The 134,556-nt window shown below is 57.2% G+C and overlaps 6 protein-coding genes across 6 annotated transcripts; 3 read left to right on the top strand and 3 right to left on the bottom strand.

The window, feature by feature from the left end:
- Positions 1-55,062: 55,062 nt before the first annotated feature.
- LOC148590856 (SUN domain-containing protein 3-like) lies at positions 55,063-60,883 on the bottom strand. Its single transcript, XM_088538390.1, has 8 exons — positions 60,794-60,883; positions 57,845-57,885; positions 57,469-57,628; positions 57,000-57,084; positions 56,729-56,844; positions 55,891-56,058; positions 55,461-55,550; positions 55,063-55,215 (listed from the first exon to the last, which is right to left on the bottom strand). The coding sequence occupies exons 1-8, from the start codon at positions 60,881-60,883 to the stop codon at positions 55,063-55,065; spliced, it is 903 nt and encodes a 300-aa protein (XP_088394516.1).
- A 10,721-nt stretch (positions 60,884-71,604) lies between these two features.
- Positions 71,605-105,217, top strand: R3HDM2 (R3H domain containing 2). Its single transcript, XM_088538397.1, has 24 exons — positions 71,605-71,713; positions 87,205-87,403; positions 87,534-87,575; positions 88,451-88,537; positions 89,044-89,170; positions 89,883-89,961; positions 90,696-90,755; positions 91,376-91,516; positions 91,901-92,009; positions 93,166-93,261; positions 94,651-94,682; positions 94,781-94,834; positions 95,930-96,162; positions 97,055-97,239; positions 99,298-99,540; positions 100,021-100,147; positions 100,586-100,821; positions 101,054-101,208; positions 101,493-101,593; positions 102,322-102,491; positions 102,659-102,803; positions 102,891-102,991; positions 103,392-103,476; positions 104,751-105,217. Exons 2-24 carry the CDS (start codon positions 87,236-87,238, stop codon positions 105,092-105,094), a joined length of 3,120 nt encoding a protein of 1,039 aa, XP_088394523.1. The 5' UTR covers positions 71,605-71,713; positions 87,205-87,235; the 3' UTR covers positions 105,095-105,217.
- A 1,165-nt stretch (positions 105,218-106,382) lies between these two features.
- Positions 106,383-108,710, top strand: STAC3 (SH3 and cysteine rich domain 3). Its single transcript, XM_088538394.1, has 11 exons — positions 106,383-106,448; positions 106,673-106,931; positions 107,029-107,126; positions 107,200-107,275; positions 107,353-107,444; positions 107,513-107,579; positions 107,718-107,767; positions 107,865-107,968; positions 108,242-108,293; positions 108,389-108,526; positions 108,597-108,710. Exons 1-11 carry the CDS (start codon positions 106,383-106,385, stop codon positions 108,693-108,695), a joined length of 1,101 nt encoding a protein of 366 aa, XP_088394520.1. The 3' UTR covers positions 108,696-108,710.
- Positions 108,711-117,456: 8,746 nt separating this feature from the next.
- COXFA4L2 (cytochrome c oxidase hypoxia associated subunit FA4L2) lies at positions 117,457-121,163 on the top strand. The gene is made up of 4 exons (XM_088538396.1): positions 117,457-117,519; positions 119,667-119,755; positions 120,888-120,948; positions 121,090-121,163. The coding sequence occupies exons 1-4, from the start codon at positions 117,463-117,465 to the stop codon at positions 121,144-121,146; spliced, it is 264 nt and encodes an 87-aa protein (XP_088394522.1). The 5' UTR covers positions 117,457-117,462; the 3' UTR covers positions 121,147-121,163.
- A 986-nt stretch (positions 121,164-122,149) lies between these two features.
- Positions 122,150-125,520, bottom strand: SHMT2 (serine hydroxymethyltransferase 2). The gene is made up of 12 exons (XM_088538395.1): positions 125,482-125,520; positions 124,485-124,676; positions 124,338-124,417; positions 124,062-124,262; positions 123,906-123,987; positions 123,648-123,770; positions 123,435-123,574; positions 123,175-123,340; positions 123,007-123,106; positions 122,605-122,760; positions 122,360-122,467; positions 122,150-122,277 (listed from the first exon to the last, which is right to left on the bottom strand). Exons 1-12 carry the CDS (start codon positions 125,503-125,505, stop codon positions 122,150-122,152), a joined length of 1,500 nt encoding a protein of 499 aa, XP_088394521.1. The 5' UTR covers positions 125,506-125,520.
- A 1,156-nt stretch (positions 125,521-126,676) lies between these two features.
- Positions 126,677-127,397, bottom strand: NXPH4 (neurexophilin 4). Its single transcript, XM_010224307.2, has one exon. The coding sequence runs from the start codon at positions 127,394-127,396 to the stop codon at positions 126,677-126,679; it is 720 nt and encodes a 239-aa protein (XP_010222609.2). The 5' UTR covers position 127,397.
- Positions 127,398-134,556: the final 7,159 nt, after the last annotated feature.

Below are 134,556 nucleotides of genomic sequence, written 5' to 3'. Positions count from 1 at the left end.
ATGAAGCGCAGAGCCCCGTTTGGAGTGAGGCTGCAAAGGGCATGCCAAAGGAAGTGTTTTGCTGTGCCAAGACTCGTGCTGCGCACGCTTTGTGCTTGGAGTGAGAAACAGGTTCCTTGGTGTTTTCTGCGAAACGCTTTAGCAGCCCGTTGGTGCTAGTATGGAGTCAGGGGATGGATGAAGCGCAGAGCCCCGTTTGGAGTGAGGCTGCAAAGGGCATGCCAAAGGAAGTGTTTTGCTGTGCCAAGACTCGTGCTGCGCACGCTTTGTGCTTGGAGTGAGAAACAGGTTCCTTGGTGTTTTCTGCGAAACGCTTTAGCAGCCCGTTGGTGCTAGTGTGGAGTCAGGGGATGGATGAAGCGGAGAGCCCCGTTTGGAGTGAGGCTGCAAAGGGCATGCCAAAGGAAGTGTTTTGCTGTGCCAAGACTCGTGCTGCGCACGCTTTGTGCTTGGAGTGAGAAACAGGTTCCTTGGTGTTTTCTGCGAAACGCTTTAGCAGCCCGTTGGTGCTAGTGTGGAGTCAGGGGATGGATGAAGCGGAGAGCCCCGTTTGGAGTGAGGCTGCAAAGGGCATGCCAAAGGAAGTGTTTTGCTGTGCCAAGACTCGTGCTGCGCACGCTTTGTGCTTGGAGTGAGAAACAGGTTCCTTGGTGTTTTCTGCGAAACGCTTTAGCAGCCCGTTGGTGCTAGTGTGGAGTCAGGGGATGGATGAAGCGGAGAGCCCCGTTTGGAGTGAGGCTGCAAAGGGCATGCCAAAGGAAGTGTTTTGCTGTGCCAAGACTCGTGCTGCGCACGCTTTGTGCTTGGAGTGAGAAACAGGTTCCTTGGTGTTTTCTGCGAAACGCTTTAGCAGCCCGTTGGTGCTAGTGTGGAGTCAGGGGATGGATGAAGCGGAGAGCCCCGTTTGGAGTGAGGCTGCAAAGGGCATGCCAAAGGAAGTGTTTTGCTGTGCCAAGACTCGTGCTGCGCACGCTTTGTGCTTGGAGTGAGAAACAGGTTCCTTGGTGTTTTCTGCGAAACGCTTTAGCAGCCCGTTGGTGCTAGTGTGGAGTCAGGGGATGGATGAAGCGCAGAGCCCCGTTTGGAGTGAGGCTGCAAAGGGCATGCCAAAGGAAGTGTTTTGCTGTGCCAAGACTCGTGCTGCGCACTCTTTGTGCTTGGAGTGAGAAACAGGTTCCTTGGTGTTTTCTGCGAAACGCTTTAGCAGCCCGTTGGTGCTAGTATGGAGTCAGGGGATGGATGAAGCGGAGAGCCCCGTTTGGAGTGAGGCTGCAAAGGGCATGCCAAAGGAAGTGTTTTGCTGTGCCAAGACTCGTGCTGCGCACGCTTTGTGCTTGGAGTGAGAAACAGGTTCCTTGGTGTTTTCTGCGAAACGCTTTAGCAGCCCGTTGGTGCTAGTATGGAGTCAGGGGATGGATGAAGCGCAGAGCCCCGTTTGGAGTGAGGCTGCAAAGGGCATGCCAAAGGAAGTGTTTTGCTGTGCCAAGACTCGTGCTGCGCACTCTTTGTGCTTGGAGTGAGAAACAGGTTCCTTGGTGTTTTCTGCGAAACGCTTTAGCAGCCCGTTGGTGCTAGTATGGAGTCAGGGGATGGATGAAGCGGAGAGCCCCGTTTGGAGTGAGGCTGCAAAGGGCATGCCAAAGGAAGTGTTTTGCTGTGCCAAGACTCGTGCTGCGCACGCTTTGTGCTTGGAGTGAGAAACAGGTTCCTTGGTGTTTTCTGCGAAACGCTTTAGCAGCCCGTTGGTGCTAGTGTGGAGTCAGGAGATGGATGAAGCGCAGAGCCCCGTTTGGAGTGAGGCTGCAAAGGGCATGCCAAAGGAAGTGTTTTGCTGTGCCAAGACTCGTGCTGCGCACGCTTTGTGCTTGGAGTGAGAAACAGGTTCCTTGGTGTTTTCTGCGAAACGCTTTAGCAGCCCGTTGGTGCTAGTGTGGAGTCAGGGGATGGATGAAGCGGAGAGCCCCGTTTGGAGTGAGGCTGCAAAGGGCATGCCAAAGGAAGTGTTTTGCTGTGCCAAGACTCGTGCTGCGCACGCTTTGTGCTTGGAGTGAGAAACAGGTTCCTTGGTGTTTTCTGCGAAACGCTTTAGCAGCCCGTTGGTGCTAGTGTGGAGTCAGGGGATGGATGAAGCGCAGAGCCCCGTTTGGAGTGAGGCTGCAAAGGGCATGCCAAAGGAAGTGTTTTGCTGTGCCAAGACTCGTGCTGCGCACTCTTTGTGCTTGGAGTGAGAAACAGGTTCCTTGGTGTTTTCTGCGAAACGCTTTAGCAGCCCGTTGGTGCTAGTATGGAGTCAGGGGATGGATGAAGCGGAGAGCCCCGTTTGGAGTGAGGCTGCAAAGGGCATGCCAAAGGAAGTGTTTTGCTGTGCCAAGACTCGTGCTGCGCACGCTTTGTGCTTGGAGTGAGAAACAGGTTCCTTGGTGTTTTCTGCGAAACGCTTTAGCAGCCCGTTGGTGCTAGTATGGAGTCAGGGGATGGATGAAGCGCAGAGCCCCGTTTGGAGTGAGGCTGCAAAGGGCATGCCAAAGGAAGTGTTTTGCTGTGCCAAGACTCGTGCTGCGCACTCTTTGTGCTTGGAGTGAGAAACGGGTTCCTTGGTGTTTTCTGCGAAACGCTTTAGCAGCCCGTTGGTGCTAGTATGGAGTCAGGGGATGGATGAAGCGGAGAGCCCCGTTTGGAGTGAGGCTGCAAAGGGCATGCCAAAGGAAGTGTTTTGCTGTGCCAAGACTCGTGCTGCGCACGCTTTGTGCTTGGAGTGAGAAACAGGTTCCTTGGTGTTTTCTGCGAAACGCTTTAGCAGCCCGTTGGTGCTAGTATGGAGTCAGGGGATGGATGAAGCGGAGAGCCCCGTTTGGAGTGAGGCTGCAAAGGGCATGCCAAAGGAAGTGTTTTGCTGTGCCAAGACTCGTGCTGCGCACGCTTTGTGCTTGGAGTGAGAAACAGGTTCCTTGGTGTTTTCTGCGAAACGCTTTAGCAGCCCGTTGGTGCTAGTGTGGAGTCAGGGGATGGATGAAGCGGAGAGCCCCGTTTGGAGTGAGGCTGCAAAGGGCATGCCAAAGGAAGTGTTTTGCTGTGCCAAGACTCGTGCTGCGCACGCTTTGTGCTTGGAGTGAGAAACAGGTTCCTTGGTGTTTTCTGCGAAACGCTTTAGCAGCCCGTTGGTGCTAGTGTGGAGTCAGGGGATGGATGAAGCGGAGAGCCCCGTTTGGAGTGAGGCTGCAAAGGGCATGCCAAAGGAAGTGTTTTGCTGTGCCAAGACTCGTGCTGCGCACGCTTTGTGCTTGGAGTGAGAAACAGGTTCCTTGGTGTTTTCTGCGAAACGCTTTAGCAGCCCGTTGGTGCTAGTGTGGAGTCAGGGGATGGATGAAGCGGAGAGCCCCGTTTGGAGTGAGGCTGCAAAGGGCATGCCAAAGGAAGTGTTTTGCTGTGCCAAGACTCGTGCTGCGCACGCTTTGTGCTTGGAGTGAGAAACAGGTTCCTTGGTGTTTTCTGCGAAACGCTTTAGCAGCCCGTTGGTGCTAGTGTGGAGTCAGGGGATGGATGAAGCGGAGAGCCCCGTTTGGAGTGAGGCTGCAAAGGGCATGCCAAAGGAAGTGTTTTGCTGTGCCAAGACTCGTGCTGCGCACGCTTTGTGCTTGGAGTGAGAAACAGGTTCCTTGGTGTTTTCTGCGAAACGCTTTAGCAGCCCGTTGGTGCTAGTGTGGAGTCAGGGGATGGATGAAGCGGAGAGCCCCGTTTGGAGTGAGGCTGCAAAGGGCATGCCAAAGGAAGTGTTTTGCTGTGCCAAGACTCGTGCTGCGCACGCTTTGTGCTTGGAGTGAGAAACAGGTTCCTTGGTGTTTTCTGCGAAACGCTTTAGCAGCCCGTTGGTGCTAGTGTGGAGTCAGGGGATGGATGAAGCGGAGAGCCCCGTTTGGAGTGATGCTGCAAAGGGCATGCCAAAGGAAGTGTTTTGCTGTGCCAAGACTCGTGCTGCGCACGCTTTGTGCTTGGAGTGAGAAACAGGTTCCTTGGTGTTTTCTGCGAAACGCTTTAGCAGCCCGTTGCTGCTAGTGTGGAGTCAGGGGATGGATGAAGCGGAGAGCCCCGTTTGGAGTGAGGCTGCAAAGGGCATGCCAAAGGAAGTGTTTTGCTGTGCCAAGACTCGTGCTGCGCACGCTTTGTGCTTGGAGTGAGAAACAGGTTCCTTGGTGTTTTCTGCGAAACGCTTTAGCAGCCCGTTGCTGCTAGTGTGGAGTCAGGGGATGGATGAAGCGGAGAGCCCCGTTTAGAGTGAGGCTGCAAAGGGCATGCCAAAGGAAGTGTTTTGCTGTGCCAAGACTCGTGCTGCGCACGCTTTGTGCTTGGAGTGAGAAACAGGTTCCTTGGTGTTTTCTGCGAAACGCTTTAGCAGCCCGTTGGTGCTAGTGTGGAGTCAGGGGATGGATGAAGCGGAGAGCCCCGTTTGGAGTGAGGCTGCAAAGGGCATGCCAAAGGAAGTGTTTTGCTGTGCCAAGACTCGTGCTGCGCACGCTTTGTGCTTGGAGTGAGAAACAGGTTCCTTGGTGTTTTCTGCGAAACGCTTTAGCAGCCCGTTGGTGCTAGTATGGAGTCAGGGGATGGATGAAGCGCAGAGCCCCGTTTGGAGTGAGGCTGCAAAGGGCATGCCAAAGGAAGTGTTTTGCTGTGCCAAGACTCGTGCTGCGCACTCTTTGTGCTTGGAGTGAGAAACAGGTTCCTTGGTGTTTTCTGCGAAACGCTTTAATAGCCCGTTGGTGCTAGTATGGAGTCAGGGGATGGATGAAGCGGAGAGCCCCGTTTGGAGTGAGGCTGCAAAGGGCATGCCAAAGGAAGTGTTTTGCTGTGCCAAGACTCGTGCTGCGCACGCTTTGTGCTTGGAGTGAGAAACAGGTTCCTTGGTGTTTTCTGCGAAACGCTTTAGCAGCCCGTTGGTGCTAGTGTGGAGTCAGGGGATGGATGAAGCGGAGAGCCCCGTTTGGAGTGAGGCTGCAAAGGGCATGCCAAAGGAAGTGTTTTGCTGTGCCAAGACTCGTGCTGCGCACGCTTTGTGCTTGGAGTGAGAAACAGGTTCCTTGGTGTTTTCTGCGAAACGCTTTAGCAGCCCGTTGGTGCTAGTGTGGAGTCAGGGGATGGATGAAGCGCAGAGCCCCGTTTGGAGTGAGGCTGCAAAGGGCATGCCAAAGGAAGTGTTTTGCTGTGCCAAGACTCGTGCTGCGCACGCTTTGTGCTTGGAGTGAGAAACAGGTTCCTTGGTGTTTTCTGCGAAACGCTTTAGCAGCCCGTTGGTGCTAGTGTGGAGTCAGGGGATGGATGAAGCGGAGAGCCCCGTTTGGAGTGAGGCTGCAAAGGGCATGCCAAAGGAAGTGTTTTGCTGTGCCAAGACTCGTGCTGCGCACGCTTTGTGCTTGGAGTGAGAAACAGGTTCCTTGGTGTTTTCTGCGAAACGCTTTAGCAGCCCGTTGGTGCTAGTGTGGAGTCAGGGGATGGATGAAGCGGAGAGCCCCGTTTGGAGTGAGGCTGCAAAGGGCATGCCAAAGGAAGTGTTTTGCTGTGCCAAGACTCGTGCTGCGCACGCTTTGTGCTTGGAGTGAGAAACAGGTTCCTTGGTGTTTTCTGCGAAACGCTTTAGCAGCCCGTTGGTGCTAGTGTGGAGTCAGGGGATGGATGAAGCGGAGAGCCCCGTTTGGAGTGAGGCTGCAAAGGGTATGCCAAAGGAAGTGTTTTGCTGTGCCAAGACTCGTGCTGCGCACGCTTTGTGCTTGGAGTGAGAAACAGGTTCCTTGGTGTTTTCTGCGAAACGCTTTAGCAGCCCGTTGGTGCTAATGTGGAGTCAGGGGATGGATGAAGCGGAGAGCCCCGTTTGGAGTGAGGCTGCAAAGGGCATGCCAAAGGAAGTGTTTTGCTGTGCCAAGACTCGTGCTGCGCACGCTTTGTGCTTGGAGTGAGAAACAGGTTCCTTGGTGTTTTCTGCGAAACGCTTTAGCAGCCCGTTGGTGCTAGTGTGGAGTCAGGGGATGGATGAAGCGCAGAGCCCCTTTTGGAGTGAGGCTGCAAAGGGCATGCCAAAGGAAGTGTTTTGCTGTGCCAAGACTCGTGCTGCGCACGCTTTGTGCTTGGAGTGAGAAACAGGTTCCTTGGTGTTTTCTGCGAAACGCTTTAGCAGCCCGTTGGTGCTAGTGTGGAGTCAGGGGATGGATGAAGCGGAGAGCCCCGTTTGGAGTGAGGCTGCAAAGGGCATGCCAAAGGAAGTGTTTTGCTGTGCCAAGACTCGTGCTGCGCACGCTTTGTGCTTGGAGTGAGAAACAGGTTCCTTGGTGTTTTCTGCGAAACGCTTTAGCAGCCCGTTGGTGCTAGTATGGAGTCAGGGGATGGATGAAGCGGAGAGCCCCGTTTGGAGTGAGGCTGCAAAGGGCATGCCAAAGGAAGTGTTTTGCTGTGCCAAGACTCGTGCTGCGCACTCTTTGTGCTTGGAGTGAGAAACAGGTTCCTTGGTGTTTTCTGCGAAACGCTTTAGCAGCCCGTTGGTGCTAGTATGGAGTCAGGGGATGGATGAAGCGGAGAGCCCCGTTTGGAGTGAGGCTGCAAAGGGCATGCCAAAGGAAGTGTTTTGCTGTGCCAAGACTCGTGCTGCGCACGCTTTGTGCTTGGAGTGAGAAACAGGTTCCTTGGTGTTTTCTGCGAAACGCTTTAGCAGCCCGTTGGTGCTAGTATGGAGTAAGGGGATGGATGAAGCGCAGAGCCCCGTTTGGAGTGAGGCTGCAAAGGGCATGCCAAAGGAAGTGTTTTGCTGTGCCAAGACTCGTGCTGCGCACTCTTTGTGCTTGGAGTGAGAAACAGGTTCCTTGGTGTTTTCTGTGAAACGCTTTAGCAGCCCGTTGGTGCTAGTATGGAGTCAGGGGATGGATGAAGCGGAGAGCCCCGTTTGGAGTGAGGCTGCAAAGGGCATGCCAAAGGAAGTGTTTTGCTGTGCCAAGACTCGTGCTGCGCACGCTTTGTGCTTGGAGTGAGAAACAGGTTCCTTGGTGTTTTCTGCGAAACGCTTTAGCAGCCCGTTGGTGCTAGTGTGGAGTCAGGGGATGGATGAAGCGCAGAGCCCCGTTTGGAGTGAGGCTGCAAAGGGCATGCCAAAGGAAGTGTTTTGCTGTGCCAAGACTCGTGCTGCGCACGCTTTGTGCTTGGAGTGAGAAACAGGTTCCTTGGTGTTTTCTGCGAAACGCTTTAGCAGCCCGTTGGTGCTAGTGTGGAGTCAGGGGATGGATGAAGCGGAGAGCCCCGTTTGGAGTGAGGCTGCAAAGGGCATGCCAAAGGAAGTGTTTTGCTGTGCCAAGACTCATGCTGCGCACGCTTTGTGCTTGGAGTGAGAAACAGGTTCCTTGGTGTTTTCTGCGAAACGCTTTAGCAGCCCGTTGGTGCTAGTGTGGAGTCAGGGGATGGATGAAGCGCAGAGCCCCGTTTGGAGTGAGGCTGCAAAGGGCATGCCAAAGGAAGTGTTTTGCTGTGCCAAGACTCGTGCTGCGCACTCTTTGTGCTTGGAGTGAGAAACAGGTTCCTTGGTGTTTTCTGCGAAACGCTTTAGCAGCCCGTTGGTGCTAGTATGGAGTCAGGGGATGGATGAAGCGGAGAGCCCCGTTTGGAGTGAGGCTGCAAAGGGCATGCCAAAGGAAGTGTTTTGCTGTGCCAAGACTCGTGCTGCGCACGCTTTGTGCTTGGAGTGAGAAACAGGTTCCTTGGTGTTTTCTGCGAAACGCTTTAGCAGCCCGTTGGTGCTAGTATGGAGTCAGGGGATGGATGAAGCGCAGAGCCCCGTTTGGAGTGAGGCTGCAAAGGGCATGCCAAAGGAAGTGTTTTGCTGTGCCAAGACTCGTGCTGCGCACTCTTTGTGCTTGGAGTGAGAAACAGGTTCCTTGGTGTTTTCTGCGAAACGCTTTAGCAGCCCGTTGGTGCTAGTATGGAGTCAGGGGATGGATGAAGCGGAGAGCCCCGTTTGGAGTGAGGCTGCAAAGGGCATGCCAAAGGAAGTGTTTTGCTGTGCCAAGACTCGTGCTGCGCACGCTTTGTGCTTGGAGTGAGAAACAGGTTCCTTGGTGTTTTCTGCGAAACGCTTTAGCAGCCCGTTGGTGCTAGTATGGAGTCAGGGGATGGATGAAGCGGAGAGCCCCGTTTGGAGTGAGGCTGCAAAGGGCATGCCAAAGGAAGTGTTTTGCTGTGCCAAGACTCGTGCTGCGCACGCTTTGTGCTTGGAGTGAGAAACAGGTTCCTTGGTGTTTTCTGCGAAACGCTTTAGCAGCCCGTTGGTGCTAGTGTGGAGTCAGGGGATGGATGAAGCGGAGAGCCCCGTTTGGAGTGAGGCTGCAAAGGGCATGCCAAAGGAAGTGTTTTGCTGTGCCAAGACTCGTGCTGCGCACGCTTTGTGCTTGGAGTGAGAAACAGGTTCCTTGGTGTTTTCTGCGAAACGCTTTAGCAGCCCGTTGGTGCTAGTGTGGAGTCAGGGGATGGATGAAGCGGAGAGCCCCGTTTGGAGTGAGGCTGCAAAGGGCATGCCAAAGGAAGTGTTTTGCTGTGCCAAGACTCGTGCTGCGCACGCTTTGTGCTTGGAGTGAGAAACAGGTTCCTTGGTGTTTTCTGCGAAACGCTTTAGCAGCCCGTTGCTGCTAGTGTGGAGTCAGGGGATGGATGAAGCGGAGAGCCCCGTTTGGAGTGAGGCTGCAAAGGGCATGCCAAAGGAAGTGTTTTGCTGTGCCAAGACTCGTGCTGCGCACGCTTTGTGCTTGGAGTGAGAAACAGGTTCCTTGGTGTTTTCTGCGAAACGCTTTAGCAGCCCGTTGCTGCTAGTGTGGAGTCAGGGGATGGATGAAGCGGAGAGCCCCGTTTGGAGTGAGGCTGCAAAGGGCATGCCAAAGGAAGTGTTTTGCTGTGCCAAGACTCGTGCTGCGCACGCTTTGTGCTTGGAGTGAGAAACAGGTTCCTTGGTGTTTTCTGCGAAACGCTTTAGCAGCCCGTTGGTGCTAATGTGGAGTCAGGGGATGGATGAAGCGGAGAGCCCCGTTTGGAGTGAGGCTGCAAAGGGCATGCCAAAGGAAGTGTTTTGCTGTGCCAAGACTCGTGCTGCGCACGCTTTGTGCTTGGAGTGAGAAACAGGTTCCTTGGTGTTTTCTGCGAAACGCTTTAGCAGCCCGTTGGTGCTAGTGTGGAGTCAGGGGATGGATGAAGCGCAGAGCCCCTTTTGGAGTGAGGCTGCAAAGGGCATGCCAAAGGAAGTGTTTTGCTGTGCCAAGACTCGTGCTGCGCACGCTTTGTGCTTGGAGTGAGAAACAGGTTCCTTGGTGTTTTCTGCGAAACGCTTTAGCAGCCCGTTGGTGCTAGTGTGGAGTCAGGGGATGGATGAAGCGGAGAGCCCCGTTTGGAGTGAGGCTGCAAAGGGCATGCCAAAGGAAGTGTTTTGCTGTGCCAAGACTCGTGCTGCGCACGCTTTGTGCTTGGAGTGAGAAACAGGTTCCTTGGTGTTTTCTGCGAAACGCTTTAGCAGCCCGTTGGTGCTAGTATGGAGTCAGGGGATGGATGAAGCGGAGAGCCCCGTTTGGAGTGAGGCTGCAAAGGGCATGCCAAAGGAAGTGTTTTGCTGTGCCAAGACTCGTGCTGCGCACTCTTTGTGCTTGGAGTGAGAAACAGGTTCCTTGGTGTTTTCTGCGAAACGCTTTAGCAGCCCGTTGGTGCTAGTATGGAGTCAGGGGATGGATGAAGCGGAGAGCCCCGTTTGGAGTGAGGCTGCAAAGGGCATGCCAAAGGAAGTGTTTTGCTGTGCCAAGACTCGTGCTGCGCACGCTTTGTGCTTGGAGTGAGAAACAGGTTCCTTGGTGTTTTCTGCGAAACGCTTTAGCAGCCCGTTGGTGCTAGTATGGAGTAAGGGGATGGATGAAGCGCAGAGCCCCGTTTGGAGTGAGGCTGCAAAGGGCATGCCAAAGGAAGTGTTTTGCTGTGCCAAGACTCGTGCTGCGCACTCTTTGTGCTTGGAGTGAGAAACAGGTTCCTTGGTGTTTTCTGTGAAACGCTTTAGCAGCCCGTTGGTGCTAGTATGGAGTCAGGGGATGGATGAAGCGGAGAGCCCCGTTTGGAGTGAGGCTGCAAAGGGCATGCCAAAGGAAGTGTTTTGCTGTGCCAAGACTCGTGCTGCGCACGCTTTGTGCTTGGAGTGAGAAACAGGTTCCTTGGTGTTTTCTGCGAAACGCTTTAGCAGCCCGTTGGTGCTAGTGTGGAGTCAGGGGATGGATGAAGCGGAGAGCCCCGTTTGGAGTGAGGCTGCAAAGGGCATGCCAAAGGAAGTGTTTTGCTGTGCCAAGACTCGTGCTGCGCACGCTTTGTGCTTGGAGTGAGAAACAGGTTCCTTGGTGTTTTCTGCGAAACGCTTTAGCAGCCCGTTGGTGCTAGTGTGGAGTCAGGGGATGGATGAAGCGCAGAGCCCCGTTTGGAGTGAGGCTGCAAAGGGCATGCCAAAGGAAGTGTTTTGCTGTGCCAAGACTCGTGCTGCGCACGCTTTGTGCTTGGAGTGAGAAACAGGTTCCTTGGTGTTTTCTGCGAAACGCTTTAGCAGCCCGTTGCTGCTAGTGTGGAGTCAGGGGATGGATGAAGCGGAGAGCCCCGTTTGGAGTGAGGCTGCAAAGGGCATGCCAAAGGAAGTGTTTTGCTGTGCCAAGACTCATGCTGCGCACGCTTTGTGCTTGGAGTGAGAAACAGGTTCCTTGGTGTTTTCTGCGAAACGCTTTAGCAGCCCGTTGGTGCTAGTGTGGAGTCAGGGGATGGATGAAGCGCAGAGCCCCGTTTGGAGTGAGGCTGCAAAGGGCATGCCAAAGGAAGTGTTTTGCTGTGCCAAGACTCGTGCTGCGCACTCTTTGTGCTTGGAGTGAGAAACAGGTTCCTTGGTGTTTTCTGCGAAACGCTTTAGCAGCCCGTTGGTGCTAGTATGGAGTCAGGGGATGGATGAAGCGGAGAGCCCCGTTTGGAGTGAGGCTGCAAAGGGCATGCCAAAGGAAGTGTTTTGCTGTGCCAAGACTCGTGCTGCGCACGCTTTGTGCTTGGAGTGAGAAACAGGTTCCTTGGTGTTTTCTGCGAAACGCTTTAGCAGCCCGTTGGTGCTAGTATGGAGTCAGGGGATGGATGAAGCGCAGAGCCCCGTTTGGAGTGAGGCTGCAAAGGGCATGCCAAAGGAAGTGTTTTGCTGTGCCAAGACTCGTGCTGCGCACTCTTTGTGCTTGGAGTGAGAAACAGGTTCCTTGGTGTTTTCTGCGAAACGCTTTAGCAGCCCGTTGGTGCTAGTATGGAGTCAGGGGATGGATGAAGCGGAGAGCCCCGTTTGGAGTGAGGCTGCAAAGGGCATGCCAAAGGAAGTGTTTTGCTGTGCCAAGACTCGTGCTGCGCACGCTTTGTGCTTGGAGTGAGAAACAGGTTCCTTGGTGTTTTCTGCGAAACGCTTTAGCAGCCCGTTGGTGCTAGTATGGAGTCAGGGGATGGATGAAGCGGAGAGCCCCGTTTGGAGTGAGGCTGCAAAGGGCATGCCAAAGGAAGTGTTTTGCTGTGCCAAGACTCGTGCTGCGCACGCTTTGTGCTTGGAGTGAGAAACAGGTTCCTTGGTGTTTTCTGCGAAACGCTTTAGCAGCCCGTTGGTGCTAGTGTGGAGTCAGGGGATGGATGAAGCGCAGAGCCCCGTTTGGAGTGAGGCTGCAAAGGGCATGCCAAAGGAAGTGTTTTGCTGTGCCAAGACTCGTGCTGCGCACGCTTTGTGCTTGGAGTGAGAAACAGGTTCCTTGGTGTTTTCTGCGAAACGCTTTAGCAGCCCGTTGGTGCTAGTGTGGAGTCAGGGGATGGATGAAGCGGAGAGCCCCGTTTGGAGTGAGGCTGCAAAGGGCATGCCAAAGGAAGTGTTTTGCTGTGCCAAGACTCGTGCTGCGCACGCTTTGTGCTTGGAGTGAGAAACAGGTTCCTTGGTGTTTTCTGCGAAACGCTTTAGCAGCCCGTTGCTGCTAGTGTGGAGTCAGGGGATGGATGAAGCGGAGAGCCCCGTTTGGAGTGAGGCTGCAAAGGGCATGCCAAAGGAAGTGTTTTGCTGTGCCAAGACTCGTGCTGCGCACGCTTTGTGCTTGGAGTGAGAAACAGGTCCGTTGGTGTTTTCTGCGAAACGCTTTAGCAGCCCGTTGGTGCTAGTATGGAGTCAGGGGATGGATGAAGCGGAGAGCCCCGTTTGGAGTGAGGCTGCAAAGGGCATGCCAAAGGAAGTGTTCTGCTGTGCCAAGACTCGTGCTGCGCACGCTTTGTGCTTGGAGTGAGAAACAGGTTCCTTGGTGTTTTCTGCGAAACGCTTTAGCAGCCCGTTGGTGCTAGTATGGAGTTAGGGGATGGATGAAGCGGAGAGCCCCGTTTGGAGTGAGGCTGCAAAGGGCATGCCAAAGGAAGTGTTTTGCTGTGCCAAGACTCGTGCTGCGCACACTTTGTGCTTGGAGTGAGAAACAGGTTCCTTGGTGTTTTCTGCGAAACGCTTTAGCAGCCCGTTGGTGCTAGTATGGAGTCAGGGGATGGATGAAGCGGAGAGCCCCGTTTGGAGTGAGGCTGCAAAGGGCATGCCAAAGGAAGTGTTCTGCTGTGCCAAGACTCGTGCTGCGCACGCTTTGTGCTTGGAGTGAGAAACAGGTTCCTTGGTGTTTTCTGCGAAACGCTTTAGCAGCCCGTTGGTGCTAGTATGGAGTCAGGGGATGGATGAAGCGGAGAGCCCCGTTTGGAGTGAGGCTGCAAAGGGCATGCCAAAGGAAGTGTTCTGCTGTGCCAAGACTCGTGCTGCGATCGCTTTGTGCTTGGAGTGAGAAACAGGTTCCTTGGTGTTTTCTGCGAAACGCTTTAGCAGCCCGTTGGTGCTAGTATGGAGTCAGGGGATGGATGAAGCGGAGAGCCCCGTTTGGAGTGAGGCTGCAAAGGGCATGCCAAAGGAAGTGTTCTGCTGTGCCAAGACTCGTGCTGCGATCGCTTTGTGCTTGGAGTGAGAAACAGGTTCGTTGGTGTTTTCTGCGAAACGCTTTAGCAGCCCGTTGGTGCTAGTATGGAGTCAGGGGATGGATGAAGCGGAGAGCCCCGTTTGGAGTGAGGCTGCAAAGGGCATGCCAAAGGAAGTGTTCTGCTGTGCCAAGACTCGTGCTGCGCACGCTTTGTGCTTGGAGTGAGAAACAGGTTCCTTGGTGTTTTCTGCGAAACGCTTTAGCAGCCCGTTGGTGCTAGTATGGAGTCAGGGGATGGATGAAGCGGAGAGCCCCGTTTGGAGTGAGGCTGCAAAGGGCATGCCAAAGGAAGTGTTCTGCTGTGCCAAGACTCGTGCTGCGCACGCTTTGTGCTTGGAGTGAGAAACAGGTTCCTTGGTGTTTTCTGCGAAACGCTTTAGCAGCCCGTTGGTGCTAGTATGGAGTCAGGGGATGGATGAAGCGGAGAGCCCCGTTTGGAGTGAGGCTGCAAAGGGCATGCCAAAGGAAGTGTTCTGCTGTGCCAAGACTTGTGCTGCGCACGCTTTGTGCTTGGAGTGAGAAACAGGTTCCTTGGTGTTTTCTGCGAAACGCTTTAGCAGCCCGTTGGTGCTAGTATGGAGTCAGGGGATGGATGAAGCGGAGAGCCCCGTTTGGAGTGAGGCTGCAAAGGGCATGCCAAGGGAAGTGTTCTGCTGTGGCAAGACTCGTGCTGCGCACGCTTTGTGGTTGGAGTGAGAAACAGGTTCGTTGGTGTTTTCTGCGAAACGCTTTAGCAGCCCGTTGGTGCTAGTATGGAGTTAGGGGATGGATGAAGCGCAGAGCCCCGTTTGGAGTGAGGCTGCAAAGGGCATGCCAAGGGAAGTGTTCTGCTGTGCCAAGACTCGTGCTGCGCACGCTTTGTGCTTGGAGTGAGAAACAGGTTCCTTGGTGTTTTCTGCGAAACGCTTTAGCAGCCCGTTGGTGCTAGTATGGAGTTAGGGGATGGATGAAGCGGAGAGCCCCGTTTGGAGTGAGGCTGCAAAGGGCATGCCAAGGGAAGTGTTCTGCTGTGCCAAGACTCGTGCTGCGCACGCTTTGTGCTTGGAGTGAGAAACAGGTTCATTGGTGTTTTCTGCGAAACGCTTTAGCAGCCCGTTGGTGCTAGTATGGAGTCAGGGGATGGATGAAGCGGAGAGCCCCGTTTGGAGTGAGGCTGCAAAGGGCATGCCAAAGGAAGTGTTTTGCTGTGCCAAGACTCGTGCTGCGCACGCTTTGTGCTTGGAGTGAGAAACAGGTTCCTTGGTGTTTTCTGCGAAACGCTTTAGCAGCCCGTTGGTGCTAGTATGGAGTCAGGGGATGGATGAAGCGGAGAGCCCCGTTTGGAGTGAGGCTGCAAAGGGCATGCCAAAGGAAGTGTTCTGCTGTGCCAAGACTTGTGCTGCGCACGCTTTGTGCTTGGAGTGAGAAACAGGTTCCTTGGTGTTTTCTGCGAAACGCTTTAGCAGCCCGTTGGTGCTAGTATGGAGTCAGGGGATGGATGAAGCGGAGAGCCCCGTTTGGAGTGAGGCTGCAAAGGGCATGCCAAGGGAAGTGTTCTGCTGTGGCAAGACTCGTGCTGCGCACGCTTTGTGGTTGGAGTGAGAAACAGGTTCCTTGGTGTTTTCTGCGAAACGCTTTAGCAGCCCGTTGGTGCTAGTATGGAGTTAGGGGATGGATGAAGCGCAGAGCCCCGTTTGGAGTGAGGCTGCAAAGGGAATGCCAAGGGAAGTGTTCTGCTGTGCCAAGACTCGTGGTGCGCACGCTTTGTGCTTGGAGTGAGAAACAGGTTCCTTGGTGTTTTCTGCGAAACGCTTTAGCAGCCCGTTGGTGCTAGTATGGAGTTAGGGGATGGATGAAGCGGAGAGCCCCGTTTGGAGTGAGGCTGCAAAGGGCATGCCAAGGGAAGTGTTCTGCTGTGCCAAGACTCGTGCTGCGCACGCTTTGTGCTTGGAGTGAGAAACAGGTTCCTTGGTGTTTTCTGCGAAACGCTTTAGCAGCCCGTTGGTGCTAGTATGGAGTTAGGGGATGGATGAAGCGGAGAGCCCCGTTTGGAGTGAGGCTGCAAAGGGCATGCCAAAGGAAGTGTTTTGCTGTGCCAAGACTCGTGCTGCGCACGCTTTGTGGTTGGAGTGAGAAACAGGTTCCTTGGTGTTTTCTGCGAAACGCTTTAGCAGCCCGTTGGTGCTAGTATGGAGTCAGGGGATGGATGAAGCGGAGAGCCCCGTTTGGAGTGAGGCTGCAAAGGGCATGCCAAAGGAAGTGTTCTGCTGTGCCAAGACTCGTGCTGCGCACACTTTGTGCTTGGAGTGAGAAACAGGTTCCTTGGTGTTTTCTGCGAAACGCTTTAGCAGCCCGTTGGTGCTAGTATGGAGTCAGGGGATGGATGAAGCGGAGAGCCCCGTTTGGAGTGAGGCTGCAAAGGGCATGCCAAAGGAAGTGTTCTGCTGTGCCAAGACTCGTGCTGCGCACGCTTTGTGCTTGGAGTGAGAAACAGGTTCCTTGGTGTTTTCTGCGAAATGCTTTAGCAGCCCATTGGTGCTAGTATGGAGTCAGGGGATGGATGAAGCGGAGAGCCCCGTTTGGAGTGAGGCTGCAAAGGGCATGCCAAAGGAAGTGTTTTGCTGTGCCAAGACTCGTGCTGCGCACGCTTTGTGCTTGGAGTGAGAAACAGGTTCCTTGGTGTTTTCTGCGAAACGCTTTAGCAGCCCGTTGGTGCTAGTATGGAGTCAGGGGATGGATGAAGCGGAGAGCCCCGTTTGGAGTGAGGCTGCAAAGGGCATGCCAAAGGAAGTGTTCTGCTGTGCCAAGACTCGTGCTGCCCACGCTTTGTGCTTGGAGTGAGAAACAGGTTCCTTGGTGTTTTCTGCGAAACGCTTTAGCAGCCCGTTGGTGCTAGTATGGAGTCAGGGGATGGATGAAGCGGAGAGCCCCGTTTGGAGTGAGGCTGCAAAGGGCATGCCAAAGGAAGTGTTCTGCTGTGCCAAGACTCGTGCTGCGCACGCTTTGTGGTTGGAGTGAGAAACAGGTTCGTTGGTGTTTTCTGCGAAACGCTTTAGCAGCCCGTTGGTGCTAGTATGGAGTCAGGGGATGGATGAAGCGCAGAGCCCCGTTTGGAGTGAGGCTGCAAAGGGCATGCCAAGGGAAGTGTTCTGCTGTGCCAAGACTCGTGGTGCGCACGCTTTGTGCTTGGAGTGAGAAACAGGTTCCTTGGTGTTTTCTGCGAAACGCTTTAGCAGCCCGTTGGTGCTAGTATGGAGTCAGGGGATGGATGAAGCGGAGAGCCCCGTTTGGAGTGAGGCTGCAAAGGGCATGCCAAGGGAAGTGTTCTGCTGTGCCAAGACTCGTGCTGCGCACGCTTTGTGCTTGGAGTGAGAAACAGGTTCATTGGTGTTTTCTGCGAAACGCTTTAGCAGCCCGTTGGTGCTAGTATGGAGTCAGGGGATGGATGAAGCGGAGAGCCCCGTTTGGAGTGAGGCTGCAAAGGGCATGCCAAGGGAAGTGTTCTGCTGTGCCAAGACTCGTGCTGCGCACGCTTTGTGCTTGGAGTGAGAAACAGGTTCCTTGGTGTTTTCTGCGAAACGCTTTAGCAGCCCGTTGGTGCTAGTATGGAGTCAGGGGATGGATGAAGCGGAGAGCCCCGTTTGGAGTGAGGCTGCAAAGGGCATGCCAAAGGAAGTGTTTTTCTGTGCCAAGACTCGTGCTGCGCACGCTTTGTGCTTGGAGTGAGAAACAGGTTCCTTGGTGTTTTCTGCGAAACGCTTTAGCAGCCCGTTGGTGCTAGTATGGAGTCAGGGGATGGATGAAGCGGAGAGCCCCGTTTGGAGTGAGGCTGCAAAGGGCATGCCAAAGGAAGTGTTCTGCTGTGCCAAGACTTGTGCTGCGCACGCTTTGTGCTTGGAGTGAGAAACAGGTTCCTTGGTGTTTTCTGCGAAACGCTTTAGCAGCCCGTTGGTGCTAGTATGGAGTCAGGGGATGGATGAAGCGGAGAGCCCCGTTTGGAGTGAGGCTGCAAAGGGCATGCCAAGGGAAGTGTTCTGCTGTGGCAAGACTCGTGCTGCGCACGCTTTGTGGTTGGAGTGAGAAACAGGTTCCTTGGTGTTTTCTGCGAAACGCTTTAGCAGCCCGTTGGTGCTAGTATGGAGTTAGGGGATGGATGAAGCGCAGAGCCCCGTTTGGAGTGAGGCTGCAAAGGGAATGCCAAGGGAAGTGTTCTGCTGTGCCAAGACTCGTGGTGCGCACGCTTTGTGCTTGGAGTGAGAAACAGGTCCGTTGGTGTTTTCTGCGAAACGCTTTAGCAGCCCGTTGGTGCTAGTATGGAGTTAGGGGATGGATGAAGCGGAGAGCCCCGTTTGGAGTGAGGCTGCAAAGGGCATGCCAAGGGAAGTGTTCTGCTGTGCCAAGACTCGTGCTGCGCACGCTTTGTGCTTGGAGTGAGAAACAGGTTCATTGGTGTTTTCTGCGAAACGCTTTAGCAGCCCGTTGGTGCTAGTATGGAGTTAGGGGATGGATGAAGCGCAGAGCCCCGTTTGGAGTGAGGCTGCAAAGGGCATGCCAAGGGAAGTGTTCTGCTGTGCCAAGACTCGTGCTGCGCACGCTTTGTGCTTGGAGTGAGAAACAGGTTCCTTGGTGTTTTCTGCGAAACGCTTTAGCAGCCCGTTGGTGCTAGTATGGAGTTAGGGGATGGATGAAGCGGAGAGCCCCGTTTGGAGTGAGGCTGCAAAGGGCATGCCAAAGGAAGTGTTTTGCTGTGCCAAGACTCGTGCTGCGCACGCTTTGTGGTTGGAGTGAGAAACAGGTTCCTTGGTGTTTTCTGCGAAACGCTTTAGCAGCCCGTTGGTGCTAGTATGGAGTCAGGGGATGGATGAAGCGGAGAGCCCCGTTTGGAGTGAGGCTGCAAAGGGCATGCCAAAGGAAGTGTTCTGCTGTGCCAAGACTCGTGCTGCGCACACTTTGTGCTTGGAGTGAGAAACAGGTTCCTTGGTGTTTTCTGCGAAACGCTTTAGCAGCCCGTTGGTGCTAGTATGGAGTTAGGGGCTGGATGAAGCGGAGAGCCCCGTTTGGAGTGAGGCTGCAAAGGGCATGCCAAAGGAAGTGTTCTGCTGTGCCAAGACTCGTGCTGCGCACACTTTGTGCTTGGAGTGAGAAACAGGTTCGTTGGTGTTTTCTGCGAAACGCTTTAGCAGCCCGTTGGTGCTAGTATGGAGTTAGGGGCTGGATGAAGCGGAGAGCCCCGTTTGGAGTGAGGCTGCAAAGGGCATGCCAAAGGAAGTGTTTTGCTGTGCCAAGACTCGTGCTGCGCACACTTTGTGCTTGGAGTGAGAAACAGGTTCCTTGGTGTTTTCTGCGAAACGCTTTAGCAGCCCGTTGGTGCTAGTATGGAGTCAGGGGATGGATGAAGCGGAGAGCCCCGTTTGGAGTGAGGCTGCAAAGGGCATGCCAAAGGAAGTGTTTTGCTGTGCCAAGACTCGTGCTGCGCACGCTTTGTGCTTGGAGTGAGAAACAGGTTCCTTGGTGTTTTCTGCGAAACGCTTTAGCAGCCCGTTGGTGCTAGTATGGAGTCAGGGGATGGATGAAGCGGAGAGCCCCGTTTGGAGTGAGGCTGCAAAGGGCATGCCAAAGGAAGTGTTCTGCTGTGCCAAGACTCGTGCTGCGCACGCTTTGTGCTTGGAGTGAGAAACAGGTTCCTTGGTGTTTTCTGCGAAACGCTTTAGCAGCCCGTTGGTGCTAGTATGGAGTTAGGGGCTGGATGAAGCGCAGAGCCCCGTTTGGAGTGAGGCTGCAAAGGGCATGCCAAGGGAAGTGTTCTGCTGTGCCAAGACTCGTGCTGCGCACACTTTGTGGTTGGAGTGAGAAACAGGTTCGGTGGTGTTTTCTGCAAAACGCTTTCGCAGCCCGTTGGTGCTAGTATGGAGTTAGGGGATGGATGAAGCGGAGAGCCCCGTTTGGAGTGAGGCTGCAAAGGGCATGCCAAGGGAAGTGTTCTGCTGTGCCAAGACTCGTGCTGCGCACACTTTGTGGTTGGAGTGAGAAACAGGTTCGTTGGTGTTTTCTGCGAAACGCTTTAGCAGCCCGTTGGTGCTAGTATGGAGTTAGGGGATGGATGAAGCGGAGAGCCCCGTTTGGAGTGAGGCTGCAAAGGGCATGCCAAGGGAAGTGTTCTGCTGTGCCAAGACTCGTGCTGCGCACACTTTGTGGTTGGAGTGAGAAACAGGTCCGTTGGTGTTTTCTGCAAAACGCTTTAGCAGCCCGTTGGTGCTAGTATGGAGTTAGGGGATGGATGAAGCGGAGAGCCCCGTTTGGAGTGAGGCTGCAAAGGGCATGCCAAGGGAAGTGTTCTGCTGTGCCAAGACTCGTGCTGCGCACACTTTGTGGTTGGAGTGAGAAACAGGTTCCTTGGTGTTTTCTGCGAAACGCTTTAGCAGCCTGTTGGTGCTAGTATGGAGTTAGGGGATGGATGAAGCGCAGAGCCCCGTTTGGAGTGAGGCTGCAAAGGGCATGCCAAAGGAAGTGTTCTGCTGTGCCAAGACTCGTGCTGCGCACACTTTGTGCTTGGAGTGAGAAACAGGTTCGGTGGTGTTTTCTGCGAAACGCTTTAGCAGCCCGTTGGTGCTAGTATGGAGTTAGGGGATGGATGAAGCGGAGAGCCCCGTTTGGAGTGAGGCTGCAAAGGGCATGCCAAGGGAAGTGTTCTGCTGTGCCAAGACTCGTGCTGCGCACACTTTGTGGTTGGAGTGAGAAACAGGTTCCTTGGTGTTTTCTGCGAAACGCTTTAGCAGCCCGTTGGTGCTAGTATGGAGTTAGGGGATGGATGAAGCGGAGAGCCCCGTTTGGAGTGAGGCTGCAAAGGGCATGCCAAGGGAAGTGTTTTGCTGTGCCAAGACTCGTGCTGCGCACACTTTGTGGTTGGAGTGAGAAACAGGTTCCTTGGTGTTTTCTGCGAAACGCTTTAGCAGGCCATTGGTGCTAGTATGGAGTTAGGGGATGGATGAAGCGGAGAGCCCCGTTTGGAGTGAGGCTGCAAAGGGCATGCCAAGGGAAGTGTTCTGCTGTGCCAAGACTCGTGCTGCGCACACTTTGTGGTTGGAGTGAGAAACAGGTTCGTTGGTGTTTTCTGCGAAACGCTTTAGCAGCCCGTTGGTGCTAGTATGGAGTTAGGGGATGGATGAAGCGGAGAGCCCCGTTTGGAGTGAGGCTGCAAAGGGCATGCCAAGGGAAGTGTTCTGCTGTGCCAAGACTCGTGCTGCGCACACTTTGTGGTTGGAGTGAGAAACAGGTTCGTTGGTGTTTTCTGCGAAACGCTTTAGCAGCCCGTTGGTGCTAGTATGGAGTTAGGGGCTGGATGAAGCGCAGAGCCCCGTTTGGAGTGAGGCTGCAAAGGGCATGCCAAGGGAAGTGTTCTGCTGTGCCAAGACTCGTGCTGCGCACACTTTGTGCTTGGAGTGAGAAACAGGTTCGTTGGTGTTTTCTGCGAAACGCTTTAGCAGCCCGTTGGTGCTAGTATGGAGTTAGGGGATGGATGAAGCGCAGAGCCCCGTTTGGAGTGAGGCTGCAAAGGGCATGCCAAGGGAAGTGTTCTGCTGTGCCAAGACTCGTGCTGCGCACACTTTGTGGTTGGAGTGAGAAACAGGTCCGTTGGTGTTTTCTGCGAAACGCTTTAGCAGCCCGTTGGTGCTAGTATGGAGTTAGGGGATGGATGAAGCGGAGAGCCCCGTTTGGAGTGAGGCTGCAAAGGGCATGCCAAGGGAAGTGTTCTGCTGTGCCAAGACTCGTGCTGCGCACACTTTGTGGTTGGAGTGAGAAACAGGTTCGTTGGTGTTTTCTGCGAAACGCTTTCGCAGCCCGTTGGTGCTAGTATGGAGTTAGGGGATGGATGAAGCGCAGAGCCCCGTTTGGAGTGAGGCTGCAAAGGGCATGGGGCATGCCAAGGGAAGTGTTCTGCTGTGCCAAGACTCGTGCTGCGCACACTTTGTGGTTGGAGTGAGAAACAGGTTCGTTGGTGTTTTCTGCGAAACTTTTTAGCAGCCCGTTGGTGCTAGTATGGAGTTAGGGGCTGGATGAAGCGGAGAGCCCCGTTTGGAGTGAGGCTGAAAAGGGCATGCCAAGGGAAGTGTTCTGCTGTGCCAAGACTCGTGCTGCGCACACTTTGTGCTTGGAGTGAGAAACAGGTCCGTTGGTGTTTTCTGCGAAACGCTTTAGCAGCCCGTTGGTGCTAGTATGGAGTTAGGGGATGGATGAAGCGGAGAGCCCCGTTTGGAGTGAGGCTGCAAAGGGCATGCCAAGGGAAGTGTTCTGCTGTGCCAAGACTCGTGCTGCGCACACTTTGTGGTTGGAGTGAGAAACAGGTTCCTTGGTGTTTTCTGCGAAACGCTTTAGCAGCCCGTTGGTGCTAGTATGGAGTTAGGGGATGGATGAAGCGGAGAGCCCCGTTTGGAGTGAGGCTGCAAAGGGCATGTCAAGGGAAGTGTTCTGCTGTGCCAAGACTCGTGCTGCGCACACTTTGTGGTTGGAGTGAGAAACAGGTTCGTTGGTGTTTTCTGCGAAACGCTTTAGCAGCCCGTTGGTGCTAGTATGGAGTTAGGGGATGGATGAAGCGCAGAGCCCCGTTTGGAGTGAGGCTGCAAAGGGCATGCCAAGGGAAGTATTCTGCTGTGCCAAGACTCGTGCTGCGCACACTTTGTGGTTGGAGTGAGAAACAGGTTCGTTGGTGTTTTCTGCGAAACGCTTTAGCAGCCCGTTGGTGCTAGTATGGAGTTAGGGGATGGATGAAGCGGAGAGCCCCGTTTGGAGTGAGGCTGCAAAGGGCATGTCAAGGGAAGTGTTCTGCTGTGCCAAGACTCGTGCTGCGCACACTTTGTGGTTGGAGTGAGAAACAGGTTTGTTGGTGTTTTCTGCGAAACGCTTTAGCAGCCCGTTGGTGCTAGTATGGAGTTAGGGGATGGATGAAGCGGAGAGCCCCGTTTGGAGTGAGGCTGCAAAGGGCATGCCAAGGGAAGTGTTCTGCTGTGCCAAGACTCGTGCTGCGCACACTTTGTGGTTGGAGTGAGAAACAGGTTCGTTGGTGTTTTCTGCGAAACGCTTTAGCAGCCTGTTGGTGCTAGTATGGAGTTAGGGGATGGATGAAGCGCAGAGCCCCGTTTGGAGTGAGGCTGCAAAGGGCATGCCAAGGGAAGTATTCTGCTGTGCCAAGACTCGTGCTGCGCACACTTTGTGGTTGGAGTGAGAAACAGGTTCGTTGGTGTTTTCTGCGAAACGCTTTAGCAGCCCGTTGGTGCTAGTATGGAGTTAGGGGATGGATGAAGCGGAGAGCCCCGTTTGGAGTGAGGCTGCAAAGGGCATGTCAAGGGAAGTGTTCTGCTGTGCCAAGACTCGTGCTGCGCACACTTTGTGGTTGGAGTGAGAAACAGGTTTGTTGGTGTTTTCTGCGAAACGCTTTAGCAGCCCGTTGGTGCTAGTATGGAGTTAGGGGATGGATGAAGCGGAGAGCCCCGTTTGGAGTGAGGCTGCAAAGGGCATGCCAAGGGAAGTGTTCTGCTGTGCCAAGACTCGTGCTGCGCACACTTTGTGGTTGGAGTGAGAAACAGGTTCGTTGGTGTTTTCTGCGAAACGCTTTAGCAGCCCGTTGGTGCTAGTATGGAGTTAGGGGATGGATGAAGCGCAGAGCCCCGTTTGGAGTGAGGCTGCAAAGGGCATGCCAAGGGAAGTGTTCTGCTGTGCCAAGACTCGTGCTGCGCACACTTTGTGGTTGGAGTGAGAAACAGGTCCGTTGGTGTTTTCTGCGAAACGCTTTAGCAGGCCGTTGGTGCTAGTATGGAGTTAGGGGATGGATGAAGCGCAGAGCCCCGTTTGGAGTGAGGCTGAAAAGGGCATGCCAAGGGAAGTGTTCTGCTGTGCCAAGACTCGTGCTGCGCACACTTTGTGGTTGGAGTGAGAAACAGGTCCGTTGGTGTTTTCTGCGAAACGCTTTAGCAGCCCGTTGGTGCTAGTATGGAGTTAGGGGATGGATGAAGCGGAGAGCCCCGTTTGGAGTGAGGCTGCAAAGGGCATGCCAAGGGAAGTGTTCTGCTGTGCCAAGACTCGTGCTGCGCACACTTTGTGGTTGGAGTGAGAAACAGGTTCGTTGGTGTTTTCTGCGAAACGCTTTAGCAGCCCGTTGGTGCTAGTATGGAGTTAGGGGATGGATGAAGCGCAGAGCCCCGTTTGGAGTGAGGCTGCAAAGGGCATGGGGCATGCCAAGGGAAGTGTTCTGCTGTGCCAAGACTCGTGCTGCGCACACTTTGTGGTTGGAGTGAGAAACAGGTTCCTTGGTGTTTTCTGCGAAACGCTTTCGCAGCCCTTTGGTGCTAGTATGGAGTTAGGGGATGGATGAAGCGCAGAGCCCCGTTTGGAGTGAGGCTGCAAAGGGCATGCCAAGGGAAGTGTTCTGCTGTGCCAAGACTCGTGCTGCGCACACTTTGTGGTTGGAGTGAGAAACAGGTCCGTTGGTGTTTTCTGCGAAACGCTTTAGCAGCCCGTTGGTGCTAGTATGGAGTTAGGGGATGGATGAAGCGGAGAGCCCCGTTTGGAGTGAGGCTGCAAAGGGCATGCCAAGGGAAGTGTTCTGCTGTGCCAAGACTCGTGCTGCGCACACTTTGTGGTTGGAGTGAGAAACAGGTTCCTTGGTGTTTTCTGCGAAACGCTTTCGCAGCCCGTTGGTGCTAGTATGGAGTTAGGGGATGGATGAAGCGCAGAGCCCCGTTTGGAGTGAGGCTGCAAAGGGCATGGGGCATGCCAAGGGAAGTGTTCTGCTGTGCCAAGACTCGTGCTGCGCACACTTTGTGGTTGGAGTGAGAAACAGGTTCGTTGGTGTTTTCTGCGAAACTTTTTAGCAGCCCGTTGGTGCTAGTATGGAGTTAGGGGCTGGATGAAGCGGAGAGCCCCGTTTGGAGTGAGGCTGAAAAGGGCATGCCAAGGGAAGTGTTCTGCTGTGCCAAGACTCGTGCTGCGCACACTTTGTGCTTGGAGTGAGAAACAGGTCCGTTGGTGTTTTCTGCGAAACGCTTTAGCAGCCCGTTGGTGCTAGTATGGAGTTAGGGGATGGATGAAGCGGAGAGCCCCGTTTGGAGTGAGGCTGCAAAGGGCATGCCAAGGGAAGTGTTCTGCTGTGCCAAGACTCGTGCTGCGCACACTTTGTGCTTGGAGTGAGAAACAGGTTCCTTGGTGTTTTCTGCGAAACGCTTTAGCAGCCCGTTGGTGCTAGTATGGAGTCAGGGGATGGATGAAGCGGAGAGCCCCGTTTGGAGTGAGGCTGCAAAGGGCATGCCAAAGGAAGTGTTCTGCTGTGCCAAGACTCGTGCTGCGCACGCTTTGTGCTTGGAGTGAGAAACAGGTTCCTTGGTGTTTTCTGCGAAACGCTTTAGCAGCCCGTTGGTGCTAGTATGGAGTTAGGGGCTGGATGAAGCGCAGAGCCCCGTTTGGAGTGAGGCTGCAAAGGGCATGCCAAGGGAAGTGTTCTGCTGTGCCAAGACTCGTGCTGCGCACACTTTGTGGTTGGAGTGAGAAACAGGTTCCTTGGTGTTTTCTGCGAAACGCTTTAGCAGCCTGTTGGTGCTAGTATGGAGTTAGGGGATGGATGAAGCGGAGAGCCCCGTTTGGAGTGAGGCTGCAAAGGGCATGTCAAGGGAAGTGTTCTGCTGTGCCAAGACTCGTGCTGCGCACACTTTGTGGTTGGAGTGAGAAACAGGTTCGTTGGTGTTTTCTGCGAAACGCTTTAGCAGCCTGTTGGTGCTAGTATGGAGTTAGGGGATGGATGAAGCGCAGAGCCCCGTTTGGAGTGAGGCTGCAAAGGGCATGCCAAGGGAAGTATTCTGCTGTGCCAAGACTCGTGCTGCGCACGCTTTGTGGTTGGAGTGAGAAACAGGTTCGTTGGTGTTTTCTGCGAAACGCTTTAGCAGCCCGTTGGTGCTAGTATGGAGTTAGGGGATGGATGAAGCGGAGAGCCCCGTTTGGAGTGAGGCTGCAAAGGGCATGTCAAGGGAAGTGTTCTGCTGTGCCAAGACTCGTGCTGCGCACACTTTGTGGTTGGAGTGAGAAACAGGTTTGTTGGTGTTTTCTGCGAAACGCTTTAGCAGCCCGTTGGTGCTAGTATGGAGTTAGGGGATGGATGAAGCGGAGAGCCCCGTTTGGAGTGAGGCTGCAAAGGGCATGCCAAGGGAAGTGTTCTGCTGTGCCAAGACTCGTGCTGCGCACACTTTGTGGTTGGAGTGAGAAACAGGTTCGTTGGTGTTTTCTGCGAAACGCTTTAGCAGCCCGTTGGTGCTAGTATGGAGTTAGGGGATGGATGAAGCGCAGAGCCCCGTTTGGAGTGAGGCTGCAAAGGGCATGCCAAGGGAAGTGTTCTGCTGTGCCAAGACTCGTGCTGCGCACACTTTGTGCTTGGAGTGAGAAACAGGTCCGTTGGTGTTTTCTGCGAAACGCTTTAGCAGGCCGTTGGTGCTAGTATGGAGTTAGGGGCTGGATGAAGCGCAGAGCCCCGTTTGGAGTGAGGCTGAAAAGGGCATGCCAAGGGAAGTGTTCTGCTGTGCCAAGACTCGTGCTGCGCACACTTTGTGGTTGGAGTGAGAAACAGGTCCGTTGGTGTTTTCTGCGAAACGCTTTAGCAGCCCGTTGGTGCTAGTATGGAGTTAGGGGATGGATGAAGCGGAGAGCCCCGTTTGGAGTGAGGCTGCAAAGGGCATGCCAAGGGAAGTGTTCTGCTGTGCCAAGACTCGTGCTGCGCACACTTTGTGGTTGGAGTGAGAAACAGGTTCGTTGGTGTTTTCTGCGAAACGCTTTAGCAGCCCGTTGGTGCTAGTATGGAGTTAGGGGATGGATGAAGCGCAGAGCCCCGTTTGGAGTGAGGCTGCAAAGGGCATGGGGCATGCCAAGGGAAGTGTTCTGCTGTGCCAAGACTCGTGCTGCGCACACTTTGTGGTTGGAGTGAGAAACAGGTTCCTTGGTGTTTTCTGCGAAACGCTTTCGCAGCCCGTTGGTGCTAGTATGGAGTTAGGGGATGGATGAAGCGGAGAGCCCCGTTTGGAGTGAGGCTGCAAAGGGCATGCCAAGGGAAGTGTTCTGCTGTGCCAAGACTCGTGCTGCGCACACTTTGTGGTTGGAGTGAGAAACAGGTTCCTTGGTGTTTTCTGCGAAACGCTTTAGCAGCCCGTTGGTGCTAGTATGGAGTTAGGGGATGGATGAAGCGGAGAGCCCCGTTTGGAGTGAGGCTGCAAAGGGCATGCCAAGGGAAGTGTTCTGCTGTGCCAAGACTCGTGCTGCGCACACTTTGTGGTTGGAGTGAGAAACAGGTTCGTTGGTGTTTTCTGCGAAACGCTTTAGCAGCCCGTTGGTGCTAGTATGGAGTCAGGGGATGGATGAAGCGGAGAGCCCCGTTTGGAGTGAGGCTGCAAAGGGCATGCCAAAGGAAGTGTTTTGCTGTGCCAAGACTCGTGCTGCGCACGCTTTGTGCTTGGAGTGAGAAACAGGTTCCTTGGTGTTTTCTGCGAAACGCTTTAGCAGCCCGTTGGTGCTAGTATGGAGTCAGGGGATGGATGAAGCGGAGAGCCCCGTTTGGAGTGAGGCTGCAAAGGGCATGCCAAAGGAAGTGTTCTGCTGTGCCAAGACTTGTGCTGCCCACGCTTTGTGCTTGGAGTGAGAAACAGGTTCCTTGGTGTTTTCTGCGAAACGCTTTAGCAGCCCGTTGGTGCTAGTATGGAGTCAGGGGATGGATGAAGCGGAGAGCCCCGTTTGGAGTGAGGCTGCAAAGGGCATGCCAAGGGAAGTGTTCTGCTGTGGCAAGACTCGTGCTGCGCACGCTTTGTGGTTGGAGTGAGAAACAGGTTCGTTGGTGTTTTCTGCGAAACGCTTTAGCAGCCCGTTGGTGCTAGTATGGAGTCAGGGGATGGATGAAGCGCAGAGCCCCGTTTGGAGTGAGGCTGCAAAGGGCATGCCAAAGGAAGTGTTCTGCTGTGCCAAGACTCGTGGTGCGCACGCTTTGTGCTTGGAGTGAGAAACAGGTTCCTTGGTGTTTTCTGCGAAACGCTTTAGCAGCCCGTTGGTGCTAGTATGGAGTTAGGGGATGGATGAAGCGGAGAGCCCCGTTTGGAGTGAGGCTGCAAAGGGCATGCCAAGGGAAGTGTTCTGCTGTGCCAAGACTCGTGCTGCGCACGCTTTGTGCTTGGAGTGAGAAACAGGTTCATTGGTGTTTTCTGCGAAACGCTTTAGCAGCCCGTTGGTGCTAGTATGGAGTTAGGGGATGGATGAAGCGGAGAGCCCCGTTTGGAGTGAGGCTGCAAAGGGCATGCCAAGGGAAGTGTTCTGCTGTGCCAAGACTCGTGCTGCGCACGCTTTGTGCTTGGAGTGAGAAACAGGTTCCTTGGTGTTTTCTGCGAAACGCTTTAGCAGCCCGTTGGTGCTAGTATGGAGTCAGGGGATGGATGAAGCGGAGAGCCCCGTTTGGAGTGAGGCTGCAAAGGGCATGCCAAAGGAAGTGTTTTGCTGTGCCAAGACTCGTGCTGCGCACGCTTTGTGCTTGGAGTGAGAAACAGGTTCCTTGGTGTTTTCTGCGAAACGCTTTAGCAGCCCGTTGGTGCTAGTATGGAGTCAGGGGATGGATGAAGCGGAGAGCCCCGTTTGGAGTGAGGCTGCAAAGGGCATGCCAAAGGAAGTGTTCTGCTGTGCCAAGACTCGTGCTGCGCACGCTTTGTGCTTGGAGTGAGAAACAGGTTCCTTGGTGTTTTCTGCGAAACGCTTTAGCAGCCCGTTGGTGCTAGTATGGAGTCAGGGGATGGATGAAGCGGAGAGCCCCGTTTGGAGTGAGGCTGCAAAGGGCATGCCAAGGGAAGTGTTCTGCTGTGGCAAGACTCGTGCTGCGCACGCTTTGTGGTTGGAGTGAGAAACAGGTTCCTTGGTGTTTTCTGCGAAACGCTTTAGCAGCCCGTTGGTGCTAGTATGGAGTTAGGGGATGGATGAAGCGCAGAGCCCCGTTTGGAGTGAGGCTGCAAAGGGAATGCCAAGGGAAGTGTTCTGCTGTGCCAAGACTCGTGGTGCGCACGCTTTGTGCTTGGAGTGAGAAACAGGTCCGTTGGTGTTTTCTGCGAAACGCTTTAGCAGCCCGTTGGTGCTAGTATGGAGTTAGGGGATGGATGAAGCGGAGAGCCCCGTTTGGAGTGAGGCTGCAAAGGGCATGCCAAGGGAAGTGTTCTGCTGTGCCAAGACTCGTGCTGCGCACGCTTTGTGCTTGGAGTGAGAAACAGGTTCATTGGTGTTTTCTGCGAAACGCTTTAGCAGCCCGTTGGTGCTAGTATGGAGTTAGGGGATGGATGAAGCGGAGAGCCCCGTTTGGAGTGAGGCTGCAAAGGGCATGCCAAGGGAAGTGTTCTGCTGTGCCAAGACTCGTGCTGCGCACGCTTTGTGCTTGGAGTGAGAAACAGGTTCCTTGGTGTTTTCTGCGAAACGCTTTAGCAGCCCGTTGGTGCTAGTATGGAGTTAGGGGATGGATGAAGCGGAGAGCCCCGTTTGGAGTGAGGCTGCAAAGGGCATGCCAAAGGAAGTGTTTTGCTGTGCCAAGACTCGTGCTGCGCACGCTTTGTGGTTGGAGTGAGAAACAGGTTCCTTGGTGTTTTCTGCGAAACGCTTTAGCAGCCCGTTGGTGCTGGAATGGAGTCAGGGGATGGATGAAGCGGAGAGCCCCGTTTGGAGTGAGGCTGCAAAGGGCATGCCAAAGGAAGTGTTCTGCTGTGCCAAGACTCGTGCTGCGCACACTTTGTGCTTGGAGTGAGAAACAGGTTCCTTGGTGTTTTCTGCGAAACGCTTTAGCAGCCCGTTGGTGCTAGTATGGAGTTAGGGGCTGGATGAAGCGGAGAGCCCCGTTTGGAGTGAGGCTGCAAAGGGCATGCCAAAGGAAGTGTTCTGCTGTGCCAAGACTCGTGCTGCGCACACTTTGTGCTTGGAGTGAGAAACAGGTTCCTTGGTGTTTTCTGCGAAACGCTTTAGCAGCCCGTTGGTGCTAGTATGGAGTTAGGGGCTGGATGAAGCGGAGAGCCCCGTTTGGAGTGAGGCTGCAAAGGGCATGCCAAAGGAAGTGTTTTGCTGTGCCAAGACTCGTGCTGCGCACACTTTGTGCTTGGAGTGAGAAACAGGTTCCTTGGTGTTTTCTGCGAAACGCTTTAGCAGCCCGTTGGTGCTAGTATGGAGTCAGGGGATGGATGAAGCGGAGAGCCCCGTTTGGAGTGAGGCTGCAAAGGGCATGCCAAAGGAAGTGTTTTGCTGTGCCAAGACTCGTGCTGCGCACGCTTTGTGCTTGGAGTGAGAAACAGGTTCCTTGGTGTTTTCTGCGAAACGCTTTAGCAGCCCGTTGGTGCTAGTATGGAGTCAGGGGATGGATGAAGCGGAGAGCCCCGTTTGGAGTGAGGCTGCAAAGGGCATGCCAAAGGAAGTGTTCTGCTGTGCCAAGACTCGTGCTGCGCACGCTTTGTGCTTGGAGTGAGAAACAGGTTCCTTGGTGTTTTCTGCGAAACGCTTTAGCAGCCCGTTGGTGCTAGTATGGAGTTAGGGGCTGGATGAAGCGCAGAGCCCCGTTTGGAGTGAGGCTGCAAAGGGCATGCCAAGGGAAGTGTTCTGCTGTGCCAAGACTCGTGCTGCGCACACTTTGTGGTTGGAGTGAGAAACAGGTTCGGTGGTGTTTTCTGCAAAACGCTTTCGCAGCCCGTTGGTGCTAGTATGGAGTTAGGGGATGGATGAAGCGGAGAGCCCCGTTTGGAGTGAGGCTGCAAAGGGCATGCCAAGGGAAGTGTTCTGCTGTGCCAAGACTCGTGCTGCGCACACTTTGTGGTTGGAGTGAGAAACAGGTTCGTTGGTGTTTTCTGCGAAACGCTTTAGCAGCCCGTTGGTGCTAGTATGGAGTTAGGGGATGGATGAAGCGGAGAGCCCCGTTTGGAGTGAGGCTGCAAAGGGCATGCCAAGGGAAGTGTTCTGCTGTGCCAAGACTCGTGCTGCGCACACTTTGTGGTTGGAGTGAGAAACAGGTCCGTTGGTGTTTTCTGCAAAACGCTTTAGCAGCCCGTTGGTGCTAGTATGGAGTTAGGGGATGGATGAAGCGGAGAGCCCCGTTTGGAGTGAGGCTGCAAAGGGCATGCCAAGGGAAGTGTTCTGCTGTGCCAAGACTCGTGCTGCGCACACTTTGTGCTTGGAGTGAGAAACAGGTTCCTTGGTGTTTTCTGCGAAACGCTTTAGCAGCCTGTTGGTGCTAGTATGGAGTTAGGGGATGGATGAAGCGCAGAGCCCCGTTTGGAGTGAGGCTGCAAAGGGCATGCCAAAGGAAGTGTTCTGCTGTGCCAAGACTCGTGCTGCGCACACTTTGTGGTTGGAGTGAGAAACAGGTTCGGTGGTGTTTTCTGCGAAACGCTTTAGCAGCCCGTTGGTGCTAGTATGGAGTTAGGGGATGGATGAAGCGGAGAGCCCCGTTTGGAGTGAGGCTGCAAAGGGCATGCCAAGGGAAGTGTTCTGCTGTGCCAAGACTCGTGCTGCGCACACTTTGTGGTTGGAGTGAGAAACAGGTTCGTTGGTGTTTTCTGCGAAACGCTTTAGCAGCCCGTTGGTGCTAGTATGGAGTTAGGGGATGGATGAAGCGGAGAGCCCCGTTTGGAGTGAGGCTGCAAAGGGCATGCCAAGGGAAGTGTTCTGCTGTGCCAAGACTCGTGCTGCGCACACTTTGTGGTTGGAGTGAGAAACAGGTCCGTTGGTGTTTTCTGCAAAACGCTTTAGCAGCCCGTTGGTGCTAGTATGGAGTTAGGGGATGGATGAAGCGGAGAGCCCCGTTTGGAGTGAGGCTGCAAAGGGCATGCCAAGGGAAGTGTTCTGCTGTGCCAAGACTCGTGCTGCGCACACTTTGTGCTTGGAGTGAGAAACAGGTTCCTTGGTGTTTTCTGCGAAACGCTTTAGCAGCCTGTTGGTGCTAGTATGGAGTTAGGGGATGGATGAAGCGCAGAGCCCCGTTTGGAGTGAGGCTGCAAAGGGCATGCCAAAGGAAGTGTTCTGCTGTGCCAAGACTCGTGCTGCGCACACTTTGTGGTTGGAGTGAGAAACAGGTTCGGTGGTGTTTTCTGCGAAACGCTTTAGCAGCCCGTTGGTGCTAGTATGGAGTTAGGGGATGGATGAAGCGGAGAGCCCCGTTTGGAGTGAGGCTGCAAAGGGCATGCCAAGGGAAGTGTTCTGCTGTGCCAAGACTCGTGCTGCGCACACTTTGTGGTTGGAGTGAGAAACAGGTTCGTTGGTGTTTTCTGCGAAACGCTTTAGCAGCCCGTTGGTGCTAGTATGGAGTTAGGGGCTGGATGAAGCGCAGAGCCCCGTTTGGAGTGAGGCTGCAAAGGGCATGCCAAGGGAAGTGTTCTGCTGTGCCAAGACTCGTGCTGCGCACGCTTTGTGCTTGGAGTGAGAAACAGGTTCCTCGGTGTTTTCTGCGAAACGCTTTAGCAGCCCGTTGGTGCTAGTATGGAGTTAGGGGATGGATGAAGCGCAGAGCCCCGTTTGGAGTGAGGCTGCAAAGGGCATGCCAAGGGAAGTGTTCTGCTGTGCCAAGACTCGTGCTGCGCACACTTTGTGGTTGGAGTGAGAAACAGGTCCGTTGGTGTTTTCTGCGAAACGCTTTAGCAGCCCGTTGGTGCTAGTATGGAGTTAGGGGATGGATGAAGCGGAGAGCCCCGTTTGGAGTGAGGCTGCAAAGGGCATGCCAAGGGAAGTGTTCTGCTGTGCCAAGACTCGTGCTGCGCACACTTTGTGGTTGGAGTGAGAAACAGGTTGCTTGGTGTTTTCTGCGAAACGCTTTCGCAGCCCGTTGGTGCTAGTATGGAGTTAGGGGATGGATGAAGCGCAGAGCCCCGTTTGGAGTGAGGCTGCAAAGGGCATGGGGCATGCCAAGGGAAGTGTTCTGCTGTGCCAAGACTCGTGCTGCGCACACTTTGTGGTTGGAGTGAGAAACAGGTTCGTTGGTGTTTTCTGCGAAACTTTTTAGCAGCCCGTTGGTGCTAGTATGGAGTTAGGGGCTGGATGAAGCGGAGAGCCCCGTTTGGAGTGAGGCTGAAAAGGGCATGCCAAGGGAAGTGTTCTGCTGTGCCAAGACTCGTGCTGCGCACACTTTGTGCTTGGAGTGAGAAACAGGTCCGTTGGTGTTTTCTGCGAAACGCTTTAGCAGCCCGTTGGTGCTAGTATGGAGTTAGGGGATGGATGAAGCGGAGAGCCCCGTTTGGAGTGAGGCTGCAAAGGGCATGCCAAGGGAAGTGTTCTGCTGTGCCAAGACTCGTGCTGCGCACACTTTGTGGTTGGAGTGAGAAACAGGTTCCTTGGTGTTTTCTGCGAAACGCTTTAGCAGCCTGTTGGTGCTAGTATGGAGTTAGGGGATGGATGAAGCGGAGAGCCCCGTTTGGAGTGAGGCTGCAAAGGGCATGTCAAGGGAAGTGTTCTGCTGTGCCAAGACTCGTGCTGCGCACACTTTGTGGTTGGAGTGAGAAACAGGTTCGTTGGTGTTTTCTGCGAAACGCTTTAGCAGCCTGTTGGTGCTAGTATGGAGTTAGGGGATGGATGAAGCGCAGAGCCCCGTTTGGAGTGAGGCTGCAAAGGGCATGCCAAGGGAAGTATTCTGCTGTGCCAAGACTCGTGCTGCGCACACTTTGTGGTTGGAGTGAGAAACAGGTTCGTTGGTGTTTTCTGCGAAACGCTTTAGCAGCCCGTTGGTGCTAGTATGGAGTTAGGGGATGGATGAAGCGGAGAGCCCCGTTTGGAGTGAGGCTGCAAAGGGCATGTCAAGGGAAGTGTTCTGCTGTGCCAAGACTCGTGCTGCGCACACTTTGTGGTTGGAGTGAGAAACAGGTTTGTTGGTGTTTTCTGCGAAACGCTTTAGCAGCCCGTTGGTGCTAGTATGGAGTTAGGGGATGGATGAAGCGGAGAGCCCCGTTTGGAGTGAGGCTGCAAAGGGCATGCCAAGGGAAGTGTTCTGCTGTGCCAAGACTCGTGCTGCGCACACTTTGTGGTTGGAGTGAGAAACAGGTTCGTTGGTGTTTTCTGCGAAACGCTTTAGCAGCCCGTTGGTGCTAGTATGGAGTTAGGGGATGGATGAAGCGCAGAGCCCCGTTTGGAGTGAGGCTGCAAAGGGCATGCCAAGGGAAGTGTTCTGCTGTGCCAAGACTCGTGCTGCGCACACTTTGTGGTTGGAGTGAGAAACAGGTCCGTTGGTGTTTTCTGCGAAACGCTTTAGCAGCCCGTTGGTGCTAGTATGGAGTTAGGGGATGGATGAAGCGGAGAGCCCCGTTTGGAGTGAGGCTGCAAAGGGCATGCCAAGGGCCAAGGGAAGTGTTCTGCTGTGCCAAGACTCGTGCTGCGCACACTTTGTGCTTGGAGTGAGAAACAGGTCCGTTGGTGTTTTCTGCGAAACGCTTTAGCAGCCCGTTGGTGCTAGTATGGAGTTAGGGGATGGATGAAGCGGAGAGCCCCGTTTGGAGTGAGGCTGCAAAGGGCATGCCAAGGGAAGTGTTCTGCTGTGCCAAGACTCGTGCTGCGCACACTTTGTGCTTGGAGTGAGAAACAGGTTCGTTGGTGTTTTCTGCGAAACGCTTTAGCAGCCTGTTGGTGCTAGTATGGAGTTAGGGGATGGATGAAGCGGAGAGCCCCGTTTGGAGTGAGGCTGCAAAGGGCATGCCAAGGGAAGTGTTCTGCTGTGCCAAGACTCGTGCTGCGCACACTTTGTGGTTGGAGTGAGAAACAGGTTCCTTGGTGTTTTCTGCGAAACGCTTTAGCAGCCCGTTGGTGCTAGTATGGAGTTAGGGGCTGGATGAAGCGGAGATTCCCGTTTGGAGTGAGGCTGCAAAGGGCATGCCAAGGGAAGTGTTCTGCTGTGCCAAGACTCGTGCTGCACACACTTTGTGGTTGGAGTGAGAAACAGGTTCGTTGGTGTTTTCTGCGAAACGCTTTAGCAGCCCGTTGGTGCTAGTATGGAGTTAGGGGATGGATGAAGCGGAGAGCCCCGTTTGGAGTGAGGCTGCAAAGGGCATGCCAAGGGAAGTGTTCTGCTGTGCCAAGACTCGTGCTGCGCACACTTTGTGGTTGGAGTGAGAAACAGGTTCCTTGGTGTTTTCTGCGAAACGCTTTAGCAGCCCGTTGGTGCTAGTATGGAGTTAGGGGCTGGATGAAGCGCAGAGCCCCGTTTGGAGTGAGGCTGCAAAGGGCATGCCAAGGGAAGTGTTCTGCTGTGCCAAGACTCGTGCTGCGCACACTTTGTGCTTGGAGTGAGAAACAGGGTGGGTGGTGTTTTTCTGCCGAAATGCTGGATTTGCCCATTAGTGATAGTATGGAGTTAGGGGATGAATGAGGCGGAGAGCCCCTTTGGAGGGAGGCTGCAAAGGGCATGCCAAGGGAAGTGTTCTGCTGTGCCATGACTCATGCTGGGCGCACTTTGTGGTTCGAGTGTGAAACAGGACTGGTGGAATATTTCTCCCGAAATGCTGGAGTTCCCCTTTAGTGATAGTATGGAGTTAGGATATGGAGGAAGCACAGAGCCCCATTTGCAGTCAGGCTGGAAAGCACACGCAAAGGGAATTGTAATGCTGTGCCAAGACTCATGCTGCACGCTCTTTCTGGTTCGGGTGAGAAACAGGGTTGGTGGGGTTTTTCTGCCGAAATGCTGGAGTTCCCCATTAGTGATAGTATGGAGTTAGGGGATGGATGAAGCGCAGAGCCGTGTTTGGGGTGAGGCTGCAAAGGGCATGCCAAGGGAAGTGTTATACTGTTCCAAGACTCATGCTTCACATACTTCGCTCTATCCATTCTCCACAGCCGCAGAGCCTGGCCAGGGTGTTGCCAGGTGCATTGATGCTGGTTTAGTCGGGTGTGCCCTGACCACCGTGGCCAGTGGGGGTCCCCTTGTGGCCTCTCAGCCCACTGCGCCGCAGAGCTGAACTACCAGTGCGGAGCACTGTGGACAGCACACAGGAGGGTTGCATGAACAGCTGGCCAGCTTAGCATGGGCACACAGAGCTGGGAAAGGCTCTGGGGAGCAGGGACGTCTGCAATAATAGCAGAGGAATAATGGTGTGCTTGTGCTGGGGAAGATATGAAAAACCTCTCCCTATGTGTGTGAGCTCGGGGCAGGCGGCACCTCCCCTGACGTGCCCCAGGGCCAGGACTCGTGGTCTTTCCTGGGGAAGGGGCTGCCCAGAGAGACTGTACATAGACAGAGTTAAGGGTGTGCGGGTCACGAGAGCAGTGGACACATGGGGTGAGTGGCCTCTATTTGCTTGTGCCATTGCTGCTCCCAATGCAGGAGCTGATGGGGAGGGTGACACCCTTGGCCGCCCCTGTGTCCTGCAGAGGAGCTGGGGCTGTCAATGAGTGTCCAAAGCTCTGCACCCCTGTGGCAGGCTGACCATTCATGCTCCCCCGAGCTCTGGCAGCAGGAAGCCTTTCCCTGCCTTGACATGATACTCTTGCGTGGAATTTGGAACTTTGAGGCAGTGCCTTCTGCTGCGAAAGCTGCAGCTGCAGCACCTGGGGCTGCCCTTGGAGCCCAGGGGCCCTGCCCTGTTGCCTGCACCAAAGACAAGAGCCGTCCTTCCCCTCCAGCAGACAGCTCCTTTTATCAGGAGTGGTGCAAGCGCAACTGGCTTTTAATGGCACTGAGGCGGGAGGCGGGCTCGCTGCGCCTGCAGAGTGAAGGTGCCACATCCCTGTGCTGAGAGATCACAGGAGCTGTGGGGGATACCTTTCCAAGAGGCTCTTTGCTTCCTCATGCTGCACAATTGACTTGAAATAAGTGAACAAGTGCCCTCAGACTGCCTGGAAGAGCAGAGTCATGCTTTGCAGAGAGCCAGCTGCCCTCCTGCCTCTCTCTTCATGTGCTCAGCATGCGTAGCTTGTGCAGCTTGCCTCAGGAATTGAACTCCAGGAGCCACGCATAACACTCACGTGAACTGACACACGATTGACTCCTTTATTTTGGTTCACAGGACCTCTCTGCTCTCCTGGCTCAGTTGGAACCTCTAAGCTGCCATTATCCCATGAACCTGCAGGCGGTAAAGGCAGGTGTACTCGCGCTTCCCCCAGTTGCTCTGCACCTGGAATTTGATGAACTGGAAGGCTCTGGGAAGCTGCTTCTGTAAAGGAAATGTGGGGAGCCATCATTACTCACTTGTAAAGAGCAAGGGCACAGCATCGTGCTGTGCTTTGCCAGCACTAGCCCTGTTGGAAATCAAAAAGTATCCCTGAGCCAGGAGGCACCCACAGTTCCCAAGGACGAGCCACCAGGCACAGGACTCTCTGGGTCACACTCTGCTGCCCAAGCCCTTGCAGGCAAACTCAGCTCCCTCCTTGTGTGGTGCCCACACGCACTCACAGTACCTTGAGGTGGAAGGTCTGAACCGCCTCTTGCTCCACATCATATGCAAAAAGCCCCAGGAGCTCTTCTTCTGGCCCTTCCTCATCCACGCCCTTAAAAGCAACCGACAAGGGCAGCAGGTCACGCTCAAGCAGAGCCAAAGGAGAACAGCCCGCTCAGTCACCATTGGGAAGCCTGCATTATGTCCCTCTCCTCTAGCAACAGCTGGGAATTGTGGCTGTGCATCAGGCGCTATTTTAGCCAGTGCTCCAAGACCCCGACACCCAGAAAGCACAACGCTGGAGAAGCCAAACCGCACCGGAGCTCCCCACATGGCCCATGCAGGACACGCTGCTCTGCAGCAACAAGGCCGCCCTTCTCGGAGAGGAGGCACCAAGACAACGAGGTCTCCCTTGACCCTGCAAAGCAGAGCAACTGCAAAGCAGAGACTTACAAAGACGGCAAAATCTTTGGGGGCGCTGCTCACTTCCCCGGATGGAGACACTGCCTTTGAGATGTGACAGCCACTGGCCAGATGTGCTGCAGCCACCGTATGACCCCTTGGCCCTCGATGCAACTTCTCCCCTTCCCGCCCTTGCCCTCCCTGCCTTCCCCCTTGACTCGTCACAAAGCGCTCACCAAAAGCTGTGGCACCATTCCCCACCGGGAGCTGCCCTAGGCAGACGCACTGCGCGGCTGCCCTTGGCTCGCACTTAGTGTTCATGCGGGCGTGCCCATTGAGGAGCTGCTCTCATTCTCTGTGTTCATTTCCATCTCTACCTTTGCAACGTTTTCCTCAAGCCCTACTCGCGTTGACCTGGGCAGCTCTTGAGCACATAGGGGCCAAGTATCTTGAGATGGCTGACTGGGCTCTGAAAAGCACAGGTAAGCCTTTGGAAAGTGTGCAGACACCGTGCTGGTGTATGGCCCTCCCTAAAAGGCTGCGTAGGTGGGCTTGCAGCCTCAGAGATCCCTGCTAGCTCATTGCTTCTCCTAGTTTTTGGAGTGTCCTGGGCAGCTGCTTTGCATGTGCATTTCAGGGGGCACCATTGATACAGCCCACGCATCAGAGACTTACAGCGGGCGAGACTCTGGAGCTTGCTGGCTTTGTTGAGGCTTCTTTACCCTGGCCAATCCTCCGGACACCATTTTGCAGGTAACAGCGTGGAGAGCACGCAGGATGTCCGAGGCAGTTCCTTGTTTCTAGCCGCGGCACCAAGGCCAAGCACCTCCCTTCACAGCCCCAGGCTCACTGAGCCCTACTGCACTGCCCCTCTTCCTGACCACCATGTGCCCTTGGCCACAGCACTCCCGCCTGGGAGGAGACAGGGCTGAAGCCAACAGCAGCAAGCTGCCCACAAGTGTTGGTGGCATTTTTCTGGGGACCTTGTCCTTGGCAGCTGCATTTTGCTCTCATGTTCGTGCCCGATCTCCTCATGCAGGCGAGTCACCTGCTTTTCTAGAAGCTCCCGCTCTCTCGTTTTCTCCTTGAGCAACCCTAATGTGTTGCTAAAGACAAAGGGAAAGCAGGTCTTGGGCAGCAGCTGCACAGCTCCTCCAGGCAGCTCCCCAATTCTCTCGCAAGCACGCTGCCCCCTTCTTGTCCCCATCCCCTTCCCTCTCTTGCATTAACAAAGGCTTCCCTTGCAGTCTGAGCACAGGCGGCAGCCTGCAGCCCTGCCTGTTTTTCCATTCAAGCCGGTGCGGCCCAAGGAAGCGCTCTTACCTGAGAGCTGAGAGCTCAGCTTCAGGCACGCCAGCCTTCTCCTGCAACACAAAGGCCCTCCGTGAGAGCAAGTCCCACGAGCAGCGTGGGCATTTCCCACGGGAGCCTTCCCTGGGAGGCAGAGGCAGCAGTGGCTGCTGCTTTCCAGCACTCTGGAGCAAGGCAGAGGAGTGAGGCCTCTCAGCAGCCAGTGTCTTGGGGCAGCCCATTTCCTCCTGGAGCACTTGCAGGCTCCAGGAGCTAAGGCAAGAGCAAAGGCACCTCCTGCCCAAGGTCTCTTGTCTGCTGCCTTATCAAGCCACAGAGCTGGCTCCGGTGGGGAGATCTTGGCCTCACAGCTCATTCAAAAGCTATGCAGGCACAATGACAAGCACAAGCATCTCCACAAGTCCCTCTCCCGTGCTGATCTCTGTGAGGACGAGCCCTGCAAAGCTGCACCACATTCCGAACTTTTGTAGGAGAGGCAGGAGCTCTGCTCTTTGGCCTTCACCACACTTTTCTTTCCCACAACAAGAGGCACGTACCAGTAGCGCTTCCTCTTCACACTTGGTCTTGGCAAAGAGCAAGCCCCAGTAGCAAACACCAACTGCAAGTCACCACATCAAGAGTCATTTCTACTAAGGAGTTTTCTAATGGTCCCCGTAGCCACATTTCCTCCTCTCTCTGCCCCAATGCTGCCCTACGATAGCTGTATCCCGAAGGCCTTCACGCAGGTAGCAGAACAAGGTGGGATGAGTGTGGGAGCATATCTAAGTAACCGAGGCTTCCTGATAGAAGACGAATACGATGAGCGGGACTAAGACCAAGGTGAAAAGATCATGGGAAAGTCACCAGCTGCAAGAACACAGAAGTAGGAGAGGAAGAACCTGTAAACAAGCTTAGCAGTGCAGGATAGAGGACTGTGTGCAGGCCAATCATGTAAACATGTGCCCCCGATATCTTCAGCCAATCTAGTACGGTAGAAGATATGTGGACAGTAGTATGCAACCAATCGCAATGTAAGCGTACGTGTGGCTAGATGACTTAACAGAAATGTAGTAGATAAATAGACTGCTGTAATGCAAATAAAGTGATTTTTGCTAGACTCATATTGAAGCCTTCAGGAGTCATGTCTGGCCTCTCGCAGATGGTGACCCCGACGTGATGCCATTTCAGTGCATTTGAAGTGGGACATCCCAACGGGAGCACCCGGCTGGGGAACGGCTCGGTGGGACCAAGGTCCGGGATGGATTGGGTGGCAATCCATGAAGATTTGAAGATTTGTTGTAACAGTCACCTGGTGGAGGTGAGCAGCCAGGGCAGGAGATGGGGCAGTTGGTAACTAAGGAAGAAAGTGCAATTGTTAAGCTCCTCCTGCATATTCTCTCTAAGAGAGGAATTAAGTATGATAAACAGACCCTCTGCAAGCTTTTAATCTGGTGCAGAGAGAATGGGTTCAAAGCTGAGCCCCACCTAGCATTCGATGTAGAGACGTGGGAGAACGTAGGGCGGCAGCTCTGGGATCATATCGCTGACGGGGATAAGCAGGCCAGGGACCTTGTTACTACATGGAAGCTGGTCCTATCTACCTTATCCGATATGGAAGCAGAAAAGAAAGTGGCTGCCGGAGCCACGGCAGCCTTTGCGAGCACTTCAGGAATGGGACTGCCATGCCACTGAAAACTGCTGGTGTTTGGAGATCCATTGCCAACCCACCCGCCTGCGCCCGCGTCCCTGCCTGCGCCTGCCCCCTTCCCGCACCCACGTCCCCGCCCCTACCCCCACCCATGTCCACGTCCGTGCCTGCGCCTGTGCCCGCGACTGCGCCTGCGCCATCTGCACCCCCACTTCCGGACCCCCCCGGAGAGCCTGAAGAACGGCCCGGCTGGGTCCAGAGTTGTTGGATCTTCTTGAAAACTTACAGGAGGGGACCAGGGAAGGGAAAGCGAATGAGACCAAGGAAACAGTGGTGCAGGGAAAAGCAGATTGTGATCCCCAAAGTCACTGGAGGGAGATGAGACTGTCATTAGTGAGGCAAGGAGCGTTGCCAGCATTTCCTGTAATAGCGGGTCCTCAGGGTCAGCCAAATCAGTGGACACCTTTATTGTTTGATTTAGTGAAAGAGGCACGTAAATCGGTGCAGCAATACGGCTTGCACGGTCCCTTCACCCAGGCTATTGTTAATTCAATTCTATAAAATCACTTGCTGACACCTTTTGACCTGCGCCAGCTCATGCAGGTAATTTTGACCTCTATGCAAGAAGTCCTATGGCGTACCCGCTGGACAGAGGACTCTGACATTGCAGGCCTCAATAACATGGAACGGTGTGATGGGGATCCGTTGCGCCTAGGAGGGCCTGCTGCCTTAATGGGATCTGGAAATTTTGCTAACCCTGCAGATCAAGCACAACTTCCGCCCGAGGTGCTACGCTTGTCGGCGGACTTAGCCAGGGAAGCTTTGCGATCTATACCTGAGGATGGGAAACTGATTCCACCTTACACAAAGGTAAAACAAGCAAGCGGGCAGTCGTATATGTCTTTCTTAGACCGCTTGCGAGAGGCCCTAGAACGCGCCTCTCTGTTGTAGATAGTTAGGGTCCGGCAGCCGGAAGATATCGTGCTGTACGGAAAGATAGGGCCCTTAATAGCCAATAGTGTTTAGTCTATGATGTAAGCAGGCGGATGTGACGTTGTAAACCTTAGCTATATAACACCTTGTTATCCATCAATAAACGCCATTTGCAGCATCCTCATATTGGTGTCTGTGCTCTTTGGCCCAGGCACAGTTCGGGCGTGCCTGGCCGCCTCGGCGGACGGAGTCGATTGCCAATGTCAGGCAACAAGTGCTGACCCCGACGTGATACTCCAAGGCGGCGGACCGCAGGCGGTCAAGGGATCCGCGGATCATGGAAGCGATAATCAAGGTCGTATTATCGTGTGCTCGTGAATGGGGATTTCTATGAAATCGAACGCAGTTAAGAGCTGCTGAGCGGCTCCTTGAAGAAGGGGCGGTTAACAGTGCCGGGGAAGTTTTATTCCCCCAGCACTGGCAGAGATGTACCACCGCGTTAACAGAATATGGTATGTCTAAAGGGAGTGCGAAAGATCTAAAGACATGGGGAGTGATACGGCAGGTCCGCCAGAGAGCAAGGGAGGAGAGGGAGACTTGGAGGGCAGCACGGGAGGCGCTCGGGAAGAGCGAAGCAGTGGGAGTGCAGACGGAGGCTGATGAACAGACCCTCTGCAAGCTTTCGATCTGGTGCAGAGAGAATGGGTTCAAAGCTGAGCCCCACCTAGTATTCAAACCCGATGTGAAAGCCAAAAGCAAAGTGGCCATCGGAGCCATGGCAGCCTTTGCAAGCACTTCAGGACCGGGACCGCCACGCCACTGAAAACCGCTGGTGTTTGGAGATCCATCGCTAACCCCCCCGCCCGTGCCTGCCTCTGTGCCTGCACCTGCGGCGCCTGCACCGTCTGTGCCCCCGCTTCCGCTTGTTAGATCGCCTTGAAAAAAGGAGAAAGGGGGGCTGGGGAAGAGAAGGCGAATGAGATCAAGGAGAATTATGTTGCTGAGGGCTTGATGAAAGCCAGGAGGGAGGTGCAGAGGAATTTGATCTGTCTTTAAAAGTGGGGGTTGAAGAACTGTAATGCTTTAAGTGAGGACAGAAACCGTTATTAGGGCTATTATTTCTATTTGCTATGTTCATCTCTATTAGGTGTTGTATCCTTTGTATATTGATGTCGACACGAGGTATGGTTGAAAGGTGGAAATTTGTATGAGCTGTAGAGTCATAAAATTGTTGTGCAAAATAGAATCCAAGACCCTGAGAAAGAAGATGTTTGCCTGCCCAGGCTGAGCGATAAGGAGCGCGGAGGCGGCTGCCCAGCCAGGCTCAGAGCCGACCTCCTCCAAAAGCAGCTGAAGGCGGCTGCTCGACCGGGCTTGTAGCCAACTTAACTGCAAACATCCTCTAAATTAATTTGAAGGTCAAACACCCGAGAGGGAGGGAGATGAGAAAGGCAGGACCCTCAGACTGACGACTGGGACAATTTACTGACATGCGCACCTGCGCAGCCGGGAGGGAAGATTATGTGACTGAAGGCGGAGTTTGTCCGCCCCCTGGTCTGCCTGCTGGCACGTACTGGCCCTACGTGGCAGGTTGCACCGGGCATAAACAGACAGTGCAGAGAGAAAGGAGGGGTGAGACTCCTAACACTGAGACCCACGTTGTCTCTGCGGGGATGCCCGCTGAGTTGGGAGCCTGTCAGCAACCCTCTCATCTGCCAACTCAAGAGAATGTTCAGTCTCAGTGTCCTGCCAACAAGTATTACCTCACGAGTAATTAGGCATACTTTGCTTCTTTAACGTGCTTTCACCTGAATAGCCGTAGCCACTTTGTTCTGTGTGATTATTGCCGAATCCCAAACCCATTCGCAACCTAATTGGCAGCGAGGATTGGATTAGGCAATTGAGACAGTGGAACTCACTAGTGGAGTGCACAGCTACGTGAGGTCGTGCCACTGGATGGAAATTGTGTTTGTGCTGTTTGTGTATGTGGTTTTTAGATCTTTATTGTGTAATATATATCAGCAGAGAGGGCTAAATAAGCACAACAAGAAAGTCCAGAATTTGAAAACGGGAAAGTCAGGAATAACTCAGACTACGGCGTCCCCCCCCACCTCCCCCGCCCACCCACCCCACCGATGGAGGACTGGGAGCCGTACTCTGACTTGTATCCTTGGAAAGAGACTAGGGAAGTACTTCAGCATGGGAAACAAGAATGAAGCGACGGCCAAGCTCCAGTGCAACTGACACAGAAGGACCTGCAACAGTCCTTACAAATTGTAAAAGCCTCAATGCTACTGGAGCGGGGGCCTCCTTAATATACAGAAATCCCAAGCAATTTCTGGGGAGGAAACCAAATTGAAGCTATGCAAACATAAATAGAAATGGAAATCGAGAACCTTTCAAAATGATTCGGACATCTTAATAATCGATTTAAAAGATTGTTTTTTCACCATACTATTACATCCTGAGAACCATGACATAGTGGAACATATGAACCAAACGCTGAAACGCCAGCTACGAAAAACAAAAAATTGGCAAGAGCAGAATATGTTTTAAAATTTTGAGATTGCCCCAGGATAGCCTAGTTCCTCTGATGGTCAAACACAGGGCTGGGCTAAAGGGAGGCCTGACAGAAGTAAAGTCGGGTCCGTGTAAGGTGATGCTGAGAGACTGGAACACGGGAAACTGGATGGGACCTTTGGACTTGATAACCTGGGGGAAAGGGTATGCTTGTGTCGTTACAGATACTGGAACCAGATGGGTGCCAGCAAAAATGGGTGAGACCTTGGCTGGAAGCAAACTCGGATACATCAAACATAGCAGGCAGGCAGCTGGTACCCTAGCTGTGGAAAGTGTGAGCCTGCAGAAGAACAACATGGGAGGAAGAAGTGTTACTGTTATTATTAGCTGTATATTGTGGCTTTTAGGAGGTAATGTTGCTTTTAACGCTGTTATAGAAGCTGATGCTACTTTTAACACTAATGGATATGTTATGCTACTTAGGTGTATTGTTAATTATACCCAAATTAAGAGTTGTTGGCTTTGTGGGACAGCGGATCAATTGATGCACTGGTGTTAGGTATTCCTCAAAGCGACTGGACAGACCTGGACAGACCTGAATCCATATAGCCTACTCAATACATCATATCAGTGCACACAGGAGAATGTCGCAATGGAAGGAATGCTCTGAACTCCCGACGCACCTCACGGTCGTCTCCAACCCAATCTCGGTGTTTGCCCTCATCATGCAGTGGCAAAAGAAAAAAGGGGGAGAAGACTACCTTGCAGGTTTAGAATGGATTTTCTCCTCAGTTCAACTGTGCAAGAGTGTGACCCCTCAGTTGGAAGTGGTAGCTCACATGATCTGCCGTGGGAGAACTCGGGTGCTGGCAGTCTCGGGGGTGAGCCAGTGGCGATCCACCTTCCCCTGCAGGCGGCGGATCTGGAATGGGCCCTGTGGCACTCCACTGTGCTGCAGTTAGCGCTCTTGGAGTTCCCTGGGGAGGTGACTTCGGAAAGGCCTGCAGGAAAGCTTGGCCACTTCCTCACCAGCTATTCGTGGGAAGGAAGACCAAAGTGTGTAGAAAGACCTCTGTGCGATGGCCTCACGGTATTCACGGATGCAGAGAAAACCTCCAGAAGGGCGGCCATCACCTGGAAGGAGAAGGACCTATGGAAAGCCCACACCCTACAAGCGGTGGAAGGTGACTCGTTGCAGACTTTAGAATTGGTGGCTGTCGCATGGGCGCTGATGCACTGGAAGGACACCCCGTTGAATATTGTATCGGACTCCCTGTATGTCGTCGGAGTAGTACAGCGAATTGAGGATGCTCTTTTGAAAGAAACTCGTAACCAACGATTGTTCCAGCTGTTTCTACAAATCAAAAGAGCTGTGAGGTGGCGTTTGACGGCATTCTGTGTCATCCATGTCCGGAGTCATCAATGGACACTAGGTTTGGGAGAGGGTAACAATCGGGCTGACCAGTTAGTGAGCTTGGTGCGTGAACATGGGCCACTGAATCGTTTTGAAATCGCCCGAATTGCTCATGAACAGTTCCACGCTAATGCCAAAGGCCTGACATGGATGAATGATATAACTGTATCCTGTGGAATCCGATGCCTGTGGAATTGTGCAGGCCTGTCCCCAGTGTAGTCATCATGGGCCAGGTCTGGGCATTGGTGTGAACCCCGGGGGCCTGAAGGCATTAGAGATGTGGCAAATGGACATCACACATGTACCTGAATTTGGACGCCTCAAGTATGTCCACGTGTCCATAGACACCTACTCTAAGTTTGTGTGGGCCACAGCGCAGACCGGTGAAAGGGCCCTACATGTCTGCAGGCATCTAACCACATCTTTTGCAGTCATAGGCTTGCCCGAGCACATCAAGACGGATAACAGTCCGGCCTATGTCAGTGAGTCTGTCCGATGCTTTCTGATGCTTAACCTGATAGCCTTCTATGATGAAATGACCGGTCAGGTGAGGGAGGACCGAGTGAGGGGCCGAGAACCAATCGGAGCGACCGTTTGAAAAAAACGCGCCTCCGTGAGTAGGAGGCAGGGCGAGCTAAGGAGGGGGGAAAGTAGGCGGGGCTGGAGCCCAACGAAAAAGTACCGGAGCCCGGAAGTGACCAGTCAGTCAAGTTCCAGCTCCAGCTCCGGCTCGGACACTAGTGAGGATGGGTGACCCACAACTGATTCGAATTTGGGGAGGGAGAGAAGGAAGGTGAACGGGGCTGGAAGCCAAAGAACTAGGAGCCAGGGTATTCCCATTCGAATTGGAGAGGAGCTGCGAGGGGAAGAGGCCCCTCTCACGGACTGGAAGGAAATAAAGATCGCGTGTGCCGAGTGGGCCCCATCGACCGCGCTGGCGTTCCCAGTCTGGGTGACGGAGGCAGGACAGAGGGTCTACTCGCCGATAAAATCTAAGGATGTGCAAACGATTGTTAAAGCAATTGCGGATAAAGGGATTAATTCTGCCATGGTCTCAACCCTCATAGATGGTATCTTTGGGGGGGGCGATATGCTCCCGTTCGATATAAAGCAAACTTGTAGGCTAATCTTTGATGGAGCAGGAATGATCGTTTTCAGACAAGAATGGGAAGACAACTGTACGAAGTGTTTAGCCCAAGTAACTGGGGCTATCCATTACTGGATCATCCATTACACGGCTCCAGCCTGCAGCGGTTAATGGGTACAGATCCAACAATGATCACCCCCCAGGCGCAGGCCCATGGCATGCGGGCCCATGAGGTTATGACAACTACTCATGCGGCCAGAGAAGCTATTCGCACAGCCTGTAGAGTCGTTGCCAGACCATCACCATGGTCCACAATAAAGCAAAGTGAAAGTGAGAGCTTTACACAATTTGTAGATCATCTCCAAGCAGCGGTCGACTCTTCGGCCCTGCCTGCGGAGGCAAAAAGCCCGGTCGTAGCGGAATGTTTACGCCAACAATGCAATTCCGCAACCAAAGAAATCTTGCGATCATTGCCAGCGGAGGCAAGTATCGCAGACATGATTAAGCATGTTGCAAAGGAAGAGCATCTGACCCCAATTCAGGCGGCTGTTCATACCGCAATAGCCAACATAATGACATGTTCTAAATGTGGCCAGGCAGGCCATGTTGCAGCAAACTGCCCTTGGCTGGGGGACTCGCTGGCAGCGCTCCCCCCATGCCAAGATCGACCCAAAGGTCACTGTCAGGAAAGATGGCAGAGTCAAGTGGTGCCCGCTTAAGTCTATTAAACCAGACCTTCAAGATAAAACTAATGAAAATTGTGAGTTTCTGTTCACAGGACTGGATCATCGGACGCCCCGGTGATAGGCGTCCCACCCGAGCCTGTGAGTTCCACACCAACCGAATCCAGAAAACAACAAAACAGTCTTCACAAGAGGGGGCCGCGATGCCTTTGCATGATCTTAATTTTGCAGCTTGTCACTATAGGACAGGTAGAATCACATCAGCCCTTTAAATGGGTACTTGAACAGATGGAACAATCTCGAGCAATTAGTACAAAAGTAACTACAGGGTCACCAATCTTCGATGCCATGCCTTGTCGGCCGGCGCCCGTTGAACCCTGTTCCAAAACGCAGCTGGTATGAGGGTTGGTTCGCCGGTTTGCTGTGGTTAACCACCCTGATATCCACCTTGATAGGGCCGATAGCAATGATCATGATGACACTAATCTTTGGACCCTGTATGTTGAATAAACTCATGCCGTTTGTCAAGAGTCGTCTAGAGAAGGTTAACATCATGTTAGCGGAACGCCGACAACAGCTTTAAGAATATATCCACTCAGTATTACCCTCAAGTTATCCCAAGGTACACCCTATTCCTACACCCCCGGTATTACCTGTCATCCCCTACCTTCTACACTTTGTGCCTTGTGTTTTTATGTCAAGTTTATGATACATAATTTTGAGATTGTTATAAACTATAAGCATAGAATAATATAATACTAAGAATAAGTAAGAGTAATATAATAATAAGAGTAAGTAATTAGAATAAGATAAGAATAAGTAAGAATAAGATAGTTATATTTTAGCTAGTTTTGTTATGCATAGGGAGGGGGGAGATGTTGTAGATAGTTAGGGTCCGGCGGCCGGAAGATATCGTGCTGTACGGAAAGATAGGGCCCTTAATAGCCAATAGTGTTTAGTCTATGATGTAAGCAGGCGGATGTGACGTTGTAAACCTTAGCTATATAACACCTTGTTATCCATCAATAAACGCCATTTGCAGCATCCTCATATTGGTGTCTGTGCTCTTTGGCCCAGGCACAGTTCGGGCGTGCCTGGCCGCCTCGGCGGACGGAGTCGATTGCCAATGTCAGGCAACACTCTCTGACTCCAGAAGCGAGAGAGGTCATACTGATGTCTTTAGTGGTTGAGAATGCTACTGTGGAGTGTAAGCAAGCGCTTAGAGCACTACCACGGGATGCCTCGATTGCACAAATGATGGAGGCTTGTAAGTGTATTGGCTCGGATGAGCAAAAGGCGGATTACATGGCACGTGCATTTGCAGCAGCCATACGACCTTTAGTTAACAAAAACAACTCGCGCTGCTTTAAGTGCGGACAACCGGTCATCTCAAAGCCCAGTGCCAGTTCGATAAAAGGGGTGGCGGATATGCATTTAGTGGATGTTGCAATAGATGTGGGAGGTTTGGTCACTGGGAGAAGGAGTGCCGCTACCAGGCACACGCAAACGGAACCAGGTTGGGAAACGGGAAGGCGAGCGTGCTGGGATCTCGCGTGCCGATGAAAGTAAGATCCCGAGGAGCTTGGATAGCATCACCGCCGCCACAACAGGAAGTGCCGGAGTGGACACTGCCCTCACAGTAGACGCAATGCTCACTGACTCCAGTGTACAATGCCTCCCATGCACTACTTGCGGCCCGCTGGGAAAAGGATTAAATGCACTACTGTTAGGTCGCTCATCGGTTACGCGCAAAGGCCTTTTTGTATTGCCTGGCGTGATCGATGCGGACTTTACGGGTACCATTCATGTGATGGTCTGGACTCCCAGTCCGCCGATTCATGTTCCGGCTGGGGAGAAGATTGCACAGCTAGTGCCGTTTTTAGCATGCGTTCCCAAATCTAAATCAAAAATCAGAGGGAAACAGGGTTTTGGCTCAACTGGGACCCCTGAAGTACACCTGGCAATGGACATCTCAAAACGACAACCAATGGAACGGGTAACATTAAAACACCCATGTGGGCATCAGACATCAATTTCAATGTTAGTGGACACTGGGGCAGATGTAACGATTATCAGTGTGGCTGCCTGGCCTCACACCTGGCCATTAGAAACTCCATTGATTCCTGTTATGGGGGTAGGTGGAGTGCAAACAACGCATGTTAGTAAGGAGCTAGTTCAATGCTGTATGGCAGATGGCAGATGTTGCAGTATTAAACCATATGTAGCCAATGCACCACTATCAATGCTAGGACGAGACACGCTAAGCCAGCTAGGTGCATGATTGGTTACTGATCAACAGGTTTTCTAGCGGCGGTCACTGGGAGAGAGCGACCAGTGATAAAATTATCCTGGATGTTTAGTACACCTGTCTGGGTCAACCAGTGGCCGCTGTCTACAGAAAAGGTTGCTCACTTACAGGCATTAGTACAAGAACAATTAGAAAGGGGTCATATACAGCCTTCAACTAGCCCCTGGAATATGCCTGTCTTTACTATCCCGAAAAGATCTGGGAAGTGGCGATTACTGCACGATTTGCGGAAAGTAAATGCAGTTATGAAAGATATGGGAGCTTTGCAATCAGGCTTACCATTACCTGTGATGATCCCAAAAGACTGGGACATCTTAATAATTGATTTAAAAGATTGTTTCTTTACCATACCATTGCATCCTGAGGATCACGAAAAATTCGCGTTCTCTGTACCCTCAGTTAACAAAGAAACCCCTATGCAGCGATATCATTGAGTAGTGCTTCCCCAGGGTATGAAAAATTCACTCACCCTGTGCCAGCTCTATGTCTCGTGGGCATTAACTCCCATCTGTCAGATACACCCTGAACTACTGATCTACCATTATATAGATGATATCTTAGTAGCCGGAAAGCATCTGGAGGCAGAAAGTCTGCTGACAGAGATAGAAAAGATCCTAGGAGCGGGAGGTCTACAGAGAGCACCAGAGAAAGTACAATGGCAGCCAGCTTGGCGCTACCTGGGCTGGGAGATTACCAGAACAATTGTTAGGCCACAAAAGCTCTTTCTGCGAACAGAAGTCACGACCCTAAACGAGGTAGAGAAGCTCCTGGGCGATATTAATTGGGTATGCTCGGTCTGCGGTATTTCCAACACAGATATAGAACCCCTCATACAACTCCTTCGGCGGGCAGGCAGAGTTGATGCCCCACGTGAGCTTTCCCCCAAAGCAAAATTAGCAATACAAAAGGTATCCGAAAGGGTATCAACCGCATATTCCAGCCACTGGGACCCTGATGAACTGGTGGGTTTGCTCTTGCTAAACCACAACCATTACCCGCTGCTGCTATTAATGCAATGGTTTGAGGGTAGAGATCCCCTTCATATACTTGAGTGGATTTTTTTTTTTGCCTATTCAGCCCAAGCGTACGGTGACAACTTGTTTAGAAGCTTTTGCACAGCTGATAATGAAAGGACAATCTCGGGCAGTGGAAATAGCAGGATTTGAACCCAGTTTTATCGTTGTGCCATTGGCTGCAGAATACCTACAGTGGGCTTTACAGAACTTTTGTGCCACTTCAAGTTGCCCTCTTGACTATCCAGGGCAGGTTAGAGCCCACCTGCCACCCCATCGTTTTATGGCCGCGGTCAAACTTGGGACAGTTCGAAGAGCGCCCTCCTCAGCGATCCCCAACGCTGGTTAAGGGAGTGACTGTGTTTACAGACGCCGGAGGGAGATCACAGAAGTCAGCATTAACCTGGAAAGAGGGAGACGTCTGGAAGGAAGTGGTGTTATCGGACTTTAGTGGTTCCACTCAACAACTAGAATTACGTGCTGTCATCATGGCTTTTCAGCGCTGGCCGGATCAGGCCCTGAATGTGGTCTGTGACTCCCTGTATGTAGTAGGTATTGTTCAATGCATGGAACGCGCAATTCTGAAAGAAGTTAGCGATGCAGGTCTGTTTGCCCTCTTTAAAACACTCTGGCTCACGTGAGGCACCATATTTCATTACACATATTCGGAGTCGCACGGATTTACCAGGTGAGCTGTCCGAGGGAAACAAACGGGCAGATCGGCTGGTAGCTCCATCATGGACAGGCCCCACGCCGGCTAAGTTTCAACAGGCTCGGCGTTCCCATCAATTTTTCCATCAGTCTGCCAAGGCGCTACGACGACAGTTTAACCTGACAGATGCTGCGGCACAAGGGGTTATACAAACTTGCCCTGATGGTCAGCAATTCACGGTGGCTGCCCGACTGGGGTGAATCCCAGAGGTACCAATCCGTTGGAACTGTGGCAAATGGATGTTACCCATATATCAGGGTTCGGCAGACTAAAATATGTCCATGTGTCGGTTGACCGGTTCAAGAACAAAAAGGGGGAATTGTGGGAGCATATCTAAGTAACCGAGGCTTCCTGATAGAAGACGAATACGATGAGCCGGACTAAGATCAAGGCGAAAAGATCGTGGGAAAGTCACCAACTGCAAGAACACAAAAGTAGGAGAGGAAGAATCTGTAAACAAGCTTAGCAGTGCACGATAGAGGACGTTGTGCAGGCCAATCATGTAAACATGTGCCCCCGTCATCTACAGCCAACCTAGTACGGTAGAAGATGTGTGGACAGTAGTATGCAACCAATCGCAATGTAAGCATACGCGTGGCTAGACAACTTAACAGAAATATAGTAGATAGAGTGCTGTAACGCGAATAAAGTGATTTCTGCTAGACTCATATTGAAGCCTTCAGGAGTCATGTCTGGCCTCTCGCAGATGAGAACATAGGTTGCAATCCCACCAGCAGCTGCGAGGCCAGACAATGAGAGCCCTCAGGAGGCAGAAGAGGCTCCTCATGTATGAGGTGCTGCTTGTGCCACTCTGAATTATGCAAAAGCATCAGCTGATGGGCAGCTCCATTGGACCCCTCCACGATGTTCCTTTGAGCCCTCACTGCCTGTGTCAGGGACTTGCTTTCAAAGACACCACTTGTGCTCTACTCTTTTAATGCATCTGTCACTTGCGCATGCTGAGAGCAGCTGAGTGGACTTGGAAGCAGAGCACTAAGCCACTGGGAACTATCTTACAGGTCCAGAGCACTGGTGAGAAGACACCTAAAGAATTGCCACTTCTTCAGAAAGTGTCTGAGTGCTCTCTGGGAGGAGATGAGGGTATGTCTGTGCCCTATTCCTTGTCCAGGATAAAGGAAGAGGCAAAAACTCAGGCCCAGCAACAGGGCACTGAACGGAAAGGGTCCGTATGTGCCAGCTCCAGGAAAAGCCTGGGACTGCTGGGCAGCAGAGGTCCTACAAAGGGTCAGGCTCTCAATTCCAGAGGCACTGGTTTGGACAGAGCACCCTGAGAGTTCTCACCACATGGGATTGATCTGGGTTCCACCTGGACACTAAGCACCTCTCTCCAGCCTCAAGCACATGCCAAGAGCTCTTTTGCAGGGTGTAAATGGAATCAGGGTGGAGAAGCTGGGGGAGCACCCAAACGTCTATCGAGTATAGGTTTGTGGCATAATGGCAGCCCCGATGGACCAGCTGAGCCAGGAGAAAAGAGAGGTTCTGTAAGCAAACACCACAGCTCCCCAGCACGTGCAGGCCCAGAGCACGAAGTCTCCCCCGTGCTGCCCCTTGCCCCCGTGGGGTCTTCAGGCCTGCAAGGAGGCCTCCCTTGGGGCAGAGCCCGGCTGCACAGAGAGAAGACCCTGCCTGGCCATTGCCCAGAGCTGCCAGGCACAGCAGGAGAACCCCAGAGCCACGGGGCAGCTGTGGGCAGGGGCTGGAGCACAAGGGGCAGAGGACACTGCCCTGCCCTGGGGCCGCAAGACGCTGCCCATGGGATCAGGCAACCCAGCCATCTCCGCGCTGTGCTCTCGAAAACCAGGCTCAAACATCTACACCCACAAGAGGGCATGTTCGGGAGAGCATTCCTTGTCTTGAAGAAGCGGCAACCAGCCCACAGGCATTGGTGGCATCTTTGGGGACACCTGTGCTTGGCACCAGCTTTTTACCACCTACCCACCAAAGGTCCCTTTCTGGAGGGAGGGGAATGTGGCCGCAGGGGGCGAGTCTTTCAAGCCACTGAGGCAAGGGCAGAACCTCCTGCAGGCACTCAAGCCTGGTGGAATCTCTCCTCTCGGAGGAAATGTGGCGGCTCAGTGGTGCCACGCAGCTCCTGCCAACTGGCACTGCGCCTGCCTCCCCTAAGGATGTGACACCCCCTGAGCGGCCTCCCTGAGTGTCCCCGTGGCCTCCCACTGCCCTCAGGGCAGCCAAACGGCCCTTGGGCACCTTTCCATGCCTTGGCATGCTGCTCTGAGGACTCAGAGGAGTCACTGACAAACCAGGTCCTGTGACCTAGCACAAAGTCACAGAGTCTATTTTGTCCTCTGGGGAGCACAAAGGATCAGGACGAGAGCGAGTGAAATGCCCAAAGGTTCTTCCTCATGCTCCCATACTAAGAAGGAGTTATCTGAAATACATATCTTTATGTGTGTGTGTTTGTGTGTGTACCCCTTCCTAAATAGAACCTATCCATGTATTTTTTCATCTGATGGCACCACTGATCATTTTGCAGAGCAAAGTGGGTTTCTGAATGTTGAAGAGTCCTTCCATATATGGGGTGGACATAATCTACTGGGGCATGTGTGCATCACTTACTCACCTCCTGTTCCCTCTGCAGTGCCGGGAGGAAGAGCACAGACGGTAAACTGGCATGAAGACAGGGCCGATCTCACAGAATCACTGGATGGTTGATGTTGGAAGGCACCTCCAGAGATCATCCAGTCCAACCGCCCTGCTCCAGCAGGGACACCCAGGGCACGTGGCACAGAGTGGCATCCAGGCAGGTTTGAAGATCTCCAGAGAAGGAAACTCCACAGCCTCTCTGGGCAGCCTGTTCCAGGGCTCTGACACCCTCCCAAGAAAGAAGTTCTTCCTCACATGGAGGTAGAACTCCCTGTGTTTTCATTTAAATCCATTACCCCTTGTCGTGTCCCTGGCCACCGAGAAGGATTTGTCCCCATCTTCTTTACATTCTCCCCTCAGGTTTTTATACATATTGATCAGATTTCCTCTCAGTCTTTTCTCTAGGCTAAACAGGCCTCGATCACTTAGTCTTTCCTCGTACAATAGATGCTCCAGTCCCTTAAACCACCTTTGTTGCTCCACACTGGACCCTCTCTAGAAGTTCCAGATCTCTCTTGTGCTGAGCCCTCAGTTAGAGATGCCCAGTGTCTCTGGAGAGAGGGAGTGATCAAGAGGTTTCTGCTGGGGTTGTCCCACGTAATATTAGGCTGAAGAAATACGCCCATGCTTCAGGAAGGGAGTAAGGAGTCACCGGAGGAGCAGAGGGCTTCTCCACGGGCAGTGCGTGCCAGGGATGAATGAGTGAACACTCCTTAAACCAAATGTCGTCACCCAAAACTAAAGGACCAAACCTAGGAATGCACCAAATGAGGGCTCCTCACTCTCAGAAGAGGCAGTGGGATGGGTGGAATGGCACCGCCAAACACATCCTGAGCAATGTGAAATGCCCGCTGATTGCTCGATTCATCCTCCACAGCCACAGAGCCTGGCCAGGGTGTTGCCAGGTGCATTGACGCTGGTCCAGCTGGGTGTGCCCTGACCACCTTGGCCAGTGAGGAGTCAGCTTGTGGCCTCTCAGCCCACTGCTCCGCAGAACAGCACTACCAGCGTGGGGCCCTGTGGGCAGCACACAGGAGGGTTGCACGAACAGGCGGCCAGCCTAGCATGGGCACACAGAACTGGGAAAGGCTCTGGGGAGCAGGGACGTCTGCAATAATAGCAGAGGAATAATGGTGTGCTTGTGCTGGGGAAGATATGAAAAACCTCTCCCTATGTGTGTGAGCTCGGGGCAGGCGGCACCTCCCCTGACGTGCTCCAGGGCCAGGACTCATGGTCTTTCCTGGGGAAGGGGCTGCCCAGAGAGACTGCACACAGACAGAGTTAAGGGTGTGCTGGTCACGAGAGCAGTGGACACATGGGGTGAGTGGCCTCTATTTGCTTGTGCCATTGCTGCTCCCAATGCAGGGCTGATGGGGAGGGTGACACCCTTGGCCGCCCCTGTGCCCTGCAGAGGAGCTGGGGCTGTCAATGAGTGTCCAAAGCTCTGCACCCCTGTGGCAGGCTGACCATTCATGCTCCCCTGAGCTCTGGCAGCGGGAAGCCTTTCCCTGCCTTGGCATGATACTCTTGCGTGGAATTTGGAACTTTGAGGCCGTGCCCTCTGCTGCGAAAGCTGCAGCTGCAGCACCTGGGGCTGCCCTTGGAGCCCAGGGGCCCTGCCCTGTTGCCTGCACCAAAGACAAGAGCCGTCCTTCCCCTCCGGCAGACAGCTCCTTTTATCAGGAGTGGTGCAAGCGCAACTGGCTCTTAGCGGCACTGAGGCAGGAGGCAGGCTGGCTGCGCCTGCAGAGTGAAGGTGCGACATCCCTGTGCTGAGGGATCACAGGAGCTGTGGGGGATACCTTTCCAAGAGGCTCTTTGCTTCCAATGCCGCACAATTGACTTGAAATAAGTGAACAAGTGCCCTCAGACTGCCTGGAAGAGCAGAGTCATGCTTTGCAGAGCACCAGCTGCCCTCCTGCCTCTCTCTTCATGTGCTCAGCATGCGTAGCTTGTGCAGCTTGCCTCAGGAATTGAACTCCAGGAGCCACACATAACACCAACGTGAACTGACACACGACTGACTCCTTTATTTTGGTTCACAGGACCTCTCTGCTCTCCTGGCTCAGCTGGAACCTCTGAGCTGCCATTATCCCATGAACCTGCAGTCGGTAAAGGCAGGTGTACTCGCGCTTCCCCCAGTTGCTCTGCACCTGGAATTTGATGAACTGGAAGGCTCTGGGAAGCTGCTTCTGTAAAGGAAACGTGGGGAGCCATCATTACTCACTTGTAATAGAGGAAGGGCACAGCATTGTGCTGTGCTTTGCCAGCACTAGCCCTGTTGGAAATCAAAAAGTATCCCTGAGCCAGGAGGCACCCACAGTTCCCAAGGACGAGCCACCAGGCACAGGACTCTCTGGGTCACACTCTGCTGCCCAAGCCCTTGCAGGCAAACTCAGCTCCCTCCTTGTGTGGTGCCCACACGCACTCACAGTACCTTGAGGTGGAAGGTCTGAACCGCCTCTTGCTCCACATCATATGCAAAAAGCCCCAGGAGCTCTTCTTCTGGCCCTTCCTCATCCACGCCCTTAAAAGCAACCGACAAGGGCAGCAGGTCACGCTCAAGCAGAGCCAAAGGAGAACAGCCCGCTCAGTTACCATTGGGAAGCCTTCATTATGTCCCTCTCCTCTAGCAACAGCTGGGAATTGTGGCTGTGCATCAGGCGCTATTTTAGCCAGTGCTCCAAGACCCCGACACCCAGAAAGCACAACGCTGGAGAAGCCAAACCGCACCGGAGCTCCCCACATGGCCCATGCAGGACACGCTGCTCTGCAGCAACAAGGCCGCCCTTCTCGGAGAGGAGGCGCCAAGACAACGAGGCCTCCCTTGGCCGTTCCCTCCTGGCAGGTGCAAAGCAGAGACTTACAAAGACGGCAAAATCTTTGGGGGCGCTGCTCACTTCCCCGGATGGAGACACCGCCTTTGAGATGTGCTCCACGGTGACAGCCACTGGCCAGATGTGCTGCGGCAGACGTATGACCACATGGCCCTCCGATCCTTGGAAAGCCCAGCATTGACCAGGGGAGGTCTTTGGCTGCAAGCAGAAAGCAGCCTCCTTCAGCGACAAGGCACTCCAAGACCCACAGTGGCATACTGGGGGCTGTGCAAGAAGCACACACCTGGGGCTGGCGTGGTGCATGGAGAGGCACACAAGGAGCACAAAGGGGAAGGAGGACACTGGCCACCTGTGCTCAGCAGACCAAAACCCTCAGTAGGAAACAACTCAGAGCGAGTGCCTTCCCAAAAGACGCTCTCATTTTGCACGCCACTGAGAGAGCACAGGGCTCCCTAGTGGAGACCACGCCAGAGCCTTCAAAGCCTGAGGTAGTGGCAAGGCCCATAGGAGCCCCCCTCAAGGGCCCATATGAGCCACTTCCTTCAAGAGGACAGACCCCAGCAGGCCCTCCTCAACCTCCCTCTCTCAAAAGGGGAGCCCTCACGTGAAGGGAGCAAAATGCAGCTGCCAAGGACCAGGTCCCCAGAAAAATGCCACCAACACTTGTGGGCAGCTTGCTGCTGTTGGCTTCAGCCCTGTCTCCTCCCAGGCGGGAGTGCTGTGGCCAAGGGCACATGGTGGTCAGGAAGAGGGGCAGTGCAGTAGGGCTCAGTGAGCCTGGGGCTGTGAAGGGAGGTGCTTGGCCTTGGTGCCGCGGCTAGAAACAAGGAACTGCCTCGGACGTCCTGCATGCTCTCCACGCTGTTACCTGCAAAATGGTGTCCGGAGGATTGGCCTGGGTAAAGAAGACTCGACAAAGCCAGCAAGCTCCAGAGTCTCGCCCACTGTAAGTCTCCGATGTGCGGGCTGAATCGATGGTGGCCCCTGAAATGCATATGCAAAGCAGCTGCCCAGGACACTCCAAAAACTAGGAGAAGCAATGAGCTAGCAGGGATCTCTGAGGCTGCAAGCACACCTACGCAGCCTTTTGGGGAGGGCCATACACCAGCCCAGTGCCCGCACACTTTCCAAAGGCTTACCTGTGCTTTTCAGAGCCCAGTCAGCCATCTCAAGATACTTGGCCCCTATGTGCTCAAGAGCTGCCCGGGTCAACGTGAGAAGGGCCTGAGGAAAACATTGCAAAGGTAGAGATGGAAATGAACACAGAGAATGAGAGCAGCTCCTCAATGGGTACGCCCGCATGAACACTAAGTGCGAGCCAAGGGCAGCCGCGCAGGGCGTCTGCCTAGGGCAGCTCCCAGTGGGGAATGGTGCCACAGCTTTTGGTGAGCACTTTGGGACGAGTCAAGGGGGCAGGCCAGGAGAACAGCAGTCTCCAGAGCCGCAGTGCAGACCTCCCTCAGCTCCCCGCTGCCCCAAGGAGCCCTGAGAGCCACCTTTGCCACGGGCAGCAAGAGGGCACAGTCACTCTGAAAGGGCCAAGAGCAAGCAGCAGCGGGGAGCCTCCAAACGAGAGCAAGGCCTTGCATCAAATGACAGCCTCTTTACCTCTCTCTTCTCAGTGGCCATCTCCCTCTCCTCCAAGACGTCTTCCACGGAGCGCAGGATGGCCTCATGTTCGTGCCCTATCTCTTCATGCAGGCGAGCCACCTGCTTTTCTAGAAGCTCCCGCTCTCTCGTTTTCTCCTTGAGCAACCCCAACGTTTTGCTAAAGACAAAGGGAAAGCGGGTCTTGGGCAGCAGCTGCGCAGCCCCTGCAGGCAGTTCCCCAATGCACTCGCAAGCACGCTGCCCCCTTTTGTCCCCATCCCCTTCCCTCTCTCGGATTAACAAAGGCTTCCCTTGCAGTCTGAGCACAGGCGGCAGCCTGCAGCCCTGCCTGTTTTTCCATTCAAGCCGGTGTGGGCCAAGGAAGCGCTCTTACCTGAGAGCTGAGAGCTCAGCGTCAGGCACGCCGGCCTTCTCCTGCAACACAAAGGCCCTCCGTGAGAGCAAGTCCCACGAGCAGCGTGGGCACTTCCCACGGGAGCCTTCCCTGGGAGGCAGAGGCAGCAGTGGCTGCTGCTTTCCAGCACTCTGGAGCAAGGCAGAGGAGTGAGGCCTCTCAGCAGCCAGTGTCTTGGGGCAGCCCATTTCCTCCTGGAGCACTTGCAGGCTCCAGGAGCTAAGGCAAGAGCAAAGGCACCTCCTGCCCAAGGTCTCTTGTCTGCTGCCTATCAAGCCACAGAGCTGGCTCCAGTGGGGAGATCTTGGCCTCACAGCTCATTCAAAAGCTATGCAGGCACAATGACAAGCACAAGCATCCTGTACAAGTCCCTCTCCCACGCTGATCTCTGTGAGGACAAGTCCTGCAAAGCTGCACCACATTCCGAACTTTTGTAGAGGGGGCAGGAGCTCTGCTCTTTGGCCTTCACCACACTTTTCTTTCCCACAACAAGAGGCACGTACCAGTAGCGCTTCCTCTTTGCACTTGGCCTTGGCGAAGAGCAAGCCCCAGCAGTAAACACCAACTGCAAGTCACCACATCACGAGTCAGTTCTACTAAGGAGGTTTCTAATGGTCCCCGCAGCCACATTTCCTCCTCCCACACCAAGGGGCGAGAGCTTGGCTGGCAGAGCTGGAGCCACATCCAGAGCAAAAGGAAGATGTGACCCCGACCTCTGGAGCACCCTCCGAACATAAGAGCCTGGGGAATGCGGACACATGGCAGCCACAGCCCCACACCCTAGGAAACCCTGTGCTCCTGAGGCAAGAGAAAATGCACCAGCCCATGGATATTTCTGCACAAACATTCCATCCCAAGAGCTTCTGAAGCAGGGAGGCACCTCTAGCGATAATGCTCCAATGCACTCCACTCTTTCACACTGCGTGAACCCATCAAATGTAGGAGGCAGACTGTGCTCCACATAACCAACCCGCCCTGGCATTCCCAGCTTCCCATCTTGGAGATCACAGGATCTACCGCCTCTCCCTCCCCCTCAAAGCTGCCCTCCAGCACGCCTGGGCAGCCCCACAACATGGTTGGTCAGCACTGCTCACCAGCAAACACTGGGACCAGCAAGAAAAGGATCTTGAGCCTTCTGCCACCCCGAGGTGAGGAGATGCATGGCCTGCAGGAGAAGGAATGCAGGTGTTCTCCCAGCCTAGAGCTGAGCTTTGGTGTCCCGCTCTAGTGCCTGGGGGCTCCACTTCCGTCAGGTTTCCCAGTGCGGCAGGACGGAGAAGCCCCGCGGCCTTCAGGAAGCTCTGCGGTGGAGCAGCCCTCCCTGTGCGCGCTGAGGCAGATGAAGACCTCTGGCTTGCACACACACAGTCCCTGCCAGGTGTCGTGTTCTGGCCCGACACAGTGTGGTGCCCCTGGGCTCTCCCAAGGAGAATGGGCTGTGCCTTGTGCCCTGAAAGCCTCTGCTGGGCTGCCTGGCTCCCCAGGCTGGAGGGCAGTGCTGCCCACAGCCCAGTGCTCAGGAGCGCTCTGGCCCCACCAAGGACGCTGCCAGGAGGCACACAGGGCTTCTGCTCTTCTCCCTCCCTGCTCTTTGGGCCCCATTGCACCCACCGGACCAGACCGGCTGGCATCTCTGCTCTGCTCCAGGAAAGCTTCCAGCAAGAGAGAAAAGGTCGCTGATCTGCAAAGACACCAACGTCTCTTCCCAAGCACTTGCTGGCCTCTGCAAACCTGTTCACTCGCAGAGCTACAGCCCTTTGCGCACTGGCCTTTTATGTAGGGCAGCTGAGGATGAGGTCACAAGAGCCAAGTGCTGTGAGGGCAGGGGCCACCTGTGATGACCTGCGCAGAGGGGCCTTAGCGCAGAGTGAGGCCGCAGTCTGTGGCCTCTGTGTGGCTCTGCTGCAGCCTCTGCAGTCTGTCAATGCCTCCCTTGGACTGGCAGGATCCAGCGTGGACACAGGCGAGCTGACAAGGTGCTGAGTGTCATCCTCACACTCTGCTCTCCGCCCGCGCAGGAAGAGCTGATGCAGCCCCACACAGGCTTGGCCTTTGCTGACGCTGGAGCGTATTCCCAGCTCGTTTCGCTTGCTCTGTGCCAGGGCACTCAGGGCCCTTCGCCCCGGCCCATGACGCCGCAGCCTGTGCGGCTGCTTCTGCTTGTGCTCAGCCAGCGCCAGGGCAGCTGAGCAGGACAGCCCTTTCCTTTGACCATCGGTAAGCCTCAAGAATTTCTAGGTTCTCAGCACGCTTGCTGGGGGTGCAGTCACCCTTGTGGTTTAGAGAGCTCCTGAGCAGGATGAGAGTGAGGGGAGCTCCTGAGCAGCTCTACTTGGGAGCAGCTGCCCTTTGCAGCTGGAGCCATTAAGCAGCATCCTTGGAGCTCAGCGCTTGGGGCAGTCTCTGGGCATGAAGGCTTATGGCACCTCTGTCCACTTCTGCTCTTGCCATCTCGTGAGCACTCTGCTTCTAGGCTGCCAGGTGCTCACGCCTCCTTGTCTAGCTCTTCCTTTTGCTTCTCAGTGTTGCTGCTGGCCACTCCGAGCAGCAGACTCTCTAGGCAGAGCAGGGCTCCCATGGCTGTAGAGCTTCTCACGCTCTTTGCTCTGCCCCCCAGCACTGCCTTCCAGAATGCCAGAATGGTGGAGGTTGGAAGGGACCTCTGGAGATGTTGCCCAAGCCCCTCTGCTCCAGCAGGGTCACCTAGAGCATGTTGGCCAGGATCGTCTCAAGGCGACTTTGGACTCTCTCGAAGGATGGAGAGTCCACAAGCTCTCTGTGCCATCTTTTGCCACCCTCCTAGGAAATAAATGATTGCTCATGAGGAGATGGTGGTCCAGTGTGTGCCCACTGCCTGGCGTTGTGTTGCTGGGCACCAATGAAAAGAGGCTGGCCTCATCCTCATGACACCCTCCCTTACAGAGGCACCTTAATAGCATCTAAGGTCTTCTCCAGGCCTAAGAAGAGCAGCTCTCTGAGCCTTTCCTCATAGACGAGGTGTTTCTGGGCCTTCCTCATCTTCCTTGCCTTTTGCTGGAGCAGGTCAAGTAGCTCCGTGTGTCTCTGTGTGCAGGAGCCCAGAGCTGGGCACAGAGCTGTGGAGGTGCCTCCCCAGGCCCGAGGAGGGGGAGAGGATCCCCTCCCTCCACCTGCTCACAGTGCACTGCCAATTGCGGTCCAGATAGCACTGGCCTTCTTGGCCACAGGGGCACCTGGCTGGTCAACGTGGCGTCAACCAGGGCTCCCAGAACCTTTTCCGCGGAGCTGCTTTCCAAGAGGGCAGCTCCCAAGCTCTGCTGCTGCAAGGCGTTATCCTTTCCTAAGTGCTGCACTGCGCACTTGACTTGCTTGAACTTCAGGAGGTTCCTGTGCACCCATCTCTGCAGCAGCTGAGGCTCCCCCTGAGTGGCACCACAGCCCTCTGATGTTATCAGCCATTGCTCTCACTTGTCTATCAGCAGCAGCCTGCCAGGGAGTGCACTCTGTCCCTTCATCCAGGCCACCGATGAAGACACTTGAGCAACGTGGCACCACAATTGATGCCTGGGGGTCAACACTAGCTACAGGGCTCCGCTAGACTTTGTGCTAGGGAGCACAACCCTCTGAGCTCTGCCCTTCACTCGCTCTCAATCCACATCACTGTCCACTCATCTAGCCTGCTCTCCAGGATCTTGCCAGTGCAGCCAAACCGCCCTTGGGGAGCCAAAGACTCAGGGCAAGGCCAGAGCACGGGCCTGGCCCCAGCAGTGTCAGAGCCTCCCGCCCCGCGGGCCCAGCCGCCCCTGCCCAGTGGCCTCGCAGGGCGGCTCCCCTGGGCCCCAGGCTGCCGTGGGCACCTGCTGTGCCCCCATTGGCTGGCTGAAGGCCCCCTCCTGCCCTTGCCGGCCAATAGGAGGGCAGCACTAGGGCAATGCCATGGCAACAGCGCTGCCCTGTGTGAGCCGTGCGCAGCCTCTCCCCTTCCCTCCCTACGCTCCCCCGCCAGCAGTGGGCGCCATGTTGTGGGCAGCAGCGCAGGGATGGCGGCGCCTCGGGGCAGCTCCCCCATGTGCCCGAGCAGTGCGAGGCCCGGCCGCAGGTGCCCGTGGTGCTCCCGGCTGCCCTGTGGGGGCCGTGCTAGACGCGGGGGAGCAGCCGCGGAGTCGGCAAGACCTGCTGCTTTTCCTCCCTTCCACTGCCCTTCAGAGCTGCCTTCAGTGGGAACCTCCACCAGTCCCCAGAAGAGGGATGTTTGCTCCTCTGAAGGCCACAGTCTGCGCTCTCCTCTTGTCCTTCCTCACTGCCCTCATGATCTGGCACTGCACAGTCGCTGCAGCCAAGATTTCCACACATTATCACAGCCCTGCTCAGTGCTTTCTTGTGTGTGAAGAGCAGATCCAGGTGAGCGAGTGTCACCTTTCTTGGCCCGCCAGGGAGCTGTGCTTAGAAGCTGTCTCTGAGTGTCTGCAAATATCACCTGGGCTGCTTGCCTCGTGCTGTTCCCTTCCACTGAATGTCAGCGAGATTCAGGTCCCTCTTCTTAGAAGCAGGCCCTGTGTCCCAGACTTCCTCACGTTGCTTAAAGGAAACGGCACTCACCTCCTCACGTACAGTACATGATCTGTAACCCCCATCACCATGTCCCCTGAATTCTGATGCTCATGCACAAGCTGTCCCCCTTCACTTGTGCATCCCAAGAAAGAGCTCCACACGTCTGATCTGCCCCTCCAACATACAGGGCATCCTCTCTCCTCATCTTCCTAATGGTCTTGTGTGCAGACCTTGTAGCAACCATCAGAGCCCTCCAATTAAGCGAGTGGACTCACTGCATCTCAGCTATACCAACCGTGTTTCAGGCCTGGCGCCGCTTGTACCACTTGGCCACCTGCTCCAATGTGTGCCCCAGGCTGCATACACTTGTGCATATTTGGCTTGCAGAGCCTCAGCTGTGGCACAGACAGAGACTGATAATAGTGAAACCCATCCCCAAAAGCCAAGAACACCGTGTGTGCAATGGCCCCACCTCGGAGCAGGGCCATGCTGGCACAGATGGCAGGTGGCACTGTGATGGTGAAAGGAGGTTCCCACTAAGAGAAGGGACCCTGCAGGGCTCCAGGCCAGGCAGAAAAAGAGCTGAGCTGTACGGAAACAGCAGGAGGAGTGTTTGCCCCCTGAGGAAATTAGTGCCATCTTAGAGTCTCTAGGAGAGTTGAACCAATGTGCAAGAAGAACAGGGTGGCACTGCAGAAGTGCCCAGCCTGGGCAGCCTGTGGTTTCACAACATGAGGTCATTATTAGTCCAGCTCCAGCTTATTGACGGGCTTAAAGAGGGACCATCAGGGATTATGCTGGTCCATCCCAGGGCACATTTCCCAGGAAGAGGGAGCACAAGGGACAAAGAAGTTCATGAGTTCAGCTGGGCCTCTTCATCCATCCCTTAGTCCATAGATAGCACCTGCTTCCCCTTGGCTGCTGCATCAGCGTTTATCTGGCCTGCTCCTTAGCACGTGCAAACATGGGGATGCCCCTGGATGGTCCCCTGCTACTGGGAGGCTTGTGCAGGGACAACTGCGCTGCTGGCACTGCAGGGACTGACCAGGACTTGCTCAGCTCCATCCGCCCAAAATGGCCCTGTGAGAAGTTCCCTCTCGTGGTTCGCCCGTCTCTGCTGCCTGGAGCAGTCCCTGCTGCGAGCTGTTTCTCTGTCGCAATGTACTTTCCTGGTTGGTGCTCATAGACCCCATCCCATCCTCTGTGTGCTCCTTCCTGCCTTCCAGAAGCCTCACACAGGCAGACTCCCTGCCCAGGGTTGTCTCTGTGCTTGCACATTCTAAGGAGCAGGTCAGACAAAGCCTCACGAGGTCAAGACGATGACGTTAGTGCTGTCTGTAGGCTGAGGCTGGCCTGAAGACACACGCTGAGGTTGCTCTCAGCCCTGTTGGTGGTGTTCAGTTGCAAAAAAGACACCAGCCCCGCGTGTCCAGCATGGTACTGTCTTCATGGCAGTGAGCAGCCACGGTGCCCTTCTGACCTGGGAGGCAGGGTCTTTCACCAGGCTGTGGAATGAGCTGACTCTCCTTTCAGGAGAACCATCTTTAGGGGCCCTGACTGCTTCTCTGCGCTGTGCTGTCAAGCTGCATGCTGTCCTCTCGGAAAGCACAGCTTCCCCAGAGCATTTCTCTCCTAGCGGTGCTCACACCAAGTGACTCGCAAACCATGTTGCTCTTTTCATCATTTTCTCCATCTCTCTCAGGGCAGAGAGAAAAGAATTTGGAAATCTTTACTGTGAAACTGAATTCCTCTGCCCCAGCTCAGTCCAGTTTGTGGTGAATGTGGTTGTCACCACCATGGTGAACTTGTGAATGTGGTTGTCACCTGAGGGAGGTATAAGTGCAAGACAGGGAGGGGCAGGAGTCACTGACAAACCAGGTCCTGTGACCTAGCACAAAGTCACAGAGTCTATTTTGTCCTCTGGGGAGCACAAAGGATCAGGACGAGAGCGAGTGAAATGCCCAAAGGTTCTTCCTCATGCTCCCATACTAAGAAGGAGTTATCTGAAATACATATCTTTATGTGTGTGTGTTTGTGTGTGTACCCCTTCCTAAATAGAACCTATCCATGTATTTTTTCATCTGATGGCACCACTGATCATTTTGCAGAGCAAAGTGGGTTTCTGAATGTTGAAGAGTCCTTCCATATATGGGGTGGACATAATCTACTGGGGCATGTGTGCATCACTTACTCACCTCCTGTTCCCTCTGCAGTGCCGGGAGGAAGAGCACAGACGGTAAACTGGCATGAGGACAGGGCCGATCTCGCAGAATCACTGGATGGTTGATGTTGGAAGGCGCCTCCAGAGATCATCCAGTCCAACCCCCCTGCTCCAGCAGGGACACCCAGGGCACGTGGCACAGAGTGGCATCCAGGCAGGTTTGAAGATCTCCAGAGAAGGAAACTCCACAGCCTCTCTGGGCAGCCTGTTCCAGGGCTCTGACACCCTCCCAAGAAAGAAGTTCTTCCTCACATGGAGGTAGAACTCCCTGTGTTTTCATTTAAATCCATTACCCCTTGTCGTGTCCCTGGCCACCGAGAAGGATTTGTCCCCATCTTCTTTACATTCTCCCCTCAGGTTTTTATACATATTGATCAGATTTCCTCTCAGTCTTTTCTCTAGGCTAAACAGGCCTCGATCACTTAGTCTTTCCTCGTACAATAGATGCTCCAGTCCCTTAAACCACCTTTGTTGCTCCACACTGGACCCTCTCTAGAAGTTCCAGATCTCTCTTGTGCTGAGCCCTCAGTTAGAGATGCCCAGTGTCTCTGGAGAGAGGGAGTGATCAAGAGGTTTCTGCTGGGGTTGTCCCACGTAATATTAGGCTGAAGAAATACGCCCATGCTTCAGGAAGGGAGTAAGGAGTCACCGGAGGAGCAGAGGGCTTCTCCACGGGCAGTGCGTGCCAGGGATGAATGAGTGAACACTCCTTAAACCAAATGTCGTCACCCAAAACTAAAGGACCAAACCTAGGAATGCACCAAATGAGGGCTCCTCACTCTCAGAAGAGGCAGTGGGATGGGTGGAATGGCACCGCCAAACACATCCTGAGCAATGTGAAATGCCCGCTGATTGCTCGATTCATCCTCCACAGCCACAGAGCCTGGCCAGGGTGTTGCCAGGTGCATTGACGCTGGTCCAGCTGGGTGTGCCCTGACCACCTTGGCCAGTGAGGAGTCAGCTTGTGGCCTCTCAGCCCACTGCTCCGCAGAACAGCACTACCAGCGTGGGGCCCTGTGGGCAGCACACAGGAGGGTTGCACGAACAGGCGGCCAGCCTAGCATGGGCACACAGAACTGGGAAAGGCTCTGGGGAGCAGGGACGTCTGCAATAATAGCAGAGGAATAATGGTGTGCTTGTGCTGGGGAAGATATGAAAAACCTCTCCCTATGTGTGTGAGCTCGGGGCAGGCGGCACCTCCCCTGACGTGCTCCAGGGCCAGGACTCATGGTCTTTCCTGGGGAAGGGGCTGCCCAGAGAGACTGCACACAGACAGAGTTAAGGGTGTGCTGGTCACGAGAGCAGTGGACACATGGGGTGAGTGGCCTCTATTTGCTTGTGCCATTGCTGCTCCCAATGCAGGGCTGATGGGGAGGGTGACACCCTTGGCCGCCCCTGTGCCCTGCAGAGGAGCTGGGGCTGTCAATGAGTGTCCAAAGCTCTGCACCCCTGTGGCAGGCTGACCATTCATGCTCCCCTGAGCTCTGGCAGCGGGAAGCCTTTCCCTGCCTTGGCATGATACTCTTGCGTGGAATTTGGAACTTTGAGGCCGTGCCCTCTGCTGCGAAAGCTGCAGCTGCAGCACCTGGGGCTGCCCTTGGAGCCCAGGGGCCCTGCCCTGTTGCCTGCACCAAAGACAAGAGCCGTCCTTCCCCTCCGGCAGACAGCTCCTTTTATCAGGAGTGGTGCAAGCGCAACTGGCTCTTAGCGGCACTGAGGCAGGAGGCAGGCTGGCTGCGCCTGCAGAGTGAAGGTGCGACATCCCTGTGCTGAGGGATCACAGGAGCTGTGGGGGATACCTTTCCAAGAGGCTCTTTGCTTCCAATGCCGCACAATTGACTTGAAATAAGTGAACAAGTGCCCTCAGACTGCCTGGAAGAGCAGAGTCATGCTTTGCAGAGCACCAGCTGCCCTCCTGCCTCTCTCTTCATGTGCTCAGCATGCGTAGCTTGTGCAGCTTGCCTCAGGAATTGAACTCCAGGAGCCACACATAACACCAACGTGAACTGACACACGACTGACTCCTTTATTTTGGTTCACAGGACCTCTCTGCTCTCCTGGCTCAGCTGGAACCTCTGAGCTGCCATTATCCCATGAACCTGCAGTCGGTAAAGGCAGGTGTACTCGCGCTTCCCCCAGTTGCTCTGCACCTGGAATTTGATGAACTGGAAGGCTCTGGGAAGCTGCTTCTGTAAAGGAAACGTGGGGAGCCATCATTACTCACTTGTAATAGAGGAAGGGCACAGCATTGTGCTGTGCTTTGCCAGCACTAGCCCTGTTGGAAATCAAAAAGTATCCCTGAGCCAGGAGGCACCCACAGTTCCCAAGGACGAGCCACCAGGCACAGGACTCTCTGGGTCACACTCTGCTGCCCAAGCCCTTGCAGGCAAACTCAGCTCCCTCCTTGTGTGGTGCCCACACGCACTCACAGTACCTTGAGGTGGAAGGTCTGAACCGCCTCTTGCTCCACATCATATGCAAAAAGCCCCAGGAGCTCTTCTTCTGGCCCTTCCTCATCCACGCCCTTCCTTCCACTACCTTCCACTGCCCTTCAGAGCTGCCTTCAGTGGGACAGAGACTGATAATAGTGAAACCCATCCCCAAAAGCCAAGAACACCGTGTGTGCAATGGCCCCACCTCGGTGCAGGGCCATGCTGTCACAGATGGCAGGTGGCACTGTGATGGTGAAACGAGGTTCCCACTAAGAGAAGGGACCTTGCAGGGCTCCAGGCCAGGCAGAAACAGAGCTGAGCTGTACAGAAACAGCAGGAGGGGGTTTTGCCCATGAGGAAATTAGTGCCATCTTGGGTTCTCTAGGCGAGTTGAACCAATGTCCAGCAAGAACAGGGTGCCACTGCAGAAGTGCCCAGCCTGGGCAGCCTGTGTTTTCACAACATGAGGTCATTATTAGTCGAGCTTCTGTTCAGGAGCACTTTTTGATTTGTTTGGAGAGAATCAGAGAATCACAGGATGGCTGATGTTCGAAGAAACCTCCAGAGATCATCTAGTCCAACCCCCCTGCTCCAGCAGGGACACCCAGGGCACGTAGCACAGGGTGGCATCCAGGCGGGTTTGATGATCTCCAGAGAAGGAGACTCCACAGTCTCTCTGGCCAGCTGTTCCAGTGCTCTGACACTCTCCCAAGAAATAAGTTTTTCCTCAGATGGAGATGGAGCTTCCTGGGTTTTACTTTATACCCATTACCCCTTGTCCTGTCCCTGGCCACCGAGCTCAGCTCCATCGTCCCTACATTCTCCTCTCAGGTATTTGAACATGTTGATCACATCCCCTCTCATCCTTCTCCATACTAAACAGGCCCTGCTCGCTCAGTCTTTCCTCATATGAGAGATGTTTCAGTCCCTTCATCATCTTCGTGGCTCTGCACTGGACCCTCGCTAGAAGCTCCACGTCCCTCTTGTCCTGGGGAGCCTGGAACAGCCCCCAATACTGCTGGAGCCTCCCCAGAGCTGAGCAGAGGGGCAGGATCCCCTCCCTTGCCCGCTGGCAATGCTCCTCCAGATGCAGCCAGGAGCCCGTTGGCCTTCTTGACCACAAGGGCACTTTGCTGCCTCACAAGTAACTTGGTGTCACCCAGGACTCCCAGATCGCTCTCTGCGGAGCCGCTTTGCAGCAGGTCAACGCCTAGTCTCTGCTAGTGCCTGGGGTTATTCCTGCACAGGTGCAGGACCCTGCACTTGTCCTTGTTGACCCTCATGAGGTTCCTCTGTGCCCAGCTCTCCATCCTGTCCAGGTCTCTCTGAATGGCAGCTCAGCCCTCAGGAGTGTCAGCCAGTCCTCCCTTGGTGCCACCTGCGAACTCGCTCAGGGCGCCATCTGTGCCCTCGTTAGTGATGAACAAGTTGAACAGTGCTGGGTCTAACTGGACCTCACTGGGACAGAGCCCTCCTTCGTGCATTGGGACCGAGCCAGTCCCTTGCTCCAAGCAGCCATCGCCAGGTAACCCAGCACGTGTCAGTTTGGCCCCTCCATTTACCCCTGGCAGCAAAGCAACGCCGACTTCCCCGGAGTTCATGGGCAGCGAGACCGACCGCCCACCCCGCAGCACCGCCGGAACTGCCCCGCTCTGCCCGGGGCTCCGCCGCGGGATCCCAGCCGGCAGCCGCCCCGCCCCCTGGGGAGGGGCCCGCGCTGGCGCCGCCCACCCCGCGCGGCGCCGCCCGGGCCGCCAGGGGGCGCTGCCTCCCTCGGACGGGGGGGCCGCGGCCGCGGTTGCTGGTGGCAACGGGCGGGAGGGGCGCGCGGTGACGCAGCGCGCGGTGACGCAGCGCGCACGCCCGCGGGGGAGGGGCCGGCAGCTTCTTACCCTCCCCCCCCTTTTTTTTTCTGTTTCTTTTTTTTCCCCCTTTTCTCCTTTTTTCGCTCCCCTCCTTCCCCCGCCCCTCCCCCCGCCCCGCGGCGGCCCCGCGGCGAAGGGCCCGGCCCGGTAAGTGCGGGGGGGCTGGGCGGGAGCGGGGCGCCTCGCGGCGGGGCCCTGGCGCGGCGGCCCCGGGCTCGGGCGCTCGCGGCCCGGGCGGGCAGCGCGGCCCGGGGCGGCGCAGCGGGGGCCGGCCCGGGCCGAGCCGGGCCGCGCGCAGGGAGCTGCGGGAGCGGGCTCGGGGCAGGGTCCGCGGCGGGAGCCGGGTTCGGAGCGGGGCCCGCGGCGGCGGCGCGGCCTGCGGGCGGCAGAGCCGCCTCGTTGCTTCGCCCGAGACGGCGCGGAGCCCCCTGTGGCCCCGCGGCCCGGCGGGAGCGCCCAGGTGAGTCGCTCTCGTTCCCGGCCTCGCCGGGGAGGGAAGGGCCCTGCGGCACCGCGGAGGCTTCCTGGGCTCCCGGGCAGGGGAGCGTAGGAGCAGCGGGGGGATCTGGCCCCTCTCCTTTATGAACCTGCTCCAGCGCCTTTCACTGCTCCCTCTGGAATTTGCTCTGGAGCCTCCTGCGCTGATCGCAGCCTTTTCTGCTTCCGAATTTCTCTTTGTTTTGAGCTCAGTAGCAAAGTTGAGCCCAGGCCTGCGCGGCTCCCTGAGGCTTTGGGAGAGGCCTTGCTGTTCCCGGGCTTTCAGAGATCCCTGTCGTGGGTGTCTGCCTCTCCCCAGGGCACCCGGCTCGGGGCAGCGCTGTGCAGAGGCAGGGCCGGCTCTCCAGGCACTGGGTAAGGCTGGAACCCGGGCACTGCCGCCTTACGGAGAGCGCCCTGCACATCCCGTCGGAACGGCCTGTTCCCTGCTGAGCAGCTACTCCAGCCCTTCATTCAGCCATGGAGACCCTACGCTTGTCGTAGCGTCCTGCTTTGCCTCTGCTGGCTCTGAGGGCTCTCCACTTGCTCATGCTGCAGCTGTGACCTTTTGAGTTCATCTCCTTTGTCCTGCCCAAGCCTTGCTGTAAGTTTCTCTCGTTTCCTCCTGGCCCATGTCGTGCTCTTCTCTGCTGCATCTTCCCCTGTTTCCCGTGGAGCCTCAGGCCCAGGCGCTCACTGTTGGCTTTGCTGCGTGTTGGGAGCCTGGCTGCTGTGCTGCAGGCAGCCTGTTTGCCCAAAGCAATGAAGATGCAGTGGTCAGGACCTCAGGACTGGGCGTGCAGACCCATCTTGGACCTCGTTTTAGTTTGAATTTGAACGTAAGGTTTATGTTTCGGTTCTTTTCAACCCTTAAGCAGCACTGCAGCCTTCGCATTGTGAAGGCTCTTTGTGAGACACCTCCGAAGTTGGTGGGAAGGAGCCGCTTGAATTTTTGCTGCTCATTCCTGAGCGCTTTGATTTGTGACCTCTTGGGGCATTTAAATTCCCCCCATAACTTAAGGGGAGACTCCTTTAGAGAAACTCTAAGTGTTGTCAAGGTTTCATGCTTCTCTGCCACCAAACAGAGGATGGACCATGAATTGTGTCATGGGAAGAGGGGGAGGCACCTTGCAGGGCTTTGTAGCTCTTTCTGCAAGACCGTGGAACAACAGAGGTGCCCTCACCTGCCAACCCATTAAGAAAACAGGGGAAATGAAGAATGGGCATTGTGGTGACGAGCAGGGTGCAGGCCCCGGATGTCACACGTCCTGGGCATGCACAAGGTCTGCTCTCCTCTGGGGAGCAAGAGGAGGCTGTTGAAGGAGCTGTATGCAAGCACTGTTCTACAAATCAAAAGTCAGTGTCGCTGCTAATTCTCTTAGTGCTCCTTTTGCTGCTGGAAACGTGCAAAGAAGTCGCACCCGTGGCTGGGCTTGGTTCAGTTTTTTCTCTGGTGCTTGCTGGGCATCTTGTCTCATTTCTTGCCTTGAGCTGTTCTCCACCTCCCTTTGAGAACTGGCGCCTGGTGTTCCCCTCTGTCACTCTGAGCAGCTCCCGTTCCTTATTCCCATTCCTGATGCTCCATTCCCTTGCGTTTCTGCCCTGTGTGCTCCGTACAGCACATTCAGCCTGACTGACATAACCTCTGTGCTTTTCTCCTTTAATTCGTATTGGAAACTTTGTATTAAATCGTATCAAGGATGCTCAAAGTAATCTTCCTCCTTGAGTGAATGGCAATTCCGTAGTTTGTAGGTGATTTGCTGAAATACTTTGTCCAGCCAATGTTCTCCTAGGGCTTTTCCATCCATTGCTCTTTGTGTTTTCAATGAGCTGTTAAATATATCTTGCTAACAACTTTCTCCTCTTTGTTCCTGTTTCACTGGAAAACAAGGACAGATTCCTTCTACCTAGGAAATTTTGGAAGTTTATTCCAATATATGGGCATGTATATATTTGCAATTATAAGATTTTTTTTTTTTCATGGAACAATCTAGATGCTGAGGAAAGATGTTAGACTGATTTTTCTTTTTCTCTGTCCACCAAGCTGGCACAGTGTGGTGTTTGATGGCAGCTTCACTGAATAGTAAACCATTACTCCAGACTCCAGGGATTGCACAAGTGAGGATGGATCAGACTCTCCACAGGTTGCTTGCAATCAGGATGCTTTGCTGGAGACAGCCACCTGGCTTTTGAGGAGCTGGATTAAGACTCCCAATTCAACTCATGCCAGTTGTGAAGGAGCAACATCCCTTGGATATGGTCCGTTCTCTGACCTCTCCCACTGCTCACGAGTGGGGCCTGACTGGGGACTGGTGCCTCAGAGGTGAGTAGGATATGGAGCCGATTGACCCCTTAGTTATCAGGTGTTGCAGTTTTTGCTCAGTGCTTCCTCACAAACAGTTTGAGCTACCTCTACAGCATGAAAAGACAAACCTGGAGTGATCTGACAAAACCAGACAATGGCTCATGGCACTGTTTTCCTCTCTGACTGAGTTCTAATATCTTTGTTTGCTCCGATCTTCCTAGGATCAAAGCTGAGAAGTTCTTTTGTGCTGTTAAAGTGGCTGTTGCTGGACTGCTCTCTTCTGCTCAGACACATGCATTGCTAGTTAGTCAAGTGCTGCTTTAAGCTGCAGCCATCTGAGCTGTGCAGGTCAAGATCCCGACTGGCAATCCATTCAGCAGAGTGGAATTCCAGGAACTTGCTGCCTTAGATTTCCAGCTGCAGTGTGTGCTCACTGCTTGCTGCTGCTCTGGGCAGCACCTGCAGTCCTCAGGTACCACTCGTGGAGCTGGAGGAAGAAGATTCTTGTAAATTCCAGCCCTCTGGGTCGCCAGAACATAACGCATCGTGCTGCTGTCTGCGGCCTGTCAGATCCCACGAGCTCCAGCATTTCAGTTTGTTACATACTTGTGATTGCCTCTTGCTGAGATACCAAGGAAGCTACTCTGGGCACATGTTCGTTTGATGGCAGTGCTGCCTGCGGCCCCGGGCACATTGCAGGTACCTGCGCACTGCTCTTGTGTGAGGATGGTTGTGTTTTTTCAGGCCCAACGTTAGCCTGGGCCTCTCTCTGCAGCCTGTTGTGCAGAACCACGTTCTGTGCTGGCTGTTGAAGTTAATTCTTTATTGGGGCAAATTAGTATCTCTTTGTCCTTCTAAACAGTTGCTCCAGGCTCCCTCTGGCCACGCTGCTAGGTGAATGCAGTGGAGTTGATTGTGCTGGGCTCCAAGGTTTGAGGCTTGTGAGCGAGAGCAGTCCAGGGTGTTAGGGCTGCACTGCTCTGCGCCACGTCTGGAACGTGCTGCTGCCCGTTGAGTGCTGCCTGCAGTGGTCTTGGCTTGTGCAACGAGTGTGAGCTAAAGCTGGGGAATAAGATGGAGAGGAGTATGTTGGAGATGCCCAAAGCTGCGTTGCCTTAACCAGCATCAGGTGCTTTGTCATCCCTGGAGTTCAAATGCTGCAACTTTGCACGTCCTGTTTTATTTAAATAGAAGCTGAGAGCTGTGAGCAAACCAGCACCTTCCACAATAACGTGAGTGGATGGAGGAAGCAGAGTAAGTCCTGGGCAACTTACCCAAACTGCACGAAGCAGCTTTCTCTGTGGCTGGAAACCTGTCCTGCCCTGACTGGAGATTCTGCCCCGGCTCGGAGCGCTCCATTCCGGGAGATGGGCAGTAGCTGTTCCAAAGGTCTTGGCAGAGATCGGAGCCCTTTGTGCTTCACATTTTACACGTGCAGGATAGAAAATAGCCTTGTACTTCAAAGAACATATACTGGATGTGTACAAGGCTGAGGAATATGGAGGGAAGGATTCATTATTCATGGAGTCTGGCAGTTTGCCTCCAGGTTCGCATAGGAGGTCATGGAAGTTTGGATTTGAATGTAAATTGCTGGGTACCGACACAGGGCTCCAACAGCCTGCGCTGGGGTTAGGTTCCCGAAGTTGGTTTCTCGTATGTAATTAGGCATAGGTCTCCTCGAGAAATGCACACGTTCTCTCTCTGTACTCTGCCCCATCCTGGGCGTGCAGGGATTGCTGTCATCTTTTCTGGAGTTTGTGATGCCAGGAGCATCTGCAAAACGGAACATACTTTGGGGTTTCATCCCTCTTCCAGCTTTGCCTTGCTGCTGTGGATGTGAGATGTCTTTCACCTGCTCCAGAATCCCAGCAGTAGGATCTCGTTGTCTAGTTTGGCTTGTTGAATTTCTGCCATCGTCATAGACCTGGGCATCTCCAGGTTTGCTGGAGGGAGCGATTTCTGTGAGGGTGCGAGGACGAGTCTTGAGGAGAGACACCAGCTTGGACTAATTGACCTCCTGTGTGGAAAAGGGACCTCTCTGCAACCCAAAACAGTCCTTTGGTGAGCTGAGAATGAAGGAAGAGTAAAACGGGAAGGGACAAGCACCAGTGAGTGTCACTGCCTGCGCGCGACTACCACGAGCTCCAGGCTCACTGGAAACGCCAGCGTTTGCTAATTGTCCTTGGCTTTTCATTCATTTCAGACTGATTTCTTTCATGTTGCTAATTCACTGGGTGCAGCTTGCCATTGAGAGCAGAGGATTCCTCACTCACATTAATCTTTCACTTTGAACAGTGAATTTCATAAAATACTTGATCTCTGCTGAACTTCCAAGCCCTGTAAGCAACTGAGCGTAACATCTGCCTTGCTCTGAACCTTTCTTTAATGCCTTTTGGAAGTGGCTGCAGCTGGTGGTGTACTCAAAAGACCTGAAGGCAGAGAAGTGGCCATGCTGCCGTGCTTGTGACAGGGAGGGGACACGGCGCCGATGGTGGTTAAAGCATCAGGTTCCTTTACCAGGTAGGTCAGTTGGCCTTGGTTTCTAGTGCTGCTTCCCGCTGGAGTAAATGCTAGTTCTCATAATAACCCGTTGCGCGTCTGGTTTCTTTCATCTCAGAACTCTTTAGGAACAGCAGTTCCTTGGGGAGATGAGGTGACGGGGACACTTGGGTGACACTTTGGTTCTAGGGGGGAGTTTGTAGTAGGTGGCAGGGAGGTGTCTGGCCTCGAGAAAAGCTGAGTGACCTTCAGTCGCTTTCTCCGAGTGAACCGTTGTCAGAACTTCCCCTTCCTGGTGCCAGGCGGGACTGAGAGGCTGATTTTGGCTTTCTGGTACCATTTTCCATGACTGTTGCTGTCTTTAGAGTGTAACTTGGAGAGCTGCCCAACGGCCTTGGTGTCAGTGTTCCTTGTTTGAATGCTCCTTGTTTCAATGGACTCGTAGATGGGTCCCCCCCGCCCAAATAACCAACTCACAGCCCAAATAACCCACAGGGAAGCTAGAGAGCCGGCCTGCAAACAGAGACACTGCAGACACCTGTCTTCAAATTCCCCAAGGTGCAGGGAAGGATCAGCTAGAATTAATGTCATCCATTAACTTCCTCCAGGAAGAGATTTTTCTCTGTATTTATTCAGGTGCCCCAGCTCTAAGGACCCGTTGTGGTGAGTGTGTGAAAAACTAAGAGACTTCTTATCACTTCTGTCCCCAAAGTGTATTTGATGTGTTTAGCATGCAAAAGCACTGGTGAAAGAGCTGCTGGTATTCGATCCTGTTCCATAATTTAATACTTTTCCTCTTTAAAAACCATCCCAAACACTATTGTTTTCTCCACCGTCTTGGGTGTTTTTGTAGAGACTTGGCCAACTCAAGCTCATGAAGAGTCTTGCAGTTTGGATCATTAGTGCTAGATCCATTGATAATCTAGAGTACATCCTGATAAGTTTTTTTTTCTTTCTGGCTCACTGCTTTAGGATCACTCAGAAATTAACTGCCTGGCAACATAAAAGTACAGATATTAAAATGAATTGCATGCCTTTCGACTATTTTTATTACTCTGCTAAATTTAGCCCAAGTAGAGCAGTAGCAGAACAGAATCTCTGGGGGATTTTAGTGAAAGTCAAGGCAGATCATATCCAGTCTCTGAAGCAGCAGAGAAGAGAGGTCGCCTCAAACACATTTTGCATCTGGTGCTCAAGTGGTTTTATTAGATGCGAGTTCAGCACAAAAGCAGGGCTGTGCTCGCTTGCCCTCGGTGCCACCTCGCCAAGAGCCCGTTTTCAGGTGACCTGGTGAATTGACCCAATGTAATTTCTCCCTCCTGCATCGTTGTCTGCGACAAGAACTTTCCAGCTTGGGCCTCTACCTCCCCGTCTTGGTGTCCCAGAGTGGCCTGGTTCTGTCTGGAGCGGATGTGGAGCCACGTTCTCGCCAGACCTTGGAGCGTTTCTGATGGCAAGCTGAGCAAATGAGTCCTCACACTCTCCTCCATCTTTTTGAGCATCCTCTTGGTTTCCAAGTCCTGCTAAAGCAGAAGGCACCCACCCTGCTTCTCAATGGAAGCCAAGATGAGTTGTGCTTCTGCAGAGCGTCGGTTGTGACCGGAGGTGGGTGACTCTGACAGGAAGGGCTGATAATTCCCAGCCTGTCTCCGAGCGCTGGGATTCCCCTGCATTCGTGTTGTCAGCTGGGTGCGTGCAGATTCCTGATCCCGTACAAACCCCGGGTTCGTTATGTGTTGGGACCACGGCGTGTTTGTGCTGCAGGCTGAGTCACTGCTGCCTCCCAGCGAATCTCTCCTAAGACTGTGAGTGGGCAGATGCAGCCTCCTCTTCATGCTGGTTCTTTTTCTCTCTCTCGCTCTTTCTCTTTTTCTTTAATGAATTTTTAATTTTTTATGTTGCTTTGGCATCTTTTTTCTTTGAGAAACTAACTCCTCTTGCGCTGAATGAGGCACAAGAGCCACTTTATGGTGGACGATATTTTCGGGAAACCGAGGCCCTTGGGGCAGCTTTGGGCATCTTGTCTTTCACCTTGTCCTGTTGCTTCCCCATATCCGGGCCTGAAGAAATGGGCGGTTTGAGGTTGATTGTTCTGTTATGGTCTCACATTAGGAGAGAGGGAAGAGCATGGACAGGAAGCAGGATCCTTAGGGATTGCTGGAATAGGACAGGCAAAGAGGAGGGATGCTCCTGTTTTTGCAGAAACTTGCAGCTTCGGGGCAGTCCTTCCTGGGAAGGAGGATCACTCACACGATGGGAAGAGATTTTCCTCCTTTCCCTTGTCACTTACCTGCTTTCCAAGTGCTTCCCCTGCTCAGAGGAGCTGTCGCTACAGGCAGGGCAGGTGCCTGGAGGTAAAAACTTGGCAGGAGCTGAACCCGCAGCGCCGCGAAGCCTCCTGCCGAGCTCTGTGACGCTCCCAGGCTAGGATTCAGTGGGCTTGCAGAATGCCAGCGATCTTGGGAAGCGTTTGGGAACAACTTGCTTGGAATTGGGTGGTTAGGAATTGCAGGATTAACCCTTGAGCTACCGGTGGTTAAAGGTAATCCAGGAAAATCCCTCATTTGGGGGGTGAAGAAGTTGGTAACTGCTGTGGCCAAATTCAGCTCCTTCAGCAAGCGGTTCTTTCCTGCGGGGCTAGGTAATATGTGCAAATCCATTGAACTCTAGGGTGGATTTCAGGTGCTCCTTGAGTTTTTCAATGTTACAATGTACAAAAATTTTGAAGTTTGAAATTCTGAGGCTTTTGCAAGATGAATTCTTTTATACACACAGTTCCCACAATGTATACAAAATTCCCTGCTCCCGGGTTGGTGCCTGGGGTATATCCACCCTATCTTTCTTTAATACTGTGGTAGTAATATTACATGTGGTCCAGAAATAGCAACCAGCTGTAAGACAATATCACTCACTCCATGGATAATTCCCTGGAATGTTGTGCCAGGCTTGCAAGCTTTATGAACTCGAGTGTCGACAAGCACCGGCCGGCATGTGAGCCTGGATGGAGAAGTAAATAACGGTGTGAAAAGCTCGAGTTTGGTCGATGCAAGGCAGTACAAACCCTAAAACTAGAGCTCGTGGCGGCTGTGGTTTTGCCCGGCGAATGCAGGTGCCCTTGGCCTTTCCGCTCTTCCCGGAGGTTTTGTCGGAGGTTTTGCTGGATCTCTCCCCTTTTCCACCCCTTCGAGCAGAGAAGCTGGTAGCTGTGAGGGCTAATGGGGAAGTTGGGAGAGCTATTGGAAAAGCTGCCCTGGTTGAAGCAGGGACTCCCCAACCGCGACACCCGCCCCGGGGTTTCTCCTGTCTCTTTGCAGGATGCTCCAAAGAGCAGTTCACATGTTAAGTTAAAATATAATCATGTAATTAAAATAGTTTGAACAGTTGGGTAAGATAACAGACAGACCCATGCTAAAAAGCAGGACGGCACCGTACCCCAGTGCAGCCCGTCCTTCCATCCGCGCCGCGATTCCGAGGCAGAGGCGGATGCTGCCTGCGGAGCTTCGCTCTGTAGCAGAGCTCCTTCCCAGGAGCTCCCATCTAGGGCACGAAGCATCTCTGCTTCAAGATCTCTGCTTAAACCAAATGAACCCTTGGCTGAAGATGCGAGTTTCTTGCAAACAGGCCTCCAAATGTGTGTTTTGAACTCACTTTTAGGACATTTCAACTCTTTTTCACTCTTTTCTATTTTCTCCTCGCCCCTCACGACTTCACTGTTTTGGGGAGTTATTCAGAGGGAAGAAAAACAATATTTTTGGACAGCTTTTTATCTGCAGATTTATAAGTTTTGAAGTTATCTGCTCATGGTAATACTCTACTTTTTTCCATATCAAATAATATTCTGTTTTTTTTTAATTATTAATATTACTGGCAGTTTCCTGACTTAGAAATATTTGGAAAATTGCTATCCTTCCTTAGGGGGAAGCAGGCAGAAACTGGTGCTGCCTTAGTTGTTTTTTTTTTTTTTTTTTAAAGGAGACAGATGGCTGCTTCCCCCCACCCCCATGTATTTTCACATATTCTGCAAAAAATGTGGGAGAATCAGTGGGATCCAGAGAGCAGTTCCCGCCCGGAGCTCTGTTCCGGTGCTCGGGGTGCTGCAGAGAGCAGATCCTAGCAGGACACTTGACCAGCAGTGGGAGACACAAATGAGGAATGGAAGGCTCTGAATTTAGGATAGTTGGATTTAGAGGACAGTAGCCAAATACACAAAAGGCCCTCACATTGCTCTTAAAAACATCACTTGTTTTAGCTGCACCACAGAGAAAATGCTGCTACCAAAACAGCTAACGAGGGCCAACCGGCGCGAGAAGCCCCACGCGTGAAGCACCAGGAAGCTGCTTTGGATCCCAATTTGCCGGTGAATATTCGCAGCCCTTCCTCTGTGCCGCCGGCTCCTTCCCGGTGCGCGCTGTTTCTGACCCGCGCTGCGCGCTCCATTGCGGCATTTCTCTCGCTGAATTATGGAACGGCGTGGAACCGAATGGAGCGCCGCGGTCGCGCCGCTGCCCGCGTGGCCCTCGGGAGCCGCTGAGGGATTCGCTCCGGGGCCGCTGCCGGTGGAGGCAGTGCGGCGGCGCCGGGGCCTGGCCAAGCTCCACTGCCGGGTTTGAGTTTTTCTCCCCCTGGAGAAGGGGGGAGACAGTAACTTTGTTACCCCATGTACCGAACCCTGTACTGGGAGGATGGCAGCGCAGCCCTGAAGGGAGCGCTGGCAGAAGGGATTTTCCAGCTACTCCCTAAATAAAACGTGTCCCTTCCCCTTCCTTTGTTTTAATGCCTCTTGGCACTTGTTTCTCTCCTCCTGTGCCTTTCTTTGCCTTCTTTCTTTTCTGTCTTCGTGTTACTGCTGTGTTTGGCTCCCCTCTGTCCCTGTCGGACCCAGCTCGGAGGGGAGTTGCGGGGAGGCTCTGAATGCAGGTTGGCAGCCCAGGCTCCTCTTAGGGAGCTTCCTTCCATTCTGGGTTAATGATGATGTTCAAAATGATGATGGGGTTTAAGCAGAAGGCCCCGAGGTGTCTGTCTGTCTTTGCTCGCTTCGGATGTTCTGCCAGTGGGGGTTATTTGAAGGCAGTAAGACCTGAGAGAGGAAGAGGAGCATCCATAATTCCCTCCTTTTAAAGTGCTAAGGCTGCTCCCACAGAGCAGAGAGCGTCAGCAATTGGCCTTAATGAGCCAAAATCCACCGGAGCGGAGATGCTCCCAGGCAGCGCGAGGTGCTGCGAGTTCCCCTGGGCCTGGGGGAGGCTCCAGCATCTCATCCGTGGTGTGCAAAGACCCCGGTGCTGGAGCAGGGCTGCTCTTTGCTGCCCTTCGTGTTGCTACATTTGCAAAGGAGCTGCTGGAGTTTCCTCAGGGCTGTGAACCCCAGCCCTGACCCTGCAAAGGAAGTGCCTGGGCACTGGCTACCCAGGAAGAAACAACCCCCAAATAGATAAGATACAGGAGAAAAATGTTGTGGAGCTGCTCGTGCAATCCGCGCAGGAGCCTCGCAGCCCTGCCGCGTCCAGCTGCCACGCGGAGCCACTCCGACATGTGTTTGTGCTGCGCACGCCCGCGCACCCTGGCTCCCTGCGGAGCAGTGGGCAGATATCGCCCCGAGCCCGGCCAGCCCCGTCGCACCCCGGAGAGGGCCCAGATTTCACAGGCCCGCGAGGGCTGGGTGGCAGTGGCCATGTCTTGACTCCCTTGGGTGGCAGCGGAGAGTTTTGTATTGGCTCAGGTTTGCATCTCCTTTCTGCACGCTCCGTCCTGGGAGCCCTGCTGCCCCCGGCCCTGCTGCTGCCTCCGGCAGCACCGGCGCTCAGCCAGAGCCTGGTGCTTCCCTGCGTCCAGTGCCGGCAAAGCCGCTGGTGTCCGGGGGCTCCCGGCTGCACCTTGTGCCCGGCGGGACCAGGGTGGGATGGGGCAGTCTGAGCCCAGCCGAAAGGTCTTGGGAGCCCCCAAGGGGTGAGGTTGGAGCCTGGCCAGGGTCATGTCTCCAGGGCTGCCCTGTGTGTTTGGGACTCGAGTCTCGTTTGGGGAGAGGAGACTTGGCTGCAGCTTGTCCAGGCTTGGGACAGAAACCGTCTGTGGGGAAAGTGTGAGTAGTCCCAAACCCCGTTAGGGCCATTTGTGTTCCTTGTTTCCCACGTCAGTGTTTAATCACATAAAAACAAGTAAGAAAAAAAAAATACTGAGTTGAAATTGAGCCATTTAAAGCCCCCACTCCTTAGATATAGTTTTGAGATCGCTAGCAGTGAAACAAGGCTGCCTGTAACCTGCTCTGCATTTTCGATGCTTTCTGCAAGGCACAGAGTATGTGCCGAACCCTTCCGGCAGTCCCGGGCTGCCTCCTCCTTGCTCCTGCGCCCGCATCCCCAGCGGATGCTGCGTCTTTAACGGCTCCACGGGCTCTGCGGAGGCCGCTCGCCGCGCGTTTGAGCGCGAGCAGGAGCGGGGGCGCGTGCGGCTATTGGCAGAGCTCGCAGTGACATCCCCGCGCGCAGCCGGGCGCTGCTCCCGAGCTGCTCGTCAGAGCGATTCCCGCTGTGCCAGCGGCAGGGGCTGCTGGGGGAAGCCTTCCGAGAAGCGAAATTCCCTTGCAAAATCCCTCCCAAATTGGTTGTGGCAATGGAGTCTCCATTGAAATTAGGAAAGAGGTGACCTCTTAAGAGTGCAGAACCACCAGGGTGAGTTGATTCTTAGCATTAAGTCTACAATTATTTTGCGCTTTAGAAAGATTGACCAGAGACTTTTCTTTTCCTCACCCCACGCCCTTGTCACTCGGCTACAGAATAGGTGTAAATGTGAGCGAGTGTTTCGGGGATGGGGACGTCACGCCGTTCATCTCTGGTAAGTGACAGGATTTCTGTTTCTTAACAGGGTTACTTTAAAAATGATTCTGTGCTGAAACGACTGCGCGCTGCTCTGCTCCAGTTTGGAGCTGGGGAGCTCGAGCTGGGCTTTCCCCTTCTTTCCGTGTTGCTGCTAATGCAGCTCCAGGAAGCAGGGGAATCCCTGGCACACGCACTGGATCCATGTCACGGAGGAGTTCCCCGTGCCGGGCTGGTGGGAGCTGCTTGCGTCTCAGCTTGTGTCACTTTGGAAAGAGAGAGGACCCCCTGCTCCTCGGCAGGTTGTAGTTTAAAGGATTTGCTTGTTTGAAGTCGGCTAGTTGCCGGCAAATGGTCACTAGGTGGTTGGCCAGGTGCCACAGGAGATTTCCAGGACAGCTTATGCAATTTAGCGTTCAGTAGGACCAGGTCTGTTGTGTTCACATATATTTTAACCCCTTTTATTATTTTAACCGTCTCGCTGAGCTGGATTTGGTTATAGTGGAAGCTGGACTTCAGATCCCCTTCGCCTCCTTTCCATACGTGCCTAAAACAAGGCAGTGGAAAGGATGCTGCTGTCATTTGAGATTTAGTGCTGGGAAGTGATTTCTTTGGCTTCGTGCGCTAGTCACAGGGCTACAGGGTGTTCATCCAAGGTGCTCGACCTGTTTTTTTCCTTAATCTCTTTAAAGTGCTTATTTAGCATTGGAAGCATCACCTGTGGCTTGAGGGTCACCAGACAGCAATAGCATCTGCTGCAGTGAAAGGGGAGCATTTCAGCAGGCAAAGGCTGGGAACGTTTTGGAGAAAACAAGAGGCAAGAGGTTAAGAACTGTCCTCTCCTAGCGTGGCCATAAGCGGGAGCATCGGCTTAAAAATGGCAAGGGGAAACGCTGCGGGGGGCAGCCCTCCCGGACATCTTCTCTTAGTGTCCTTTGTACTTGGGCTTCACTCAGCACGGGCATGGCCCAGGGGCCCGCAGCAGCCTCAGGGCTACTCCTAATCCTGAGCTTCTCTCCTGGTGGGGCTCCCACCCAGTGCGATATCCTGCTATGGACTAATTGAAGTGGAGGGAATTCAGCCCAGGGCTGTACGGGAGGATGAGGGCTTGGAGCTGCAGGCGCTCCCGACAGGTTTTGCCTCCTGGCCGTGGAGGGCTCAGCAGAAACGCTGCTCCGATGCCCTCCACTGTCAGGAGGAGGTGGATAATTTCTCGCCAGCTTTTCAGGAAAGCCCTGTGGCGGACAGCCCTCCGGAATCGTTGCTGGGAAACGGCTCTGACGTCGCTGGAGCGGTTCCCAAGGCTTGGGATGAGCTGGCAGTGCCAGGGGAAGGAGGGCAGCAGGGCCCGTCGAGGGAGCCCCTCTGCCCCGGGGTTCCTACCCTCCCTGTCCTGTGCACAGACACCTGCAACACGACGGTGGCGCCAAGTTCAAGCTCTTCCTTCTCCAGAGCTGTTTGCACAGATGACCCCTCGGATCCTTTCTCTCTTTTTAACTATTGGCTGCCTTCTTTGGAGCTGTTGGAGCTTCTTTTCTCCCCAGATTTTGTAAACAAAGGGTGACTTGTGACCAAGCCACTATTAAAACCTAATCAAAACTGGGTTTTGGCGTGACGTGGGTTGAGTTCTTGGCAAACAAACAGAATCTGCGTTGCTTAAGTGCAGTTTCTTCCCTCAGCGTTGTTTCGTGTGGCATGGGGGCTGCCAGGCCTTGTGCCTGGGCTAGCAGGATGTGCTGAGTGTGCTGGAATATCCTCTAATATAGTGGTCCTGCCTGATTTGATGTTCTCTCCTGTCCTGAAGCTCTAATAATGAATGGAGTTTGTCCCTTTTGCTGCTGACGTGCAGCCAGGCAGCAGTTAAAGGCGTGCACGGGCAGCAGTGTGGCAGGTGGGGGCACAAGCAAAGGCCGGTCGTGAGCGGGAGCAGATGCTGGATCTCAGCAAGCCGGTGCCAGACTAGAAACTGCAGGACCCCCGGCACAGGCAGCGGGTCGATGGTTGAAGCCATTTCAGGCACCGCTCAACATCTTCTGTTTCCTTTTCTCGCAGAGAAGAAAAGCTCATCTTGCACTTCCAAAAGGATTTCTGCCTTCCATGTGCTGCCCAAGCACCTTGCAAGGCCTGTGGAGTTTCAGTCTTAGCCCCTGGTGCTGTTCTTCATATCCTGTACAAGAGCTTGTTCTCGTGTTGAGGATGCCAAGAAAAGCAGCTCTGACTTGAGTTCAAGGGGCTTTATGTAGCCGTTTGGAGCAATGGATACGGAGTGATGGAGCCTCCTTCTTTCTGCGACTCATCCCTGTTGCAGGCAGTTACCTCTGCTGGGTGCTCCCTTCACAACAGCTTCTCTGCCTCAATTAATTAACTCTCATTGAATTTTTTGTTTGTTTATCTTCTGCTGAAACACTGATTTTCGGTGCAAGCGCCTCCAGGGTGTCTAGGGGAGACACGTGGCTTCAGGAGCAGGGCCGGGGCGCGCGGTGGAGACGTCTGCCCGTCCCTGGCACGACGTGAGCCCAGGGGCTTTGGTGCAGGGAGGCCCTGCTGCTTCCTCGCATGCTGGGTAATAAAATTGCACTCTTCTAAGAGCATGGGCAAAATATGCTGTATCTTTGGATTCTTTCATTTGTCGGGTGCCAGTGCACCTTTATTGTGCTGGCACATTTGATGCCTGTGTATCTTGGGAGGATTTGTCACTCCTGACACTGATTGTCACGCTCTTGGAGTGTAACAATAGCAAGTTGACACCCGTCCTGCTTTTAGTGCGTGCATTGATTGATGCAGGGAGATAACAGAAATAACATTTTTTTTCCTTAAGGTATCCAGTTGTTTAAATGCTTCCGTATAGCGAAATCCACGCACCGTGCGCTGTATAACCAGGCGCCTCCAAGCTCCAGTTTCTGCGTTGGGCCGCAGAGGGTCGCGGATGCTCCCGCTCCTGGGGGAGCTCTGGGGAAGCAGGGCTGCCACAGCCAGGCTATTTGCTAAAAAATACCAAGTAGACCCTGACATGGGATGTCGGGGGTCTCAGCTGCGAGTAAAGCCAATTTAAGTGGTGGATTCCAACCCACCTTGGGCTTATTTGGGACATGTTGGAAACCTGCAGCTAACAGCTTCCTCCCTTGCCTGCTTTCCTGTCTCCTTGCTCAGATGAGGTGATTTTCCCCCCTTCCACCTGAAGTCGAAACCTTCCATCTGCATCATCATTTCACCTCTTGATGTAATGTGGGGGTGGAGATTAAGATTTAAAGCAATGACTAAGCGCTGGGAGCCTGTACCCAGTGCAGTCAGATACATCTGGCCTTTTTTTTTTTTTTAATAGGAACTGTAAGGAATTGCAAAAGTAAACCTCTACCTTCAACAGATAATAAAGCAGTGGAGAAAATCCTGGAGAAATTGCTTCATTGGCCGAGACCGTTGCAGCTTGGGACGATTCAAAGCTGGTTTCAGGCCTTTCTCATTGAACAAGGGGCTCCTTCCAGCCAAGGCTGTTCCCTGGGATAGGGAGCAGGTGGCAGAGGGAGCGCAGGGGTGTCCAGGAGGCAGCGTCTGGCTTTGTGCAGGGTGCAGAGGGCCCCCCGGCTGATGCAGAGAGCTGCGTGTTGCAGAGGAGCCCAGATAGAGCCTAAGAGGGAGATTTAGGGAGCTCCATGGCCTTGGTGGTCCTACGAGCAAAGCCTTTTAATGCAGCCTCCTGATGCATCTGGCAGGTAAATGTTAATACCGCAAAAGCTTTGCTGGCTGCCCGGAGAAAAGGGGAAAACACAAGTCCTTCCGAAGATCCCTCGTGCGGAGGGAGCCCCGTGGAGCCCAACTTGAGGCACCCGGAGCCTGGTAGTCGCTAGGACCGAGGAGTCGTTAATGCCTCCCATCTGCAGCCCCCTCGCTCCTGCCGCCCCCACTTCTTCCTGTGAAAACCGTTTTCCGCAGGAGCCGGGAGCTGCTCGCGGAGGAGGAAGCGAAATCACCCCCAAACTGTCTGGTTGCTCCTGGCGATAGAGCCCGTCGCCATGGAGCCGCGATTCCCATTCGCTCTCCCGGAATCCAATGAGAGGGCGCCTGCGAGAGCATCATCCTTTACCCTTGCAGGAGGCTCCCGCTCGGGGCCGCGCGATGCTAAGGCGAAAGCCAAGCACCGAAATGAAGCCCTCGGTGCTGCCGAAGGGCCAGTGCCTCCCTCCTGCCCCTTGCCGAGGGGGTCGTCAGGGGGTTTTAATTGCTGGTTGCAGCAGCCAAGTTCCTGTGGGCTGAGAACCAGCTCCCTGCCCGTGGTGCCGGGGACTGCCCTGCCTGGCACCCGGGGGTACTTCTTCCTGAGCCCTCGGAGTCTGCATGGGACTGGGTCTGTTCTAAGCACTCACCTTCCTGTCCCGTAACCAGCCAGCGGCTGGAGCAACCTGCTCCCCGTGTGGCCGTGGTGGCTCCTCGGCCTGCGCAGGGGCCGCGTCCCCGGCGCAGCGCGGTGTCGGTGGCTGGGACACATCCATCTGGGAAGGTTGTGCTGTATAACCCGAAGCTGCGCTAGGCTCCTTGCGCTGGGGCCTCAGAAAGCGAAAACAGGGCCCAGTTATCAACCTTGCACTGCTCATTAACCCGGAGGAGAGGCGGGAGGAAGCGAGTGGAGGTTCCCGCTGCTGAGGCACAGGGTGAAGCGGGTCGCAAGGGCACCTGGAACGCGCTGCTCCCGCGCCGAGGTCGGCTCCGGCGCATGGGGAATGGGCCCACTCACACTGCTGCCCTTCCCCGAGGAAGAAGCTTCACTCTGGGCTGGGGGAAAACCCCCAGCGGCAGCCTGTGTCCCCCGTGTACCCCAATGTAGCTTCCGGGAGCGCCTGTACTCCTAGAAGCATGTCCGGGAATGGAGCAATTAGCAGGAGGCCTCCTGCCTTCCCCAGCTTGGCTGCAGGATCCCTCCCAACAGCGAGCGCTGAAGTCTCCGGCTTTCAGGCGCTTGGCGCCAAGGCAGCAGGGCTGGAATTAAACGTCCACCCTGGGGGTGAGGAGGAGGATGTAAATATATCCCGGCTACCCCTTCCCTGCGCCTTGGCAGCCTGCGCAAATGGTCGTGACCTGTCCTGTTTGCTCCAGCAGCCTCCACCCCAACTCAAAACAGCCAGCAGCAGCTCCCCCTCCTGTTGCTCCTTTGTTCTCTTTTCCTGACCCAGATTTCGTGGCTTCCCCGGTGCTGCATCTACGTCATCTCCTCCTGTCCCTGTCAGCGCTGCCCCGTCCCCCTCACGCCCCCTCCGCAGCCTCCAAACTTTGGCTTTCTCGGCTCTGTCGTCCCGGCCTCCCCTGCGCCGCGTCCCACGCCTGGCCTGAACAGCGGCACTGATTCACGCGCGCAGGAAGGAAACCTCCTCCTGACGGCATTTGCAGCGCAGATCTCTGCTTCGATTTTGTTATTTTTATTTTTGTGCGAGGGAAATAATCTGGGCGGGAAGGGTTTATCGGGAGGGGGCAGCACACAGGTTGTGTGTTCAGTGGCACCGAGCGCTCTCCTGTGAATAGGGTAGGAAAACCAGGGACTCCTGTCATCGATTTGCCTTTGCTTTGAGTCTCTCTCATACTGATGCTTCTCCTTGCAGAGGCCTTGCCCATTCGAGAGCTTTTCACCCTGTGTGGGCTCTGCCAGCGTGTTTCAGTTCTTGGCCGTGTGGATCTAGCTCTCAGTTTGGTGCATGGATGTGGGACCTGTTGCTGCCTCCTGCTTTGGGCCAGCAGGTCGAGGCTGTTGCCCTTGTTGGGTTCTGCTCTAGTTCGCAGGGTTTGGGGCACTTTATGGGCTGGCTGTGTCTTTTTTGCCATTCAAAAAGAAGCAATAAAACACAACTTGTTAGGAGGGGCTCTTTTTCTTCTTAACCTATAATTTTAGAAATATCAAACTATATATGTTGGAGACAAGTCAGGAGTTACTTTATTCCCTTTGAAACACCATAGTAACCTTTTGAGTATCAGGCTGTTCTCTCCCTGAAGACGGAGTGAATTGCAGGAAGGACAGGTGTGGGATTTGGGAAGAAAGCGCAGGAGATGGTTTTGGTGTTTGTCCTGAAACAGAGCTGGTTGCCTTGGGGTTACTGCGCAGGAGATGAGTGACAAGGAAGCTCCAACCTGGGCTTGCAGGAGTCGATGCTCCGAATGGAAACTGCCTCCTCCTTCCTGACTCTCTCCTGCTCATTCTGTCACCTCTTACTGCAGGTGCCCGTTCCTACGTTGTAGGACTCTGAAGATGTCAAATAGCAACACGACACAGGAGGCTCTGGAAATAATGAAAGAGTCAGAAAAGAAGGTGGTTGAAGAATCCGTGAACAAAACCAAATTTGCATCCAGGTCACCAAGCAAGGAGGAGGTGGAAAAGGATGGTGGGGAGGAGATCAATGTGCGTCAGGAATCTCAGGTAAGTGCAGATAAGTGGGTAGTCCCTGCTGCCCGCTTGCAGACTCAGGCCCTTCTGAGTCAGATGGGGATTAATCTGCAGGCTGTCAGGTTCAGATTAAACCTCTTGCCTTCTCTTTCCTCTCCCACAGAGGCGAACTTCAAGTCATGGACATGCTAGAAAAAGAGCCAAGGTATGAGATCATCTGTCCCTTTCTTCTGGCCATTCTGAGTTGAGACGTGTTCCCAACCCTAGCACCCTAGTCCTCTCCAGTCCTCCTGTCTCCAGAAGCAACATGAAGCACCCGTGGGAACATGAGTGCTCATCTTCACAAATACAAAAGACAACTTTGCTTTGACCCAGGTGTACCCTCCCCGGAGTCTGAAATGAAGTTCACAGATTCCATTGAAGGGACTGGGCAGTGCACGTGCCAATTACACCAGAGAAATTTCGGTCTCTTCCTTGCCATGAGAATATTACGCAATCAAATGACCTAAAAAAAAGTGAATTTTCATCCAAATAGCTAAAAAAATGAGTTTTGTTTGTAACTGTCTAGTGTCAACCCAGCCCCCTTCCGGGAATACCACATTTCCTTCCAAAATAATGGCATATGCATGTTAATGCAACACCAGGACACTACTGCTCTAGAATGCTGCTTTTTAGGCAAAATCTGGAAGGGAAAGTGCAGCCATTGTATGTTTTTTTATTTTACCCTATCTTAGCTTAAGCTCCTTTTTTCTCTCTGCAAGATTTGATTTTGATAATAACTACTGGACTAGTTTAGCAAAAACGGCCGTGACTTCTTCAGAGCTGGCAATTATAGAATCATAGCATAATTCAAAGCCCATCTAATCCAGCTAATATTTATCTAGTCTGGCCCCCTATTCAAAACAGAGTCAGCTATGAGATCTAGCTGGGATAATCAGAGCTTGATGTTAAAGCTGCTCGGGTTGCTAGTCCTTTTCACAGTTTAATTAGGACTCTGTGAAGAGCTTGTAATGCACTGACATGAACTTGGATGTGCGCAACTTGGCTGAGATGTCTTAACTATGTATTTTTTTCCTCTAGTCTAATTCAAAGCTTAAACTGGTCAGGAGTTTGGCTGTATGTGAAGAATCATCTAGCCCCTTCGTAGATGGGCTGCTGGAGTCCCAGGTAGGCCTAGTATCAAGCAAGCTGTGTGAAAGCCCAGAAAAATTCTTGCTAGAGGTGGTGTCCCTCCCTGGGCCTGCACCTCTAATAGCCAAGAAGTTTCCCCAAGAGACTGCTTGTGAAAGCAACAGTTGTGCTTTGAGCGCTGCCGATGTTCGCTCATACGCACACACAGCCCTCCTCTGACAAGGTCTTGGATTCTCAGGTGGTTTTTAACCCTCAAGGTTTAAAACCCTCAAGGAAGGTTTTTAGCATTTAGTAGCTAAATTTAGTGGGAAATGCTACTGAGTGCCCCATCAGAACCTGCTGAAAGCTTCTTGTTAGGAGGCGGGTGAGGGGGGAGGTTGCTCTGTCCATTCCCAGGGCAGGGTCTCTTAGGAAGTGTTTCACATCTGGCAGCCGAATCCCACCTTCCCGATGCCCTTCTCTGCTGGCAGCGTCTCCGCAGTGGCAGGGATTGCAGGGAGCATCTTGAGTCACTCAACGCAGCCTCTTTTGTTTTGTTGCAGGACATCATTCAGTTGCACATCAGCTGTCCTTCTGACAAGGAAGAGGAAAAATCCATGAAAGATGGGGCTGAAAAAGAAGAAAAAGACAAGAATAAAGAAAAGGCACCAAGGAAAATGCTGTCTCGAGGTCAGGTGCCGTCTGGACAGGACAGGTCCTGTCTTACCTGCCGTTACGATCCTGTTGGCCAGTGGTACAGCTGCTGGAAGCAGAAGGGTTAATCTCTGTTGAAGGCTGCACATAAATGCTGCACATAAATGCATCATTTTTATAACATTCTCTCAGGAATAAAATACGGGGAAGGAGGGGAAGAGTTGTTCTAGACTGGCACATGCCCCAGCAAGATTGCAGGCTACCTGCATGTTTGTAGTGATCTGGTACATTTTTGGAATACACAGTTAAAACCAAAAGGAGGTTTCTCTCCGTGAACTGATCTGCTTTCCCTTTTCTGGGGTCCTCCTAGTGTGGCTTTGGGCTCATTTTGCCTTGTCCGTAACCTCCTGATCTTCTTGCTGCCACAAAAAGCACTGGTGGATAGTCCCCAGCTTTTAGATTGAGAAAGCAGACTTCAAAGTCATGTTCAGAGCTGTACTAGAAACTGTACTTGAGCCCAAGTGATGCAGAGCCCATCCTCTGCAGTTCCGTAGCAAGAGGGGTCTTTCTTCCTCTTACCATGTTGTGACTTGTTAGTGCTGGGAATAAGGCTGAGTTTCTTCTGGCAGCTCTGAAGGGACATCATCGTCATGCATGAAGATAGTCGTTGCTGTGACACACCTCTTCCCATTCAAGCTATTCTCTTGCAGCGTTTTGTTAATTTGTGCTGATGCTATTGTTGTTTCAGATTCCAGCCAGGAATATACAGACTCCACTGGAATAGATTTGCATGAATTTTTAGTAAATACACTGAAAAAAAACCCGAGGTAGGTCCCTAGTCAATAAAACAAGTAGCTAATGGAGTGAAAGGAGGGAGAACCTGGCAACCAATGCTGCTTTGATTGACTCTAAATCTGTGGTGGTGGGGGATAAATGTATTCATATATCCTGGGGGAGAAGCAACTGCAGAAAGTAACTGTGTTTTACTTTTTGGAATTCAGACAAGGTGACAGGACCTGGGGCGGTGTAGAAACAAAAAGCACAACTGTAGCTTCATATACAGCAGTCAAGCAAAACATGCACTTATATATTATGGAGAGAAAGAGAGAAAAATAATTTGTGTAAATCCAATCAGGAAGGAGTCTTGATTGTTCTAAAACCCATTGTCAAAACCTGGCCTCTAAAGAAACTGGTACTGCTCCTAATAGATATAATCAAGCCAAACTCTAGCATAGGAATAACAGAGCTGGAATCTCTACAGTGGGGCTTCCAGCAGAGCTCATATTCAATATTACCAGAAGCCAAGAGCCATCAGCAAAACATCGACTTTAAACAGGAGAAGAAAAAACATGGCTGTTAATTTACTATCTGTGATTTTTTTTCTGTTCTGTTTTGTTTTAATTCATTTTCGTGGAGGGTATGTGAAGCCTGATTGATTAACGATGCTGCTCGTTCCAGGCTTTTATGGCTTTTTTCTGTTGTGGGCAGATGACTACCAAACAGGATAAGCTGTGTTTCACTGTCACTAAACGTGTTATTTTCCTCATTCTTTTCTTGACAGGGATAGAATGATGCTGCTAAAGTTAGAACAGGAGATTCTGGAATTTATTAGTGATAACAAGTAAGTGACTATCAAGTTTGTGTCAAGCAAAACAGATTTATAATTTACAATTTAGGAACTTGGGCTCCCAGGGGCAGAGTGAGTGTCTTTTGGACACACTGCTTAAGAGGACTGTTCTCCTGTACATCCTTCTCCACCCTGTGCTCATTCATAAGGTGTCAGAGCACCGTATTAATTTGATATCAGTTGGTTTATCATCATATCCATTGTGAAGGAAATTAGTGCTGTTGTGCAGCTGTTCTCAGCATAAACTGTAGGAGAAGGAACCAGGATTCATATTCCAGAATATGGGATGGAGTGTTTACAGCAGAGCTTGCTGCTTTTTTTTTTTTCCCTCCACCTAGTAGGACTGGAGAAGTCATGGTGTTAGCACTGATAGTGGCTCCTGTTTCTGCTCAGGAACAAGCCAGTGCTTTTCTGCACAAGCTTGCTCTTGTTTTAGGAAAGGCCTGTTCAGCTGGAGACCTCACTCAGCCCAGTGCTGCCTCAGGCTTGTATTTGAGTCCTGACTAACTCCCTGGTCTGGGATCAGATCGAAGCATCTCCGGCCTCTCCTTTTCCCTCTCTCCCTTTTGAGGTCGTTGCCTTCCACATTCTAACGGCTTCTCCTCTGTCCTCAGCAATCAGTTTAAGAAGTTCCCTCAGATGACCTCATATCACAGGATGCTGCTGCACCGGGTAGCTGCCTACTTCGGCATGGACCATAACGTTGATCAAACTGGGAAAGCAGTCATCATCAACAAGACCAGTAACACCCGAATGTAAGGAACAGGGGATGACAACAGACGGGCTGGAATCCCCTTCCCTTTCCCTGCATGGTACTACGTGACCCCCAGCCCCAGATCTCTGGCATGGTCCAGAATGGGATGAGTTTTATATCAAATATTTTGCTTGCATGAGAAAGGCTGGTCCATTGCGGAGGGTCCTGGAGAATCCTTCACTCCAATCCTAAATGTATCTATCTGCAAGTCCTTCCCAGTTTGGTACAGTTGTCAGAGAAAAGGTGGGACCTCCTCCCTTTGCCATCAGAGGGAGATTTGGCACAGCTTCTGCAATCCCCTCACCACCTTTTTGCAAGGAGTGGTTTTATGAAGAAGGTCTCTGTCCATTTTCACACTCCTAACAAGGGCTGCTTCCTCCCGCAGCCCTGAGCAGAGATTCTCCGAGCACATCAAAGATGAGAAGAATGCAGAATTCCCACAGAGATTCATCCTAAAACGGGATGATGCCAGCATGGACCGAGATGATAATCAGGTAAGGAGTAGGAGGGTGTGCCTGCACACTTTGTGGAAGTCATGTGAGACTTTTCTAAGTTTAGAATGACTCTAATTTTCTCTTGGGTTTCCTACAGTAATAGTCTGTAAAAGCTTCTACCTCTCCCAAATGGCAGCATCCAAACATATGAAGATTTTATAAAATACCACGGAAGTGGGGGAAGGAATTGCGCAGGCTCTACGCAGTGTGCTGTATTTCTGCACCTGAACAGTGACTGCTGGCTGGGCTAGGGTTTAAGGTGAAATGTTTTGCTAGGGTTTTTTTTGAAAGAGCCCCAGGGCTGAGCACTGCCAAATGTTTCTCCCACCCCTCCCTGAAGTCACTGTGTCCTGGCAGTACCTCTGGACCGAAGCCATCAGCAAAATTAAACCCTCCAATATTAGAGCTCAACATTATTGCCAGTCACCTGAGCTCGAAACCCTCCGGAACCCCTGGCTCCCTCCAGGCTGTGGAAGGTGGCACCACCTGAGAGCTGACTTGTGGCAGCTGAGCTGAGGTGGCACCACCAAGAGCTGACTTGTCCTTCTGTGGCTGTTTTCCCAACCTGTTCTAGACAAAATCTTCAGTGTCAAAAAGGGGCAGGGAGGCAGGCAGACCTCTGCACCAGGGATCTCATTCTTTGCTGTTGTTGCTCCCATCTTTATGTCAATCTAACATGCCGTTATCACTTGCTTTGGGTCATGTTTTTGAAACTGAAAGTTGTCAGGAGAAGAAGCTGGCCATTGCAATCAGTATCAGGCTCTGATTCCTCATGCTCTGCAGGTAAGACAGCTACCCATGAAGCACAGAACTCTTGGCTGAGGTGCAGCTAGCCCTCTAGTTTTTGACTCCTTAGGACCAGAATATCTTCCAGAAGAACTTGGTGACATGTTCCCAGTCTGTCATTCCCCAGTCAGGTAGAGTGCAGGCATAGTGGTTGTGCTTGATCCAGCTCAGATGCACTAAGACCACCAGGAGGTTGTCCCTTAGAAATAAACACCCAGAATGTAGGTGCAAAGAGCAGGGGCTGTGTCACGGCTTGCAGACACGCCAATCCTTACCCGCTCACAGAGCTGGGGGGAAATCGCAGCAACTGACTGTGCCCCCTTCTCCTGTGGACAATTGCTGACCAGCTGAGCTGTGTTTGTGCCTTCAGATCAGACTCCCCTTGCAGGATGGGAGAAGGAGCAAATCTATAGAAGAGCGAGAGGAAGAGTATCAGCGGGTCAGGGAGCGGATATTTGCACGAGAGGTAAGCTCGAGTGACTCCCTGGCCACATGCCCTACTGGAACTTTGTGGCAGAAGGTGTCTTTGAGTAAATTAAAAGGTCAGGTCTTGACATGCCATTTTCTACAAAGTTCCCAGTGTTTCTACCGGTGAAATAGAGGGCCTAACAAAGATGTTGCAGCCATTAAGTTAGAAGCTGTGGCTCTACTCCCCAATATGCTCTTTCCCTCCTTCCCTAATCAGTTTTCCCCTTTACATGGCAGTGGAAGTGTGGGAACTGACAGATGAGGCAGACTTGCCCCTGCTGCCCAGCAAGATTAGAGTAGATTAGATTAGCTCATGCAGGGGGTCCGGGATGACTAGCAAATCAATCATGGAGCCTAAAAGAGCAGCCTTCTCCCTGTTGTTTCCCTGCTGCTGCAGTTTCGGTCTCCTGGTGCTGGCCCTAGAGTGGCAGCCAGGCCTCTTTGCTTGCTCGAGATCCTTGATCCTTCTCCGAGGAGCTGGTGCCCGTGCACACATCTGCCTTGCGGAGAGGCTGCCGTGTGCTGTCTGCTGGCCGGAGGCAGCTCCGTCCTCGGACCTGCGTCCAAAGTGGCAACTGGCAGAATGAGGGATGGTGCCAAGTCTGATCTGCCTTGGCTCGAGTTCAAAGCGCAGCTCCTTGCCCGCTGCGTTTGAGTGTCTGGGGGACAGCCCTTGTGTTTGCCCCTAGGGGGAATTTCCATGTCCCCAGCCAAGGAGGGTGCTCAGGCTGTGCTGAGTCCCAGGCTGAGGACTCTGACCTCTGTAACTGTGGATTTGTCTTACACACAGAGGCCCAGAGCCACCCAGACGTGGTAGCAAACAGCTCTGCAGCCAGAGCACAGCGGGCACCACCCAGGGTTAGCGCAGCACAGGGCGGGCAGGTAACTGCCCTTGCTCTGTGCCCACGGGCTGAGGCAGCACTTTGCCCCGGCGGGCACTGTCACAGCGTGGCCTGGGCTTCCTAGGAGCCCTCTGCCATCTCATCACGTGCGAAGCTGCTGCCTGCATTTAGCAAGAAAGGACCCCAGCACACCTGGCCTCGCTTGCTGCACTGGAAAAGCAGCCATCACTAATCCAGCTCTAGAGTGATGGGGTAGGGAGCTGAGGGCTCAGATTTGCAAACTCCTGAGAGATCTCAGAGTTACCGCTGCCAGGGAAGGTTCCAGATCGGCCCGGCTTGAGAGCCAGGTGGCACTGGAGTGTCCAAGGCTCCACGAGACTCCGGAGTGAGCATGTAACTCAGTACAATACAGCCTGTGCTGGAATCTCAGACCCTTAGTGCTTTGTTCCTCTCTGCTTTGAAATTGACAGAGGTTTGTTGTTTTCAAAGTTATTAAGTCTCTCTTTCTTTTTTCCCTCCCCTCTTCATGTGTTCCCGGCCTCCAGAGTGGCCAGAATGGATATCTCACCGACAGCAGGTTAGTAGTATTCACCAGCCATTGTTGGTATCTCTGGCTTTCTCTGTGAACAACTGCATGACTCTATAATGATGCTTTTTTCTGATGTTAACCGACAGAATCTCCAAAGAAGGCTTTTCTTCTAGTTCTCACAAACGGAGGCAGATTTTTAGGTACCTCTGTGTGACTTATTTTTTACATTGTCCTGCTGAGTAAGTTTGCCCCATGCATGGCTGCTTGTGAAGTTATTCAAGTTGTATTTTTTGCAACATCAGTTTTTGAGTCCTTTTTTTGCTGGTTCATCAATGAAAGCGGAGGGGTGGAAGTGGGAATGGCAGGGAAGAATGGGGAGGCCAGAGGATTCCAGCACTTCACAAATCACAGCAAAACCCTTGCCCTTACAGTGACAGGATCAGCATCCTCACAGGGTGGGTTTGTCCCTAATCCCTGATTTTCATGGCCTAATGATGGTAGTGGAATATCTTGAGAAGCCCGTTTCAACCCGTGTGTGCTGCAGAGGGCACTGGGAGCATCTCTGAGCGGCATTTGCTTATTTCTCTGGCACTGAGGATGAGAGGACAAAGAATAGGATGAAAATCGAGCAACCCTCTTGCCTGCTGTCCTCTTGTTTCATAGTCCACACCCTAGAGAGGAAACATCTCTGCACAGACAGACAGACAGACAGACATCTTTCCCCTACCCTTCCCTCTTCTTCCCCCCTCTTTGAATAGCCCCCAAGCTGCCTTCAGAGTTTAGACTGGAGAGAGCTCAAGAACTTGAAGATGATGCTTATACTCCACTATAATTTTGGCTTTGAGGATGTGTAGTCCAGTTCCTTTCACCAGTCTGGGGGTAATTGCACTGGTTGCTTTTCCAAGGAAGCTTTTTTCCCCCCGGCTGGTGCGGAAAGTGCTCTCAGCCTTCCTTGTCTTGGAGACTCCGTAAAACTATCCACGGACTCTCCAAACTATCCACGCTCTGTTTGGAAACAGTGAGGGCTTTAGCAAGGGATCGTGCTGAGGCCCTGCTGGAATCCGCTCCAGGGTAGGGATGAGGGCAAGGGCCAAGGTCTCAACACACTTGAAGGAAGAGAATCAACATCTGGGTCCTCGCAGGCTGCTCCAGCCAGCCGTGTGCTGCGGTGCCGCTGTGCGTGGTGCCGACCGCGGGCCAGCATTGCCACCCGCGCCGGGGCAGTGTAGATGCAGCTCGTGTGGCTCCTGCCCCTTTTCCCTGGGGTTGTTGTCTAACTCCTCCGGTCTCTGCAGGGGCAACCGGGACAGTTTGAACCGGGCCTCGGGCAGCCGCCAGAGCAGCACGGAGAGCGAGATCAAGTCGCTGGAGCCCCGACCGTGGAGCAGCACCGACTCGGACGGCTCCATCCGCAACCTGCGACCGCCCGTCACCAAAGCCAGCAGCTTCAGCGGCATCTCCATCCTGACGCGGGGGGACAGTATCGGGAGCAGCAAGGGCTGTGCTGCCAGCAGGACGCCCCGGGCAGGTACCACGTCGTTAGGAGACGTAGCTGGGGCTGGGCGGTGCTGGAGCCGGTGGGCAATGAGGCTGCTCCACAGGAATCCCCTGAAGCATACAGGGTGCACCTACCTAGCATCCCAGCTGCCTTTGAGCGCCGCACATTCGTCTTGTCATTTCAAGGTGCCTCTATCATCTCCTGGGAGCCTGATTCCAGGGCAGCGCTTACCCTGGTTCTTGCAACCACCTCTGGCACCATTTCATCAACTGCTGGAACAGTTATTTGAAGATCCGGCCCAGCCATGTGCAGAGCAGAGCAAGAGGGGATCTATTTTTTGCTTTCTGTATTTTTCCTCCAGATCTTCCCTGTGAGCAGAAGCCCGTTGCTTTCCAGATGCTATATAATGGCAAGCAATTAGAAATGCTGTGCAAAAAAGAAAGAAAAAAGAAAAAGAAATTTCTCTTGGAAGAAAAAAAAAAAAACCACTCACCAAATCCTACTGTTTGTTCAGAGTGGAGGAACTCAGCAGTTCTTTTTCCATCTCAGCCATCGGCCTCTGGGCAACTGTGAAAAAAAATACAGAAATATTTCCCCTTTTGCAGTGTAGGTGATGATACATAGCTCCTTATCAGAGCGCCTCGAGACAGGCTGTTGAAAAGCAATAGATCAGAGGCAGAGTTGGTTAAAGAGCAGCCTTCAAGCGGTAGTTTCACAGCCCTTTTATTTTGGAAGTATGACTGAAATGCTGAGGAGGGCAGCGGCCAGCTGGGTATCACACTTCGCCCTGTCCCCGTGCAAGGCCCTGCTTGGGAGCAGGCAGAATCCAGCCCAGGAGACAGCGGCAGGGTCCAGCCCATGCCACCGCCTCGGCGTGGTTCTGCCTCAGGCGCAAGCCCTGCTCTGCCTTTCTCTGTTCAAGGTCTGGTGCTCGGTGCCCCTGACGCCTGCGGCCAGTCGCCCTCCTCACAGCCCACGCGCGGCCTCCTGCCCTGCGCGGCCCCGCAGCCTCCCGCACCGTCACCGCAGCAGCCTCCGCCGCAGCCGCAAGGGCTCCCGCCCGCAGCGCCGCAGCAGCCGCCCATGAGTAACCACATGATGTCGCAGGTGGGTTGCTGCCCTGCGCACGAGGCTCGGGCACAGAGAGGGAGATGGAAACAGAGCGACCGCGCACCAGGACACACACCTCACCCTGCCCTTGGCCTCGCGCTCACCACTGGCTAGGGAGCGACAGCCCCTCCGTGCCGTTGGCAGAGCGGGACGTGGGCAGGGGGCCTTGCTTTGTCCTCCTGTAATGGCCACAACCTGAAACACCAAAAGTTCCACAGGAACTTAAGGAAAAATTTCTTGACAGTGAGGGTGCCAGAGCACTGGAACAGGCTGCCCAGAGAGGTTGTGGAGTCTCCTTCTCTGGAGATCTTCAAAACCCGCTTGGACGCAGTCCTGTGCCACGTGCTCCAGGTGACCCTGCGTGTGCAGGGGATTGGACTACATGACCTCTAGAGGTCCCTTCCAACCTTCAGCATTCTGTGATTCTCCGATTTAGTGGTGCTGCGGTGTCTCAGCTCACCGGCCTCCTCCGCATCTGCTCGGCCAGCAGGCTCAGGGCACTTTGGTGAGTGGCAGTTACCTCTGCTGCTGCCTTCCTGCAGCGCCAGACCCTGGGCTCTAGTACCAGAGGCAGCAGCAGACTGAGCATGGTGTCCTGGGTGGGCAGGATGAGCCACAAGGGGTTTCTGGAACTTTTCTCCTCTTCTGGCTGTCATGAGATGACAGCAGAGGTGAGTCTGCCCAACTGAACTGGGGTCTAGTAGCGTTCAGAGACTTTGACATCAGAGCTCTGCAGAATTTCTATTCTAGAACAGAATTTTTCTGTTTTATTTTGCATCTTCTGCACCTTGGCTCTTCTCCTCATGGTTTAGCTCCTGAAAAGCTGTTCTTCTTTGTTTGGATGCTGGCAAAAGGTCAGAAAATGCAGTGTCTCCCATGTGCATGAACCTTCTGTCCCACCAAAGGACAAAAGGAAGCCAGGGCTCCCTGTGACTGCACATGCAGCGCCCATGGCGCTGCACGGTGCTTGAGTTAGGCCACATCAGCGTGTCCCCAGGAGCCAAAGGAGGGGCCCGGACAGGAGGGCGAGACTGAGAGGAGTTAGTGATGGTGACGATGGAGAGGCACAAAGGTGGCGCTGGGAGGGGACGGTTCTCCCGGTGCCCTTGGTAGCAGCTGCCCTTTGCGAGCCCGTGTCCCTGGTTATGCTGGGCGGGAGCTGCTTCGCGGACGCGTTCGGCCTTCCCAGCTTCCGCAGAGCGCCTGGCCAGGCTGTGCATCTTCCTCCACAGGGACGCGGATGCTCCGCTCTGGTCTCTGCTTTCCCCCTTCTGCAGTGCTCTCCCTCCCTCCCTACCATGTTTGCAGTCGGTTCCGTTGACTAACCTTGTTGTTCCTTCTTTCTCTCCTTCTTCCCATCCTGTCCATCCTTCCTTCTTCCCTGCCTCCATTCCTTCCCCCACACCTTTTCCCACCCAAATCTTTCTCCTTCGCTCCCTTCTCTGCTGGTCTCAGCCGGTCCCAGCGCTGCAGCCTGTTCCGTATTCTCCAAGCTCCTGCCCCCAAGTCCTCTTGCCAGTCTCTCCACCCCAGCAGTACAACATGGTATAAACCCCATTTCCTCTTCCGCACTCGGTTGTATTCTGTGGTGTCTTGCATGGGCTTTTGCTGGTCACATATGTTGCAGATGCTGGGCTCAGGGTTCGGGGTTTGGGGCAGCCCTGCACTGCAGCGGGGCCAGGGCCACGGGGCACTCGAGGAGGTGGGAAGCCCAGATCTGCCCCAGGAAGAGCTGCCCGTGCCCAGCACAGGGGCCCTGCCTTGGCTGGAGCGAGCGGAGCACGGCCAGTGTTGCGAGCCTGGGCCTCGGGGTTGTTCTGGGCCCAAGCCCCTGGGCTGGGGGCACCGCGGGGGTGATGCTGCCCCGCGGGTCCTGCCCGAGCGCTTGGGCTCCCCTGGATGCCCCTGCTGTGCTCCTGCAAAAAGCTCTTGGGCTGTGACTTGGTACTGGGGCATCTCCAGAGCCCCTTGGAGCAGAGCGAACCCTGCTGTGCTGGGAACAGCCGTAGCCTGTGCGCCCTCCTCCTCCATCCCTCCCACTTGTCCCCAATGCAGGGTGACGAACTCAGCAGCCCCTTCGGGCAGATCAGCCTCAGTCGGCAGGGCTCGACAGAAGCCCCGGATCCCTCCTCAGCCATGTTCCAGTCATCCCTCATCTCCCAGCACCCTCAACCATCAGGATTCATCATGACATCCCCCGGGCAGCCCATTTCCTCCTCCAACTACTCAGCCTCGGGGCACACGCCCCCCACCCAGCAGGTGCTGCAGCCCCAGAGCTACATTCAGCCTCCCCAGCAGGTAAGGGCATGCGCGGGGCCAGGCAGGGCGCCGGGCGGCCTGGGGAGCAGCTCCAGCCCCTCACAGCTCCCTGCCCTGCGCTCGGCACGGGCCAGGCCCTGCCCCTGTCCCCTGAGCTCACAGGGCACCTGTGGCCATTCCTGGGGGAGGGACAGCAGCCATCAGAGCCCAAGTTCAGGTCTCAGAATTGCCAGCTCTCCCTGGGGTCCTGCAGGGTATTGAGAGCCCTAGGATTAGTCTTGGAGAACTGTGGCTCCCCTACCCGTGTGCCACTGTGCTGGGAAAGGATGGGAAAGGCTTGGGTGTGCAGGAATAGGAGTGGGAAGCAGGTCCCGAGGAGCAGTCATCTGTGCAGAGCCAAAGCCTTGCTTGGTTTCACTCAGCAGACACCAGGCCGGGTGAGAGGGGAGACTGGCTCTGGGACTGGATTTCGTGCTTCCACCCTTGTGTTCTCACCGCGGGTTTTCTTGATTCTGATAGATTCAGGTTTCTTACTACCCTCCTGGGCAGTACCCGAACTCCAGCCAGCAATACCGATCTCTCAGTCACCCAGTGGCCTACAGCTCCCAGCGCACGCAGCAGCTCCCCCAGCAATCCCAGCAGCCTGGTAAGGGGCAGTGCGGGCGGGTGCACGTGTTTACCTTCACTCGGCTCTTAAGCATCTCCCATTTAGTGTGTGGGGCAGGACTGCCCTTTCCTGCCCGGAGGCAGCATCCTCTCCTCTTTGCTGGCCTTGCTGCCTGGAGGGTTCCTCTGGGCTGTGCAAAGGGAAGCTGGAAGCAGCCCTGGCTGCAAAGCCTCTTTCAGTCTGTCCCTTGTGTCTTGGGAAGCAGGATGGGCATCAAAATGCAGCATTCACTGAGCTGCTGTGAGGTGGATTTAAAGCCAGGAGCTGTGCTCAGATCTTTGCACGTAAAACGAGGTCTTTCCTCATTGGTTCAGCTGGAGATGGCGGCAAAGCAGGGCTTAACTAGTCCCATGCCAAGTGCCTGGCTGCCTGCTGTGGTGACTGGGAAACTGCTCCATTCCAACCCTGTTCTGACAGGTTTACAGCCGATGATGTCCAACCAGCAGCAAACATACCAAGGTGTAATGGGAGTGCAGCAGGCGCAGCCCCCTGGCCTCCTCAACAGCCAGAGGAACAGCATGGGGGGCCAGATGCAGAGCGTCATGGGGGTGCAGCAGGCGCAGCCCCCTGGCCTGCTCAGCAGCCAGAGGAGCAGTATGGGGAGTCAGATACAAGGCCTCATGGTGCAGTACACTCCACTGCCTTCGTACCAGGTAGGCATCAGCCGTGCTCAGGGGAGGGGGTGCTGGGGAAAGGCCCCACAGGAAGCACCTTCCTGTCTTGTTCCTGCCCCTCCCTGGACAAGATTGCTCCGGTCTGCAGCAAACCTGTCCTTGTCTTCTACCCTGCCTGGACCTCTCTCACTCCTCTTTGGGTCCAGTTTTCCCTGCTTTTGCGCTCTCTCTCCTGTCATTTCACAGTGCTCTACCTCTTTCCCCCATGCAGGTCCCTGTGGCCAATGAGTCCCAGAACGTGGTCCAGCAGCCTTTCCAGCAGCCCGTGCTTGTCCCGGCCAGCCAGTCTGTCCAGGGGGGTCTCCAAGCTGGAGGGGTTCCCATCTACTACAGCGTCATCCCCACTGCCCAGCAGAACGGCACCAGGTAAAGCTGCTGCTCTGCCCCGCGGGGAGCTGCTGCCCTGTCCAAGGGGCAGCACATCCTGTCCCTGTGGCTCGAGGAGGCAGCTGGGCACCACAGACACTTGTCCCTTCTTGAGGACAAGTTCTTCTCTTGCCCGGTCCGAGCCCCCTAGCCCAGCAGCAGCTGGTGCTTTCCGTGCTGCTCCCAGAGCAGCTGCATTTCCAGGCATCTCCTGTGCGAGGGGGCTGCTGGCACGGGCAGCTTCCCCCATCCCCAGCGTCTCACCACTTCACTCTGCTCCGCAGCCCTTCGGTGGGGTTTCTGCAGCCACCTGGCTCTGAGCAGTACCAGATGCCACAGTCCCCCTCGCCCTGCAGCCCGCCACAGATGCAGCAGCAGTATTCAGGTAAGAGACCTCCGGTCGATGTTGACACCAATTCTACTGGGTTGGCTTTTGGAAGGGGCATGGGGGCTGCAGTGAGCAGAGCAGCCAACTCCCAGCTTCTGCACAGGGAGTTTCCTTGGTCTTACACGTCCCTGCAGGGCTTGGACATTTGCTGCAGCCACTGCTGCTCTGTGCCTGAGGTCCCCTCGCTGCAAGGGGCCCGTGAGGTGGGCGCAGGCCCCGGCAGCTGCTGTGGGCACTGGGCTCCCTCTGCTGGTGCTGTGACTTAGTGTCACCAGGGCAGCTGGTGGGACCAGGGGAGGGCTGAGGATGAGGGGAGCAGCCTGCGCTCTGCGCCCTGTTCCCAAGCGCAGGGTATGGGCTGGGGCCGGGTGAATTGACGCAAGAGCAGGAGCTGCAAAACGAGGTATGGGGGCACTGTGCCCAGCTCGTGCTAGAGCCTTGGACTAAGGATTTGGCATGATGAGACCAGAGTTCCCTTCAGCTTCTTTCCTCTGCTTACCTTTTTCTCGGGTTGAAAGTCATCACTTGGCTGATGTAACCTGATGCCAGAGGGATGTCTTTCTGCAGAGGTTCGGCAGAGCCTCTCCGTGCCCTCTCTGGCAGAGATGGTGGAGGAGAGCACAGAGGAGCGTTGCGAGGGACGCTGCAAAGGTGCTGTCACTGCTGTCACAGAAAGCAGCAGCACCCAGAGACTCAGCATTTCTGTTGCTCTTCTCTCCCCTCAGGGGTGTCTCCGTCAGGCCCTGGTGTGGTTGTGATGCAGCTGAATGTACCCAATGGCCCCCAGGCCCCCCAGAACCCCCCCGTGGTGCAGTGGAGCCACTGTAAGTACTACAGCCTGGAGCAGCGGGGGCAGAAGCCAGGAGACCTCTACAACCCGGAGAGCAGTGCTCAGGTATCGAAAGGCTGGGAAGAAGATAGCTCATCTCTTGGGAGCAGACTGGTCCCTAGCACCCGCACTGGAAGGGCTGGGAGAGGGCAGGTGGGCTCACCCCATGGTGGTGGGGCAGACGTGGGGCTGGGCACAAGCACCAGGGGCATCTAACCCTCTGTCTCCCACAGGCCAGCGCCCAGCTGAACAGCCCCATCACATCCCCCACGCAATCCCCGACGCCGTCTCCTGTCACCAACCTCAACAGTGTCTGCACAGGGCTGAGCCCCCTCCCGGTCCTCACACAGTTCCCCCGGCCCATGGGCCCAGCACAAGGTAAGGAGGGAGCGTGGGGGCAGCACAGGCCTGGGGCTTTGCTGCTCCTCTGCCAGCCCCCAGCGAACACTTGCTCCTGTTCCGCAGGCGACGGGCGTTACTCGCTGCTGGGGCAGCCGCTGCAGTATAACCTGTCCATCTGCCCCCCGCCCCTGCTCCACAACCAGCCCAACTATGGAGCGCACCAGGTAAGGCCGCGTGGCGCCCCGGAGCCGGCCCGCCGGGCACCTCTGTGTGCGCAGGGGCAGTCAGAGGGGAGTGGGTGCCATCCTGCCTGGGTGGCAGGACTGCCCTTGGGAACGGTTCTCCTGGGAGCCTCGGGCCGAAGTTTCACCCTGCTGCAGCTTTGTCCAGAAGCACTGTTGGCCCAGGTCCCTTGAGTGTCCTGCGGCCGTGGCTGTGCCCTGGTCTCCTCCAACCTCCCCAGACCGCCATGGCATTGTCCCAAAGGTGCCAGGGTGCACCCAAGTGTCTCCTTCCCCTCTGCACTCATGGCCTGGTCATGTTTGGTCTTGCTCTGTGCACTGTGAGGCCTCCCCAGGCCACGGTGCCTCCTCAGGTGACACGTTACCATTTTTACTCTTGAAGGGGCAAACTGGAATGAAACACGGAAACCGGGGCAAGAGACAGGCCCTCAAGTCGGCATCTACTGATCTCGGGACCAGTGACGTAGGCAAGTGACCCTCCTCCCTTGCCCCCCACCCGCTCCCTGTCACAAGGAAGCACCCGGCAGTGGCGGAGACGTCGCTCTGGTTTCTGCTCACCCCCTTCGCCAGGCCCCTTTGCTGGGGTGGTTGTGGGGGACACGGGCTGCTCTGGAGCCAGGTTAAGTGCTGCCTGTGCTGACCGGAGCTTGGGGAAGGAGCAGGGAGCTGTTTGTGCGGAATCAGTGCTGAGCACCAGGACATCTGGGCCCTGTTGCTGCCTCTGTGCTGGCTGAGGTGTGATGGGGTGCGGAGCAGGAGGGGCAGGACGCCGCTTGTCAGCACAAAGCCACTGTCCAGACCCATGAAATCATTGCCTTCCCAAGTGACCCTTCTTTTTCCAGCCTCAGTTTCACATATCGCTGGGGCTTTGGGATCTTCCACAGGGGGCTGCCAGGGCTGAAATCCTTGCTGAATCATTTCTCTTAAAGGGAGAAAGCCCCCCCCGACCCTGTTCCTTCTCCCCAGGCCGAGTCTCCACTCCCTTGTGTCTGTGAGCGGAGGCCAGGCCCGTGCCCAGCTTCTCCCTGCAGCCAATGCAGGACCTGAGCCAAACAGGCTGGAAGGAGACAGTCCTTGCAGGCTCGCTGGAGTTGTCCCCCATGTCACCTCTGTGTCACCACCACCCAGTGCAGCTGTTTGCAAGGGGCCCTTTAAGAGCTGCTTCCTGGAGAGCTGCCCCATCCTCGCCGGCGCTCATTACATGCCAGGTTAATATTAGCAAAGAATCCGTGTGGCCAGGACGCCGCTAAGCCCCGAGGCCGGAGAGGAGCCGCCAGGAGCCGGGAGGCAGCAGGGGCTTAGGGAGCGCCAAGCAGAGGTGCTGTGACCTGGGTGCAGGAAGGGGCTGTCCCCGTGACGAAGCACCTGGGGAAAGGGCAGCGGGGAGCGGGGAGCTCCCTGCCAGCAGCCGGGCCGAGCGGGAGCTGCTGGCACCAAGCAGCTGCGGGAGCCCAGGCACAGCCCGGCGCTGCCGGAGCCGTGAGCAACCAGACGTCTCCGTCTCCTCTTGAAGCGGGGTGCGGGGCACGGGGCACCGGCATGCAGGTGTCGGCAGGATCAGCACGGGCACCGCAGGGATAGCCAGGCTGAGGAGTCCGTGGTGGCTGCTCAGAAAGAGCATCCCCATGTGGGCGCTCAGCAAAGCTCTGCCCTCCTGGGCTCCAGCTCCCAGCCCAGCACCGTGGGGACACGGGCTCCCAGCACACGGCCACGGCCAACACGGGCTGTCTTTGCCCTGCAGTGCTGGGCCGAGTGCTGGAGGTGACGGACCTGCCCGAGGGCATCACGCGGACGGAGGCCGACAAGCTCTTCACCCAGCTCGCCATGGCCGGGGCCAAAATCCAGTGGCTCAAAGAGACTCAGGGGCGGCGCGGAGACGGGGGCAGCGGGGACAGCGGCGGGACTCCAGAGAACGGCCGGCACACTGACCTTGCTGCCTTATACACCATCGTGGCCGTGTTCCCCAGCCCGCTGGCCGCCCAGAACGCCTCCCTTCGCCTCAACAACTCCCTCAGCCGCTTCAAGCTGCGCGTGGCCAAAAAGAACTACGACCTGCGGGTGCTGGAGCGCGCCAGCTCCCAGTAGGACCCGCGATGGGCACAGAGCACACTGGACTGCGGGCGCTTCCCTCTGCCTTCTCTCTTCCTCTCTGCCCTCCCTTCCTCTCACCCTCCTTCCCTGGATATATTTATATGGACATAATTAAGAGACAAGAAATTGATTTTTTTTTTAATTTTTGGAGTGATGCCCGTGCCCGCCCCCTCTCCCCTGTGTATATTGTTTTGTTAAGCACTGTGTTGAACCGCACATACAGGTGTTGATTGGTATGTTCACTGCACATTTTATTTAATCTGATTATTATTTGGGGGGTTATTTTTGTTTTATTTGGGGCGGGGGGGGATGTTTTTAAATATAAAAAGAAAACTTGTCCGTCACTTCAGTGCTGTTTTCCCGTTCTCTGCGGGCGCCGCGCTGCCCCCGAGCCCGTGCCCAGGCGGCTGTGACGCCCAGCAACCCACCAACGCAAATAGCCGCCAGGGCCTCCGCCCCGCTCCTGCGCGGGCTCCAATTTCCCGGCGTCAGCCCCCGCCAGCACCCAGCTGTCCGTGCCCCTCCGGGCTGTCACTCGGGCGCTCGCGGCGCTGGGCGGCTGCCCCCTCCCCGCGCCCGCCCCGGGGCTGGGGGCTCTGTGGCCCCAACAGGCCTGCTGCTCCAGGTCCCAGCAGCGACCACCCCCCGCCGTCTCTGCGGGGCCTTTCAGCAGGAGACGTCGCTCCCAGTGCAGCGTAAGTGGCTCCCGTGCGGCTCCCCTGCCCTGGTGGCCTCCGGCCCGGCTGGGCCCCCTGTCACTGCTGGTTCCCACCGGGGCCGTTGGGTCCCCACTCCTCTCTGTGCCTGTGGCGCTGGTTGTCCCTGTCACGCTCGTTGGCTCCCGTTTCCCGGAGGGGGGATCTGGCGTTGCCGAGCGCTGGAGCCGTGAGGTCTGCTGAAGGGCTGCGAGGGTGGTCGGGCCAGGGCTGCAGGAGCAGCTTTGCCCCGTGGTAGCACCGGGCGTCTGCGGAAGAAGAGCCGGCCTGCGCCCTGGCGCCAGGCAGAGCCAGAGGCTCCGGCAGGCCCCAGTGGTACCGTTGGCCACCCGCTCTCGGGATGGAGGCACTGGGGCCTGTGCAGGCAGCACCAGCACCGCGTCCGCAACGTGGCTAGGTCCGGTGGGGAGCAGGCTCCACAGGGGCAGGACGGAGCGAGGCGCTGCCCTGGGAGACGCTTTCAGGCCAGCTCTTGTCCCCACGGGGCTGCATGGACGGGCCCTGGCCACAGCTCCGTGGCAGGGGCAGCGCCGGAGGAGACAACTCCCATCTCTTGCCCTCATAGCATGACAGAGAAGGAGGTGCCGGAGCCGCCGGCTTCACCTGGCCCAGGTGGGAAACCCAGGAGCCGGGTAAGTGGGCGCCTGCAGGTCACCCTCCCCGCATGTCCTGGCCTCGGTGCCCTCCGCAAGGCCAGGGGGGCCTCCCTAGGGAACCCCAACATCCACGGGGTGTCTGGACCAGCGCTTGCTCCTCCTGGGGCTCCCCCGCATGCAGGGCTCCCGTGCCGGCCCGCAGCTCCCGGGAGAGCCCCGCCGGGTCTGCGGCACCCCGTGCAGCCCCTCTGCCTCCCCAGCTGCAGAGGCTGAAGCAGCTTTTCCGGCGAAAGCCCAAGGAGGAGGCAGCCCCGGAGCCACAGCCCAACGGGGAGCTGGTCAGCCCCTCTGGGGGGCCCATCTACTACATCTACGAGGAGGAGGAGGAGGAGGAAGAGGAGGAGGAGCCCGAGCCTCCTCCCGAGCCCCCGAAGCCTGTCAATGACAAACCCCACAAGTTTAAGGATCATTACTTCAAGAAGCCCAAGTTCTGCGACGTTTGTGCCCGCATGATCGTCCGTGAGTGGCCGGGGAGCTGGGGACACAAGCTGTGGCCGGGCACTGCCACAGCGGGGGCATCGCATCACCTCTCTCCCCTCCACGCTCCGCTACCCAGTCAACAACAAGTTCGGCCTGAGGTGCAAGAACTGCAAGACCAACATCCACCACCACTGCCAGTCCTACGTGGAGATGCAGCGCTGCTTCGGCAAGATCGTGAGTGCCGGCCGGGCGGTCTCTCCTCCGCATGGTGGCCGGGCAGCACCATGCCGACATGCTGTCCCCGCAGCCCCCAGGCTTTCGGCGTGCCTACAGCTCGCCCCTCTACAGCGACCAGCAGTTTGCCTGCGTCAAGGAGCTGCTCTGTAAGTAGCGACCCGGGGAGAGTGGCCTCATCCCCGCCACGCTCCCCGACTCGGCCCCTCTTGCCATGTCCTTGCAGCAAACAGGAGCGACCCCGTGTTCGAGACCCTGCGCACGGGTGTCATCATGGCCAACAAAGAGCGCAAGAAAGGGCAAGACGACAAGAAAAATGTGAGTGTAGGCACAGGGCCTCGCTGCCGGTGCCCACCCCAGCCTCCTGACCGTGCTCTGCCCGGCAGCCGCTGGCCGCAATGATGGACGAGGAGCCCGAGGCCGCCAAGGCGGATGGGAGCAAGGCCGAGGGCGGTGAGTGCTGCAGGCCTGGGAGACGCGACAGCCACAGGCCACACGCCAGGTCTTGTCCCCAAGCTGGGCCCCAGGGTGCCGCGAGGGGCAGCTGGTGCCATGGGGGGCACGAAGGGACCCTTCCTGCCCCCATTCCAGGCACCGCCGAAGGCGACAAGAAGGCCGAGAAGAACACGGCAGAGGACAAGGTACCTTCCCTACCCCCTGCCCACCCACGGGCCCTGCGCAGGCGGCTGGCAACTGCCCTGGGTGCCCCTGGCTCTAAGCCTCCTCTCTGCCCCCCAGAGCAAGAAGCTGCAGCCAGGGCTGCGCGGCGGCTACCCGCAGTCTCACTATTTCGTGGCACTTTATCGCTTCAAAGCCCTGGAGAAAGACGACCTGGACTTCCCGTGAGTGCCAGGCAGGAGACGGGCAGGAATTCCAGGGATCGGGATGGGGGTGGGAAGGAGCCTTCAACCCGGAGGCTGCTGCAAACCAGCAAGGGCAGGAGTCAGAACTGGGCTGGCCACGGTCCGGGCTTGGCGCCTGCCGCCCTCATGGAGGTCCAAGCAGGGACCGAGCCCCAGCCCCTGCGTGAGCCCCCTTGCCCCGTCCGCAGGCAGGGGGGATCTTTCCTTGCCCATCTCTGAGTGTCCCCCGCTGATGTTCCCCTCCCTCCGCAGGCCTGGGGAGAAGATCACAGTGGTGGACGACTCCAACGAGGAGTGGTGGCGGGTGAGGCGGCCACGCGGCTGGCACAGCCCCGCTCTGCCCCGCGGGACCGGGGGGCTCACAGGTCGCTCCCTTCCTCCGCCACCGACTTCTCGCAGGGCAAGATTGGTGAGAAAATTGGCTACTTCCCGCCGAACTTCATCATCCGCGTGCGGGCGGGCGAACGGGTGCACAAGGTGACGCGCTCCTTCGTTGGCAACAAGGAGATCGGGCAGATCACGCTCAAGAAGGACCAGGTGAGGTGACGCAGAGGGCCCCGCGGGCACGGGGCTGCGCCGGGCTGCCCTCACCCCCGTCCTCCACCAGATTGTGGTGCAGAAGGGCGAGGAGGTGAACGGCTACGTCAAGGTCTACACGGGCCGCAAAGTGGGGCTCTTCCCCGTGGACTTCCTGCAGGAGATCTGAGCACAGCCGCCGGGGCCCGTCGCCCACCGGGCCCCTCTGCGCCCCGCTCCGCCCCAGGGCCGCTGCGCGGGGGCACCAGGGTGGCGCCTGGCGCGGAGCCCCGCGGGCCCCGAATAGGGCGCCCGGGTGACAGCTGCGGCGGCGCCCGCGGCCCCGGGAGGCGCCGCGCAAACAGGTGCCGCGCTCGGAGCGCCGGGGGCGCCGTCCCGGGAGCGCCGGGCCGCGAGCGCGGGGGTAGCCGGGTCGCACCGGGCCCTGCCGGGCCGGGCCGGGGGCTCCTGCGGCCGCCGCCGCGGAGGGCACCGGGCGGGGGGGCGGGGAGTCTACCGGTCGGGCGGTAACCAGGGCGACGGCGCCCCCAGGAGCCCGGAGCCGGTAGCGGCGGCGGGCGGGGCAGTCACCATGGCGACGGGGCCTCGGTGCCGCCCGTCGCCATGGCGACCGGCGGGGGCAGGCGGCAAGCGGGGCGGCCCCGCGCCGTCGCCATGGGAACGAGCGGCCCGGGAGGGACCCGCCGGGCGGCGGCGGCGCCACCTGGCGGGCGGCGGGCGCGGCCCCGTGTCCGCCGGCACCGGGCAGCGCCCGGGTGACCCCCGCGCCCCCTCCCCGGGCGCCTCCAAGGTACCTCCCGACCGTCCCGGCCCGCCAGCCTATGGACCGGCCCCCCTCCCGGTAACCCTGTTGCCCCTCGCCCCGCCCGTCACCGCGCAGGGTCTCGGCGCGTCCCTGGCGCGGGGCTGCAGCCCATGCAGGCGGCACAGAGCCCGTCCTTGTCGCACGCGTCACCGCCACCGCGAGCCCCTGTGCGTTTGCGTGGCCGGTGAGCGCGGGGGGGGGGGTCCAAGGGCAGGATGACTTCCCCCACCACCCTCGCCCGGCTGTCCCGGCCGCCTTGGGCGGGTGTCGCTGTCGCGCACGTGGGAGGCTGCGCGCGCCCGGGACCCGCGGGCGGGCGCGCGCGGGGGCGGCACTGGCCTCCTGCGCCAGCAGGGGGGGCGCGAGGGCTGCAGTGGGGCTGTGCACACCGCGGTGGGGCTGTGCATGTGACAGAGGGTCACTGCACGCTGCAGTGGGGCTGTGCACCCTGCAAGTGGGGCTGTGCGTGTGGCAGTGGGGTTGTGCACACCGCGGTGGGGCTGTGCGTGTGACAGAGGGTCGCTGCACGCTGCAGTGGGGCTGTGCACCCTGCAGTGGGGCTGTGCACACCGCGGTGGGGCTGTGCGTGTGACAGAGGGTCACTGCACGCTGCAGTGGGCCTGTGCACCCTGCAAGTCGGGCTGTGCGTGTGGCAGTGGGGTTGTGCACACGGCGGTGGGGCTGTGCATGTGACAGAGGGTCACTGCACGCTGCAGTGGGGCTGTGCGTGTGGCAGTGGGGTTGTGCACACCACGGTGGGGCTGTGCGTGTGACAGAGGGTCACTGCACCCTGCAGTGGGGCTGTGCACACCATGGTGGGGCAGTGCACACGGCGGTGGGGCTGTGCATGTGACAGAGGGTCACTGCACGCTGCAGTGGGGCTGTGCACACCATGGTGGGGCTGTGCGTGTTGCAGAGGGTCACTGCACCCTGCAGTGGAGCTGTGCACACTGCGGTGGGGCTGTGTGTGTTGCAGTGGGGCTGTGCACACCGTGGTGGGGCTGTGCATGTGGCAGTGAGGCTGTGCACACCATGGTGGGGTCGTGCGTGTGACAGAGGGTCACTGTGTGCTGCAGTCAGGCTGTGCACACTGCGGTGGGGCTGTGTACATCATGATGGGGCTGTGCGTGTTGCAGAGGGTCACTGCATGCTGCACTGGGGCTGTGCGCACTGCGGTGGGGCTCTGCGTGTGGCAGTGGGGCTGTGCGCACCATCGTGGGGCTGCGCATGTTGCAGAGGGTCACTGCATGCTGCAGTGGGGCTGTGCACACCGTGGTGGGGCTGTGCGTGTTGCAGAGGGTCACTGCACCCTGCAGTGGGGCTGTGCATGCCCGTGTGTACCAGCACACATGCAGGTGCATGTGGAGAACACCAGGCCCTGCCCTCCCTGTTCCCCAGCCCCTGCCCCTTCTGCAGCCCGTGGGGCCCCGAGTGCCAGGGAGGAGCAGCCCCAACCCCCCGTGTTGGGCTCCGGGGGGCCCGGACCCTCCGCCTTCCCGCTGCCATTTTGCCCAGCTGCGGCGCTGCATCCCCTTCCCTCCCTCCCTCCTGCCCTCTCTGCCTGGGAAATAATCAGGAGATATAAATGCATCGAGGGGCACCGCCGCTCCGCTCGCGGGGACCGGGCAGCGTGAGCGATGGGGCAGCAGGGCCGCGCACGCGGGCGCCCACGCTCCGGCCCTGGCCTGAGGCCCTCGGTGACGGGGCAGAAGCAGCTCCCAGCGCCGCGGCCCCCGCACGAGCGCCCGGCCGAGGCTTCGGCCAGGGCCGGTGCCGCGGGGCCAGTGTGTCGAGCAGGGCCGCGCGCGGCTCCCACCGCTGCTCCGCTCCCGCGTCCCCACTAGCCGCTGCCAGGCAGCTTTTAAATGCTGAACCATTAAAATTTTCCAGCTCATTTAGTGCTTCTCATATGGTTAATTTTACCAGGACTGTCTATTTATTTATTTGCAGGGCCCTGTAGGGGGGGCTGGGCTGGAGGGGGGTGGTTACAAGCTGATTTGCTGCAGCTGGGAAGTGGAGGGGAGGCTCCAGCTAATTTAACAAATGAAGAGAATGGCTTAATTAGAGTAATCTGGAAAATTGGGTAACCCCCTTGCATCAGCTCTCCCCTCTCCGTGCTCGGGAGCCCATGCAGGATGGTTCATGCTCTGGGGTTGGGGGGGGGCTGGTGCTCAGGCCCCTCCAGCCGCCACGGGCCAAGCAGATGGCCCTCATTACACACGGGGCTTAATTGGATTGATCAGCAGTTAATGGGAAATTAAGTGGTGAATCCCCCGCTCTGCCACGAGCCGCCTGGCAGGGGCCTGGCAGCCTCTCCGGCCGCCCCAGCTGGGGATGCAGCCAGGTCTGGGGATGCAGCTGGGGGGTCCCAACCCAGGGATGCAGCTGGGCTCCTAATCCAGGGATCCCTGGGCTCCTGGGTCAGAGCAGCAGCCGGGTTCCTGGCCTGGGAGTGCAGCTCTGCTCCTTGCCCAGGGGTGCAGCCGGGGTCCTGGTGGAGGAGGCAACTGGATCCCAGGGTCAGGGATGCAGCTGGATTCCCATTTTGGGGATGCAGCCAGGGTCCTGCTTGAGGGTGCAACTGGGTTCCCAATCCAAAGATGCAGCCAGGCTCCCAGCCCAGGGATGCGGGTTCCTGGCCTGGGATGCAGCCGGAGTCACGGATGGGGGCAGTCGCTGCTGAACCCTGCGTGGGTGGTTTGTGCAGCGGGTCTACTCCTGCCCCATGGGGACGCCGGTACCCCCCCCAGCCCCAGATTAATCGCCTCGATTTCTCTGTGTGCCACGGGGAAGGTCAGGAGTCTTTGCAGGACCTGGGAATTAATTGCAATCCGGGTGATCCTGTGCTGGATCCATATATCATCCCAGGGGAGATGCAGCGGCGGGGGACGGGGAGGGGGCGCAAGAGCAGCGCGGCGCGGGGGGGCCCTGGCCCACGGCCCGTCCATCACTTGTCCCTGCGGCTGAGACCTGTCACACGCGGCCTGGCCCCAGGCTCCCCCGGCCAGGCCCGGCTCTGCCTCCACCGCCTGCTCCGGCTTCCTCCACCTGACGCTCCCGGGTCCCTCTCAATCTGGAGGCAGGGAAATAAATGCATTAAACTAAACTAAACTCTGTCATCTGCCTCCCTCCACACCCCGCCATAAATCAGCATAAATGCAATTTACATATTCATGGTATTTATCCACTAACTGTCCTGTCCCAGATTAAACGCGCCCTGGGGATCACCAGGCCTCCTTATCGGCGCCGGGAGCTCCAGGAGGGAGGGGCAGTGGGAAGAGGGGGGAGCCACTCGCGCCGCCCCCCAGGGCTGCAGCGGGAGGGGGCCGAGTCCCCCCTTTGCAGGGCTGCTGCTGCACGGCCGGGGGACCGGAGGTCCCGGGGGGCTCCAGCGCTGCCCGTTCCCCATCGGCAGCGACGAGCGGCCCTGGCGCAGCCAGTCCCGGTGCTCGGCACCAAGCTCGTTAGGGGGGATTTAATGAGGGCAGGCGGCAGGCGCTGCCGGGGGCTGTTTGTCACTGTGTAACGTCTTGACGCGGAGCAGCCTTGTGGCCTGGAGCAGCCCCCCAGGGCACGGGCCCCTTGGGGGGCCCTGCGGCTCTGCCCACGCCGCTGCCCCCAGAGTGGCCCCATCGGGGGGAGCTGGGGGTCCCCCCCATGTTCTGCGCCCGTCCCCATGGGGTGGGGACCTGGGGGCCGACAGCCCAGCCCCCATCCTGCTCCCGACCACCTCTGGCCCCAGCTGCTCCCCTTGCGGGTGGGCGCCCGGGCAGGGGATGACACTGCCCCCCCCAGGAGCTGGCACCGCTGCTGGGTGCCCCAGGCGCTGTGGGCACCATGGTGGCCCCGCAATGCAGCAGCGGGGGGGGATGTTTGCACCATGTTTGCTTGGAGGCAGACGGGAGCCCTTCCTGGCTCTGCAACAAGCTGCATAAACAGGAGCCCGCGGGCAGCGTTAATTAGTTAAATATTTGGCGAGGCAGGAGGCGCAGGCAGAATCCGAACAAGCCTGGGGGAGATGGGGGCTCCGCTCTGCGCAGAGCGGGGCCAGGAGGCCCCGTACCCTGCTGGGCTCTGGCGCACCGTCCCCAGCACACGCAGCCCCCACTGCCCAACCCGCCCTCCCTCGGCCTTTAAAAGCCTGTTGGGAAAGAGGGGCCCCGAGACCCCCCTCCGCCTTCTCCACACAGGCCTGGAGACCCCAGGCCCCCTGTGAGACCCCGGACCCGAGCAGCAGACCCCCACACCCCTGCCCATCTCCTGCCCCCTCCCCAAACTCATTCCCAAATAATTAAGCAAGGATGAGCCACCCGAAGCCTGGCTGGGGACCGACGGCCGCACGCAGCTCCTGTCCCCACAGCCCCTGCGTTGTGAACTAAATCCATCCTAATTAGCAGTGATTTGCATGGGGAAATGAAAATTAATCTAGCCTGAGTTCGTTGGAATTAGTGATTCCAGTCGGGCACTGCTGAGCCGCGGGCAGCCGGGCCTCATTGCTGTGGGGACCCACACGCGGGCAGCAGGGCTCCCGCGTGCCCTCCAGGCGCCTCCTTTTCCCATGCAGCTCCGCAAATGCCACATGCGCGTCCCGGTGCCCACGTGTGCCCCACACACGTGTGCCCGTGGGGCAGGAGCGCCTCATTCTCATGCTGGCTCCGCGGTCCACAGGCAGCGAAGGAGCCCTGGAGGTGCCCCCTCCGGAGCCCTCCGGCCCGGCCGTCTTGGCACCGCAGCTCATTGGTATGGGGCTGCGCCGCCGCCGCGGGAGGATGCTCATCATCCCGCTCATGAAAAATTAACCAGGAGCAAACAGCAGGGCGGGCAAGCAGTCCCGGGCGCTGTCACTGCTGCACAGGTCACCCCGCGCAGGTGCTGCCCTCCCAGCCTCAGGGACGGTCACCACAGGCCAGAGCGTCCCGGGCCGGGGGGCTCTGCAGCCAGGGCTGCCCGGGCTGCTGCTTCCTTGGAGCGAGGCGGCTGCCACCCCCTCGCAGGCTGTAAATACTCAATTAAGCCCGAGCGCCTGGTCCTGCCTTCCCTGGCGCTGCTGCTAATTATGGAGGTTTTTCCGTGTCAGGCGCGGCGGGGAAGCGCGATTACCGCTAATTGGAGCAGGGCTGCCCAGCCTGAGCCCTCCAGCTGCCGCTGGGGCTGGGGGCTCAGGGCTGGCTCTTCAGGACTGGGAAGGCATTTGGGACTGGGCACCAGGGGTCTGGGGATGGGATGAGGATGTTGGGGCTGTGCTGGGCTCGGTGTGGCTCCATCTCGCCCTGCGCAGCTCCGTCCCCGCTAGTATCTTTGTCACAATGAAGGAAGAGGCTATTATGTTTATTAAATTGTATCATGGCAGCGTTACAGCAATTGGCAGCTGGTGACCCCGGTTATTTATAAAACAGGCTTGGAAAATCGCAGCTCCGGGCTTGGGCTTTTCTTCAGAGAATCACCAGCAAGAGAAAAATAAAATAAAATCAATACCAGGGGCTGGGACCGAGGCCGTGGGTAATTGCAGAGTCGTTTCCAAGATAGGCCCCGTCCCTGGCCTGGCCCGTGGCCCCTGCAGCATCAGGGCCTGAGTGTGACTCCAGCAGCGCCCCGTGATTGATGGGGGGATTCGGGTGACAACAGCCTTTAAATGAGGGTGCCAGGGCTGAGCGATGGGCGCCCGCGTGGGGTGACAGATGGGGCTGGGCCAGCCCCTGGGTGCTGCGGCGGGTGCCGGGTTGGTGAGGTCACAGGGGCTCTGTGACGTCACGGGGGGGCTCTGTGACATCACAGGGCGGGTGACATCAGCAGGGTGCATGGGGGCTGCGGCCGGTCCCGCCACCCCCGGCAGCCCCGGCTCTCCCTGGTTATTTGCTTTTGCCAGCAGGGATTTTTTTATGAGGTTTCCACCTCGCCCTGGCCCAAGTCCCGGGAAGCCGCGAGGGGCCGAGGGGGCCACCCTGTCCCCGCAGCAGGGGGGCGGTGCAGGGAGGCGGTGCGGGGGGGCTGCGGCACGGCGCTCAGGTGCAGGCACGTCCAGCCCCGAGCCGCAGCATCTCCCATTAATGAAGCACTTCATCACTGCGGCGTTGCGGGGGGGGCACCCAATTCGGGATGATAAATTCCCCGCGACGGCCCCGCGCTCGCTCGCAGCAGCCGTGATTCTCCTTCATCTTGAATAATATTTTTGGAGTGATTGTAAAACACCCGCTCCGGCAGCTGCGCGAGCGGGCGCCAAGGCCTGGCGGCTCCCTCCAGCCCCCCTCCCCGGCTCCCTCCTCGGCTCCCTGCTGAGCTGGAGCAGCTCCCGCCGCGCTGCTGCAGGGCCCTTGCACCCCCGTGCGCGTGCACCGTGTGCACGCGGGTGTGTGCATGGGGCCGGGTGTCCCTGCACAGCCGCAGGGTGCACATACGTGTGCGTGGGTGCCTGTGCGCGTGTCACCGTGCCACAGGTGTGTGGCCATGCGCGTGCAGGGGGCACTTGGGAAGGCTTCGGGGCCCCCTCGCTCTCCCCAGAAGTGCGGAGGCAGAAAGGGCCCCTGTGCAAGCAGGGGAGGCGCCGGCTGCCCCCGCTTGCTCCTGCTTGTCAGGTGCCTCCCCGAGGGGCCAGGGTCACGGAGGGACCCCCCCGGCACCACAGCGCTGAGCCAGGGAGCGGCTGCTCCTGCGGGACATGACCGGGCACCCGGGCAGGGCAGCGCGGAAGAGGGAAGCAGAGCGCAGAATTAAACTGCCTCTTAATTATAATCCTTAATGAGCATGGAGGCAGCTGGGCTTTGTGGGCAGGGAATCCCGCTGCATCTCCAGGGGAGGCTGGGATTTGCCTGCAGGGAGTTGGGTGAGCGAGAGCTCCGGGCGGGATCCCCCTCGGCATCCTGGCTTCAGGAAGCTGCTGGGCACCCCGGCACACTGCCAGGCAGCCCCGTGCTGAGCGCGGTGCCCTCCACGGCTGCCCCGCGCTCTGGGCACCCCCTGCAATCCAGCCCGGTCCTGTCCCCCGCCGCAGCTCCTGGCGGAGGGGAGCGGCGCGGCCGGAGCGCGGCTCCAGCGAGGGCAGGCTGCACTCTGTCTTGGGGAGTGGCACTTAATCAATCCCACTTCAAAACTCTAATTATATCAACAAAGGCCTCAACACGGCGCTGCTGGCTGCAATTCTGCCCTTGTTTATTTATTTCCACATGCTCCAGAGAAGTTTATCCCCTTTGTCCTTTTATACAGGAGCCAGGGCAGGATGGAGCAGCCGTGTTGGAGCTGTGCCGGGCGGGAGGTGTCCATGGTGCCCGGGTGGTGGCTCCGCACACGCGTGTGGGCATCTCTGGGCACGTGTGTCCGCATGCCGGGGTGCCTGCACGCCCGTGCATGTGTGCCAGCAGCCACGGTGCTCAGCAGCAGGGACGAGTGCCAGGGACCCCAGCCCGCGGCTGCAGGGAGGTTCCAGCAAGGCTGGGTGATGCCACCTCTTCTCCAAGGTGGTTTCTGCATCCCGGCTGCTCCGCAGGCCCTGCCAGCTCAGCACAGGGACATCCTGGGGGCACCCTGGGCTCTGCTGGTGCTGGAGCATGGCCAGCCCCAGGTCGGGCAAGGGGGGCCCAGCGCCCACCGGCTCAGGCTGCCCACGGATCTCCCCGTCTTTTGTTGAGAGCCAATGGATACAAATAGCCATTTTCCATATGCACGGCAGCATCTGTTCCTGCCAGGGAGATTTGCATTGCTAAATGTAAATTGGATGTTATGTCATTTATCATAAATGGGGGGGGCGGAGGCGGGGGGCGAGGGGAGGCAGCAAACATGGTGGAAGTTGTCATAACAAATCACGCGGCTCATCCTTCGCCCAGCGGCGAAGGTGCAGAGCCACCTGCGAAGCATCTGCAGGTCTGTGTGTGTGGGGAGGGGGACACGGCGGCGCCGGCCCAGCAGAGAGGCCCCGGAGGCTGCAATGGGGCAGGGGAGTGCCTGGGCGGCCACCCGGGCTCCCCACAGGAGCCTGGAAGGGGCAGAACATCCCTCCCCCCCCGCCCCGGCCCGCTGCCTCCTTCCAGCTGTGCCCTCCCGGCCAGGGCTCCCGGCCCGCCCTGTCCCTCCCAGCGCTGCAGACGCCTCCTCCGCGGCCGCCAGTGCCGGGACCGGCCGCAGCGCAGCCCCAGCAGCCATGAAGGGCCCCCTGCTCGGAGCCATGTTCTCCCGACACGTCAAGCGACATCCCGGCGTGAGTCCCCCCTCCCCACGCCCCTGCCACCCCACAGAGCCCCCTGGCCACCCCCTGCGCCCCCCAGTCCTGCGGGGCTCCCCGGGGAGCCTGAGCCAGCTGCCCCCTTCCCCCCTGCTCGCGGCCACAGCGGCTCCCCGCACGCGTCCCACAGGCTCCTGAGCCACTGGCTGGGCCCCATCCATCCCGGAGCCACAGGAGGTTGCGTTGGTGGCCCCCACATTTCCTGTGCAACAGTCTGGCGCCCGAGCCCAGCTGCACTCCCTGTGCGCCCCGCATGGCCCTGCAGTCACGTCTGTTCACACCTGCCCGGGGGCGAAGGGCCCTCCTCTGTCCCCTCTGCTGCTGGGTGCATCAGGGATGCAGGAAGGGGCATCAGTCCCCTCCCCACCAACCCCGCAGCTGCAACAGGCGCCCAGGGGCTGCAGCGGCCGGGCAGGATGCGGCGGCCGTGGAGCAACAGGGGCCGGTGGTGCTGTGGGCAGCAGGGCAGCTACTCCCTCCCTTGGCGCTGGCAGAGAGTTCAGTGCCACGGGGCAAGCAGGCGGCACTGTCACTCGCCCTTCCCTAAGCTCGCACTGGCAGGACTGGATTTGGTGCTGGGGGGGGCAGCCCCCTCACCCCCCCACTCCAGTCCTTCCCGGGCATTAATTCCCCAGGAGGTGCTGGATCCATCGCTTGGATCCCCTCCACCCGGCAGGGCGATGCCCAGTGCTCATCTCCGCCGGCGCGGGTGGGCGCCAGCTCCTCCTGGCACGAGGCCGCGCAACGCCGTCGGGATGGCTGTCAGCCCCGCCGCTGGGAGCACGAGTCATGCTGGGGCTGCGGAGCAGCGCGGGATGGATGGGAGCAGCGGGAGGCTCGTGGCTGTGGAGGGGGAAAAGGGGAAAGGCAGAGAAGGAGTCAAAGGGCTTGGGAGCATCCTGCAGGGAATGACAGGGAGGTGCCTGATGCACCCACCGGGGAGCACTGATGCTGGCAACGTGAGCGCAGGGAAGGGGGGAGCACTGATGCACTGTGAGCGCAGGGATGTGGGGTGCACTGGTGCAATATGAGCACAGGGAAGTGGGGAGCACCGGTGCAATGTGAGTGCAAGGATGTGGAGAAGACCAGTGTAACGTGAGTGCAGGGATGTGGAGAGCATCGGTGCAATGGGAGCGCAAGTGTGTGGGGAGCACTGGTGCAATGTGAGCACAAGGATGTGGGGAGCACCAATGCAATGTGAGTGCACGGATGTGGGAACCACCGATGCTGACAACATGAGCACAGGGAAGTGAGGAGCACCGGTGCAACCTGAGCGCAGGGATGTGGGGAGCACCAGTGCAATGTGAGTGCAGGTGTATGGAGAGCACCAGCACAACGTGAGTGCAGGGATGTGGGGAGCACCAGCACAACATGAACACAGGGATGCGGGGAGCACTGGTGCAATGTGAGCGCAGGGATGTGGGGAGCACCGGTGCAACATGAACACAGGGATGTGGGGAGCACCGGTGCTGGCAGCGCGAGCAGGGGCAGGCAGGGGCAGCGGGTACCGGCAGCGAGCACAGGAGCCGACGGCGCTGCTTGTGTTGGTCCTAATGGGCCCGGCGAGGCGCGGGCGGCACGTGGCTCCCCAGGGCAGCGCCAGGCGAGCGGCTCATTACGCGGCTGCTGCCTTCCCCGGCGCGGGGGCCACCGCCAGCAGTGCAGGTCGGAGCGGCCGCATCTCGGCAGCGATTGAGGCCGCATCCCCCCGGGCAGCACGGTGCGCGTGGCCGGGGATGGGGGGGGGCACATGGGGGGCTGCAGGCACCGTGTGCCCGCAGCTGTCCCACGGCCAGGAGCCGTGGGCTCCGGCACGGCCGTGCGCAGAGCGCTGGCCTCAGGGTCCGTCGGGAAGGGCCGGCCCCGCCGCCCGGGAGCTGGCGCAGGGGGAGCGATTGCTTGCTGCAAATCCAATTCCCCTGCAGCGGGAGCCGATTTTTCTCTCCCTCTTTTAATTCAGTCACTCAAGCTGACAGCTACACTGTGTACCGCAGCCCGGACAGGATTGCGCTGCCATATTTCCCCTGTAAATCTCCCGTGTGTCAGCTCTCCCTTTCACTCTCCAGTCGACTGATAAATATTCATTTTATTGGGGGATTTTTCATTTCTCTCTCTCTCTGCAGCTCGTCCCGCTCATTGGCTTCATCAGCGTGGGCCTGGGCAGCGCTGTCCTGTACCTGCTGCGCCTGGCCCTGTACAGCCCCGACGTCAGGTACGGGGGGCCATGTCCCTGCCGCACCAGGACAGCACCAGCCCCACAGCCCCAGCATGGCCAGACGGGGCGGGATGGGAAACCGGAGGCCCCGCTCTACTCCAGAGAGAGGCACTGGGAAAGGGCAGAAGGAGCAGCACGGACGGATGGATGGACGGATAAATGCAGTTGTGAAGGAGAGGGCGGAGAGGGAGGGAGGGATGGGGCCATGGATGGGTAGGGGGATGGATAAAGGGATGGAGGGAGAGAGGGAGAGAGAGAGGGAGGGAGGGAAGGAGGGATGGATGGTTAGATGGATAGGGGGATGGATGGAGGGAGGGAGGAATGGATGGGAGATGGATGGATGGAAAGATGGATGGATAGGGGAATGGGTGGATGGATGGAGGGATGGAAGGATGGATGGGGACATGGGTGGATAGGAGGATGGAGGGAGAGAGGAAGGGAGGAAGGGATGGGGGGGCAGGTGGACAGAGGGCTGGAGTGAGGCCTGGGAAGGCTGGTGGGTGGAGGGATAGGCGGAAAGCAGAGGAGTGGGGATGGACACATTGCTGGGCAGATGGAGGGACAGCCGGGCGCCAGCTCGTGCCAATCTCACGTCGCTTTGCTCCGGGACCGGCCTCATCGACCCCTGGTGCCAGGGTGTCGAGCTCGGCCACGAACAGCTCCCAGCCCCTTATCCGCGATCGCACGAGCCCAGGCCAGGGGGACAGACACAGCATCAGCCCCCTGCTCCCTTCTCATTGTACACTGATGCTCTTGAGGTGCTGGGGGTGCCACCCCCCTCCCCCCCCGCTGCAATCTGCTGCTTCCTGGATGGAAAATGCTGCCGGCGGCCAGCGGATCGCAGGGCCAGGACCTGCCTCCCCCCGGAAATGGCCTGTGACCCCCATGTGTCTTGGGACCTCAGGGCCCAGAATGTGGCTCTCCGGGCGGGAAGCCAGGCTGGGGGCTGGGAAGAGCTTCCCCCCTACTCCGCAATCTGCCTCCTCCATGGACACGAACACGGTGACACCCCAGATTCCAGGGGAACCAGCCCCGGGGGGGCATCAGAGGGGTGAAATGAGAGGAGCTGGTGTGGGGGGGGGGGGATGCAGAGTTTTGCCCCCCCCCCCAGCTCCATCTTCCCTTGCAGCTGGGACCGGAAAAACAACCCAGAGCCCTGGAACAAGCTGGGTCCCACGGACCAGTACAAAGTGAGCAGGGAGGGGGGACACCCCGCACCAGGGGACCCCCTTGGAGGGGGGGGGCTGCCCCCCCACTGCCCCAGGCAGGCCCCAACCACAGCTCCCTGTGGGGGGGGGGCGTCCCCTCCTCCTCACGTCCTTCTTCCCCAGTTCGTGGCAGTTTCCACCGATTACAAGAGCCTCAAGAAGGAGCGTCCCAGCTTCTGAGCTGCCCCCGGCCCCGCAGCTGCAGCGACGTCACCTGCACCGGCGACCTCCCCCCCGGCCCCGCACGGCGCAGCGGCCCCGGCAGCCCCTGTTCTCCCGCTTGCTCCATTCCCACCGCATTCCATAACGCGCTGGGCGGGGGGGGGCGTGAGGCCAGGAAAATACATTATATAACCTGCTTCCCGGGCCCAAAACTTCGGAGTGACTCAGCCCCCGCCCCACGCACATCCCACGGGGGGGGCAGTGTTCGCGTCCCATGGGGAGCACGAGGGCTCCCCTCTGCGAGCGTTGACCCCCCTTTCCGCTCTCCCACGCTCCCAGCTCCCTGCGGATGCCCGAGGAGCCGCGGACTGGAGTTGGCCCTTGCCGGGGGCGGCAGGAATGCAGAGCACAGGGAGCCCTCGGGGCAGGGGGGCCAGTGCCAGGGCTACGTGCGGCCGGGCAGGGACCTGGCAGGACAGGGAGCCGGTGGCGCGGGCGGCCCTGTTTGCTTTGGCCGGAGCCGCCGCTTCGCTGGGATCCGCAGGCGGCAGCGGGACGTGCGGGGCAGCAGGCGCCGTGGGGCAGGGCGGGTGCCCCGGCTGCCCCGGCTTCCTGCTGCACCGGGGGCTCAGCGCAGCACACCCCCTCCCTGCTAGGGGAGGAACCAATGTGGAAACTGAGACAGGGATGGGGCCGTCTTCCCCACCTTCCCCAGAGCCCCTCCTCACTCCTGGTCCCAGCATAGCTCCCCAGCTCGCTCTGGACCCAGCTTTATTAGTGACCCTCTCCACCGCCCCCCGCAACGGGGCAAGGCTGCCCAGGCGCGCGGGACGGGGTGCCTGCAAGGAATGGTGCCCCCCCACTGCTGGGGGGTGGTCTTGGTCCCTGCAACCCAAGGGTGCCCCGTCCTGCCCCCCAACAGGACAGCTGGGGGGGGACCAAGGCCGGGAGCCCCTCGGTGGTTTGGATGCTCCCCTCGTGCTCCCAGTTCAGACTGGGTCGGGGGGCAGAAGCGCCCAGCTCAGCGGTCGCTGAAGCCGGGCATGGGGAAGGCGCGTGCGAAGGTCTCCACACGCTGGCGCAGGTCGGCCATGCGCCGCTGCGTCTCAGCGTCCTGCAGCAGGAAGTTCTTGAAGTCCTGCAGCTTGGCTGGGGGGGAGAAAGGTGGTGAGAGGAGCGGAAGGGCGGCACGCGGCCCCCCACCGTCCCCGTCCTGCGCCCCGCTGCTCACTCGTCTTGCTCTTGACGTCCAGAGCCAGCGCGATGCCCTCGTCAATGAAGGCCACCACCTTATGGAAATCGTCCTCCTGGAAGTGGCGGGAGGTCAGCGCAGGGGCACCTGAGGACACAGAGCCCGTCAGGCCGGGGAACACGCACAGAGCCCCCGCGCACGGGGCCGTGCGGGGAGGGACATCCCCAGCGAGAGCCCGGGAAGGGGCTGCATGGAGGTGGGACGAGCCTCGGCGCAGCCCTCACCCAGGCGCAGCCCCCCCGGCGTGAGGGCGCTCCTGTCCCCTGGACACGTGTTCTTGTTGGCCGTGATGGAGACGAGCTCCAGCACGCGCTCAGCCCGCGCGCCGTCGATGCCCTTGGGCCGCAGGTCCACCAGCACCAGGTGGTTATCGGTTCCCCCTGGGGAGCAGCAAAACGAGGCACTCGGGGACATGGTTTAACAGGTAGCGGTGTTGAAGGGTTACGGGTGGACTCGGTTAGCTCGAAGGTCGTTTCCAGCCACTGTGGTTCTATGATTCCATGAAACGGGAAGGGCTCGGTGTCCCCGGCCCCCAGCCCCGCAGCCACCTGCCCCACACGGCTCTCCTGCCCCCCCAGCACTGCCGTGTCCCTGCTGCTGGCCTGTGGCCCACGCGGGACGTTCACCTGACACGAGCTTGTACCCGCGCTGCAGCAGCGCCTGCGCCATGGCCTTGGCGTTCCTCAGCACCTGCTCGCAGTACTGGCGGAAAGCGGGCGAGCTGGCCTGCGGGGACAGTGCGTGTCACCCCCGGGCCTGGCTGCCAGCCCCCGCTCCCTCCCGTCCCCACACACCTGCTTGAGGGCCACGGCCACGGCGGCGATGGCGTGGTTGTGCGGGCCGCCCTGCAGCGATGGGAACACCGCAAAGTTGATCCTGTCCTCCAGGTCGTAGTGCGTCTCCTTGCCAGTCTTCTTGTCCACCCTGTGCACGCCCTTGCGGTAGAAGATGAGCCCAGACCTGTCGGCAACAGGAGAGCTCAGAGGCGCTCAGGACCCCCTGGGATGCCCCCGGCCCAAAACGCGAGCGCTGCCTCTGTCCTGCCCGCGCTCACCGGGCGCCACGCAGCGTCTTGTGCGTGGTGCTGGTCACCACATCGGCATGCTCGAAGGGCGACGGCACCACCTTGGCGGCCACCAGCCCGCTGATGTGCGCTATGTCGGCCAGCAGGTAGGCGCCCACCTCGTCACACACCTGGGGCACCCGCGGGGCATCAGTGGGGCCGCGCGGCACTGCCCAGCCGCCCGGTCCCCCAGTCCCGCCGTACCGTCCTCATGCGGGCATAGTCGATGAGGCGGGCGTAAGCGCTGGTGCCGGCAATGAGCAGCCGGGGCCGGAAGAGCCGCGCTGTGCGCTCCAGCTGCTCGTAGTCGATGAGCCCCGTGGCCGGCTGCGCGCGTGGACAAGGCGTGAGGGCTCCGGCCGCTCGACCGCAGCTCCCGGCTGGACACAGGGACGCAGCCGGCGCAAAGGAAGGGAGCGGGCGCAAAGTGTGGGACCCCCCCCAGGCTGCCCCATCGCTCACATCAAGCTTGTAGGGCATCGACTCGAAGAAGATGGAGGTGGCCGAGATGCGCTTGGTGTCCGTCATGTAGCCATGCGTGAGGCTGTGGAGGGAGGCGCGATGAGCGCTAACCAGCAGCCCCAGCCCCGCTGAGCCCCACGGTCTCCCCACACGCACTGGCCGCCGTCGGGCAGGTCGAGCCCCATGAGGCGCTCATGGGGCTGCAGCAGGGCCGTGTAGGCAGCGAAGTTGGCCGGTGAGCCCGAGTAGGGTTGCACGTTGACGCCCCAGCGGGCCGGATCGAGGCCGAAGGCACCCAGCGCCCGCTGCGCGCACAGCTCCTCGATCTGGTCCACAACCTCAGTGCCCCCGTAGTACCTGCGCGGCGAGGGAGGCGGCGCTGGGCTCTGCAGGGGCCATCCCAGCGGCACCCCGGCCCCGCTCTGCGGTTACCTCCTGCCCGGGTAGCCCTCCGAGTACTTGTTGTTGAGACAGGAGCCAAGCGCCTCCAGCGCCGCCCGGCTGCAGAAGTTCTGCGGGAGACGGGGGTCAGCAGGGAGCCCGGCCACGGGGGCCACCCCACGCTCCCCGCGCGCCCACCTCGGAGGCGATGAGCTCCAGCCCCCGGCACTGCCGCTCCTTCTCCTTGCACACCAGGGCCCACAGCTCGGGGTCGCTCTCGGCCAGGCTCTCCTGCCCCGTCCAGGCGGGCGCTGCGCGGTTGGCGGTGGCGGCGGCCGGGGGGCTGTCCTGGGCCCGCAGGCCCCCCGCGGGGCCGCAGCGCTGCAGGGCCTGTGCGGGACGCGGTGTTTGGCCCAGATCGGCCCCCGCAGGGGCCCAGGCGTCCTGGCCCCGCACAGGTGCACGCCGCTCCCCCGCTGGGGCTCTTGGGGCTGGGCTCTTGGGGGCGGGGCTCCTGGGGGGCGGGGCTGGTGCGGGCCGTGGGCGGTGATTCGAGGGGCACGTCAGGGGCGGGGCTAGAGGCTCGTCGGGGGCGGGGCTGGGAGCGCGATGGAGGGTCTGGGGGCGAGGCTGGCGCGGGACGTGGGCGGGGCTCGGGGCACGACGGGGGTGGGGACGCGGGGGGCGGGGCTAAGTGTGTGTCCGGTGGGGCTAAGGCGACGGAGGGGGCTAGGGGGTTGTGTCGGGGCGGGGCTAGGGGCGTGTCGGGGCGGGGCTACTGCTGTAGGACTATGCTAATGAAGCGGCGGGGCGGGGCTAGGGGCGTGGTGGGGCGGGGCTATGGCGGCGGGGCGGGGCAGGGGGGCGCCGGGCAAGCGCCATCGCCCCGTTGCATCATCCACGGCGGGGGAAGCAGCCGCCGGTGCCGCCAAAGGGACTTTGGGACTGGACAAAGTCTGGTGGAGGGCGGGGGCGCCCAGGGCAGGAGCCGCCGTCAGCGCGGGTCGAGCCGGACCGGCACCGGCACCGGGGCGGGATCCGCGGCGCGCTGACCGCGCGGAGCCCGCTCCAGTCCCGCTCCCGTCTCCGTCTCCAGCCCTGCTCCCCGTCCCGGCCACAGCTTCAGCTCCATCTCCATCTCCATCTTCGTTCTCTTCTCCAGCCCCGCTCCCGGTCCCGCTCTTGCCCGGCTCACCCTGCCCATCCGGAGCGGCCACATGGCGGTGCGAGCTCGGGACAGCCCCGCCGGCTCCCGCTCCTGGCCCCGGCCTCGGTCCCGGCCCGGTCCCGCTCCGGCCCGAACCGCGCGAGCGCTGGCGGGGGCGGGGCGGCAGCGCGGGGCCCGCCGGGAAGGGGGAGGACCCGTCCCCCACCCCCTGCGACCCGCCCGCGGCCCCGTGGCCCCGTCCGCTCCGCCCGGTCCCTGCATCCCCCCGCGCATCCCCGGCACCGCCGAGTCTGCCCCGCATCCCTCCCCGCACCCCCGCACGCAGGTCCGTGCCCCGCGCCCCCTGTCCCCCGCATGCCCGTCCCCAGCACCCCGTCCTTGCGGCTCTGCGCCCCTCTCCGCTGCACCCACCGCCTTGTCCCCCCATGTGCCCGTCCCCAGCATCTCGTCCTTGCGGCGCTGCGCCCTGCTCCGCCGCAGCCCCGGCACCCACAGCCACCCACCGCCCTGTCCCCACCGTGCCCAGCACCCGCCCCGCTCCCTCCGGCCATCCCCGGCCCGGCGCGTCCGCCCCGGAGCCCAGGGACCCGGCCCGGCGCCCGCCCTGAGGCGGCCGTTGGGGCTACAAGGATCAGCGCGGGCCCAGGAAACTTCACACTTTAAATTTTTAATTTTCCACTTTTTCGTTTTGATTTTCTTACAAAAATAGGAAGCAGCCGCTGCCCAGAGCCAGGGGGATGGAGGGCAGGAGGGGGCGGTGCGGCGGGTCCCTCTCGTGCCGGGGCAGGTCCGGGCTGGAGGCTGCTCATTTGGGCTGTTTCCTGCCCGGCAGCAGCAGAAGGGAGGTCTCCACAGGACGCAGGGGGCTTGATCTGGCAACCCGTCCTCCCCACCCTGGCCTAGGTGCTCCCGGCCAAGGAGAGGTGGCCAGGGCTCAGGGATATGTGGGCAGGCGGCCGGTATGCACGGGGGTGGTTGCATTCGGAAACACGCGGGCACCTGCGAGCGTGCACACGGGCATCCCCGCACGCGGAGGCAGAGGCCAGCATGTGCACACATGCATGCACATGCGTGGAGCTGGTGCACGTGCATGTGTTTGCACGGAGATGCACAAGCCTCCATGTGTGCAGCGTGCCCATGGTTGCACCCCTTGCATCTGCCTGCTCCCCGTCCTGCCCCGAAACCTGCTGCCAGCCCCGTGCACCGGCTGCCATGGGCACCCTCAGCCGAAGTAGGGGTTGTCGTGCTGGAAGTTGTAGTCTGGGCAGACCTTCTGGACCAGCTTGTAGTCGATGCTGAGGAAGGAGATGAAGATGCAGATGACCTTGAAGGGCTTGGCGCAGAGCCAGGCGGCGTGGCTCTGCATGTGCTCCGTGAAGCACACCTTGGATGGGTCGTAGAGGCAGGGCTTGTTTTTGCGCGCCCGGTTGGTCTTCTCATACTCCACGTGGCAGTTGAGGGCCTTGGGGCGGTCCTGGGGCAGGGTGCTCTGCAGGGGCGGCGGGCGCGCCAGCGCAGGCAGCAGCACCTCGAAGCCCACCGCCTTGGAGGGCGGCACGATGCTCACCGAGACGTTGCCCAGGCTCGAGGAGTTGTGGCGGAAGTAGACACTGAAGGTGCCATTGATGTGGTCCACGATCTTGCCCGTCACCAGCAGGCTGAACTTGAGCGTCTTGATGTTGAAGTAGAAGTCTCCCCAGCCGAAGATCTTCTTGGCACGGGTGGCCTTGAGCGAGGGCTTGCGCCGGGCGCGGGGGCTCAGCCCCCCGCCAGCCGTCTGGTTGCTTGGCCAGTCCCAGGGCCCGCTGGGCAGCCCGGCAGTGCCGGCCCCAGCGGGCACCAGCCGCCCAGGCTCCAGTGCCGGTGGCTTCAGGCTGCCGTAGGGCACGTCCTTGAGGAGACCGGAGGTGCCCAGCTCCAGGTAGCCCAGGGTCTTGGCCATGTGGCCCTCGGCACACACCATCTGTGCAGGGAAGAGGGCAGAGATTGCGCGAGTGGGTGCCCAGGCAAGTGCCCCCTCCTGCATGGGTCCCCCCACACCCACTGTGCACCTCCTGCGCCCCTTTGCACCACTGCATCCATGCAGCCCATGGCACCCCCTCACAGGCCTGCACCCAGTCGTGCCCCCACCCCAGCCCCAGCCCCCTGCAGGACCCAACCACCCCAGTGGGGCTGTCTCCCTGTCCCCCCCATCCCCGCGATGGCAGAGCAGGAGCAGGCGGTTCATTACCGCCTGCTCAGCGCAGCTGAGCCCCATTAAAATGCAGGGCTGGGGGGGCTGCAAGCCCCCGCCGCCTGCCAGGGAAGCCTAATTGCATTACCCCGGGCCTCTGATCTGCCGCTGGATTTACAGGGCCCCCGCCGGGCCGCTCCTCCCGCTGCTGTAATTGCACCGGGGCGGCGGGGGCTGCGCTGCTCGTGGCGGGCGCAGTGTCCAGGCCCTGCTCTGCCAGCGGCTCCCGCTCCCTGAGCGCCCCCAGCCCCATGGAGCAGGGGATGGGGTCTGGGTTGCACCCTGGGGTGGGATGCGCTGCGCTGTGGGTGCCGCGCATGGCCCCCATGGACATTTCTGCAGCGAGCGCGCCAGGGCTTGCGCACTGGGCCGGGGGCACGAGCCAACCCCGGGGAAGGACGAACCAAATCCATGCGGCCGCAGAGCGGCCGGGGTGGTGGTGCTGCAAGGCTGGGGCTGAGCCTCCCGCAGCCCCCTCCACCGCTCTCCCACCACGATGCTGCCTTCGCCCTTATCTATATTTCAATGCAGCTTCAAAGCCGGGCGCCTTCCCAGCCGGCGAGCGCGGGAGACCGGAGGAGGGAGCAGGGGAGGGGGAAGGCCTTTGCCCCCAGGCTCCTCCGGCCCCAGTGCTCGCCCACCCCCCAGCACCAGCCCCAGAGCAGTGGCAGGTCCCAAGGGACGAGGCCAGGTGGGAGAGGGGCGCCCATGGGACAGGCTGCACTCACAGACCACTGCCCGGGATGGCCTGTGGGGGGTGAGGGGTGAGTGTAGGGATGCAGTGGGAACACAGTGGGAATGGGGAGGTGATTGGGATGGGAATGCAATGGGGAATTGATAGGAATAGGAATAAGGAAGGGAATGTGGTGCGGGAGGGATGGGGAGAGGGATCTGGTGGGGATGAGAATGCAGTGGGAAAATGATGGGGCCAGGGAAACAATGGGGAACTGAGCCCAGGAATGCAGAGAGAAATGGGAAGCGATGGGAACAGGGAGGTCATGGGGGAAGCAGTGGGACGGGGTATCACGGGGTAGGGGCTGCTGGCACCAGCTCAGTGGGTCACCAAGGGCTGTGGGGCTGTGGCTGGGAAGGGGGCAGGATGGCTCCGGCTCCGGTTGCTGTCCGTGCGGGAAGCCCCTGCTCCTGGGGCCAGGCAGCTGCACATGAAAGGGAATCGTGGAGCAGGGCCGAGCCACCCGCGCCGCCGGGGCATCGATCGTGGCCGTGTGCGGCGGGATGAGGGGCCAGGGCAGCGGCCAGGGGAGGCGGCAGGAGGCTCCTCCTGCAGAGCGGAGCCCAGCGGCCCCTCCACCCAGGGCAGGTCCCGCTCAGCTGCACAGTGAAGAGTGACGCTCCTGTCTGCCCTGTGCTTGCACGGACTGCAAATGTGTGCATGGATCCCACATGCATGCATGGATCCCACAAGCGTCCTTGGGCCCCACACGCACGCATGGACTTCACATGTATGCCTGGGTCCCACATGAATGCATGGATCCCGCACATGTGCATGGATCCCACACATGTGCATGGGCCCCACGTGCATGCATGGGCACCACGCGCATGCATGGCCCTATGCAGTGCTGTGGGTGTGCGAGCACGGCAGGGCGAGGGTGTAGGAAGGGCTGCGGAGGGACTGGGAAGGCGCTCGGTGCCGGCATCGATTTGGCTCGTCAGGGCAGCAGTGACGGCCGCTCACATCCCATTTGCGGCAGGGCCAAGCGCCGGCAGCTGCTCCCCCGGGGCCAGGTCACCTTGGCGTCGGAAGGGAGGGTGGATTGACAGCGCTGCCCCTGCAGCCGCCCGAGGACGAGAGCGGCCTGAGGCCGAGGAGGAGCCACCCGGCCCCAGAGCAGCCTGTCCTGTGCTGCCAAGCAGTCACTGCCCTCATCATCCCGGGTGCCCTCAGCATCCGCGTCTCCCCTAGCATCCTCATCTCCGCCCCACCCCGTGTCTTCATTTCCCTCAGCATCCTCATCTCCCTCGTCATCCTCACCACCCTGAGTGCCTCAGGCGTCCTTGCCATCCCGAGCAACAGCATCTTCCCGAGCACCCTGGCCTCTCTGAGCATCCTCCCCCTGAGGCATCCTCACCTCAGCACCAGGTGCTGGAGCCAGTGCTGATCCTCAGCTCAGGGCCTGCAGCACTGCCCACAGGCACAGGGTCAAGCCAGTGTCCCCCCCCCCCATCACCCCACCACCTTCGTTAGCACAAGGAGATTAATTGGACGTGGTGAGTGACAATCCCTGCGGGCCAGCTCCCCCTGGTGCGGCGCAGCCCGGGGCGGTGTGGCATTTCCAAAGGTTAGCAGCAAACAAGGTGCTTGTGACAGCTCCCATTTATCTCGCTGGTGCCGCGCGGGTGCTAATGCGGCGCCGGGCACCGCGGCGCAGCACTGGACTCAGCCGGGCTGCGGGGAGGCACCCGGGCGGGCGCCAGCGCAACGTGCACGGTGCATCTGCGGGCGAGGGTGCTCAGCGAGCCCTGGCGCCGGCATCCACCCGAGCACCTGCTGCCACGCAAGGTGTCACCCGGCACTCACACCTGCGAGCACAAGCGAGAGCTCCAAATGCCTGCGCACCTGCCCACGCGCCTGCCGCGCGGCTGTGTGTGCACGAGCCAGGTACCTCATGCACGAACGCAGGGGTGCGCGCACACGCGTCATGTCGCTGCGTGTCTCCTTACAGGCTCCTCTGCCTCTCGGGGTACGTGCACACGTCTGTGTTTGTGTGTGTATGCATGCACAGGCACGTGAGGCTGTGCATGCATGTTGAGGTGCATGTGCACGTGAGCATGCAGGTGTACGCTGGGATGCACGCGTGCAGCAGGAGATGTGCACTGCGGGATGCGGGTGCACAGTGGGATGCACGTGCACAGGGAGGGTGCGTGCATCCGCATGTCTCTCCTTGCATGCCTGGCTCCGACTCCGCGTCCGCGTGGCCGTGGCCGTGGCCTGCCTGGCTCCGCGCGCAGATGGGGCTGATGAGTGGCAGGCTGCTAATGAAAGTCCCCAGGAGGCGAATCTGCGGTGATGGCTCCTCGGTGCCAGGGCAACGGCGTGACCTGCCGTTGGGGACACCTGGGCCAGGGCCAGGGACGCCAGCGGAGTCAAGCGGAGGCTCTGGCCTGACCGGGATGCCCGGGACATGGCACCGCAGGGCCACCGCACTCCCTGCGCCAGGGGAACCTGCCGCTCCGCGCCGGGGCACGAAGTGCTGCCCTCACCCCGAACAGACACCTCTCGCCATACACAGGGAAAATATGCAAATGCAGCGGCTTTATTAACGCGCTCGGCACGCGCCTGCTGATAAATATTTCATAGCCCGAGTAGGACTTTGGGTTTTTTTTTTTTTTTTTTTTTTGCTTCTTCTTTCCTTCCTTTTGGTTCCTTTTCCCTGTCATTCGTTTCCTGCCTTTTCTTTTCTCTGCTGCTGTTTTATTTATTTATTATTTTTAAGGGCTTCGTGGTGAGACAGGAGCTAGGGAGGGGGAAGCGGGATATGGGCCCCCCCAGCCTCCCCCCGCAGGTGGCAAAGAAAAGTGCTGTTAAGAGCAAAGGAAAAAATATAATAGAAGGGAGGAGCCGGCACCAGGCGAAGGATCCAGGGCTTGTGTGACTCATTGGACTGGAGGAAGAAAAGAGACTGAATGGGGAAATGAGGAGAGAAGCAGAGCGGGAAGGGGGCGAGGGTGAGCGGTGTGCGAGGGGTGTGAAAGGGGTGTGCGAGCAGATTGCAAGTAGTGTGCAAGCCGGTGCGCAAGGGGCATGCGCAGCGCATGCAAGCGGAGTGACCCACGGACGGCACCCGGCCTCAGCTCTGCGCCCCCAGCCCCGAGCACCAGCATGACACCAGCGCCCAAGCCTGCCGCCTCCCGCGGCGCCTCCCTGCTCCGCTTTATTATTGCAATAAATGTAGCCATAAAAGTGGCAGGTATCGGCGTGCGAGAAGATCGCTTCTCCTGAGCTATGGAAATGTAATTTCGAGTGTGCCCGGGAAATTTTATAAGATCTTATCAGGCGGGATCATAAATTGCATTTCCAGCCCCCCCCTCCACGCCGCGGCACCGCGCACCCCTCGCTTGGAGCCGGGGCCAGTGTCAAGGCTGGGGAGGGGGGGGCAGCAGGCACCACGTAGGGGAGTGAGGCCGTCGCGGACGGGGGCGGCTGCAGAGCTGGGGGGCGATGCCCAGCTGGTGCAGGGGGCACGCTGCAGCCCCATTGCTGCAGCCAGGGTGCAGGTTTAGCAGCAGCTCCCTGCTCGCGATGGCGCCCGGGGAGCGGCAGCGGCCGCGCGCATTCCTCCAGCAGCATCGGAGCGGCTGCAAAGGAAGCTCCATCTTTCCCGGGCCATTTATTCTCGCGTCCAAGCGCGAAGGCTGCGGCTGCCGCCCATCCTGCCTGCAGTCAAACACCAGCCCCGGCCCCGGGTTTGCAGCACGGGGGGAGCAGGTCCCACAGGGCCATCCCGCGCTGCGCCCCCCCGCCTGGGCCCCGCGGCGCTGCTGGCTGCAGGTTATTGCATGATCCCGCACAGGGAGCAAAGGGCAGCGCGGGGACGAGTTATTAAAGAAAGGGAAATGAGGCGCCGGGAAAGCTCCGGGCCCGACCGTGCGCGCTTGTTTGGCGACAGCTCATCTGAGCACACGCAGGAGCGGCACGAGGCGCAAGTGGAGCCCCGCGGGGCTCGCAGGGCTGCGGCTCTGCGCGGGGCAGCAAGGGGAGCCCAGAGCTCAGAGCAGAGCAGGGCTGTGGGGCGGCCGCACCGGCCCCATGTGGGTGACCCTGGCACGGGAGAGGCGCCCGCTGGGATGCTCTGCTGTCCCCGGCTGCCCTGCAGACACCCGAGCAGACAGCCCCAGTGACAGGGAAATCCCGGCCACGCTTCCCGCTGTCCCACGGCGTCGACACTGCCGCAGTCCGCACCGGGCTGCCCTGGCCAAGGGTGCGCATGGGCTGCAAGGAGCCCTCAAGCAGAGCCCAGGTGTCCGGGCGCTGCCACCTCCCCAAAGCAGCACTGTTGACTTTGGGAGCGAGGGGCAAACGGCCCTGCAAATTGTGGGGTGACAGAGGGGAGGCAGCCGGGCAGCACAGGTGGTCGATGCCGACACCTGTGCCTGGAGCATTCGGGAAGAGCCTCACAGTCATCCCCTTCGACGTGGGGACAGCTGGGGCGGGGAGGGGAGAGGAGACAGCACGCTTCCGTATGCCAAGAAAGGGTTACATTCTCCCCATAACACAAGCAGGGGAGTAGAGGGGGGCCTTGCACCTAAGGGGCCAGCGCAGCTGCCTGTGGCAGGGCCATCTGCCAACCCGCTGCCCCACGGGGCCGCCATCCCCGGCTACCACCCCAGGGATGCCTCTGGGAAGGGCGATGGCTGGGGAGAGGGCCACCCCAGACACTGCCACCACTCACTGCCCCCTACACTTGCCCAGGACAGGAAAATTGAGGCCCAGGGCGCCGTTTCCTGAGAAACGGAGCCCCAGCAGGGGCAATCGTGCAGCCCCAGGCCCCCAGCCCTGTGCCAAGACCGCCCCATCCTTCCCAGATCTAAATTCAACGCACAAAAACAAGGTGATGCAGCAAGGCAGAGCAGTGGCCAGGGTGGGGACAGCGGGTGATGGGGGGGGATGAGCTTGTCCAGCACAGCGGGGGGAGGGACCCGGGGGGGACCACTGCAAACACGGGGCCCGGCGGGGGTCTGCAGCCCCCTCCTCCTCCGCCCGCAGCTGCTCTCGCTCCCGCACGTGGGGCCCTCCCGCTCCTGACCGGAAAGTTTCTCCTGGCGGGACTGGCCCGGCCCTGACAGCGCAGGGGGCACAGGGGCCGCAGTCCCCGCGGCAGCTCCTCCGTGCAGGCGGCAGAGGGGCCGGGGCAGCGCCCTGCGCCCGCTGCCATCAAAACAAAACCATTTGTCTTGGAGCGGCTCCGGCGCCGACAGATGCTCCGCGCTCGCTGGACGCGGGGAGGGGGTCACGGCGCAGCCCCCCCGCACACGCGCGCGGTTGCAATCGGTGCACCTGCAAGCACGGGGATGGAGCGCCGGGGAGGGAGACAAGTTGCCACAGCCTCGGCCGGGGGGGCTGTGCGGGGGGGGGGTCCCTGATGTGCATCCAATTCCCCGGGGGAATTGACTCGTTTGATTTTATTCATGAAACACGGAAAGTAAAAATGGAGTGTCAGGAAAGCCGAGCCACGAGGCGATGAGGCCGGGCCCCTCTGCCGCGCCTGGGGGGGACCAGCCCCCTCCGCAGCCCCCGGCGGCCCCAACCCTGCGCTCTTGCGGCGGGGGGGCCGCTCGAGCGGCCTCGGCTCCCCCCAGCACCGGGGGGGAGAGAGCAGCGGTCCCGGGGCCACTCTGGGGACCGGGGGGGCGCGGGGCGCCCCCTCCCCGCGCTACCTCTCGGGGACGCGGGAAAGAGGGGCCAGAACTGGTGAGGACGGGCCCCCCCCGCGGGTGCGCAGCCAGCCGGGCTGAGCCCGCACCGGCTCGGGACAGGAACGGGGCAGCTCCAGCGCTCGTCCCCTCGGCGGTGCCGCGCGGGTCGTTCCGGGCTCCGCGGCCCCCAGACCCGGCGGCGGGGAGAGGGGCGCAGGAGCGGGACACGAGTGAGTCCGGGGCCGCCCACGCGCACCCGATCCACGCGGCTCCGTCTCGCGCCCCCTCTGCAGCTGCCAGACGGCGCTTCACCGCGGGGGGGGGGGGAGCAGCGCCCGTGGCCGCGGCCCCCCCACCCCCTGCCCGGCCAACTTGGGGCAGCCGGACCCCCCCGCGGTGCCTTGTCGCGACTCCCCCCCCGGCACTGCGCGACCCCCGGCCGCTGCCCCGGGACTTGCACGGACACCCCCCCCCCCCCCCGCCCCGCAACACCC

This window comes from Tinamus guttatus, unplaced genomic scaffold (genome assembly GCF_059628265.1).
Source record: "Tinamus guttatus ecotype Peru unplaced genomic scaffold, ASM5962826v1 Tinamus_guttatus_pri_ptg001067l, whole genome shotgun sequence".
NCBI lineage: Eukaryota > Metazoa > Chordata > Aves > Tinamiformes > Tinamidae > Tinamus > Tinamus guttatus.
Note: the sequence above shows the minus strand (reverse complement) of the source record. Positions and strands in the feature narration are given on the sequence as shown.

What these genes read in the sequence shown, in the direction of transcription:
- COXFA4L2 (XM_088538396.1), top strand. Translation starts at nt 117,463, where the DNA reads ATGAAGGGCCCCCTGCTCGGAGCCATGTTCTCCCGACACGTCAAGCGA. An exon ending in ACGTCAAGCGACATCCCGGC is followed by an intron (nt 117,520 to 119,666) that starts GTGAGTCCCCCC and finishes CTCTCTCTGCAG; the next exon opens with CTCGTCCCGCTCATTGGCTT. An exon ending in CTGTACAGCCCCGACGTCAG is followed by an intron (nt 119,756 to 120,887) that starts GTACGGGGGGCC and finishes CTTCCCTTGCAG; the next exon opens with CTGGGACCGGAAAAACAACC.
- SHMT2 (XM_088538395.1), bottom strand. Translation starts at nt 125,505, where the DNA reads ATGTGGCCGCTCCGGATGGGCAGG. An exon ending in GACCTGCCCGACGGCGGCCA is followed by an intron (nt 123,988 to 124,061) that starts GTGCGTGTGGGG and finishes CTCCCTCCACAG; the next exon opens with CCTCACGCATGGCTACATGA. An exon ending in CGGGTACAAGCTCGTGTCAG is followed by an intron (nt 122,761 to 123,006) that starts GTGAACGTCCCG and finishes GCTGCTCCCCAG; the next exon opens with GGGGAACCGATAACCACCTG.
- R3HDM2 (XM_088538397.1), top strand. Translation starts at nt 87,236, where the DNA reads ATGTCAAATAGCAACACGACACAGGAGGCTCTGGAAATAATGAAAGAG. An exon ending in GATGCAGCAGCAGTATTCAG is followed by an intron (nt 101,594 to 102,321) that starts GTAAGAGACCTC and finishes CTCTCCCCTCAG; the next exon opens with GGGTGTCTCCGTCAGGCCCT. An exon ending in ACCCGGAGAGCAGTGCTCAG is followed by an intron (nt 102,492 to 102,658) that starts GTATCGAAAGGC and finishes TGTCTCCCACAG; the next exon opens with GCCAGCGCCCAGCTGAACAG.
- STAC3 (XM_088538394.1), top strand. Translation starts at nt 106,383, where the DNA reads ATGACAGAGAAGGAGGTGCCGGAGCCGCCGGCTTCACCTGGCCCAGGT. An exon ending in AGAACACGGCAGAGGACAAG is followed by an intron (nt 107,768 to 107,864) that starts GTACCTTCCCTA and finishes TCTGCCCCCCAG; the next exon opens with AGCAAGAAGCTGCAGCCAGG. An exon ending in TCACGCTCAAGAAGGACCAG is followed by an intron (nt 108,527 to 108,596) that starts GTGAGGTGACGC and finishes GTCCTCCACCAG; the next exon opens with ATTGTGGTGCAGAAGGGCGA.
- NXPH4 (XM_010224307.2), bottom strand. Translation starts at nt 127,396, where the DNA reads ATGGCCAAGACCCTGGGCTACCTGGAGCTGGGCACCTCCGGTCTCCTC.
- LOC148590856 (XM_088538390.1), bottom strand. Translation starts at nt 60,883, where the DNA reads ATGAGGAAGGCCCAGAAACACCTCGTCTATGAGGAAAGGCTCAGAGAG. An exon ending in CTGGGCTCTGAAAAGCACAG is followed by an intron (nt 56,845 to 56,999) that starts GTAAGCCTTTGG and finishes TATGCATTTCAG; the next exon opens with GGGCCACCATCGATTCAGCC. An exon ending in TTCAGACCTTCCACCTCAAG is followed by an intron (nt 55,216 to 55,460) that starts GTACTGTGAGTG and finishes TTTCCTTTACAG; the next exon opens with AAGCAGCTTCCCAGAGCCTT.